The 140,100-nt window shown below is 56.2% G+C and overlaps 2 protein-coding genes and 1 long non-coding RNA gene across 12 annotated transcripts; 1 reads left to right on the top strand and 2 right to left on the bottom strand.

The window, feature by feature from the left end:
* Positions 1–17,422: 17,422 nt before the first annotated feature.
* LOC132229980 (uncharacterized) lies at positions 17,423–22,767 on the bottom strand. Its single transcript, XR_009451775.1, has 3 exons — positions 22,339–22,767; positions 20,384–20,493; positions 17,423–18,918 (listed from the first exon to the last, which is right to left on the bottom strand). It is a non-coding gene; the product is annotated as an uncharacterized LOC132229980 (long non-coding RNA).
* Positions 21,603–38,467, top strand: SLC19A1 (solute carrier family 19 member 1). 9 transcript variants are annotated; one of them, XM_059686697.1, is made up of 7 exons: positions 22,258–22,345; positions 23,435–23,610; positions 28,730–28,991; positions 30,822–31,593; positions 31,667–31,859; positions 34,539–34,680; positions 37,133–38,467. In XM_059686697.1, the coding sequence occupies exons 2-7, from the start codon at positions 23,585–23,587 to the stop codon at positions 37,406–37,408; spliced, it is 1,671 nt and encodes a 556-aa protein (XP_059542680.1). In that variant the 5' UTR covers positions 22,258–22,345; positions 23,435–23,584; the 3' UTR covers positions 37,409–38,467. The 9 variants fall into 9 exon arrangements, with proteins under 9 accessions (XP_059542688.1, XP_059542683.1, XP_059542684.1 ...); XM_059686705.1 differs by lacking the exons at positions 22,258–22,345; positions 23,435–23,610 and adding an exon at positions 21,603–21,674; XM_059686700.1 differs by lacking the exons at positions 22,258–22,345; positions 23,435–23,610 and adding an exon at positions 21,603–21,678.
* A 3,710-nt stretch (positions 38,468–42,177) lies between these two features.
* COL18A1 (collagen type XVIII alpha 1 chain) lies at positions 42,178–126,366 on the bottom strand. 2 transcript variants are annotated; one of them, XM_059686695.1, is made up of 42 exons: positions 126,232–126,366; positions 126,035–126,129; positions 78,988–79,532; positions 73,296–73,382; positions 72,336–72,395; positions 70,164–70,293; positions 65,877–65,938; positions 65,384–65,503; positions 64,984–65,010; positions 63,728–63,790; positions 63,551–63,637; positions 63,100–63,153; positions 62,808–62,966; positions 61,880–61,942; positions 60,871–60,897; positions 59,710–59,841; positions 59,065–59,127; positions 58,050–58,076; positions 57,107–57,142; positions 56,542–56,613; positions 56,157–56,192; positions 55,847–55,939; positions 55,314–55,343; positions 55,204–55,230; positions 54,907–54,969; positions 54,494–54,568; positions 53,462–53,488; positions 53,209–53,262; positions 52,776–52,850; positions 50,447–50,524; positions 49,868–49,910; positions 49,556–49,618; positions 48,377–48,420; positions 48,004–48,126; positions 47,179–47,332; positions 47,023–47,096; positions 46,317–46,445; positions 45,874–45,906; positions 44,400–44,645; positions 43,751–43,948; positions 43,311–43,426; positions 42,178–42,585 (listed from the first exon to the last, which is right to left on the bottom strand). In XM_059686695.1, exons 1-42 carry the CDS (start codon positions 126,240–126,242, stop codon positions 42,375–42,377), a joined length of 3,912 nt encoding a protein of 1,303 aa, XP_059542678.1. In that variant the 5' UTR covers positions 126,243–126,366; the 3' UTR covers positions 42,178–42,374. The 2 variants fall into 2 exon arrangements, with proteins under 2 accessions (XP_059542678.1, XP_059542677.1); XM_059686694.1 differs by lacking the exons at positions 126,035–126,129; positions 126,232–126,366 and adding an exon at positions 88,795–89,490.
* Between the last annotated feature and the right edge of the window lie 13,734 nt (positions 126,367–140,100).

The following is a 140,100-nucleotide window of genomic DNA, read 5'->3' as shown; positions in this document are numbered from 1 at the left end:
GTACTCGCCCAAGTTCCTTCCTTGCCCCTTGCCGCCACCCATCCCCAGGCCACTGCCGACCTGCTCCCCACCACCACTGACTGATCTGCATCTCCCATGATGTCATACAAGTGGAGTCATCAGTGTGTTCACCTGTTAGCTAGGTGTCATACATGACTTGGCATGACCACTCCAACGTCCCCATGATGCTGTGTGGTCAGCAGTTCCTCCCTTCCCCTGCTGCACAGTCTCCCCAGTGCGGATGCACACGCCCACAGTCCCCTAGCGATGGGCACTGTTTGGCACTCATTTCGGGCAAGTACAAATCAAGCTGCTCTGGACGTATGCTTTGTTTCTCTCGGGTAAATGCCAGCAGTCGTATGGCTGGGCCACAGGGAAGGTGTGTCTTTAACTGTTTAAGACAATGTTCGCTTGCTTCCCAACGTGGTCCTGTCCGTTACCTCCCCACGATGGTGGGCGGCAGTGCCAGCCACTCCACCTCCTTGCCAACACCTCAAACGTTACTCTTGACAGTTTTAGCCATCTGTTGGGCCTGTAATGCTATCTCCTTGGGGTGTTAGTTTGCATGTCCATAATGAGTATTGACATCTTTTCATGTGCTTATTTGCCACGGGTAAAATCTTTGCTGTTTATCCCCCCTTAATATAGTTTTTCTTTTTTTAAAAAATAAAGCTTATTTTTATTACAGTCTTATATAGATAAATTGTAAAGATAATCCAAAGATTTTCCACACGCACACTCCCAGTTTCCCCTTATAAACATCTTCCACTAGAATGGTACACTTGTTACAGTTAAGGAACCAAAACTAACTCAATAGAGTCAGTGCTAACTAAAGTCCATGTGTTACTCAGGCATCATTCATTTTTATATTCATCATTGTCCTTTTTCTGTCCAGGATCCCATCCAGGACACCACATGATGTTTGGTCGTCTTGTCCCATTAGATGTTCTGTGACAGTTTCTCAGACTTTCCTTGATGACCTTGACAGTTTTGAGGTGGGCTGGCCAGGCCCTTTGTAGGATGCCCCTCAATCAAGATTACCAAGGTGCCCTAACCGGTTTGGCTCAGTGGATAGAGCGTCGGCCTGCGGACTGAAGGGTCCCAGGTTCGATTTTGGTCAAGGGCATGTACCTTGGTTGTGGGCACATACCCAGTAGGGAGTATGCAGGAGGCAGCTGATCGATGTTTCTCTCTCATCGATGTTTCTAACTCTATCCCTCTCCCTTCCTCTCTGTAAAAAAAATCAATAAAACATATATATTTTAAAAAAGATTAGCATGCTGATTTCTCATAACTGGACTTGGGATACGGAGTGTTAGGAGGGAGACCACAGAGGTGCAGTGCCCTGTTCATCACATCCTTTCTAGGTACCTGCTGTCAACATGACCTGTCACCCGTGGTGTTGACCATGGTCCTCTGGTGGAGTTGTGTCTGTCACGCTTCTCCACTCCACATTACTCTTCCCTCCCACACTGTCCTCTGTTGGGAGTCTGAGTTGTTGGCGCTGGCAGATGGTGCTACACGCTGCTCCTCTCTGTCCTGGGCCACATTTAGTGTCCCCAGGAACCCTGGCGGGCCAGCTTCATGGATGGCCACAGCCTGTCCTCAGGCTCCAGAGTCCCAGCACCCACCCCATAACCTTGGTGGGTCTGGGTGGCCGATGTCACAGCCCTCATCAAGGTGTGGATTTGGAAACCACCCTGATGACAGTGGAATTAACCACTAAGACAAGGCTGGGAGCAAGGGTATGGCAGCTGTTTAAACTATGGAGCCAAGGTTGCCATTATATTGCTTATCAGGGCACATGCCCAGGTTTCAGGCTCCATCCCCAGTGGGGGGCATGCAGGAGGCAGCTGATCAATGCTTCATTCGCATCCATTTTCTTTCTCTCCCTCTCACGTCCTCTCTCCTAAAAAAAAAATCAATAAATTATTTTTAAAGTATATATATCGAGCCAAACCATAATGAGGTATCACCTCACACCGGTTAGAATGGCTATTATAAAAAAGACAAGAGATAACAAGTGCTAGCCAGGGTGTAGAGAAAAGGGAACTTGCGTGCACCATTGGTGAGAATGTGAACTGGTGCAGCCACTATGGGAAGCAGAATGGAGGTTCCTCAAAAGATTAAATAGACCCACCATACGATCCAGCAATTCCATCCCCGTGTCGTTACCTGAAGAAAACAAAAACACTAATTTGAAAAGCTATGTGCACCCCTATGTTCATTGCAGCGTTATTGACAATAGCCACGATATGGAAGCAGCCAAGAGTTCATTGGTAGGCCATTGGATAAAGAAGATGCCATACATATACACAGGGTGGGGCAAAAGTAGGTTTATATTATGGGTATGCAAAATACAGCTTATTCTCATATTATTTTAAAATTACTGTATTATTTTCCATACAAATAACCGTAAACCTACTTTTGTCTGGCTCTGTACAATGGAATATTACTCAGCCATAAAAAGAGTGAAATCTTACCATTTGCAACAACATGGATGGACCTAGAGGGTTTTATGCTAAGGAAAATGAGTCAGAGAACAGCAAATGCTGTGTGACCTCATATGTGAAATCTAAAAGCACAAAACAAAGGAATAAACAATACAAAACAGAAACAGACCCCCAGATACAGAGAACAAGTTGATGGTTGTCAAAGGGGAGAGGATGGGGACGAGAATACATTTTTTAAAAAATTGTGAGGGCTAAAGCGAAGCATGAAATATAAAATGAAAAGAAAAAAATAAAGCTTATAGTAGGAAAATAGTACAAATAACTACATAATTAAAAAATCAAGCCACTTGGCAGCCTTATTTTGGAAACATGACCCTTAAACTATCCTCAATTAGGCGGCCCCGTGGAAACAGTGACCAGCCTCCTCTTCATTAGACACAGGAGACTTCGCCCTAATTCTCCTGCCTGGGACTCAGGGGTCAGGCAGAAGTGGGTGAGGTCACCACACACACTGTTTTCTCGAGGGGGCAGTTTCTGTTGGTGCTGAGAGGGTCTGTGTTGTTAACTGAGCTCCTGTCCTGAGCTGTGATGCACTCTTCCCTCCTGTCACCCTAGAATCATCAAGTTCCCCCAGGAAGGAAGGGGGCAGAGGCCGGTGAGGATGACTGTCACAGGACCCTGACTCCTCTCAGGGAGGGCAGTACCATGCTGTGTCTGGTGGTTCACCCCATGCCAGCTTGTCCCTATCTGTGCCAGGTGAGTCAAGATTTAGTCGCTGGAGGGAAAAGGCACTCTCACAGCTCCATCCCGCAGTCAGCCCGAGGTGCACAGAGGGGCACCAGGTGGGCAGTGGGCCCTGGGCAGCAGCAGTAGACATGGCTGGGCTGAGGGAGGTCACTTGGCATCGGGGCCTTTGTGGGTGGCCTAGCTTAGGAGGATGCTGTCCCAGAGAAGAGAGAACGGTGTGCGCAGGTGGCCTGGGGCAGGGACCACCCATCTGCAGTTCTCCTCATGGTTCCCACTCCATCCCCAGCAACTCCAGAGTGACCTGCTTCTGTCCAAGCATGACTGGTGGTGTCCATTTAAATATGTTGGTGTTGCCAAGAGGCATCAGTAACAGCTGCACGGAGTCCTTTCTTTTCTATCTCACTGTCCTGGGCGCTCAGGCCGGTCCTGGCTCACGCCCTCGGGTCCCCCACACAGGTACCCACCTGCTGCCCATGGCTTGCCAGCTCATGTGGTGTTGGACGGTTTAGTCAGCATGACGTCTTGAAAAGAATTCAATTAGTTTTAATTAGTACAAACTTAGTCAATTTTAATTAGATTTAACTAATTTAAATATTTTTAATTAGTTAAAAATCAGGGCTTTCAAATAAAAGTGTCAGATTTCAGGCTTCCCTGGAGGAGTGAGCAGCACCAACACAAGCCGCTTCCCGGTGGGGGAGGTGGGGTCAGCGGAGCCAGCAGGCAGGGTCATCCAGCAGAGCTGCAGGTGGGGCAGCCCTGGTCCCAGCTCTATCCAGCCTCCAGTCCCTGTCACCCCTGCAGCAGGAGACCTTGCAGTTTTGGGTGGGGCCCAACAGTTCTGTCTGGGCTGAGTCACCACCCCAGACAGAGGGCTGTGATGGATGCCGTACAAGTGACAATTTGTGTGCGGAAGGCACCTCCTCTGGAGACAACTAGCAAACTCTCCCTCTAGTCAGGGGAGCATGGATGTGGCCTGAAGGCACCCTGTAGGTGGGTGCTCAGATCCCCAGGCTCCTCTCTGTGACCCCACCCCAGCTTCTTTGAGGTTTGAAGCTCTGACCTATGACCTGATGCCCTTGGGCACAGGCTCCTGCCCACACAGAGCAGCAATGCCATAGTTCACCAGTTCACTCTGTCTCTCACCTAATCCCCCCCACCCCACCCCCAAAAACAAAACAAAACAAAAAAAACAACAAAACACAACTCAGGGGCAGCCCCGCCTGAGTCTAGACAAGCTGTGAGGTGTTCCCCTTGGGGTCAGGTGGAGCTGGTCCAGCACCTAGAACCGTGCCTCTGTCTGGCTTTCCTCCTCCTCCCTGCCCTGCTCCCCCTTCCTGGACCTGGCCCTGTCAGCTCAGGGGACGCAGTGACCACATAGACTCATCATAAAGAAGAAGTGGAGCCCGGCTGGTATGGCTCAGTGGTTGAGCTTCGACCTATGAACCAGGTGGTCACGATTTGATTCCCAGTCAGGGCACCTGGTAGGTTGCAGTCTTGATCCCCAGTGTGGCAGCTGATCAATGATTCTCTCCCATCATTGGTGTTTCCATATCTATCTCCCTCTCCCTTCCTCTTTGAAATCAATAAAAAATATATTTTTAAAAAAGAGGAGGTGGGACCCACGGCCTCAGGTGGTGGCCACCCTTAGGGCCACAACTGCCTGGCCGGGCTGCTGTCAGCTCTGAGGGCCCCAGGGACCTGGTCATCGAGGGTTCCAGAGCCAGAGGGGAGTGAGGACAGATAAAGGCCCAGTTCTCACCGATATGGGCAGATGAGGGTAGGTGAGAGCAGGTCAGAACAGATATGGGTAGGTGATGGCAGGTGAGGGCTGTGTGGGATTCAGGGCTCCACCAATCCCATGTCCTCCTACAAAACTTGCTTCCACTACTGAAAGATACTGTCTGGTATCTCCTTGCAGACATATTTTTAGACACAGTTGCCAGGCACATCATCTCCACCTCTGAGCACTGTTCTCTGCTGACAGAGGGTGGCCAGTGACCACTACCCCTAGGCTCCAGCCTTAAGCTCTGTGACCCGCCCTCATTTACCTGGACACATGAGGCTTGCCCACAGAGACCTCCACAGTAGCCCTGGGTTCTGGTGCAGCCCAGCATGACAGTGTGGACCCTGTCGACTCTCTCCCCTACACGCGAACCAGACACCTTGCTGGGCCCCTTGGTTCCCGAGGAAATCCCTGTAGGTCACTTTGTGCCACATTCCCTGCCGTTAAGTGGATCCTACTCCGAAATGCAGGTGCATGGTGACGTGCCCCCACACCTGCACCCTGCCTGGCATTGATGGGCGGTCTCCTAACCTGCCGGCCATGGGGCAGGCCTGGGTGCGAACACAGCGCGGGGGGCGGAGGGGGCATGCAGAGCTCATCTGGGTGGCCCGAGGAATAGTGCCCACGGCTCTGGCTCAGACAGGTTCTGCCTCCATCCCCCCGGCTCTGGGCAAGGCACATGCTTCTGTCCTGGGAATGATGGTGATTTGATTGTCCCTCCACCAGGACCCTAAGGAGGCCCTGCACCCTGGGGCCAGGTTTCCCCACGTTTGGGAATCACCCGGCACCGGACTGGGGCCAAATCCAAGTGGGCGGCCTGTCCTCCCCAGCTGCGCTTCTTGGGCAGCTGGGACCAGCCTGGTTCCCAGTGGTCCCCAGAGTCCCCAGGACCGATGGCAGAGTCACACTGCCCCCAAGTGGTGGCCGTTCACCACCCTCAACCTGGGGCTCTTGCCAACATGGGTTCATTCTGGTTCCTGTTACTGAACAGACTAGCAGACCCCTTCGCAAATAGCACAGGAACCAGATGCTCTTGTCCTGAGCAAGGGAGTGTCCCCAAAGAGTCACTCACACACGTGTGTCTTTCCACAATGCCAGGTTGATTAGGGGCGACCTCTCCAACAAGCCAATGGAATCACACGCAGGTTACACAGGGAAAGCGTATGCGATAGAAGGGAGCAGAGATAGCATCCAACACGAAGTCCTAGTCCCTGGCGACACCCGCAAGCAGAGAGGCGGGTCTCAAGACAGGCAGCTGCAGTGGCAGCTCGTGTCCGTGGAGCGGAAGTCGGGCAGAGCTCCACACGTGACCCGTGGCACACCCAAGCTGGAGCATTGGGTGGTCAGAGCTCTGAGTTCTTATAGCCCGCAATGGGTGGAGTCCCATTCCTATCAGTCCTGGTGGAGTACTTACCCAAGTGTCTCCCATTACACCCCATTACCTCAGTCTTGACATAATTGCCGTGGCTGAGAGTGACTCCATATAGGATTGTCAAAGGGGTCCCCAAAGTCTGCCCTCCTCTTGCTCTATACAGCACTCCACCTTAGGGCTTATCCTGGGGGCCAGCACCTGCTCACACATTCTGCATGTGTCCCTTTTCTGGGTCCAGGGCCTGGTGGGGGATAGTCCCTGCCCTGGCGGGGCTGTAAGGGGGCTGGTAGGGGCCAACAGGTGACATGTAGATCCACCAGTGAGAGAACCAGAGTCAGTACCTGGGAGAAGGGAGAGAGGGAGGGAGGGAGGACTACTGCCCTATGAGTCTTCGGGCTAGACCTTGAGCTCTCAAATTCTCATTATATTTTACTCACACTCACACACATACACACACACACACACACACACACACAGGCACCTCACACACACATATGTGCACTGTGGGGTGGAAAAGTTGCCTTCTACCCTTCTAAGTTCTTCCTGCTGGATTAATAATCACATTAACATTACACAGATTAACAGGAAAAAAAATGCCCAAATTTATTGTGTATATACTCAAGGGAGTCCCCAAGAATGTGGGACCTCAGGGCAGTTGAGGCTTTCGTGCCACCTGGAGGGGGGGAGGCAGTTCTCAGGCAGGTGGAAAAGCCAATGTTTGGTAGGTAAATGGTTGCTGGGCCACTTTTGACCATGGAACACAGAAGGGGCTCTGATCAAAGGTGCCTTGCTAGGCTGCTCCCATTCACACTAGTTCATCTGTGATGGTAGCTGCCCATCCTGGGGCAGGCCTTTTACCTAAATCTCTTTAGGCAGAGTTTCTTCCCGAGTCTTTTGTTTCTTAAAAATAATCAGCTTAAAATAATCAATATCCCAAAAGGTATGTGTGGGGTGGCAAGCTCTGGTCCCCTTCAGCACATGCACGTACACACTGAAACACCTCATGGAAGGTGTCCTGCAGTCACACTGTGTAATATTACACACTCGATGTTCCTGCCTCTTCCAGACACAGGCACACTAGTTCCTGCACACGTGTCCTGGACGTGGTTCCACAGTCTCTGGCATTTGGGCACCACCATCCTAGTAGTCGGGCCCCACCTGAGCTACACCTGAGTGGTCACCAACGTTTCCTTTTATTTTTTATTTTTTTATTTTTATTTTTTGTGAGCTGGGGCTGTGTGTGAGCTGGGGGCTGTGTGTGAGCTGGGGGCTGTGTGTGAGCTGGGGGCTGTGTGTGAACTGGGGCAATGTGTGAGCTGGGGGCTGTGTGTGAGCTGGGGGCTGTGTGTGAGCTGGGGCTGTGTGTGAACTGGGGCTGTGTGTGAGCTGGGGGCTGTGTGTGAGCTGGGGCTGTGTGTGAGCTGGGGGCTGTGTGTGAGCTGGGGCTGTGTGTGAGCTGGGGGCTGTGTGTGAGCTGGGGCTGTGTGTGAACTGGGGCTGTGTGTGAGCTGGGGGCTGTGTGTGAGCTGGGGGCTGTGTGTGAGCTGGGGCTGTGTGTGAGCTGGGGGCTGTGTGTGAGCTGGGGGCTGTGTGTGAGCTGGGGGCTGTGTGTGAGCTGGGGCTGTGTGTGAGCTGGGGCTGTGTGTGAGCTCACCAACATTTCCTTTTAAACAGCACCGTGCTACTGTCCCAATGGGAGGTGCCTCTGTTCAACCTTATGGGGTGGTAAAGTTGTAAAGTCTTTAATTTAATTTTTAACACAAGCAGACAATGAGCTTCCTGCTTGTTTGCCTCTCAGCATTGAGAAGTGCCTCTCTTCCTACCCTGTCACCCCACTACCCCAGCTCTGCAGACGTGATGTCTGGGTCTCACGCCCCAAAGTAGCCCTCTCTCTCCTGAGGGTTTGGATGCTTTGAAAATAACAGAGAGAGTTGCCCTGCGCTTGGTCGGTGAGAAGGCCCTGACCCCCAGCTCCTCTGACAGGTTCTGACAGGCGGTGGCAGCAATGAGTCTCAAGGGTCTGGAGGGAGGAGGAGGTTATGTGGATTGTTGAGGGAAGAATGTCCAACCTAAGAAAAAGTCTTTTAAGAGTTTAGTTGAGCTCTGGCTGGATAGCTCAGTTGGTTAGGCATCATCCCCAATATGCCAAGGTTGTGGGTTCAATCTCCAGTTAGGACACATAGAAGAATCAACTAATGAATGCATAAATAAGTGAAACAACAAATCAATGTTTCTCTCTCTCTCTCTAAAATCAACCAATCAATCAATAAAAATTTTTAAAGAGCTCACCTGAGTCCAACTGACACAATTGCTGGGAAGGAAAATCTCAAAGGACTGAAAAAATGCTCCAGGGAATGGCAGTTTTGCAGCTTATTTTATTTTATTTGTAAAGTAATTTTATTGATTTCAGAGAGGAAGGGAAAGATAAAAACATCAATGATGAGAGAACCATTGATTGGCTGCCTCCTGCATGCCCCACAGTGGGGATCAAGCCTGCAACCTGGGCATGTGCCCTGACCGGGAATCAAACCCTGATCTGCTGGTTCATAGCTCAATGCTCAGCCACTGAGCCACACCAGCTGGGCTTTTGCAGCTTATTTTATACACTAGAGGCCCAGTGCATGAATTCGTGCATGGGTGGGGTTCGGCCAACCCATCCCCAATTGGCGGATGGGGGCCAGGTCTGTAGGGAGGAGGAGACAGTGGAAGGTTGGCTGGCTGGCCCACTCTTATCAGGGCCGATTAGGGCCATGCCAGCTGGGGGGAGGAGCTGTGGGTGATTGGCCAGTGGGTTCTGCCCCCAATTGAGGGGGTAATTGGGGGCGGGGCTGGCCATGGAGAGGGGCTGCAGGTGGTTGGCCAGCTGGCCCTGCCCCTGATCAGGGTGGTGGGGGCCCACTGGAGGCAGGGCCAGCTGGGGAGAGGGGCTGCAAAAGGTTGGCCAGCTGGCCCTGCCCCCTATTGGGGTAGGAGGAGGTGACCAGGGGCGGGGCCAGCCTGGGGGAGGGGCTGCAGGCCGATGGGTGGGGAAGGGCCACAGGGGCGTTGGCTGGCCACCCTGCCCTCCAGTGGGGTGGGAGAGCTGATCAGGGGTGGGGCAGTTGCGGGGAGGGGCCACAGAAGGTTGGCCAGCCGGCCCTATCTGCTCCCCCCCCCCCCCCCATGGATCGATGGATCGGGCTGGTTCGCTGATCGAAATGGGTGTCATAGAGGCTGGTCGTTCTGGTCATTCCAGCGTTCTGGTTGCTGGCTTTTTATATCTATAGATTAGACTCAAAGAAGCAAACATAAGGAGTGTTATGTAAAATTTACTGCTGGTAGGTTAGGGATGCAGGAGAAAGCAAAGCAGGGAAATCCCTGGGATTGGATAAAAGTAAAATGAAGACACACATACTTCTCTAACGTTGGTGGATGCAGGATAATTAGTAACTAACATTTACAGCACAGAGAAATGGTAATTGGGGAACCAGGTAACAATGCGAGGTTCTCTGCTTCCTGCTCTGGTGGCAGTGTGCCCTGAAGGGTCTGGAAAAGATGTTTACTCAGACATTCCACAGGTGTGTTATCTTAGGTGCACAAAGATCATAGAGAACTTCAAAGGTGTTCAGGTAAGAAACATCCAAACCCGCCGAAACCGGTTTGGCTCAGTGGATAGACCGTCGGCCTGCGGACTGAAAGGCCCCAGGTTCGATTCCGGTCAAGGGCATGTACCTGGGTTGCGGGCACATCCCCAGTAGGAGATGTGCAGGAGGCAGCTAATCGATGTTTCTCTCTCATCGATGTTTCTAACTCTCTATCTCTCTCCCTTCCTCTCTGTAAAAAATCAATAAAATATATTAAAAAACAAAACAAAAACATCCAAACCTGTAGAGATGTTTTATGAGTTTGTTTGAGCCAAGCTGATGACAATCGCTGGGAAGCAAAAATCTCAGTAGATTGAAAAAATGCTCCCCCCAAATGGCAGTTTTACCACTTATTTTATACATCAGACTCAGAGGAGAAGGCGTAAGGAGGATTGAGTGGAATTGGTGATGGATTAGAGAGGCAGAAGAAAGCAAAGCAGGGAAATGTCTGAGATTGGATAAAAAGTAAAATGATAGACACATAGATTGGTGGGTATAGGATAGTTAATAATTAACATTTACGGCACATGGAGATGGAATGTGGGAGAACAAGATAGCAATGAGGGGTCCTGTGGTTCTGGGGGGAGGCTGTGCCCTCAGGGGTCTGGAAAAAAGGTGATTACCCTGATGTTCCAAAGGTATCATAGATTGGAAAAAAAAGACTATAGACCAGGTTCAGTTAGGTAAGACTGACCTTTGCCAAGGAAGATAGCAGCCTAGGACATGACTACCACCATGAATCACTTTTAGTTATGAAGGTTTTTTTTTGTTTGTTTTAAAAATATTTTTGATTGATTTCAGAGAGGAAAGGAGAGAATAAAAGATAGAAACATCAATGAGAGAGAATCATTGATTGACTGCCTCCTGCACGCCTCCTACTGGGGATTGAGCCCACAACGTGGGCATGTGCTCTGACCGGGAATCAAACCAGTGACCTCCTGGTTCATAGGCCAATGCTCAACCACTGAGCCACACCAGCCAGGCTAGTTAGGAAGGTTTAATTTCAGACCATCTTTTGTGATTACTTCAGGTCTCTGAGTTTGTAAGGCCACCGCGCAGGCCTCTCCAGAACTGTCAGGTTTAGTATGTGATCCCTTTTTTTGCCCACAGGATACCGTGGAGAATTGACCCTCCTGACCCCATGCTCAAGTCACCAGGCCTGGGGGAACCCTCAAGAGAGACCTGGGGGGTACAAGGGAACTTTCAAAAGTTGGGCAAGGGGCCCACCGTCCCTTCCACCCCACTCTGAGACTCCTGAGGCCAGTGGTGGCTGAGTGAGTCACTGATCCCCCAGCGAGCAAGCCCTGAGCTCAGTGTCACCCTCGGCCCTCTTTACCTGGCAGGGGAGCAGGACCTTCAGCACAAAGCCAGTCCTCCCAACTGGCCTGTCCCTTGCCTCCACTCCCTTCCCTGACCCAGAGCAGAGCCTGACTACAGCATCCTCACAGTGTCTGTCCCCTCTCTCCTGGCAAACACCAGCCTCTGTTGACACCCCCCTGGCCCAGCAGCAGCATGGCCCTGGGTGGACCCCTGGACATTTGGACATTTACACTGACTCCTCCCCCAAATCTCCCAACAGTCCACTGTTACAAATCGATGGTTGAATAGCCCATCTAATGAGAGGAAGGGGTCATTTAAACCTCTTGGGAATCACAGTGAAGTTGTTTAAAATGATGATGATGATGATGATGATGATAGCAAAGAACAATAGGAAAGTGCTTGAAAGACATTCAAATAACCAGTGGCAGAAGGACTTCTGCAAGATGGAGTTTGAATTTGGCCATTTCTGAAGCCTGACCTGCCTGGCTTTGATTTCCAGAACAGAGAAATAAGAATCCTCCCGCCCTGCAGAAACGTTGACTTCCTAGTCTTTGCTCCCGTGTGCAGTGACATTCTGGCTACATGAAGCCTCTGGGGGTAGGAAGGGGTTTTCATCCAATCCTCAAGTCATTGGCAGTGGATGCTGGTAGCAAACAAGCTATTTTTCAAAATGTACACATAATGTTATTCTTAGTTGCAAAAGACTATAGAAGCTTTGCCTCTTAGGCTGGGAATAAAGTAAGGATGTTGGCTCTGTGAGAGCCAATGTGATAAGGCAAGAAAAAGAAATAGAAGGCCTAACAATTGAAAAGGAATAGATGAAAGTCTCTACTCACAGATGCCATAATCGTTAGTGCAGGAAATACTAAAAAATCTGTCAAAAAAACAGCTGAATTATTTAGTAAATTTAGCAAGTTTATAGAATACAAAGTTTGTATACAAAAATCAACTGTGTTTTTATAAACAGCAACAAATAATTGGTAAACAAAAAATTTAAAACACCGCCGAAACCGGTTTGGCTCAGTGGATAGAGCATCGGCCTGCGGACTCAGGGGTCCCGGGTTCGATTCCGGTCAAGGGCATGTGCCTGGGTTGCGGGCATATCCCCAGTGGGAGATGTGCGGGAGGCAGCTGATCGATGTTTCTCTCTCATCGATATTTCTGACTCTCTATCTCTCTCCCTTCCTCTCTGTAAAAAATCAATAAAATATATTTAAAAAAAATTTAAAACACCATTTACAGTAACATTAAAAGCATAAAATATCGCCCTAGCTGGTTTGGCTCAGTGGATAGACTAGAGCATCGGCCTGTGGACTGAAGGGTCCTGGGTTCAATTCTGGTCAAGGGCACATGGCCAGGTTGCGGACTTTATCCCCAGTAGGAGGCGATGAGGAGGCAGCCAATCAATGATTCTCATGATTGATATTTCTCTCTCTTCCTCTCCCTTCCTCTCTGAAATCAATAAAAACATACTTTTAAAAAATCATAAAATATCTAAGAATTCATTTAATGAAAGATGTGGATGTTCTTACACTGAAAACCATAAAACATTGGTGAGAGAAATTAAAGAGGAGCTAAAGAAACAGGGAGATATGCCGTGTTCCTGAATCTATAGGCTCATTATTAAGGTGAAAATTCTCCCCAAATTGACCTAAAGATTCAATGCAATCCAATCAAAATCTCAACAGGCTTTTTATTTTGTAGAAACTGAGAATCTGGTTCAAAATGTGTATGGAAATGTAAGGGTCATTCAGTAGTCAAAACAATTTTGAGAAAGGAGTAGAGTGTGAAGGCTCATATACAGACAATCAAAGGGCAAGAACAGAGTCTAAGCGTAGACTCACATGTACATGGACAATAGATTTCAAAGGAGGTGTGGACGTGATTCAGTTGGGGAAGTCTTTAGATCATATAGTGCAGGAACAACTGGGAATGCACAGGTCACTCACAAACACTATTCTGAAATGGGTGATGGACCTAAATTTAAAAATGAAATCTATAAACTGTCTAGACCTGTGTTGCCCATTGCGGTAGCCATTTACCACACATGGTATTTACATTGAAATGAAGTTAAAAATTCAATTTCTAGCTCACATGTGGCTAGAGGCCACCAGGTTGGACAGCACAGGTATGGAGCATTCCCACCATTGCAGAAGAGTCTATTGGATAGTGCTGTTATGGATGAAAACATAGGAGAAAATTCCCCCAACCTTACAGCGGGCAAATGTTAATCGGGATACAGGCTGCAATGAAAGGAAAAATGGATAGACTGCACTTCATCAAATTTAAATCCTTCAGCTCTTCAAAGGATACCATGAAGAAAACAATAAGATAAGCCACACCTAGGAAAAAATATTCATATTCTAAGCCTCTGATACAGGACTTGCATCCAATATACATAAATAACCTTTAAAACTCAGTACCCAATATTTATGCTATGCAAAAGTTTTGAATAGACTCAGGACAAAGATACACAAATGACTAATAAGCACATGAAAATAGGTTCAGTATGACGATCATTTGTCATCAAAGAAGGAGGGAGCACATCACTCCCACTAGAAAAGGCTAACACTCAAAAAGCTGACAATGTTGATTGTTGACCAGGATGTGGAATGTGCAATGGAGCAACCACCTTGGAAAATATTCGGGCAGCATTTTGCAAAGTGAAACATGCATCTACCCAAGAAGAACTTACACTCACACAAAAACCTGTGCATAGGTGTATGTAGCGTTTTGGTTTTTTTAATTTATAACTAGAGGCCCAGTGCATGAAATTCGTGCACTTGGGGAGTGGGGGGGCGCTCCTCAGCCTGGCCTGTGCCCTCTTGCAGTCTGGGAGCCCTCAGGAGATGTCTGACTGCTGCGGAGGCTGGAGAGGCTCCCGCCACCACCACTGCACTCGCCAGCTGTGAGCCCGGCTTCTGGCTAAGCAGCACTCCCCCTGTAGAAGCGCACTACTAAGGGGTAGCTCTGCATTGAGCATCTGCCCCCTGGTGGTCAGTGTGCATCATAGCGGCCAGTTGTTCCACCATCAGGCCTAAACTGGCTCTCCAACATCCCGCGAGGGGTCCTGCATTGCCAGAGGGCACAGGCCACACCGAGGGACCCCACTGGTGCATGATCGGGGCCAGGGAAGGATGCAGGAGGTTGGCCAGCCAGGGAGGAAACGCGGGAGGGCTCTAGGACATGTGTGGCCCATCTCGCTCAGTCCTGATCGGCTGTTCCCCAACAGCAAGCTAATCTATCAGTTGGAGTGTCTGCCCCCTGGTGGTCAGTGCACATTATAGCGAGCGGTTGAGCGGCCTTATCATATCATTACCATATTATGCTTTGATTGGTTGAATGGCCAACTGGACAACCGGACACTTAGCATATTAGGCTTTTATTATATAGGATTGCTAAGACTGGCAACAGACCAAATGTCCATCAAGGAATGAAGGATAGACCATATCATGGGAGACCTCTCAGAATCATGAGGGAAGGACTGCCTGGTGAGTCCAGGAAGCGCTGCTGAGTCCCCCTGCCTGCAGAACTGTCCCCAGCAAGTAGCTGGGTGCTGGGGTGCAGGTAGCTGGGAAGGACTGAGGTTCGGGGTGGCTGGGGGCTCTGGGAGGACAGAAACTGTCTGTGCCTGGGTACATGTGGAAGTGAAGGGTTGTGAGTTGTAAGAAAGCATTGAACCACATACTCAGAATGGGTGTGATTTATTGCATGTGACTTGCACTTCAATAAATCATGTTTTAGAAGCCTGCACTGCTGTAAGTGGGTGAAAGGCCTGGGACAGGCATAGAGCATGGAGCCCACTCCCCATCTCCCTCCCTCATCTCCTGGGAGTCCAGCCCCAGCTTGTGGAAATGCTTTAGAAGAGAGGAGTGAGCCAGGGGGTTCTGAGAGAGCAAGAGGCTAGGAGCCAGGGAGAGGCCATGGGGTGAGGCTGCTGCCTGGGTCCCCCACAGCCTGGAGAGGGTGAAGTAGCCAGGGCCCAGTCACCTTTGACACAGTGCCCTGGAGCTTTGAGGTGTGTGTGTTAGAGGTGGGGGGGTAGAGTTAGGTGTCCTCTGAGCTGGGGCACCCTGTGGCCACACAGGTCTCCACGTGACCTCTCCCACAGAGTCCCCTCTCTCTGCCCCAGGGAGAGTGACCCCCAGACCAAAGACCCCCTGATCCCTCCTGCACAATGGGGTCTGTCTCTCTCCACCCCCAGGTTGATGCACTCAGATGCTCTAGAAATGGCCACAAGTGGTCAGTGCATAATACAGACCCTCCATCCCTACCTCCCCATCCTCCCAGTTCCCAGCTCCTCCACATCTGTCAGCGTTCTCAGAGTTCATTCTCAGAGATCCCCCCCCCCAGGGCAGTGTCTCCCCTGGTTTGGGACACCCCCTGGGGAAGGGTGCCTCCCACCATCCTGAGACCCTTTGTGCCCCACATGGCCAAGTGAGGCCTGGCTCCCTGGCCTCTCCGAGAGTGACAGCCAGTGGCCCTCGCCCCTTCTCCCCACTAGTGCCTCGAAGAAGTGAGATGTGAAGGGTGGGTTCTTGTTGGAATGTCCTTGCCTATCTATCTTAGTCTGAGAAACGAACTTTGGCTTTTATTTGCCAAATTTCAAAAAACAAAAAGACCCCCCTGAGCTCCGGAGTGGAGCAGCGCTGAGTGAAGAGGCAGAAGGGGCAGCACTGAGCTCTTCGGAGTGAGGGCTGAGTTTTCACAGCCCAGGGATGAGCACAAGGCTCCGGCTCTGAGGGTGACGGGTGCCGTGGGGACGGGAGGTGGGGTGCAGCCTGGACCCCTGGGGCAGCCGCAGGCTTGTCCTCTGCCCCTGTCTTCTGCGCAGGCACGTTAGTACTTACTTGTCTTCCTTTCCACGGGTGGGTGGGCTGTCCTGTCTCCCAGCCCTCACAGCCCCACTCGGTAGGTAGTGCTTTCTGTCCTAACTGTGCCATTCGTTTCATTGTATTTCTTGGTCAAGTTTCCCGGAGTGCTTGCCATACCATAGTTTTTTGTTTTGTTTTGTTTTGTTTTTGAGGAACTGAAACCGGAACTGCCTGCCACCAAAGCCAGACTCGTGAGATAGGTGCTGATGAAAAGGGAAAGAGGTTTATTTAATTCCCAGTCACCTGAGAAGATCTTAAAGCCCATCTTAACATCTCTGGGTAGGCAAAGGGCTTTTCAAGGGGGACCCTGGGGAGAGGGGGACTAAGGAATTCTGGTGATGTGCAGTTTCCATGCTAGCTCTCAGCTGGTTTCCATGTTTTCTTTTGTGTGTGTCAGCACCGGGTGTTTTTTCTCTCTGTGGGCTCTATTGCTGATGTCCAGGGACACGATGTTGCAGGCCTGGCCGGCCCTCGCACCTGCTACACTCCTGTCGGGGAGGCCCCTGGAAGGGGAACTGGGACGGCTGCTGCCCGTCACGTGCTTAAATATAAGACTATTAATATTTTAGACTCTGAGTTTTGTTAGTATATTTTTATTTTTAATCCTTGGTTAGTTAGTTAATTAAATGTGAGGTTTTAAAAAATACCCTATGCCCTGTTACAGAACGATCTTTTGGATTTAAAAAAAAAAATCAAGTTTATTTGCTTTCCAATTAGAGGAATTCATTTCTGCTTTTCTCATCATTTCATTGGTTTACTTTCTTTTGTGAATTGCTCCTTTTCTGCTCGTTTCAGTTATGTTTCTTTAATTTCAAATAATAAAACTAAGAAATAATACAAAAATCATTGCACAGTGAATTCTCCTCCAAGGCCCTTCGGCCAGGTCCCACAGATGTTTGTGACGTGTGTTTGTCCTGAGTCTGTAAAGAGGAAAATGTCAATTTGGATTTCCTCTTTGACCCAGGGAAAAATAATTGGGAAGAATAATTAACATGTTCAACTAGTTAGGCTGTCTTACATATTTTTGTTTCATTAATATTTTGTTTTATATAGAGTTAAATTCAGAGAATGTGGCATAAGCGATTTTTCATTTTTTCAAATTGTTTTGAGCTTTGACTTGCAGCTGGTTTGGAGTCCTTTAAACCTTTTCATGGGATTTTGGAAAAAAATGTGTACACAGTGCATTTTACTTAAAAATTCAAGTCAAATCATCAACAGTAGGATTTGTCTTTTTTTTAATTTTTTTTTATTGCTTAAAATATTACAAAGAGTAGTACATTTGTCTCCTTTTTTTCCCCCCTTGACCTTCCCCCAGCCTCCCTTACCCCCCAGTGTCTTGTGTCCATTGGTTATGCTTATATGCATGCATACAAGTACTTTGGTTGATCTCTTACCCTCCCCCCACCCTCCCCAGCCTTCCTGCTATAGTTTGACAGTCTGTTTAATGCTGCTCTGCCTCTGTATCTATTTTTGTGATTTGTCTTTTCCACCCTCATTTTGCATTTTCTCTGCAATCTATGGCATTTGCCCAGAGTCCAGGTGCCCTGTGGCTGTGTGGCCGTGCCCTCCTCTCATCCCACAGACTTAATTCTCACATCCCCAGGCATATGCACGTTTCACCCACATAAGGTGCATCCCCTTATCACTCTTCGCCTCAAATTCTGCTTTCTGTGGTATGAGCACCGTGTTGTGCACGTTCCTGGGCTGCGCTTTTCAGCCCCTCACCCGCACACTTCCTTCTCATGTTGTTGCTGGTATGTCCCTCACCGGTTCTGCTTTTCTGCACAAAAGCAGCCCACTCTGAGCTCCTGACCTTGGTTCCAGCTAGCACCTGCCCAGGTCACTCCATGAGGCAGGCTGTGCAGGGCACCTGTGGCTTTGGCAAGAGGAGCCTTGATGACCCTGGGGGGTAGGGGCATGATGGGTCAGAGGAGCCAGGCCCACGATGACAGGTCTGACTGCTGTGCCAGCCCCACACAGTACCATTGGCTAGAACCAGTGCCTGGCCTATGGCTGCCAGCCAAGGCCCACCTTGGGAAGGCTGGTCCAGCGCTGGGGAGACCCAAGGGCCCTCCTGGGGGAAGGCTACCCACTCGGCTGACCTGCTGTAGGCAGGAGCAGGCCGCCAGAAGCCTGGTGGGCTGCACTGAATGGGTGGGCTGACCCACACCTTTTCTTCAAGTCCAGAGAGGACATCTGCAGGTGCGTTTTCTCCTTAGAAGGGGTTCCTTTTCCCCTGTAAAGTCAAGGCTGGAATTCCTGGCTATGATTTTGCTGTGTAACTTTGCAAGATGCCACCTTTTGGGAAAACAGGGGAAAGGGGACATAGGCTCTCTGTTATTTTTTACAACTCCGTATGGATCTATAATTATTTCAAAATAAAGGCGAATAAGCCTGGTACATTATGTAATTAAAGAAATAGCTGCCCAGATGTGAAAAAGTCGAACTCTGCAGTGGAGAGTAGTTTATTCTGCTTTATTGCCTTATCCAGGTAAACTGTTTATAAGCAATCATTTGAATTCTCAAACCTTTTATTGACTGGTTGGTCTCGACTGCTTCCCCACATCACAGCCAGCTGTTGTCTCTACAATGCTGTTCATAGACAGTCCAAACTCAGTAGCTGTCAGGAGAAAGCATTCTTTCCCACCCACAGAGCCGTGGGTGGCCCAGGGGTTGGCCTGTCCAGGTGGGCTCTGAGCGCAGGGGCTCTTACTCCTCACTGGAGGCGCTGGTCCTCCTTGGTCACCTTTAGAATGAGAAGCCCCAACTGGAGGGTTGGCCCCTCACAATACCCATCCCAGGAAGGTTGTCCAGGAAGGAATGGGTACTGGAGGCATGGGGGGTACTCCGGAAGGGGTGCCAGGAGGTGGTGAGTTGGGGGCACCTCTTTAGGGTAGGGGGAAGCAGGGCTGAAGGGGGCAGTGGGGGGCTGAGTGCTGCTGCACACAGTCCAACAGCAGAGCCTCTCTCTGCTCCTTCGAGAGGGGACAGGGTCTGCGTGGCCCTGCACACAGACCCTGAGCACCCTGTGAGCAGGTGTGACTGGAGCCCATGGGTGGGGACGCTGGGGGTCAGCACTGCTGGGCCATCCCTCCATACCATGGGTCCACCCAGGGACCAGGTCTTGCTCCCTCCGTGACCCTTGCAGCAGCTACCCCCACCTTCACATGTCTGCAGAATACATTATTAAGCATAAAGAAACACTTAAAGCTACAGTGACTAAAACACAGGATCCATTCCCCAAAGCGACGCTCACCCCTAAACATCGGTTTCTGTAAGTCTCTGGGTTTGGCGATTATACCATCAGCAGCACCTGGAGCCTCCTGAAGCCAACACCCTGGCTCCTTTGGCTGCTCCAGACAGCAGGGCCACCCACTCTTCCCTTGGAGAGCTGCCTCCAGGTTACAGGGCCCGTGAGGCGCTGTCACCCAGCCTTGCCACGCCCTGTAGCCCTGGCTGGCTCTTCTGGGAGCAGTGGTGATCGGGGCCCCTCCACCTTCAGCACCCAGGCACACAGCTCCGGTAGGAACCCTGGGCCTTGAATGGCCAGGAAACTTCTAGAAGCCTTGCCTGGCATGGTAGCCTCAGTCAGCCAGGGGGTTGGAGAAAGGCGTGGTCCAACCAGAATTTTATCTGACTCCACACATGCCAGAGAGAAGCCACCAGGGGAGGGACGGGAGGGAGGAAGCCATGGGTCCTCAGGTCCTCATTGCAGGGGCAGGAGGCCATGGAAAGACTGCTCGCTGGGCACTGTGCACGCCTGTGCTTGTGGGCACGACCCGTCCTGTTCCAAGGCCAGATTGTCCAGCCCATCACCCTGCTCCTGTGGGCAGGGTCCTTCTCACAGCCCTCATGAGGATCAGTGACCTCCCTGCTCAGGACCCTTGTGCCAGTCATCTTGCTTTCCCCTCCCCTTTCTCATAGCAGCCCCCTGTTGCTCCCCTAGGGGCTGCACTGCTGGTCTGGCCCATCCCCCAGTTGGTCCCCAAGCCCAGGGGCCAGATCCCTCAGGTGGGACCTATCCACAGGCAAGGAGAGGGAAAGGCAGATAGAGGCCCTTTGCTTTGTCCCTTCAGTTTGCTGAGCAGGGCCCGCGGGGTTGGGCTCCCACACACCTGTGGAGACCTGTGGGGAGGAGCCAGCACAGATTGAGGGGAGCATGAGGGGAGTGCTCCAGCCAGGGGATGTGCTCTCTCTTCAGGTCTCCTTACCTTCAAAGAGCCACTCCAGGCCCCACTTAGAAGCCCTTTTAAAGGCCTGGAGACAGTCCAAGGCTGGAGCAGCAGGTGGCCACTCATGCACAGGGTCCATGGCTGGGTTCCTGGGGGGAGGGGGAGGGGGGAGTGAGGGCTTGGACAGGCACCCACACACTAGGAGGCCCAGTAGTCCTCACACAGCCCTGGTGGGTCTGCTGAGCACTCACTAGTCTCTGGACAGAAGACAACCCAGGCCCCAATGCTCCTCATGTGTTACGGGCCTCATGCACCATGGGCACGCCCAGTCCAGAGGGGTGAGCTGGCTGTGGGGGGTAGGGAGGAGCACTGGCACAGAAACTGTGGGTGTCATCACGTGGGACCTGCTGTTCACTTCTGGGGAAATTCAACAGGGCAGCCACCTGGGTTGCAAAGACACACCCCACCCCCCATCTGTCTTCGTCCCTCCAGATATGAGGTCTGGGTCCTGTGCACATTGGCCAGACTAAAATGACCTCCTCCTGCGTGCTGCGCATTGCATTAGAGTTCTGGCCTTCAGGCCTGTAGATTAGCTGGCGCCAGCGGCCCCTCCCTTCTCCCGCTGTCCTCCTCCCTGCATGCTTCCCACAGCTGCCAGCTACCTGCTGAGTAGTGCAGCCCAGGACCTGCAAGGGCTTCTCTCCCTAATGAACTTTCCTTGCTGAGAGGTGGGGAGGGGTGTGAATCACCCTGGTCACATCTAAACACCACACCCTCCCTCCTGCCCCTCCAGTCCCTCAGCTTCCTGCTGCCTGTATGGAGGCTGACTGGTTCATGCTAAGTCCTGAGGGGGCAGCGAGGGAATACCGGGGAGCACCCGTGGAGCTGGGTGGGGGGCTTGCTGTTTGTGACCCCAAGAGCAGGTGTCTGTGCCTGGCTGAGGTCCTGAGGCAGCCACCAGACCAAATGTGGGTCAGGCTGTGCTTGTGACCCGCACTGACTGCCGCTGCTGTGTAGGGGGAGGGAGAACTCGGCAAACCCAACAGTCCTGTCCTGCCCGGCACAATGACCAGTGTCTCTGGCTTGAGTTTGGGGGTTAGCCAGGAATGGAACGTTTTAAAATGAGTCTAAAAGAAAAGAGAACACGGACTTGCTTAGGATGGCAGGCGGGCAGGCTCACGGCAGGGGTCACGGGGCCGGCGCTCATCCAAGGGGCGGGGGTTGGGAGGGCCTCCTCCAGGTGGGTAGGAGGCGGCTACAGGAGCGGGCCTAGGGGAGCGGGGCCACAGGATCTGGACGGGACGTCTTCCAGTTGTGACCAAGGTGCTGGGTGGGTAGGCGCGGGGGGCTCGGGAGGGGACGCCGGGAGGGGTGGTCCAGTAAGGGCTGCAGCTACAGGGGGTGGGCGAGGTGGGGGTGGTGCAGTGGAGGCTGCAGCCCGGGGCGGGAGGGATAAGGGGTGGGGTGGTCCTGGAGGAACTCTTAAGGGGCTGTAGCAGGGACTGTCCAGCGGGGGCTGCATCCCGGGGTGGGGTGGGGGGTAGAGGACTGTCCAGATCCAGCGGGGACTGCAGCCGGGGGGGGGGGGCAGTGCTGGGGGTGACCCAGCAGACTCCGGGAGGGGTCAGGGAGGGATAGTCCAGCGGGGAGGGGGCTCCGGGAGGTTAGTCTAGTGGGGGCTGCAGCCGGGGACCGAAGGACGCACAGGGGTGAGCCCGTGCTCCCATTCGGCGCCCAGACCTGCTCCACCAGGGAAATGTGTGCACTGAGGAGGTGACGGGGGCGGCCGGGTGGGAACTGAGACCCGAGACGAACCACACGCGCGTGTTCAGCTCCGGGAGCGCGAAAGGGGTGGAACCCTGGGTTCCGGGGCGCGGCCGTAAATCGCGCGCTTCTTTTACCGGAAGTCCTGCAGCTGCGCGGGTAATTTTTGGCGCTGTCGGACCGGCACCGCCTGTCATGGCTTGGAGGTAGTTCCCGGCGCTACTGCCTACCTCTCAGGTAATCGACCTGCAGGGCCGGGGATGTACGAACGCGGCCGGAGACTGGCCGGGGCGCGGGTTCCCGTCTCAAGGGGGCAGGCAGGGGGCGCGAGTTCTGCGTCTTAGGGATGAATGCAGAGGGCTGCGCGGGCCTGGGGCGCAGGGTGAAAGCCGGTAGCACAGGCTCCGGTTCTCAGGGGTGAATGCACAGGAGTGCTGGCCGGGACGAGGGGATCCTGGTGAGGCGCGGTCCGGGCTGCGGGGTGACTGGCGGGCCTTGAAGTGAATGCGGCGGGAGGCGCGAGCCGGGGTCTCAGAGGGGAATGCAGGGGTGCAGGCCGGGACCTGCAAGCAGGGAGCCGGGCGAACAGTGACACAGGCCGGTTCCCGCCAGCTGTGACTGTGGGCTCCACGCGCAGCACCCATCCCTGCCACTGTCCACGTGTTAGCCTCCCCCCCCCCCCGCACCCACCCCCTCGCCCCCCACTGCCACCGCAGCGTTTTTGCCCTGTGGTCCCGGCGGGCACGCTCTGAACCTTTGAGATGCGGCAGGCTTACCTCTGATCAGCTACCCCCTAGCCAGCTTGCTGGTGCTGTGAGCGCCGCCCTGATCTTCCCCGCGGACTCAGGGTGCCTCCCTGGCGCTAGCAGAGAATCACGTGGACATGGCGCGCGCTGGAGCTCGTCCCAGAACCTGCACAGTGTGCCCGCAGCCCGTTCCTGAGTGGGTCCTTCCAACCCTTGAACTAGAGAACTATTCCCAAGGGTCCTGGCTACTTCCCCTGGGGAATCCAGCGAAGTGGCCCAGGTACACACTGCGGTCATATAGCAGGATGCCCAAGTTTAATAAGACTTAAGGCAGGTGAGCCCCACTCAGGGTACAGGTGAGACTGAGTCAGCTCAGAAACCTAGAAGGCATAGACAAAGCTATTTTCCAGGCTGCCCAAAGTGCAGGAGGAATAAAGTTCATACAGCTGAGATCTGAGCACCCTGCCAAGAGGTGACCAGGTGCCCCTTGCCCCTAAAGGAGACGGAGGGCCCCCTTCAGCCCAGACTGAATCTGCAGAGACAGGAACCTTTGGCCTAGCAGAATTGCCTTCCTCTGTAGGTCTGGGAACCCTTGACCCGTCGCCAGCGTTCCCAGCTGCTGTGTCACCCAGCTCTGTTGGACTGCATCCCGCTGCCAGTTGTCCTCTTGGCTTGGCACTGCTAAACTGCTCTCTTTCAGAGGGTGCCTTGGTGGATTGAATAACTCCAAATGTTAGTTACCTGTGCTGGGCAAAGGTGAGCAACACCTCCAGGGTGTTTTAAACTTGTGAGTTGGGTGTCAGTGGGTTTAATTTTACTCGTTGGGACACAGAACTCTGTCATGTAACCTGGGAGGGTGCAAAGATATTTTTTTTTTCCTTTTTTACCAGCAGGTGTTTTTAAAATGTAAGAAACTTCCCTGGGTAACCTGGGAGAGTAGTAGCTGGTTTAATTTTTTTTAAATTGATTCTTTTTAGAGAGGGAGGAAGTGGGGAGGAGAGATTGAGACATTAATTGGTTGCCTCTGGTACATGCCCCAACTTGGCATCAAACCTGTGACCTTCTGTTGCAGGGCATGACACTCCAACCAACTCAGCCATACTGGCCAGCGAGTAGTAGCTGGTTCAAAACACAAAATGAGAGAGGTGGTGTTTGCTTTTGTTTTGCTTTTGGGTCTCCAACCTTCCTAGGTGCTGGGAGGACAAAGCCAGGGGGAGCCACTGGTGCTCCACACTCCCCCCAGGGAAGGTGCAGAAAGAGTCCAAAGGGGGAACTGAAAGAGCCTTCTGAAGTCAGACGTACAGGTCCTTGGGGAGGCTGCCCGCCCCATGATCCTCTGGCTGCTCCTGAAGTTGCAATGGGCTGGGCTGGGGTCAGGACACGTGGGGTCCAGGCCTGGTTTGCTGCTCACTGGCCCTGAGCTTGGGCACCTCACTTGCCTTCTGTGCTGTGTCCCTTCCCCTCATCTTCCTGGAGCCCAAGGTTGGGCTGGGCCTGTGTGGAGTAGAGCAGTCTGGGCTTTTCAGGCCGAGGACTTGGAGTTTTATCCGGGGACGCTGACTCCCTGCCAGTGGGTGATTACACTCACGTGAGCTGAGTAAACTGACAGAATAAGACTGAAGGCAGGTGAGCCCCACTCTGGGCAGCAGGGCCCAGCCTTGGTGACTCCGGGCCTGGCTTCTGAGTCTGCTCTTAAAAAAAAAAAAAAGTTTATTGATTTCAGAGATGGAGAGAGAGATAGAAACATCAATGAGGAGAGAGAATCATTGATCAGCTGCTTCCTGCTGGCCCCCCACTGGGGATTGAGCTTGCAACCTGGGCATGTGCCCTGACCGGGAATCAAACCATGACCTCTTGGTTCATAGGTTGATGCTCAACCGCTGAGCCACAGCAGCGGGGCCTGCTCTTTCCTTTGAACATCAGTCCCCACACAGGTGGCCTCTTGGAGATGCCAAGTAACGGCTAAGCCGCCCACTGTGTCCGGGACCTGAAATCTGCTCTGTAAGCATGCTTTGGCCCTGTGGTGCTCCACATTTTTTCCATAGTTAAAAATGGACTTCAAATAAGACCCTGGATTTTTGGCCACCGCTCCTGGGATGAGGCCAAGCTCCTCCGCATGACCCTGTTCTGCCCGAGCTCACTTTGCAGTTACCCGGCCATCCAGTCGTCACCTTTCCCACAAAGCTTTGCAAGTGTGTGTACAACAGTGTGGACACAGTGTGGGGAATGCATAGGAGAGAGGCACATTCCATAGGGCAGTGGTCGGCAAACCGCGGCTCTTGAGCCACATGCGGCTCTTTGGCCCCATGAGTGTGGCTCTTCCACAAAATACCACGTGCGGGCGCGCACGTACAGTGCGATTGAGACTTCGTGGCCCATGCACAGAAGTCAGTTTTTGGCCTGGGCAAATCTATTTTAAAGAAGTGAGAGTCGGAAGTGGGGTGTCGGTGGGTCAGGCAACGGGAGACGCGGTGCAGGTGGGCTGCGGGATATGCAGCGCGGGGAAGGTGCGCACAATTCATGCATGAGTTGAGTGAGCCAGTCAGTCAGCAGTCTCATTGTGCAGTGGTTAGTGCTAGTCGCGTCCGCAAATCGCGCGCGGGTGACAAAAGTACCTTCTCGAAGCATAAAGTTACCTGTATTTTCCCAACCAGCTGCAAATCCTACAGGTATTTTTGTCATCAATTTAAGAATTGTAATTATTTTGTGTTGGTGGCTTTATTACTATAAAATGAAACTTATCTGCTTAGAGGGGTTAAAATGCCTAACTTTGCTATCTTCTCTCGCTTACTGTTTATTTCCTTCCTTAGCACTCATGACAACTGCAGTTATTTGATTTGACTATTTATTTATTTAAAGTTGATCTTCCTCACTAGAATGTAAGTTCCAGAAGGATGTCATGTTACCTCCAGCTTTAGACACATAATCGGCATTCCATAAATATATTAGTGTATTGAACTCATGTTGTTAATACTAAGTACTCAATCCAAAATTATTAATTAAGTTAATAACAATGTACCTACCTATATAGTTTAAGTTTAAAAAATTTGGCTCTCAAAAGAAATTTCAATCGATGTACTGTTGGTATTTGGCTCAGTTGACTAATGAGTTTGCCGACCACTGCCCTAGGGGATATAAACTTAGTCACAGGCTCTCCTTTAGTTCAAAGACATGCAATCACGAACTGCCCCAGGGAGTCCCCAGGGTGAACTTTTAGTTGTTCTTGCCTGGCCTGCTGTGCTGGCTCCTGTTATGTAACTCAGCAGGAACGTGGGGGCTGTGGTAATTATGTGACCCAGCAGGTTGAGCCCTGCACTGGGCAGTGTCCCCAGACTGCAGAGGTGAAGCTGGAGGGCTGCCTGTGAGGTCAGGTGCTTGATGGGTCAGCCCTGAGGGTGGGGTGAGAGGGAAGGGGCAGAGTTTGTAGGACTCTGAGGAGGCAGTTTGGGTTGCTACTCAACAGGCCGTTGTGAACCCTGTCCATCCGGCCCTAGACCTGGGTGTCTGGAGACACCCTCCTCACTCTGAGGTCCACCCGTATTGAGGGCTCCCTGGCCATCACCTGGGGTGGCTCCTTGCATGTCCATCCTTCTGGGAAGTGGGGCTGGTTCACCTGTGTTGTGACCCTGGAGCCTGGGTACTGGCTGTCCAGGGGGTGTTCTTGTCCGTACCAGCCAGGAGGTCTGAAGCAGTGTCTCTTGGGCTTGCTCACTTGGTCACCCACGGGCATGCCTGTGAGGCATGTTAAGGTGCACAGTCCTGGCCAGCCCAGACCTTCAGGTGGCCACGTGGGATGGGGCTCAGAGCTCATCTCTGACAGGCACTTCCTGTAGCTTAAGAAGCACTGCCTGTGGTTTCGGAAGCTGTAGAAATGAAACCAAGTGTGTTGGTTCTGGTACCTGAGACCTGTGCCATTGCCCCAGGATTTGGGGACATCAGGTAAGGGAAGTTCCCATCGCTTCTGGAGATGACAGAAGGGCCAAGTACAGGGCTCCTGGGGACCCTGGGCTTAAATTCTTGGCTGTTTGCCCATGCCTGCTGCTCAGGTGGGTGAGTGTATGGTTGCTCTGGTATCCAGGGAGCAGTGCACTAAGGGTGGGAAAGTGAACTGAGGGGTGTCCTGGAGCTGGAATGGGGTCCCCAGTGGTATGTGTACCCTGAGGTGGGCCGCTCTGCCTGTAGTACACCCTGTGGCCTGGGGCGGCCCCCTCCCAGCTGTGTGTGCAAGCTCCAGGGGGATTGGAAAAGCAGGCGGGCCTGTGTGGCCTGTGTGCTCTTTCCTCGGTGCTGGGGGAGGGGACCAAGTTTGCCCTCCCCTGCCTGGCTGCTTGTTTCGTTTGGACCCTTGAAATGGTGGGTGCTATCCCAGGATCCTGTAACTCCCAGGCCACTGTTGCCCCCACCGCCCCCTCCCTTTGAAGTTCTCTAATTCCGGAAGCTGCCCCCTGCCCATGCCCTGCCCTTCCTATTGGCCCCACAAACCCACCAAGCCCAGCTTGAGGGGTTTCACTGCCCTCCCTGCACCTCATTTTCCCTGAGTTACAGAAATAAGCTCTGGGGTTTAGAAGGCAAAGGACTCTCACTCATCAGACCACGGTTCCCTTTGCTGAAGCTCTCATCCTGCCCGGAGTAAGCAGAGGTCTGGTGAGCGGTCTCTTTCTGCCCTCGGTGGCCCCTGGGGGTCTCTGCTGTCCCCTGGTTTTCCTGGGCCTCATCGAGGGAGGAATGTAGGAACAATTCTTGCTTGGATGGTCTCTGAGCAGCATGCTGGCCAAGCGCACAGGGCATAAGTGCCCAGAATCTGGTGGCTTTTCCAGAGCACCGGGTCCTATATCTTGGGAACCTTTTGCTTCTACTGCTTGGGGATTAGAGGAGATTTCTCCCCAAATGCAGACCTTCTGCAGTCACCCTCCCAGAGCAGGTTGTGTAGTAAGGGGCAGAGAGCTGTCCCAACATCTCTCAGCCTCCCTCCCCCCCCCCCCCCCCCCCCCGCCCCACACACACACCCAGGGTGTCCCCGCCCCTCCTGAGCCATGGAACTGGTGCGCCCTTCCTCATTCCTATCGTGTCAGCTTGGCATGGACACCCTTTGTCACCTGACACAGTTTTCATGGCAGCTCCCTTTTTGACTCTCACTGAAAAGCGAAGTTGGTATCAGTGCCTTAATGGAAAACGAATAGCATGTAACATATAGCAAAGGAGTCATAAAAATAGCAAAACAGCAGATAACTTTGTATTCAGATAACTAGACATGAGCATGTGTCTGTGCTATAAAGGGAGAGTGGTGGGCATCGGAACAGTGCCCTCACCCTTGCACCAAACGGAGGCACCACCAAAGCGCCCCTGGGCCAGGCCACCCTCCCTCAGCTCATGGTCGTCTGGAGCTCCTTCTGTCTGTCCCCTGTGGCCCCTTCCCTTCTGGTACACTCCTCGCTGGCCCCTGCTTCTCCCTGTGCCTCCCCACCTGCTCTGGGCTCTTCCTCCAAACCCCATCTGCCCAGTCTTGTGCATGGAGTCCCCCAGAGGTCAGCGGGACTGTGAGAGGAGGCTGTCCTAGACACCCCTCTTGGGGAGGGACGTGTGCCCTCAGAGGTCTCCACAGGCTGGTGGTTACCACATGGGGCCAGGAAGCCCTGGAGACTCCCTGGAGGTGGTGATAGGCTGGTCTGGGTGGATGTGGCATCTGGATTGTGGAGAGCCCCATCCAGGTTGAGAGCATGGGGCTGGGGCCTGTGGGCGCCTCTCTCCAACTCCGTGTGAATGTGGGATCCTGACTGAGTGGGAGAGGGAAGACGGCCCTTCAGCCAAGTTCTGGGGAGGAGGGGAGGTGTCTGCGGGCTGCTGAGTTGCCCTGACTCTCTGCTCTTCCCTCCAGGGGCAGCATCACCTTCAATCCCTCCAGGACCGTGTGGAGCCTGGACAGCATGGCATCCTCCAGCCAGAGGGTGGAGAAGCCAGTGTTCCCAGAACCCCAGGCGGAGCCCGGGCCGGAGCCTGGGCCGGGCCGCGAGCTTCAGTCCTGGCAGTGGCTGGTATTCTATCTCTGCTTCTACGGCTTCATGTCCCAGATGCGGCCCGGGGAGAGCTTCATCACCCCCTACCTCTTGGGCCCTGCTAAGAACTTCACGAGGAAGCAGGTATGTGGACATGGGGATAGTGGGCAGGGGTGCCCCCTGGATGGGGAAGCAGCTGGGGCTGTTGAGGTTAGGCAGCCATGTGGTGTCCTGGGTCCTGTCCCCAGTCTCACTTATTAACCAGTCCAGTTAAAGAGTGACAGTGACCGCAGAGGGGTCCCAGGCTGCCATGGGTCTCTGAGGGAGGAGTGCAAGGCGGGGAGAGGGAGCCCACCTGCTTGGCACCTGCTTCCAGCAGGGACTCAGCAGCTATTTGCCTAAGGAGATTACTGAAGGAATTTCCTTCACTCGCAAGGAGGACAAAGGGTCTTGTTGAAAGCTGACTAAGTAAGCTTACCCCAGAGGTGAGTGGTGGGGCAGGAGGAGGAGGCAGGACAGGCTCTAGCCCTAGTGATTTCCTTCTCCAGCTTTTGCTATTTCCTTCTCCATAAAAGAAAACCAAGAAACTCAGAGGCTGTTGGTTGATGAGGCGCACACTCAGGATGCGCATTCGAGCTCTGGTCACCACCCTGCTCTCCACCTGAGGACCCCGGCACTGCCCCAGAGCTGGTCTCGGTCAGAGCTGGTCCTGATCAGAACTGGTTCCAGGCTGCTACCTCCATTCCCCCAGCCTCCTCTGCCTTTCCCATGAGGCCATCAGCCTCCCCACCCCTGTCACCACAGCTGGATCTCCCTGGGTCCCACTGTGCCCTTGATTTCTTCAGGGAGCCCCTGCCTTTCCCTGGCGTGGAGCTTGGCCCCCACCCCTTGCATACCCTCAAGTTGTTTAAGTCCAATGTAGTGTCGGTGCGAATGCAGCCTGTCCCCTCCAAGTCGCCATCTTGGAGGTAAGGAAATGGCCACGTACTGGCCCACATGAACTCAGAGTCTGCCACTGCGTCTGATCCCATGGCCGGTGCTGACTGCTGGAGCTGGTCACTTCCAAGGTGAGGCTGGGTAGGGGGCTGGGGCCTCTGGGGTTGTCTCCTGTGCCCCCCAGACCCTCCTGGACTCCCGAGTAACCATCCCTCACTCACTGGGCAGCCGAGGGTTCTCCTTCCTTAGAACACTGATCAGATCTTAAAGAGGGGCCATCGTCTGCTGTGATTACAGGAATCATCATGTATACGAAGCTCTAGTAAGATAACAGGAAAAGTGTCTATAGCAAAAAATGTATAAGTCCCATTCGCCTGCCCTTTCTGGTTGCACATTAACTGATTATAGAGCAGGTTCCAGAAGTGAAACCATTCCCCCAAGCTTGGGTGTCATCAGAGAGACGCCAGGCTTGTGTCTAGGAAGTGCACATGAGCCTGCCTGCCGGGCCTGGCTGGGGAGAGTTACCCACGTGGGTCAGAGACTGTCTTACAAAGGGCACACCCAAGGGGATTAAACCCGGTGTGTCTGCTCTCAGTGTGTCACCCTGAGGGAGGATGCTGCCGTATCCTGGACACCGACACTTGCTCCCTCTGCCCGAGGCCACAGCTTCCAGTTTCTCTCTTGCCCCTGTTGACCTTCTGCCCATCTGATAGCCACCGGATTTGTGTTTCCTCGATTTCTGCCTTGGCGTGTTTCCTGGCTGTTCCCATGCCAGGGCTGTGAGTAAACCAGTGGAGCGAGAGGGTCCAACCCGCCGCGCCGTGGGCCCCGCAGGCTGACCGGGGCTCTACTCTGGCCCTTGGTTTCCCTCTGTCAAGTGAGGCCTTGGAGCCTGCTGGCCTCTCGGGGCTGAGGGCCGCCTGTGCTGGTCTTAGCAGACAGTCATGCTCATGGTGTGGTTCTGGTGAGGGGGCTACCAAAGGGCATTGGTGGCTACGGTAATGAGCTGCATGGGGTCACGAGCCTGCTGTCCCACAGGTCACCAATGAGATCACGCCGGTGCTGTCCTACTCCTACCTGGCCGTGCTGGTGCCCATGTTCCTGCTGACGGACTACCTGCGCTATAAGCCGGTGCTGCTTCTGCAGGGCCTGAGCTATATCGCTGTGTGGCTGCTGCTGCTGTTTGGCGACTCTGTGCTGCACATGCAGTTCATGGAGTTCTTCTACAGCCTCACCATGGCCGCCCGCATAGCCTACTCCTCCTACATCTTCTCACTCGTGCGCCCCGCCCAGTATCAGCGCATGGCGGGCTACTCCAGGTCCGCAGTGCTCCTGGGCGTCTTCACCAGCTCTGTGCTGGGCCAGCTGCTCGTCACTGTGGGCAAGTTCTCCTTCACCATGCTCAACTACATCTCGCTGGGCTTCCTCACCTTCAGCCTGATCCTCGCCATGTTCCTGAAGCGCCCCAAGCGCAGCCTCTTTTTCAACCGCAGTGAGCCTGCCCATGGCGAGGCCTCGCCCTCGGAGCTGGACAAGATGCACCCTGGCCCTGGCCAGCCCGCGGGCAGGAAGCTCTGCGGGACTCCGCTGGCGGGCTGGAGGGACTGGATCCTCGTGCGCATGCTCCGGGAGTTAGGAGCCAGCCTGCGGCTGCCACAGCTGCACCTCTGGTCCCTCTGGTGGGTCTTTAACTCGGCCGGCTACTACCTGATCGTCTTCTACGTGCACATCCTGTGGAACGACATCGACCCCACCAAAGACACCACCAAGGTCTACAACGGTGGCGTGGATGCCGCCTCCACTCTGCTCGGTACGCCCAGCCAGCCCCGCCCGCCCTGCCCGCCCTAGGAGGATGGCAGACGGTGACTGTCCTGTCTCCCCAGGCGCCATCACCGCCTTAGCCGCGGGCTTTGTCAAGATCCAGTGGGCCCTGTGGGCGAAACTGATCATCGGAGCCGTGACAGCCGTGCAGGCCGGGCTGATCTTCCTCATGCACAGCACGGGCAGCATCTGGCTGTGCTACATGGCCTTCGTGCTCTTCCGTGGCTTGTACCAGTTCCTGGTGCCCATCGCCATGTGAGTTGGGCTGTGTGGTGGACGAGAGGCCGAGCAGCGTGAAGCAAATTCGGTGGTGGGAGGAGCGGTGACCCCTGGACGCCTTTAGGCAGGGGCGCAATGTCCCCTTGTCCATAGCACGCACGTCCCAGCTGCCTGCCATGGCCCTGAGACTTAGCCAGGAGCCCTCCCATGCAGCACATTCTCTGCTCCTCCCATCAAGGCCACTTGGTGTCCACAGGGACTGGTCCTCGTGAAGTTTTTCCTCCCAGCCTCCCTGCCCCGTTCCCCAGGCCCCAGGAGCTGCTGTGGTCCCATCTTGGGTAGCCCCATGGCCTTCCCCGCCCTCTCTGTTCCCACTATGGGGAACAGCAGCTCCTGGCCAAGGAGTGACCAGATGTCCCAGCTTATCTTCGGTCCAGGACTCTCCTGGTGCCCTCATGTTCCTCACACCCCTGGGGACCCTCCTGCATCTGCCCAGGGACATCCTGAGACCTGCCCACCAGCTCCCCTGTACTTCCAGAACCTTCCCCTGCTCATGTTTTGCTTGCTCCTATAACCCTCTGTGTTCCTGTGAACTGACCTTTCACAAAGCCACTTATTCACACCACAGTGCTCATACCACACAGGCACACACAACATGTGCTCACACCACATGTGCTCACACCACATAGGTACACAGAAGCCTGCCTCCCTGCGCCTCCTGCACCTGGTGGGTGTGTCTGTCACCATAGTCCCCCCCCACCCCCCACAGTGGGGCACCTTCTATCCTCCTCCTACTCACACCCATGTTAGAAGATCTTTCCCACCTCGTCTTGAGCTCAGACAGTATCCTCAGTCTCCTGACCCACTGCAGTTTCCACCTCCATGGAGTGGTGGCCTGACTCCCCTGTGCCGTCTCACAGAAGCGCCCGGCACACACTGCCCTGTCCACTTCCGGCCTGCACCTGCCCTGGGCCCAGAGCCTGGGCCAAACCTAGTGACCTTCCTGTCCTCCTGAGGGCCAAGTTGCCAGGCACCCTGACGACACTCCTGGCAGAAGACACCTTTCCATTTAGCTGGCCGAAATGCAGGTGGCAAGTGGCATGCCACATAGCTAACCCCCAACTGGTGGGGATGCCGCCTTCAGTATTTTGCTATGACAGGCAACAGTGAGATCACTATCCTCTCAACCTGCATTTTCCTTTCCAAATTCTGATGATGGTCTCAGGTGTTCCTAGAAAGGAACCGGCTGGGTCAAAGGGCATGAGCTTTGGGGGATAGGGGGTGTCGGTAGATACGGCAGATGCCTGCTGGCCAAGTGAGCTACCCTGTGGCCTGAGGGCCAGCTTGCCTTTTCTTAGTGCAGCAGGGCTGGCTCCTGCCTGGTGTTAGTGGACGCTTCACATTGGTGGGCTCTCTTCCTGCTGCGATTTCCTGTTTTCCCCCTTTATCTGTAGCACACTCACATCTACCGTATGTGGTGGGTGTGTTATGCTTTGCCTCTCATCTACTTACCGAGTAGGTGTGCCATGGGAAACACTCCTGCAGAGGGTGTGGCGTGTGGGTGGCATGGCATTCACGGTGCTGGCCGGACCTGACCCAGCTCCGGTGTCCTAGGAGTTAATCTGTCCTCTCAGACCTTTGATTGACAAGGCCTTTTCTCAGTTTGTGTGCAGTCTTTGTCATGTGATTGCTCATTCTTCAAAATATATTTTATTGATTTTTTTACAGAGTGGAAGGGAGAGGGATAGAGTTAGAAACATCGATGAGAGAGAAACATTGACCAGCTGCCTCCTGCACACCTCCTACTGGGGATGAGCCTGCAACCAAGGTACATGCCCCTGACCGGAATCGAACCTGGGACCCTTCAGTCCGCAGGCCGACGCTCCATCCAATGAGCCAAACCGGTCAGGGCCATTCTTCAGAACTTTAGACTATTTCTTTCTTTTTTTAAAATTGACTTTAGAGAGTAAGGGAAAGGGAGAGAGAGAGAGAAACATCAGTGATGATAGAGAATCATTGATTAGCTGCCTCTTGCAAACCCCCCACTAGCAATTAAGCCCACAACCTGGGTATGTGCCCTTGACTGGAATCAAATCATGACCTCCTGGTTATAGCTGGACACTCAACCACTGAGCCATGCCGGCTGGGTGAGAACTTTAGACTATTTCTTGTTTAGTCATTATTTTTAAAGGCACTTTGGGAATTTTAATTGGAAGTACGTTCAAATGTTAATTTCTTTGCAGAGGATTGGGAGCTCTGAGAATATTAATTCCTTCTTCTCTCCTATTCGTTTAACTGTTCTTTCTCTAACTTATTGAATCATTGAATGACTTTAAAATCATTAAAGACTCTACAATCATTAAGGACTTTAATTCTAGAACTTTTCTCATGATGCTCTGCCCGTTCTCCTGAGGATCATTTTCTGAGAATGCTGCAAGGAATGAGTGACTCCATGCCAGGGTTACTGGGAGACTTTTTAAATGTCTTCCCCGAGTTGGCATTTGGCACTATTTTGCATTCACTTTATGAGTCATTGAGGGAGGATGAAGTGGGTGGGCTGGGCTTGCTGGTCCAGTGGCCTCAGCAGGCATGGCCAGTCATCAGACCCCATAGCTGTTTCTGGCATCCAGTGGCAGCCTAGACGTCACCTTTGTATTTGTGGGCACTTCTTGGGCCTCCCGGCCGAGGCTGATCTTGGCCTGCTTCCCCTTTAAGTTTTCAGATCGCGTCTTCTCTTTCTAAGGAGCTCTGTGCCCTGGTCTTCGGAATCAACACGTTCCTTGCCATTGTTCTCAAGACCATCATCACCCTCATCGTTTCCGACAAGCGGGGCCTGGGCCTCCACGTCCGATCCCAGGTCAGCCCCTGCGTTGGGTTTGCTACCTTGGGGAGAGAGGACTCGGGGTGGGGGGGTGGCGGGGGGTGGGTATCTGGGCCAGGGTCTCCTGGTGTTCACCCAAGCAGCAGCAGTGTCCCCTCCCTGGGCCCCAGACCACAGATCTACTGAGGGCAGGGGGCAGGCACAGGGCAGGCCGGGGTCTCCAGCTGGACACACTGGACTTACTGAGTCAGAGCAGGAGTGTGAAGTGAGAGGCCCCCAGCAAGGAGGGAAGGAGGATCAGAGGACTGGCAACCGCTGTGCCGGCCTGTCCTGCCGCCTCGGGCCCAGGGTGGAGCTGAAACGCCGCTGACTCCACTTGGCACATGAGGCCTCTTAGTTGAGTCTGGATGCAGGTCATTTCTGGAGGTCTTCCTGGCCCTGGGCATCCCCCATGATGGCTGAGGGGCTCCTCACGGGAAGGGCGGAGGTGTGCCAGGAGTGAGTGGTGGGAGGGGCTGTCTGGAGGGCGTGAGCCCTGTGCCCAGGGATAGGTGGGTTGAGGTCTCTGGTGCAACATCACTACCAGATTATTGACCTCTTAGGGTCAAGAAACAGAAGCTCCCCTCCCCTCGGGTCCCTCAGGCTGCTCTTCCATGTCCACACCACCTGACTCCCACCTGACTCCTCCCTCTTCCCCAACCGTGAGACCACATCTGTACCCAGGGTTCTGCTCATCGCGTTCTTTTCCTTCCTGTTGTGTCAAGTTCTGTCTCGATCGTCCCCTTCCAGTCCAGAGAACCTTCTTTAGCCATTATTTTTACTCCTGAAGGCTTCGGGGCTGACAGTTTTTTCCAGCAGGTGAAAGCTCTGCCACTTCCTTGTGACATTCGTAGTTTATGATGAAAAATTCTGCCATTCTAATTCTTCTTCCCCTAAGGTGTCATTTTTTTAAGTGGCTGCATTCAAGATTCTTTTCTTTGTCTTTCACTTTCAGAAGGTTGAACATGGGGTGGGGTGTTGTTGCCACCATGGACGGGTAGGGTGTCCTTGGCACTGTGGACGGGTGGGGGTGAAAGTCCTGAGTCCGCAGGGGTGGAGTTGGGCGTTGGCACCCCCGGTGGGTGGGAGTGAAAGTCCAGACTTTCCATGTGAGCTCTGTGGGGTGAACATTGCAACACCCACGGGGACTTGAGCAACACTCCCCCATGGGCAGGGGCCTCCTGACAGCCTGGGTGACGAGGGTGGTTCTAGCCGGAGCAGGGCTGTTCTTCGTCTGTCACCTCCTGTCCTGCTGGGTGTCCTTCTCCTCGTCCTCTGGTAGAGAGAGCAGCTTTGTTGGGGCTTTTTTTTCTACACATGTTGCCATTTCTGGGCTGCTGGCCTCTTTAGTTTCAAAGTACCTGCAGCAAAAAAGGAAATAAAGCCCGAGACCCATCACACGTCACCATGTTGTGCCTCGGACTCTGGGGTCCCAGCTGGGCTGCCCCCCACCCTCCCGCCTGCAGTCACTCTCTGATGCCTCGGACTCTGGGGTCCCAGCTGGGCTGCCCCCCACCCTCCCGCCTGCAGTCACTCTCTGATGCCTCGGGCTCTGGGGTCCCAGCTGGGCTGCCGCCCACCTTCAGTCACTTTCTGATGCCTCGGGCTCTGGGGTCCCAGCTAGGCTGCCCCCCACCCTCCCGCCTGCAGTCACTCTGATGTGTGCTCTGTGTGGCTCCCAGGGCTTCAGCCATACTGGGGAAGATTACGGGAACCATGTGACTCCATCTTCCTGGGAGCAAAGTCCTTCCTGCTTTACTTTCCTAGAAGGGATGAGGGTGCCTGTGTCATGAGGGGCTCAGGGAGGGACTTGAGCCTGGCCCGGCCCACAGTCGCCTCGAGACCATCCGGACCTCCAGTCCCCCGGGTGCGCATGAGCATCAGGAGGGACATTTTTGTGGGCTGGGTGTGCATCTCTTGGTGTCACTACTGGTCAGTTTTGCCCATCACCAGGGCGGCCACTGGCTCACTGTGTGGGGCTGTCCATCCTTGACCGGCTTTACCACACGCACGGATGTCCGCGAGCCCTCAGCAGAGTGGGAACTCTGCCCATGGAGCCAAGTGCGCACGTGTGGTCACACAAAATAAGCAAAGCACTGGGGGTAGCTCACAGAGGCCACACGGAGACAGCAAAGGTGCCGGGGTTCTGAGAGTAAGTGGTGGGAGCTCCCCCAGGGCTGTGCCGTGTGGCAGCAGGAGCGTGGAAGGCAGGCCTTGTGCACTGTGGGGCCTGCTCCTGGGCTGGCCTCTCACCCCTAGTGCCCGCCCCACCCCTGCAGTGTTCCCTTGGCCTCTGAGCAGGAGGGAAAGAGAGGGAGGAATACACATCCATGTGGGCTGCCTCCCGACTGTCCCTCCCTTGTCCCCCTCCCCTCCCCTCTCCAAAGCCCCCTCATCTCCCAGGCCGCCCCTTATTCCCCACCCACACTTGCACCTTTCTCTGTTCCAGTTCCTCGTCTACTTTGGGTACTTCGTGCTGCTGTCCATTACCTACTTCTTGGGAGCTGTGCTGGGGACCCTGTGGCACTTCCCGAGGAGCCACCACCAGCCCCTGCCCCTGGCCCAGGAGCTAAGGAGCCCCTCGGAAGAGAAAGCTGCTCAGGTGCTGAGCCTGCAGGATGGGGTCCTCAGCAACTTGCAGCCCGAAGCCACAACCCTGGCCCCGGAGGACGGAGCATGGACCACAGGACCAGTCCTGAGGGACCAGTGCGAAGCCAAGGCCTGACCTGCTCTCTCTGCCCAGCTCAGTGAGTGGCCAGATTCTGACACCAGAGGCAATCTGCTCTGCATCCTCCAACATCCTCACTGAGCCTGGCACCCTGGCATCTCAGAACGGTCCCAACCCTGACAGGGTGCCAGTCCCTGTGAGCCTGGCGCCCTGGCATCTCAGAACTGTCCCAACCCTGACAGGATGCCGGTCCCTGTGAGCCTGGTGCCCTGGCATCTCAGAACGGTCCACCCCTGGCTGGGTGCCGATCCTCAGAATCAGGAAGCTGGGTTTTTGGCAATGTTTGAATTCTACTGTTCACATTATGGTACCAATGACCAATGGGGCCCCTATGACACACACCTCAAGGGCCACCTGCCTTGGCCAGTGGTGCCTTGGCTTGTCCTGCGGTGTCCCCAAGCCCTGCACCTCTCAGGCCCTACATCCTGACTACGCTCTGTAGCCTGCTGGGGACACTGGCAGCTGCCGGGCACTGGGTTGGGTTGTGTCCCCTGCCTACACATGGCCAGTGGTGGGGTTCCACATGCCCACCAGGCCTCCGCCTTCACTCCCCTTGGGAGGCAGATCCCATTGGTCCCTGGGGACTGGGGAGATGGCCCCATGTGCTAGCCCGAGTGACACCAGCCCTGCAGGCTGTCGTGGGCCCTGTAGGGTGGTGGTGGGGGCCTGGGTTCCCAGGGCTCGTGGCTAAACTGACATTTCTAGTTGCCCTGGTACTCACGTTTTAACAATGCTGTACTTTTTTTTTTTAACTGTCATGAATGTGAACCCTATTGGTCCTCTGTTTCTGCGGGAGAAGCTGGTATTGGGGCAGGCGGGCGTTTCCCCACGGGATGAAATGGGGGTGCTGCAGTCTTTGGGAGCTGGCTCCTTCTGGGCCCTGGGCCCTGTCGTCCTTCCCCTTCCTGATATGGGTTAACACTGGCCCACCTCACTGGTGGTGGAGGCCACCTGGGCTGCTCACACACCTGCCCGAAGGACATGCCTCCAGGGGCTCCAGGAACCAGTCATGTGAAAATGTAAGACTTGAAACATTAAATAAACCACATGACCTGACTGTGAGGGGCTCCTGATTCCAAACTGGTGGTGTGTGTATGTGTGTGTTGGGGAGGGGGGGTGCTGGGGTCTAGTGGGAGGCCAAGAAGGGGGACCAGCAAAGGAAGGGACCCAACCTGGGCCCACCATGTCCTTGATGCTGCTGCTCCTCCCATCACCCTCTGTCCTCATGCCAAGTGGGGCAGCTGAGCAGCAGCCCAACAGGTGGGGTCCGGTGGAAAGGCCGCAGCTTGGAGCCAGCTTGGCAAGGAGGGTCAGAAACACTCCTGGCCTAGGAGGGGCTGCTGGAGCTGGCTGAATGGGGCATCTCGGGGCACCATGAGCGTCGTGGAGAGTGTACACAGGGGTTGGCCCAAGTCATGGCTGATGGTGTGGGTCAGACTGATGGATTGGTTGGTCCCTGGGCGTGTCCACAGAGGCCACTGCTGCCCCTCTGACCCCGCTGGGAAGGGGCAGCACTGAGCCCATGGCCCAGCACCATTTCCCATTTGTGCTTAGAGATCAAGCAAGACTTCATGGATTGGTTGGGGGGTTGGGGGGATCTCTTCTGGTCACTGACCCCACAATCAGGGCTCTGTGCCTTTGCACTGGGATACCCCCCCCCCCCGCCCCGCAAGAACACCATCAGCAGCTGGCTCAGCTGCTCCCTCTGAGCCCCTCCATGTGCATTGTGCTGCTCAAACCCAGAACCACCTCCAGGCTCCCAGAACCACCTTTTTCTGCTGCTCCCAAGCACCTTGGCCATCAGGGCAGGGATGACATCTGTTCCCAGGGCACAGTGAGGCCTTCTCTGTGTAGTGTGCAAAGCCCCTTGGGGTCAGACACCTCCCAGAGCCTGGCCAGCTGCAGCACCTGTGGGGAGAGCATGGTGGTACTGGGTGTGAGCTCAGGGCAGGCCACCTGCATGGGCCTGGGAAGCCTGCTGCCCCAGGGAGACCTGAGAAAGGTCATCCACATACACCTGATACATCGGTGTACACCTGGGGATGTCCATGCATACCCATGTACAGCCGTGTGCATCTGCATATTGCACACCTGGGCTCCCACTTGGGGGTGTGGGGATTTAGGCCCCAGAGAACTGGTCTCAGGACAGTGCCGGCCACATGCAAACCAGTGTCCATGTACCTCACAGTCACCAGGACCAGCTCCTCTGGTTTATGGCTGCAGTGCATGGACAGCAGACCTCGAGGGGTTGGGCTCTGGCCTGCCATCCCTCCCAGCATGGCCACCAATGGGGACACCTACCAGCTATCCCAGAGGCACACATGCACCTCAGAATGTCTCCCGAAGTTCTCCAACAAGGACAATGATGTGGGTTTTGAGATGCACTGTTGTGGATGGTGGCGAACAGGGCAAAACATATGGCCTCCTTCACTCATGCACATGGAGCTAGTTTGTGCACATGGTCCAGTCCTGTCCTGCCCCTGCTGCAGCCCCTCCATGCGGCCTCCATCCAGTGCTCAGAGGAGGCAGTCTGGCCAGGGACTCGAGGAGTCCTAGCTAGTGCTCCCAGGCAGAGCTGGCCTGCATGGGTGTTGGGAACTCTGAGCCTGGAAAATGGGGACTGGGCCCGGCCAGTGTGGCTCAGCTGTTGAGCATTGACCTATGAACCGGGAGGTCATGTTTTGAGTCCCAGTCAGGGCACATGTTCAGTTTGTGGGCTTGATGCCCAGTGTGGGCTGTGCAGGAGGCAGCTAATCAGTGATTCTCATCATTAATGTTTCTATCACTCTCTCCCTCTCCCTTCCACTCTGAAATCAATTAAAGTACACACACACACACACACACACACACACACACACACACACACACACACACTAGAGGCCCAGTGCACACATTTGTACAGTGGGGTCCCACAGCCTGGCCTGCACCCTCTCGCAATCTGGGACCCCTCAGGGGATGTTGGACTGAGGTTTTGGCCTGGTCCCCACAGGCCAGGCCGAGGGACCCCATTGGTGCACGAATTCGTGCACTGGGCCTCTAGTACGCATATAAGATCTTTGGTTAATCTCTTCCCACTCTCCCCCCTCCCCTAAGATTCATCAGTGTGTTCCATGTCTGTGCAATGAGCGTCTGCCCCCTGGTAGTCAGTGCGCATCATAGCTACTGGTCGAATGGTCAGCCGGTTGCTTAGGCTTTTATATAGATACTAGAGGCCCATGCACTGGTGGGGGGATGTGGCCTGCGGGGATCAGCCTGCTGTGGGAGCGCTGCTCATCCTGGTCAACGAGCGGCACCTCCACTGTGGGAGTGCACTGACCACCAGGGGGCAGCTCCTGTGTTGAGCATCTGCCCCCTGATGGTCAGTGCACATCATAGTGACTGGTCGACCGGTAGTTCTGCCATTCGGTCACTGGGCTTTTATTATTTATGAGGCTATATATGTATTTTATTTTATTATTTTTAAAAATATATATTTTATTGATTTTTTACAGAGAGGAAGGGAGAGGGATAGAGTTAGAAACATCGATGAGAGAGAAACATCGATCAGCTGCCTCCTGCACATCCCCTACTGGGGATGTGCCTGCAACCAAGGTACATCCCCTTGACTGGAATCGAACCTGGGACCCTTCAGTCCGCAGGCCGACGCTCTATCTACTGAGCCAAACCAGTTAGGGCAGATATATATGTATTTTAAAGGGTTACTGGATGTGGGGTTGGGGCCAGGTAAAGGATGCTACCATGTCTGGGGCTAGCTCTGCACTGTTTTCGACCTCACAGGTCAACTGGGAAGCCAGTATGGGACAGAGACCCCACGGGACAGGGCTGACTCCAGGGGGAAGGGGATGCAGAGGCCACTAGCACATACAGCATGGGGGGAGGAGGTAATGCTACCCCCCGCCCCCCCGTCTGGAGCCAGGGTCAGCAGTGGGGCGCTGAGCTGGGCTCTGAGCTTGGAAACTGCCCCAGTGGAAGGGGGTATTGCTGCAAGAGGCCGAGGAGAGGCGGTCCCCCTTAGACCCAAGGCCGAGTCGTCTGGACTGCTGACCACCTGGGGAGGGAGGCCCTCTTTACTGCTGGCACAGCCCTGGGCCAGATAGAGAAGGGAAGAGGGAGGCTGTGGCTGATCGGCAAGTGGGTCTGAGTTTTGTACAGAGAAGGGCTTCCAGGCAGAAAACCGCGTCAGCCTCTGCCTGGGAAAACTGAAGAAGCCTCTGGGGGCTTGGGGTGCACATACCGCCCCAGGGGAGTGCGTGCTGGAGGCCACAAGAGAACACAGCCCGGGCGGAGCATTATCCCAACACGCTGAGATCCTGCTTCCTGGCAATTGTAGACAAGCGCAAAAAAAGTCACAAAAAGAGAGAGAGAGAGAGAGAGAGAGAGAGAGAGAGAGAGAGAGAGAGAGAGAAGAAGAAGAAGAAGAAGAAGAAGAGGAGGAGGAGGAGGAGGAGGAGGAGGAGGAGGAGGAGGAGGAGGAGGAGGAGGAGGAGGAGGAGGAGGAGGAGGAGGAGGAGGAGGAGGAGGAGGAGGAGGAGGAGGAGGAGGAGGAGGAGGAGGAGGAGGAGGAGGAGGAGGAGGAGGAGAAGGGAGGGGAGGGGAGGGTGAGGAGGAGGAGGGGGAGGAGAGAGAGAAAACAGGGCTAGGTGCGCCCTCTGGTGTCTAATCTGAGGACAGCGCCCTGCATGACCAGGCCAGCCGGGGCTTGGAAGCGGGCAGGGCAGGAGAAAGAGTTGGCACCAAGCTTTCTGTTTTAAACTTTTTAAAAAATACACTCTTTGGCTTTCTTTTATTTCTGGAGGATTACATGAAATGTGAGCCACACAGGCAAGTGTCCCAGCCAGGTCCCCTGTCTGGAGGGCTGGCTGCCGCTCCCGGCCCGGCACTGGGGGTCTCTCCGCTCGCCCTGCCGCCTGGCCTCCTCTCTGGCCGTCCGTCGGTCCATACACCACGTGAGTTGGCAGAAGCCCTACTTGGAGGAGGTCATGAAGCTGTTCTCAATGCAGAGGACGATGAAGGCGTTGTGGCAGCTCGCGGCTTTCTGTCCCAACAGCCTGCCCGTCAGCATGGAGGAGGCCTGGCCCGTGGCTGTTGTGGCCTCAGTCCGCCACGTCTCACAGTAGCTCTCGGTCAGCCGGCGCCCGCTGGGGTCTGAGCCGTGCCACACACTCTTCTGTGGCCTGCAGGACACAGGGGCTGTCAGTCTCCCCTGGGCCCTGCTCCTCCTGGGACAGAGGCCACCCTCAGGCAGAAAAGGGCGGAGGCTGCAGGTGGAGGTGGTAGCAGGGACTGGGGCCACCGCTAGCCACCGGGGATGGTGCACCCCGTGCTGCCACTGCTTTTGGGGGCACAGCACGGGGAGCAGGCTCTGTGACCCTGATGACTGGTCCCTAGGGGCTGGGTGCTCCTCCGTGAGGGCGGGGCACAGACTTGTCTGACACACGAGCCACCTGGGAAGAGCATGCCCGGGGGAAACAGGCGCCCTCACGCCATGAGGGACGAGGGGTGTGAGGGCAATCTGACAGCTTCCACCAGTGTTTGAAGTACACACATCCTCCAACTGGGAAACTCCATTTGGGGGGGTTTACAGGAGAAATCACACTCTGTAATGCCTGCGTGGCAGACCGTGAGAGCTGGGTGATCCTGGCAGGCCCCTGGGGCACCCACCATTGGCCAGTCTCCCGACAGCAATGGAGCAGGCTGGCGAGGGTGTTCGTACAACACACGAAGAATGCTTGTATCATTCATGCTCTTCTGGATCGTGTGCGTTTTAAACAGTGAGCATGTGTTAGGTAGAGGGTCAGGCAAGACAGGGAGGTGCAGCGTCAGGGGCCTGCACTAGGGCCGGTAAGATCCAGAGCTCCTCCCCACCCTCCAGCTACTGCACTCACGCGGGGGCACCTACCAGGCGGGGTGCTGCAGCACGTCTCTGCCGTCGAAGGAGAAGATGCGGGCCCCCGGCTTCAGCTGGCCCTGGGAGCCCGAGAACAAGGCCTCCCAGTTGGGAAACAGCTCCTCGTCCTGCGGAGGGAAGTGGGCGGTTTACCCATCTCTGGCCGCCCCCCGACAGAGGACCATTGGCTGGGCACCTCAGCAGACCAGGCACCTCCCCCAGCCTGGACCCCGGGTCTGGGACGAGTCCACCGCCCCTGGTCCTCACACATTAGGAGCATCCGGCAAGCACAGTGGTGGTGAAGAGCCATGAAATAAAGCCATGGGAAGCGCACTGTGGTGCAGGGGCCTTGCTGGGTTCTCAGGGGTGTGACCAGCCCAGTGCCCTGCCCCCTGACTCCCAGGTCCCTCACCCCAGCTCTAGGAGCCCCACACTCAGGGCAGTGCACCCACCCTGAGGTTGACGATGGGCACGGTCGCACGGTCGGCACGACGCACAATGCTGTAGAGGTCCTGTAGGCGCGATGACAGGAAGGCACGGAAGGTGCCTGCCAGCCCTGCCGCACGCGCCTGCTGAAAGCACTGGAGGTCGGCGCCACGGATGCCACGCAGGCCGCCAGGCTGTGGCCCGTTGAGTGCGACCAGGTGCAACTGCAGAAGAGTGGCAGTCAGCTGCACTCAGCCGCCGGTGACATCAGGCACAGTTCTGGGCACCCCCTCCCCGCCTGCCCTCCCTTTGCCCCGGCCCTGCAGTAGGGTTGAGTCTCAGCACAGATAGGGCTTGGGAGAGCTGAGTGCACCCGCTGGGGCCCTGGAGAACCAGCCTGGGGCCCTTCAGCCCAGGGCAGCAGAGGTGTGGGCGCCCAGAAAGCAACGCCCAGCCTGGGAGTGGGCGGTGGTCAGCTTGAAGCGGCCACCTCCTCCATCTACCTCCTAAGGAAGTCCCCGATCTCAGGCCTCACCAGCCACCTCTGTGAAAAAGGATCTGCGGGGCCCCTGTCCCCAGTGCCGTCATAGGCACCAGCCCAGCCTCTCTGGGACCTAAGCAGAGACTGGCCTCGGAGGCAGGTGTCAGAGGGCATGTGCCCCCAGGGTCACTCACCACCGGTTGGAAGTCATGGTGGGTGTGGGCGGGAGCACCCGTGGGGTGGGCTGGCCGGGAGTGCACGTAGGAGCCGTGATGTGGGACTCCAGGGTAGGGCTGGGGGTCCAGCAGGCGTGGGGGCCTGACCAGGATGTCATCTGCCCGCCAGGGTCGTGAGGTGGAGGGGGGCAGTTCCCACCGGGGGTGCGGGTTTCCCTCGTGCAGCTGCACCAGCGGGGGCTGCAAGGCGGCCACTTCGTTGTCCTGCAGATTGAGGAATGGGCAGTATGTGGGACAGGGGCTCCAACACCTGTCAGCACCACAGGGAGGCCCCCTGGTGCCCTTCAGGCTCTGCTCTCCTGCCTGGGCCTAAGTTCCTGGCTACCCGTCCCAGAGCACCCCTGTTCCTCTTCACCCCAGCTTGTGCTCTTGGTGGGGGAGCCTGGCCATCTTGTTTATGCCTAAATCAAGTGGATGTCCTCTGCTCACACATCCCTGGCTCCTGAGCACCCCAGCCACCTCCTTGCTGTGGCCTGGGGGCCCTCAGGCGACCACGTCCCCTGACCTCGAGGCCGCCTCGTCGCTGTAGCTCAGATGCCCCGTTATGACACGGCGGGCCCCTGGTCTCAGTTCCTCAAGCCTGTGCTCCATTCCCACCACAGAGACAAGGTGACCTCCACCCTCAAATCCCAACTCCTGTGCCCTCACCCACTTCCCCATTATTTATTCCCACAGCCCCGAAAGCCTTAGGACACACCCTGTAATTTATTACTGTTACCTATATGCCTATTAGGTACTTAGTACCTGTGGATAATTTCTATTTATAGTTCATACAATTAACATATATTTACATAAAAGATTTGTATTTGTATAACTATGCTTCATATCATGCTTCACATGTTGACAAACCTATTCTCTTTACTGCCTGTCCCCCCCATATAATGTCAGCTGCAGGGGGCAGTGGCGTTGCCCGTTTCCTGCCCAGCTGTACCTCATGCCTAGAACAGTGCCCATCATATGGGAGGGGCCCAGGACTATGTGCTGAATGAATGAATGAATGAGAGAATGGACTTGCAGGTCCTCGGGCTGGCCACATGAGAAGTCATGCTTTTTCAAAGGAGCCTACAGCTGTGAGATGTAAACGCAAGTACTCACTTCAGCCCATTCATCCCCCATCTCCATCTCCTTTGTTCCCCCTCCTTCCACCCTCTATCCACCCTAGAAGGGTCTGTCCCTGTGCTCTGCACTCTGGATGGACGGCAAAGACTCAAAGGAGCAGTGGATTCTGGCCCCAGGAGCTTGGGGAAGACGATGGCCCCCCCCCCATCTCCTCAGTTGGGGAGGCCCCAGGATGCTAAAGCACTAAGTGTTGTTCCAGAAATGGGAGGCAGGGTGCAGACCACCACTGCATGCCCCACACGCCCTGTCCATCCACCAGGCTCAAAGATTTGCACCCCAAAACTGACAGCTGGGAAAGAACAGGGCTCCTTACCGTCCCACGCGGGAGTGGCGTCCGGGCCTCCAGCTGGAAGAAAACACGGGGGTTACTTCAATGACCTGATTCACCAGCACCCACAGTGGGCAACCCTCCTGAATCCACGTGCCCAGCCCGGGCCTCCCTGGTGCCGGGCAGACCACACATTTTCAAAAGGATGAGGGCTACCTCTCTGTACGCCTGTAACTCCTCAAGAAATTCTACTAATTAAAAAAAAGGAGCATGAGGAGCGCTGGCTGTCACTTGTCCCTGCGGGGGAGCTGAGGGTCCTGACCGTGGCGGAGGGGGCTTGCTGTGGGCGCGGGCAGTGGCCTGGATCCCTGTGCCCCTTCCCATAGGCCTGGGCCTTCCTCCCCCATGCAGCGCACCCCACCTTCTCCCATGTCCGACCCCCACGAGTGAGGACAGGAGGTGCAGGAAAGGCCATCCAGAGAACTCACCAGGACCTTCCGGATACCATTTCGGACGCGGACATACAGCTCCTCCCTGTCAGCCACGAAGATGAGCCAGCCCTCGGGCACCTCGGGCACCTTGTCCAGCATGGTCTGGTACGTGGGCCAGATCCTCACCTGCTGGAGGCCGGACCCAATAGGGCCCCACTGTGCTCAGAGGCGGCACTGGGCTCACCGGGCGGGGGGTGGGGCCAGGGACACAGGTGGTCCCGACAGGTGAGGAGTTCAGGGGACTGCATTTGGACATTTCCAGGTGACAGGGTGGGGACATGGACACCCTGGACAGAGGACAATCCTTAAGACTTAACTGAGCACCTTCTCGTCAGGCTGGCCCCAGAGACACCCCGTGAAGGCGGGGTGGGTGAGGCTGCCCTCGGGAAGGGGGAGAGGGCACTTCGCATGGTCTCTTGGGTGCCCACGAGTCCATGAGTCCCCAGGCCTCTGCGCGTGGTCCTGCCCACTAGGACCTCCGCCATGGCTGTCCCCTTCCCCCTGCCCATCTCAGTCACGGCTCCCAGGCACCCCACCTCTGCTTCAGAAAGCACATTTCAGGGTTCAGTCTCTGTTCCAGAGCAAAGCAGGGTCCCTGTGGGGTCTACCCAGGACTCATCAAGAGCCCCACCACAGGCCTCCAAAGGGAAGGGTGGTTGGGCAGGCAACCAGGCAGTGAGCAGCGGCAGGTAAGAATGCTTACCCCTGAGGAGGTGCCCAGGGTTCCAGGGGGTCCTGGGGGCCCAGGTGGGCCTGGGGGGCCAGGAACACTGATAGCTACAAGAGAGAAGCCAGAGTGAGAACACACCAGCCCCAGCGGTACGAGGCTGGAGCCCAAACCATTCCCCGCCCAACTTACTCTGCCTGTAGGGGCCAGGAAAGGACGGGGGCCCTGGGGGCCCTGGAGGGCCAGGTGGTCCGGGAGGCCCCTGGCGCCCTTCATAGCCAATGCCAGGGGGTCCCTGAGGTCCAGGTGGGCCGGGCTGGCCCCTGATGCTCTCTCCTTTAGGACCCTAGGACGGACAACAAGACAAGTGCTGATGTCAGCTAGGGCCCTAGGCCAAGGGCACTGAAGTCTGAGGGGCCGGGAGGCATCTGCCAAGAACCTCTGCGGGAAGCACAGCCTCTGAGCCATGTCACCTCCCTCCCCATGCCCCAAGGCCCGGGAGGACACCCCACCCCTTCCCCGCGTCCCTCAATGAGACACGTGCACCAGAGCAGCCTCTGAACACAGGCGTGGCCCCCAAGGGCCCCTAATCTCCCTCCACCCCCGAGGCAGAAGCTGGGCCCACTGTTCCCTGGAATCTTTCAGGCCCGGGGTCTCCCTGAGGGGACTTGGTGGGGTCCCCATCAGGAGGAACAGCACCAGCAGAAGATCAGGCAGGAGAGCTGGGTGGGGGCTCCACCCTGTCCCCACTCCCTGCTGGAGACACTCCCAGTCGGTGTGCCCACCCTGGTGGGGGCCAGTGACTATGCACCCACTGGGCCTGCCAATGCCCCCCCAGGGCAGAACCAGGATGAAAGTGTTCGGGGCCATTTGTAGGGCACAGCCTGTGGGCCTCATCGGGTGTTCAGAGCCAGACTAGCCCTGTGCTCGGCTCCTGGCCCCAGGGGCCTCTGGGAACACGCACAGGCCTGGGTCTGTGTGTGGGCACCTACAGGGTGGCCTGAAGCCCAGACTTACCGGAATCCCGGGGTAGCCTGGTGGGCCGGGGGGTCCAGGCACACCAGAGCCGAAGAATCCGCCTCCCCCAGGCTCACCCCTTTCTCCTTTCTGCCCGGTGTCCCCTCGGTCACCCTTGTCCCCCTGTGGACAGAAATGCTTGTTTCAGACAGGCCAGCTCTGGTTGCTGGTGTGGGGAGGGGTGGGTGCTGACCCCCGCCAGCCTGGAGGTGACAGGGTGAGACAGCAGGGAGCGTCCGGAGCCCAGGCCTGGCAGGCCTTTCGTTGCACCCTGGGGAGTCCCCACAAAACCACGCCAGGAATGGCCAGTGCCCCATGTGGGGTGGGCCAGTGGAGTGAGGAGGGCTCAGCGCAGGGGTCAGGGGTCACCCACCTTCAGTTCAGCTTCTAGCTGGAGGAAGTCGAACGGGAACTGGCCTACAGGAGGTGTCGGATGGGGCCTCAATGAGACACTGTACAGCCTCTTTCATTTATACTCCGCCCGCAACCCCGCCCAGACACATCCATCTGCATCTTCTTTCATCTCTCTCCATAAACGTTTTGTATTTCTGTAGAGATTCTTTGCCTATTTTCTCACACCTATTGCCAGTAATTTTTTTTTTTTGGGGGGGGGATGTGTTTATTAATGGTGCCTTTTTATCCAGTCCAGTTTTATTGCTGTAACTGACACACAGCACTGTTGGAGTGCAAGGCGTACAGCAGGATGACTTGACTTACATATACTGGGACATGATGAGTAAGTTTACTTAACAGCCATCATCTCATATGGGTACAAAAAGGAAAAAGTTGGGAAGTTTGTACCTTTTGACCCTCTTCGTCCAATTTTCCCTCCCCCCCCCACCCCCGAACCCTGACAGTGACCAATCTGATATCTTTCTAAATGGTAACTTTTTAAAATTTCCATGTTGTTTATTTATGACTGGTCATGGATTTTGTAAATTGCCCTGGTGACCTTGATTAACTTAGTTATTAATTCTAACAGGAATCTGCGATTCCTTTTGGGTTGTTGGTCAAAAACGTGTTGTCTATGAAAATGGCAGGTTTATTTCTTCCTTTCCGAAAATGTACACCATGCATTCCCTCCCTGCCTCTCCCCTGGCCAGGCCCTGCACCCGCAGCAAGGCCCACAGACATTCCACCTGGGCCCGACCCCGGAGCCTCACAACCCCACTGAGGAAGGGGGGTCCGTTCCCATGGACACTCCGCCAGCTGCAGGGGAGCCCCTTTCCCAGCACGATGCTGCACCTCTCTCCTCCTCCCACAAGGCCCCTCAGCATCCCCACTGGAGGGCTAGGTCTTCTCTGGGAGACACACACTGGGGCCCAGCCCTGCTTCTCAGCAGGTGGGGTGACAGGACATGCTGCCGGGCCACCGTCTGCCGCCCTGGGCCCTGTGGTGGTGATGGGGCCAACCAGGTGTCCGTGAGTCCAGCCCATGCCCTACAGGTCCTGTGAGGGCCCCCCGAGCCCAGAAGGGGTTTCCTTCCTCCTGGAGAGCAGGGCAAGCAACCCCCAGCGCAGCCCCTCAGCCCAGGTCCGCCCAGCACTCTCACCTGGTGGCCCAGGCAGGCCCACTTCTCCTTTGTCCCCCTTTGGTCCAGAAGGCCCCTGGTGCCCTGGAGGGACGGAGACCCCAGTGCCCATTACTGAATGTGTGAGAGGAGCATGCCCCCTCTGGAGCCCGACCTAAACTGTGGGCAGCAAGTGGGTGGTCCCTGTGTCCACTGCCACCCAAGGTTAGGTCCCCAGGGAATTCATGTGGCCTCAGAGCTGGGTGAGCAGGGGGTGCCAAGTCCTGGAGCATCCAGCACCCCAGGAAGGGGCCGCCCACCCCCAGCTCTTCCAGGGCCGCCAGGAGCCCTCACCTGGCAAACCAGGAGGTCCCACAGGGCCAGACTCCACAAATGCCTGCAAAGAGTGGGCCAAAGATAGCTGTTGAGGGAGACACTGGGAACTGAGGTCACCACCCACCCAGGGGTCTCTGAGCCCAGAAGCCTCAGCACCCTCTTCGAGGGCACAGAGGCACCCTCCACCCCGACCCGGAGACAGGGGGGCAGGGAGGGGGAGGAGAGGACATGGGGTTTGGAATCAGGAGACCTGGTCACGACAGGAGGAGCCCCTCATGAGTGCACTTCACGTCTTTGAGCCTCGTGAAACGGCATGTCCACCCTCTCAGGGACAATGGGTCTTGGGGCTCAGGTACCCAGATCCAGAGAGCTCTCCCTGCACCCCGCCCTGCCTGTACTTTCCTGGGGGCTGATCTTCTAATTGACTGTGGCCCCCGAGGCAGGACCCCATCTCTCCTACTCAGAGGGAGGAAGCCTCCAGGGGCTTGGGCCACCCCTCCCTGGGGTCCATGGGGATTGGTGGTCGGAAGGTGGCAGCAACCGAGGACTCTGTCTAAGGACTGGGGAGGGGTGAGCGAGTGGTGCCAGGCGACTTACGTTGCTGTCGTAGACAGGGTTCCCGGGAAGGCCTGGAGGCCCTGGTGGCCCTGGAGGCCCTGGGAGGCCAGGTGGACCCTGTGAGGGAACAGAAAGCTCTGGTCAGTCACATCCACAGCCAGGCCATCGACACTGGCCGGGGCGGGAGATGTAGGCAGCAGCATTTCTTGAAGTCACAGGGGTCCTCCCTTAGCCACTGTCCAAGTGTGGCCGAGGAGGGAGAGACAGAAGCAGAACCAGAGGTGGGACGCACCTGACCAGGGGCACATGCGCAGCCATTTCACAGCCGCCTTTAAAACTCAACAGCCCCCTGGCCAGCGTGGCTCAGTGGTTGAGCATCGACCTATGAACCAGGAGGTCATGGCTCGATTCCAGGTCAGGGCACATGTCAGGGTTAAGGGCTCGATCCCCAGTGTGGGATGTGCAGGAGGCAGCTGATCAGTGATTCTCTCCCATCATTGATGTTTCTATCTCTCTCCCTTTCCCTTCCTCTCTCTGAAATCAATGATAATATCCTATCTAATAAAAGAGAAAAATGGTAATTGGCGTACGACGATACCCTTTTCATTGGCTAATCAGGGCTATATGCAAATTAACTGCCAACTATGATTGGCAGTTAACTGCCAACTAAGATTGGCAGTTAACTGCCAACAAGATGGCGGTTAATTTGCATATGTAGGCACAATGCAGGGAGGCAAAAGGGAAAGCAGGAAGAAGCCACCTGCCACTGACAGTGATCGGAAACTCAGGGGGAAGCTAAGAGCTGGGGGGCAGGGCAAAGACGGCCCTGGGGCCGCCTTTGCCCTGCCCCCCAGCCATGATCGGAGAATCAGGCGCCTTTGCCTCCCTGGCCAGTGATAGCAGGAAGTAGGGGTGGAGCCAGCGATGGGATCTGGGCACGGTCGAAGCTGGCAGTTCCGGGAGCTAGGGGTCCCTTGCCTGGGCCTAAAGCGGAGCCCACGATCGCGGGGCCGCTGCAGCTGCGGGTCCCCGCTGCCCGGGCCGGACACCTAGGCCAGAGGCGTTAGGCCTGAGCAGGGGCGGAGCCTGCAACCGCGGGGAGCTGGGGGTCCCCTGCCCAGGCCTGACACCTCTGCCGGAGGCCTCAGGCCTGGTCAAGGGGCTGATTGGTGATTGGTGATCAGAGGGTGATGAGGGTCAACTCCTCTGGCCGAGGCATCAGGCCTGGGTGGGGGGCGGAGCCGGGGATTGGGGGGATATGATGGTCCCCTTGCCCAGGCCTGAAGCCTGGGTCAGAGGCGTCAGGCTTGGGCGGGGGGTGGAGCAAGCGATCAGAGGGAGATGGGGGTCCCCTGCCCAGGCATGATTCCTGGGCCAGAGGCCTCAGGCCTGGGCGGGGGCCAGAGCCAGTGATCAGGGGGAGATGGGGGTCCCCTGTCCAAGCCTGACACCTCTGGCGGAGGCATCAGGCCTGGGCAAGGGGCCGATCCTGCGATTGGAGGGTGATGGGGGTCAACGCTTGAGGGCTCCCAGTATGTGAGAGGGGGCAGGCTGGGCTGAGGGACACTCCCCCCCCCCCCACCCAGTGCACGAATTTCGTGCACCGGGCCCCTAGTATATATATAAAATAAAATAAAACTCAACAGCGTAAAAAGAATTCAAGAGCCTCTCTTCCTTATTCACAAATGTGACCACTCGTTCCATCACTGCGTCAGGAGCCTGAAAAGTGCTGACTTCTAGTCTTAGTTTTTCACAATGGCCCAGTCTCAGTCAACAAGAGGGAAGGAAGCTCCCAGGAAGAACCAGCACAAACAAAAAACTGGAAGAGCGACTGCCTGGAAGACGGCTCAGGACCACCGTCCCATCCGGCTGAGCTGTGGGAGCTCAGGACAGGGACCAGGGAGGGGCGGGAGGGGCCCCAGGCTGAGATTTGGGGTGGGGCTGGGCTTCCCGGAGAGAATGCACGAGTGAGGCAGGAGGGGCACTGGGTGCCCGGTGTGTCAGAAGCAAGCCCCAACTCTCAGAACGAAATGGCTACATGCCCTACCCTGCTAACATTGCTAAAATAAAACCCTTGGCTCAAAAGATGGCAGAGTTACTGCAAGTAACAACGTGGTGTTGCGTGAAGACAGCCCTGGAGGTCAGACCCCACGCTGACCTGGATGACCTTCCGAGAGGTAGCTAGAGCTGGGCGTGTGCGTGCACGTATGCACATGCGAGTCAGAGGACAAGCACAGCCCGGTCACACCAAGGGCCCCTTAGAAACAGCCTCCTGAAGATGAGCCTGGGACCCGAGGCTGTTCCCCTCAGGCCATTCTGGGTGCTGGGGGCCCCGGTCGTGCCCTGTCTGCCCTTGCAGGACACTCACCCGTGCACCAAATCCAACACTGGCGTCTCCTGGCTCCCCTTTCTCTCCTTTGAATCCATTCATCCCAGGACGGCCCTGGGGAGAGAGTAGGGGGGACCTGCTGGGTGCTGGCCAAGACCTCAGCCTCAGCTACCATCTCAGTCCCCACCAGGACCCAGCCCACTCCAGCCTCACACCACCCGAGCCCTCAGGCCCCAGGGGGCTGGGCCCAGACACTCCTGTCCCCACCCCTGCCTCCCGGGTCTGAGCTGTCCCTGAGCAGGGCCTCCTCACCCATGTCCCAAAGAGAGCCATCTTCAGGCAGGGGCCACCTTAGGTGGAAGGCAGTGGGAAGGATGGCAACCCACTCCCCTCAGAGCCCACTGCCCCCCGTGGCTGGGCCACACTCCACCTGTTCCCCCACCACCTACACAGCAAGATCCTCGACCCTTACCGGTCGCCCGGGGAAGCCAATCTCTCCTTTGTGCCCAGGCCGTCCGTATGGACCCTGCAGAGAGGAGGAGCCACGTTTCAGGCGAGCAGAGGTAGACCCCGCTGTGGTCTCCCCCCAACCCCTGTCCTGAGCTTTGACCGTGAAGCTGGGATGTCAGCTCTGGTCACTCATGCTTTCCAGTAGCCAGGCGGGACAGGTGCTTTTCAGAGCACAGCACACGCATGTGCATGGCGGGGAAGTAGGGCCTACTCACCGGAGGTCCTCGGAAGCCGGGCTCCCCCTGAACAGAAACCAGAAGCACTGTTAGGTGACTGCACAGGTCATCCCCCGGGCAACCCTGTGGGGTCCCTGTGCCCATCTGGATGCCCCTTAGGCAGCCCCGTGGGGTCCCTGTGCCCATCTGGATGCCCTCCGGGCAGTACTGAAGCACTGATCACCGAGGAGGGAAGGAAACAACAGCAGAGAGAAGGTGCTGGAGTGGTGTCCTGTCCCAGGGGCATGAATGGGACCAGCTGGTCCCCGAGAGGCCTGCAGCTTGGGAGGCTGCCCTGCAGTGTCCTGGTTAGAGTCACCCTGGTCCTAATCTCAGGTACAGTGCCCGGTGGGGCTGGCAGTATTCTCTGGGCCTGGGACCCCAGGTCCCGCAGCCATCCCCAACAATTCTGAGGGCTCCCAGGCCCCTGCAGGCCTGCACCTACAGCCACCCGATCAGGTCCAGTTACTCCCAGGACCCACCCAAGGGCCCGTCTGGAGGGTCAACTGCTGGGGCAGGGGACACAGGGCACAGGCCCCTCAAGGAGCCCATGCCTGACCCCAGCCAGGTCCTGCTCCCTCCTGAGGAAGGAGGGCCAGGACCCCAGCAGCAGTCCTGAGGCTGAGAGGCAGTAGACACAGCAGGATGGGCAGCTCCCACTGGGCAACGCTGGGGGCTCCATCCCCTGCAGGTGAGGCGGGGCCAGGGCGTGAGCCCAGAGCCGTGGCCGGGAGCGCCCCCAGACCCCATGCAGGGCTGGCTCAGCCAACGGAGGCAGGATGTGACCAAGGGCCAGCTGGGCTGCAGTGCATCTGAGCTTGCAGAACCCTCCCAATGTGGTTGTGCAAGAGGAACAGACAGAGAAGGGCAAGGGGGCCCAGGCTGTGGAAGGTTCCAGAACCTGTGCATGGCCAGGAGTTGGCCCCTCTCAGGAAGCCACCTCCGCCCCCCCGCCCATGCTGGCTCCCTGGTCCCTGGAAATCCTGCTCCCCAGCTGGTACAAGGAGAGAAAAGCAAGGCCCGGTGGCTCACCTTGGCTCCTTTCTGGGCAGGGGGCAGCACTCTGCCGTCGGGACTGAAGACCATGCCGGGCTCACCCTTCTCACCCTAGAACCCGAGCAGCACAGTCAGGGAGGTCAGCTCCAGGGAGAGGGCCCTCCAACTACCGCAGCAGAGCCCCAACTCCAGGATCCACACGAACACCCCAGAACGGGTGCATGTAAGCAGGCCTGCGCGCTGGGGCTCTGTGGTTGGGAGTCTTGGTGGGTCCCCCATGGGTCACACTGAAGTGACTAAGAGGAGAATGTGTCCCAGATTTCAGGTAGTCCGTGGGAGCGCCCAGGTCCCCCGCCTTCCCAGGGAGTGGTCATCTGGGTGGACCAGGACTGCCCCTCAGGGTTCACAGAGGGGGCCGACCCCTGAGCAGATGACATCCAACTCCTCACCTTGGGTCCCGGGGGGCCTGGCTGGCCACTGACGCCCGTGTCTCCCTTCGGCCCAGCTGGTCCCTGCAGGGAGACAGGCAGGAATGAAAGGCGGCTCAAGCAACCAGTCCTCATGATGGCCACTCACGCTACTTCCCCGCTCATCTCCCAGGATGCACCTGCTTCGTGGTCCTGACCAGTTACAGGCCCGAGACCCCATGCTAGACCCGGGGGGCTCTTGCTAAGGGGTCAAAAGATTCCTCTTTACATGGAAACTTTGCTCCCTGCCAGGGCGGGGGTGGGGCTGAGGCTACTTACGGGGAGGCCTGCGTACCCTGGCTGGCCCTGTGGGAGAGAGCAAGAGTGTTACGGGGGACGCCGACCGGCGCCGAGCAGCCAGACCGCATTCCAGGCAGGGCGGCACGTACCTTGACGCCATGGGTTACGGACACCGCTCTCTGTCACCAAGCCGGCAGAAACACGAAATCATGAAAAGAAAACCACGTATACTATTAAAATTCTACTCTCACCGCTGTCACAAGACAAACAGGGCAACTCCAGAAATCAAACATGGGGCAGAGTTTTGCTTTCAACCCTCCTGGCTTGTGCCTCTAGGTCCCTCAGAGGAGAAGTGAAGCCACTTCTGGGAGCCGCCTCCTGGACTGGAGAACCGCCCAGCACCCTGGGACCAGGGCCCGTGCCCCGCCTCCCTGCGGTACAATGGGGGCCGGAGGGGGCAACTCAGCCACACGGGATGCGGGAAGGCCTGGCTTCGATGAGGAGCCCCGCAGAACCAAGGCTGGACACCCTGATGTCCTTGGGGGTCAACCTACGGGGGGGAGGGCTGGCGGCTCTGACCACCGTCCTCCTAGCCCATCAGAGCGTGGCCCTTGGCAGTTGGGGGTCAACCCTGCACTGGGGGTCCAGGCAGAGCATGTGCCCACCCATGCAGTGTCCTTACGTCCTGCTCCTCCGACACGTAGACGATGGGCCCCGGGAGTCCGGGGGGCCCGGGGGGCCCTGGCTGCCCCACTCCGTCCTTCCCTGGGTCACCCTGGAAGAAGAAGCCGGTGTCCAGTGCTTGGGTTGCTTGTAGGGGTAGAATTGTTACAGGGGCTCTGGGCTGGGACCTCAGAGCTGACAGGGTGTGAGGAGAGCCCTCAGATTTGAGGGTCTTCACCCCAAGTCTCTAAGAACAGGTGGGACAGAGGGCAGCCTCCCACATGCACCCACTACTCCACCTGTGCACCCAACCCTCCCCCCTGACTCACTTTCTCTCCCTGGGTCCCTTTTTCTCCTTTTGGTCCCTGCAGAGACAGGAAGGAAACATTTCATCATAAACAGAGCACGAGCCACCCTCCCCCACCCCAGGACACCCCGGACGGCTGGGACCCGCTTTGAATGAAGTATGGAGAGTTCTTTCACTGACCGGTGGGGGAGGGGGGGTATGGGCGGGTGGGAGCAGGGTGGTAGATGAGCCAGGCAACCACAGGAAACTCCCCCAGGCAGCCTGGACTCCCGACTCATCCAGAGAGTGGAGTCTCCAGGCCCCTTGGCATACAAGAACTAAGTTGGGGGGCCGCCTGAGAGACACACTGAGTACCAGCTCTCACTTTCGGGGTACCACCCCCCTGCCAGCCCTGGGTGGTCACCTACCTGGGCTCCAGCTACGCCCTCTTTGCCGGGAAGGCCAGGAAACCCGGGGGGTCCGTCTGCACCGACTTCTCCCTGCAAAGGGCACGAGGAGCGGACCATGCGTCAGACACGGCCCAGTGAGCCGGTGCGGGGGAGGTGACAGGCCAGGGCTCAGCCTCCTAGAAACACTTAGGGGTCGAGCAGGGCAGGCGGGGGCCGGGGGCCAGGGGTTGGAGGAGGGTCAGAGGACACGTGTGGTTCCCATGATTTCTGCTGCAGAGCCAGTAAGCAACAGGCAAGTCTAGGGGAAAGGGGGTGAGGTGGAGGTGAGCGCCTTTAAGACAAGTAGTTCTTAAATTCTGAGGAGTGAAGTCAGGACCGAGACGGCACGGGATGAACCAGGGGAGAGTGGGAGAATGATATGATGCTGGGCCGGGCCTGGAGGGGAGCCTCTTACTGAGGCTGCAAAGGGACTGGGCCGATGAGACCACAGGAGCCAACGGGCGCAGGCCAAGGACCCCTTCCTGCCCCCAGACCAGGGCTAATGAAGACTGCCGATTTCCAGGACCCGAGGGAAGGTCCTTACCTTGGTCCCTGGTGGGCCAGCTATTCCAGGATCCCCCTGAAGAGGATGAAGGGGTCTGTGAGTGCAGTGTTGGGCAGGCCCAACCCCACGGCGACATCCACCCGCCCCCAGAGAAAGGTAAGAAAGGGTTAGTTATTCAGGTAGCTTCTCACACTGTCCCCTCGCCCAGCTCAGAGCTGAGTGTCCAGGGGACACTGAGCACCGTGTGCAGGGACTTTGCGGCTGGCACGGCTGAGGGCTGGCCACATGCTAAAGGCACACGGCTGGAGGCTGTTCTGGAGGCCAGGCCATCATGTCGTTCTATGAGATGGCTTCATTTTTTACAACTTAATCTAATAGGTACATACTTCTAAAAACTCAACTTTTGAAATGTCCCAAAGTTTTGCAAATCAGAGCAAAACATTCTGGAAGTAAGAGGTGGAATAGCAGAGGCTGACCCCACAGTGGGTGTGCGGGCCTTAGAGGCCTTCAGGCAGTGAGCAGGAGCACAGAGCACCCCAAGGGACAACCCTTTCTGAGGCTCCTCTAGCCCTCATCACCCATGGGGAGGGGGGCAACCGCCTCAGAGGGGCAGCTGTCCTTCAGGGATAGGTTGGAGAGCAGAGAGGAAGCAGGAGACAAGATGAGGTGGGGTGAAGGCCAAGAGAAGCCCCCAGGGTCTCTGGGCACCATCTGTTGTCCTGGAGGCTGTAGGAGTTCCCCCCGAAGGCCCTTTTTCTCCCCAAGTCAGCACACACTTCAGATGTGTGAGGCCAGATCTCAGGTCACACGGCTTTAGAAAGATGGACCAGACCCCCCACCACACCCCAACATGCAGGCTCTGGGTTGGAGTGAGTGACTATTGTCCGCACATTTCCCACGATGACCTGGGGGCGAGAAGTAGTAAGTAACTCCTGGCTGGGCGGAGTGTGGCGGGAGCATCGCTGGCTAATCTCGTGCTTACCTTGACCCCAGGCTTGCCGGGTGGTCCCTGTGGGGGCAAGAGAGGGAAGAGGCCCTCAGAGCCTGGCTCTCCTGAGAGCTTCTCCCTCCCACAAGGAAACAAGCCCTTCCCAGAGCTGCCTGGTCCCAACAAAACAGAAAAAAAAAATCAAGTTTGTCAAGAGGAGCCAGTGCCCTACCCTTAAAATTCCACCAAGAGGGTGGTTTGTCCTCGACACCATCTAGGGCCCCACAGACATGACACCAGCTAGTTGCAGTGGGCGTGCCAGGACCCATGCCAGCCCCCCAAGGAATATCAGCTCAGACGGCCCCAACATTAATAAATTTGCATTTTATTTAACTAAGAATAAGTGCATGTGACTTAAAAATAAGCACTGTGACCACTGAGGGTCTCCACCATCACCTCACCTCGGAGGCCTGAAACAGTGCCACAGACCCCGCTAGAGGTCAAGGGGCCTTGGAGCTGTGTGCTTGGGCCTGGAACCCTCAGAGGGGGGACCTATGCCCCCCGACCTCGCTGCCTCTGCCCACGGGATCCTTCCTACCTCTGTGTCACAGCAACGATTCTCACCTCCTGGCTCACACCTCACGTGAGCCAGGGCAGCGAACTGCTACTGACAAGAACTGAGATGTTCTAATACATAGAAGGCAAAGCGCTGAGCGGATGGTACAGCCGTCCTAGCTGACTATGGACGTAGTGTCTGTCCGGCTGCTCCCTCTAGCTGAGACGGCCGAGGCGCCAAGCCAGAGAACTCAGTGACTGAGATTTCGCAGGAAGGAGCATCTTTCAGGGCTCATTCCACCCCATATTCATTCATCTCGACCACCAGGGCATGCTCCCACGTGGGAGAACCTCCAGGGGGGACGAACCTCCAGGTGGACGGTGCCCCAGACTCAGTTGGTCTCACTGGCTCTGCAGTGCTACTCTTGGTCCCCACTCAGGCCTGTCCCAGGGACATCCCTGCCCCAGGTGCCCCTGCACCCCAGAGCCGACCAAACCTGTTCACAGGCAGTACCTGCAGCCCATCAGTGCCTCGGGCTGTCAACCAGAAGGGTCCCCCGGAGCCTTCCATGTCATCCTGGAAAACACAGTGACTCGGGTCTGTGTCTCTTCTTAAAGAAAGAGACCCTTTCTGAGGCCGGCCACTGGCCCGAGGCAGAGATCGGCCCTGGCTGAGCGGGCGAACACCAAGGACCCGGTCGCCTGGCAGCAGCCATCCTTGTCCTCGAGTAAGAAGGGTCTGGCTGGGGGCAGGGACCGGCTGGATGGGGGCCCGTTCACAGAGCCTCGTAAGTTTAGGTCACTCATTCTTGCTCCACATGTGTGCCAGGGACCTGGCTGAGTGATGGCGCTGTTTCTGCTTTTGTCTCCTTGGAGCAGCCCTTCAGCATCACTCGTGGGACATGGTCCCCGAGCAGAGACCATTTGAGCCTGTTCCCTCCCGGTGGCCATGGCTCCACCATGAGGCACTGTCCAGGCAGTGGTGGACTCAGGAGACACACTCACACTCACTGTGCCAGCCAGCCCATTCTGCTGAGCCCGCCCAGCCGCTCGCAGCTCACATGTGGGGATTCCACAATGGGCAGTCGGTGTGGGATGCTGGGAGGAGCCGTGGGGCACAGACCGAGGCTTTCTGGGGCCAGGAGCAGCTGGTACTCACAAACCCCGCGGGAAGTCCTGGTCCTGGAGGCCCGGGGGGCCCGGGGGGGCCTGGCGGTCCTGCTGGTCCGGGGGCTCCTGCCAAGCCGTTCTCTCCAGGAGCACCCATGGGGCCGGGGTCTCCCTTGTTTCCCTGCACAGGTGGGGAGAGAATGTCATCACTCTGGACCATCAGGGTGGGTGTCAGCTGAACCCTGAGGCAGTCACTATGTCCCCAACACACCTACGTTTCCTTACAAAGCTTTTTACAAATCTGCAAAGCCACAGAGATAATGTTCCATGAAGCAAGCAAACCCTATTGCACCTCTCCTCTGAATTTACGAGAGGATTTCATCCACTTAAAAATGAAATAACTGAGAAGTTCATTCCAGGGGAGCGAGACGCGAGTCGCTCATGGTTTGGGGTGCACCATGCAGAGAGCATGCTGCACAGCTGGGGCTGGTGGGGATGGAGATGGAGAGTCAGGGGGTGCTGTGGCAGGTGAGGGGGAAGGGTGCTGCTGGAAGGAGCCTGGGGAGGAGACAGGGGGGCTTGGAGTGAGTCTGGAAGGCCTGGAACCCCATTACCACTGCAGAAGTTGGTGTGTGTGTGGGGTGAGGGTGGGTGAGATGGGACATGAGGCACAGCCTAAGGGAGGAGCAAGAGTCAGGACGCAGGTACAATGTGGGGTTCCAGTCTCAGACACAGACCTACTGCTCAGAGCTGGAGGATCCCAAGGTCAGGCAGGAGCCCAGTGCAAGAGAGAAGGACACTGGGACCCAAGACAGGGAGGCCCTCGTGCTGAGTCCAAAGCTGGACCAGTGCCGCCCCCTTGTGGCCACCTGACCCCTGAGCTCAGTTCCCTCATCTGTAAATGGAGATGACCAGATTTGGGAAGGGCTGTGAAGGACACTCCAAGCCCACTGATACACAACAAGGGCACACATATGACCACTGCCCTATGCTGGCAGCATGCCCTGCCGAATGGCAGGAGGGCACCTTTCTCTGGCCCAGGCAGTCGGGACCACAGCAGGATGGACAGAGCCCATGATCAGCACCAAGGACAGCTCCCTGGCTCCTGAGCTGTCTGCCCACTCCTGTGCCCTCCTGGGGGGGGGGGGGGGGGGAGGGGCGGGGCCTACGTTCACCCAGCGGCCACTCCCGACCTGGAAGTCTATCTTACCTTAGGTCCTGGGGTGCCCACTTTGCCCTGCAGGAAAGAGAATAATTACTATACAAACAGGCCAGTGAGCAGCCAGCAAGAGGAAAGAAAGCACGCAGGGTCTCATTCCTTTATCCCGGCCCACAGGCCACCATGTTCCCATTCCTGTGGACTTACTCCTCTGTGATTTCCCTCTCTTCTGGACCTGGGAGCTGGGATGCCTCGCTGCTGCTCCCACAAGACGTGCATCTAACACTCCAAGTGCCCCTCTTGGCCTGGTGCACCTCTCGGGCTGTTCCCACCACTGCCTGTTCCAGGCGGGGACAGAGGCCCCAGGGGAGGCTCGGCCGTGGGGGCCAGTACTGAACCGCTGCCGAGAGCCCGTCCCACAACTGTGTGCCAAGTAGCGAATGCCCAGGAGAGCCCTTCTAGCTCAGGTGGCCAGAGCGAGGAGCTCTGAGCAGAGGGGTTCTCTTAAAATTCAACCCCTCAGCTGAGCCCTAAGCAGCCATGTGCTCACAGATGGTGCCACACGGAAGCGTCTTCCAATGGCTGCGGGTTGGCACACCCCCAGCCCTGCCCTCATTCGCAGAAAACCAGAAGGAAACCACAACCCCAATTAGAGGTTTGTGCAGCCTTGAAAATTTCTCCTTTACTGATGCAACCACAATTGAAACTTGAAATAAAACGTCCAAATCAAATGAAGTGTTAACATTCTTCAAAAAACATCAGTCCAATTGTCAGAGAAACAGTGGTAACGAGGCCCTGAATTTTCACACGAGCCCCAGCCAGCCGCGGCTCTGAACAAACTCGGGGAGCCCGAGGCCCCTGCTGTCGCACCGTGACGACGGTGGTGATGGTGGCTGCCTGTTAGTAAAGCCACCCACAACCTTGGGTGTTGCCGCCCTGATGGCATTTCTCCTCATGAAGTCACCAGGGCCAAACCCCACATGCAGGGTTTGGTCACCCTCTGGCCACACGATGTGGCTGCAGGACACATCCACCCTGGACACCTGGAGGAGTGACTTACAAGGCTGCCTTTCTGGCCGGCCTCTCCTGGCCGCCCGTCTTTTCCTGGGGTTCCTGGAGGTCCCTGAAGGAGAGAAAGCAGAGTGTGGGGCCGGAGGGAATTCAGCAGCTGAGAAAGGTGGGTCAGCAGATGATCTGGGTGTCCACAGATTTCCTGAGAATCAAGGACACACGCAAACCCCGTAGCTCGCGGTAACCCCACAGTAACACAGGTCAGGAAGCTCATGCTTCTCTGCCCAGATTTTAAATTTCTTTCCTTTTTTTGCGGGGGGGGGGGGGGGCGTTGAATTTCTGGTCAAATTGAGGGGCCTCTGGACCCCTGGTGAGGGGGCTGCCTCATCCACGATGTTGGGGCGGACTCTCACTGAAGTGGGAGGGCATGCTGTCAATAAGATGGCTCCACACCTGGCGAATTACGCATCCAGAGCACGCTATCAAGTGAAAACCAGGCTCCCCGCACCTGGTTTCTGTGACCTGATTGCAATAGTGACATCTGTGGCCATCGCCAGCCCCTGTGTTTGTTCCCAGTGCCAGGAGCAGGGGAGTAGCCGGGCTCTGAGACCCCTGTGAATGGTGCGTTGGCCAACGTGGGCCCCTCACAGCGCCCGGTCCTCAGGCAGTGGACCCACCCTGATCCCATGAGAATCACCCCTGGAGACGACCTCTGTGAGGTCGGCTGCCCACTGAGGGACAGAGAGGTGACTGGCATTGCATGCGGTCACCCGGCGGGTCAGGGCCCGAACCACAGGTTCCTCCCCACTGAGAGTGGGGAGCCCTCCCTCCTGAGGACTCAGTGGTGAGGACAGAGGAGTAGAGGCGGTGAGGGGAGCTTCTGCCCAGACAGGAAGAGGCCCCTACACTTAGTGTTCCCCCACATTCCCAGCCGACCCTGATGGGGACAAGGGCAGCTGCGGGGAGGCAGGTCTTACTGGGGGGCCGGGGATCCCAGGGTGTCCATCCCGCCCAGGCACACCGGGAAGGCCTGCGGGTCCTGGGATGACGGAGCTGTTCACCCCGAATCGGCCTGGCTCTCCGGGAAGGCCTGGGACGCCGGGGGGGCCGGGGGGGCCAGGGAAACCTCTCGGGCCCTGGACACAGAAAAACAGAACAGTCATGCACACAGCATCCGCCAAGGACAGCCCCCCCGCCCATCGCCCCACCCTGACCCCCCACCCCTCCGGTCCCCTTGTCATGGAGACACTCCGGCCAAGGGACACTCACCCGAAGGCTCTCCGGGTCACCGCTGAACCCGGACCCCTCCATGTCGATGAAGGTCTGAGGGAAAGCACAGACGCCGTCACCCAGGGCCCTGACCTGTGCCCTGGCCAGCCCTGTCTGCATTCGGGGGAGCCCATCCCCCACCCCCCTGCACTATGCTGTCCCCTAGGCACTTCCCATCTCACCACCAGGGAAAGACGGAAGCAGAGAGAGTGAACACCCCGCCCGCTCCACTGAGTGAAAGAAGCGTAAAGGAGGTCCCTCTGAGGCCCGGACCCAACCGGAGGGCCCCTGCCCGACTCCCTGGGCACCACAGGCCCAGACGCCTGACTCCCCTGTGCCCAGACACCCCAGGAAGGCGGCTCCAGGTCTGAGGCCACGGAGGGGATGAGAGGGTCCCTCCTCTGGGACAGTGGGCGGGCCCCGTGGTGGAAGAGGCCCGTGCAGGACTCACCAGCTTGTCGTGTCGGAAGGAGGGTCCTGGTGGCCCCGGCGGCCCTTGGGGTCCTGGGGGTCCTCTTGGCCCAACCCCAGGATCCCCCTGGGAAGAGAAGATGCCCGGTCACACCAGGGAGCACAGCCCGGCTATGGATCAGGGGTCCACCCACAGCCCCGGCCAGGCTGGACTCACCTTCTCACCCTTGGGGCCCACGTCTCCTGGGGTTCCCGGGAAGCCCTGCGGGCCTATGTCGCCCTGGAAGACAGGCAGGCAGCTCAGGCAGGGAGAGGGCCTCTCTGCCCCATCACGTCTGAGCCACAGACGTGCAGCTTGTGGCTGTGAGCCCTGGATGTCTGCTCCCGCTCAGAGCACCCAGCACCCAGCACCGAGGAGGAGCAGAGCTGAGCCTGAGCTGGGACCTCAGGTGGGCACTCCTGACCCTGGGGATTCCCGAGGCTCAGCACGTGACCCCACCTTACAGACAGCGCCTGGGAGAACCTGCCAGGGCTGCCTGCAGCATCCTGGCCATCCTAACCGGAGCGCGGGCGCTCTGCCCCTTGTGCGGGTTCGTGCCATGCGTGTATTACCTTTCCTGTTGGGGCTGGTCATGTGCCACTCCCTCCTGCCTGCTGCCCTTTGCCGGTCTGTTGCTTCCCAAATCTTTATTTGTGACTCTTGTGCCATTTCATTGTGTTTCTTGGGACGAGTATTTGTTGATTTTTAAAAATCCAAACGAAGAATTTTAAGATAAAAACTCTACATGGATTGAGATGGCAACTAATGAATCTGTAACTAACACCTGCAAATAACCATCTCCTGCTCCGTGTGTGCTGCCTCCGACCGCGGGCAGCCTTTCATTTCTGTTACGCACTTTTCCCCTCTAAGGATTTGGAAGCTATACCTCCCCCCCCCCCTTTTTTATCCCTGGTAATCAGCCTAAACATTTCAATACATACATATAACTTTATTATTTTTTTAATCCTCACCGGAGACTATCTCTCCATTGATTTTTAGAGAGAGTGGGAGGAAGGAGGAGAGACAGAGAGAGAAACATTAATGTGAAAGAGACACATTGATTGGTTGTCTTCTGCACATGCCCCAACCAGGGCCAGGGATCGAGCCTGCAACCAAGGTATGTGCCCTTGAGCAGAATCGAAACCTGGACCTTTCAGTCTGGGGGCTGATGCTCTATCCACTGAGCCAAACCAGCCAGGGCATCTATACTAATAAAAGTGTAATATGCTAATTAGACCAGGCGTCCTTCCCGACGACCTTCAGAACTTTTTAACTTGTATTTTCTTAGCGGAATTAGGTTGCATTTTCTAAATGGCTTCATTTTGAAACCTCTTCACTGTGTTGAGCCTGAGGAGTGTCACAGGGTAAAAAGAGCTGAGGGCCTTACACAAATGTCAGATTAAAGGCAGCTCAGAGAGAAAAAGCACACTTACAGGTCTTCCGTCTTCCCCAGGGTCGCCCTGGAACATGCGAGAGAAGTAGTTAGTGATGGACTCACGGCTCGGGCCCCACCCCATCCGGCGTGGACTCGGACCCGGGCTGCACGCCTCCACAGACCTGACTCCCGTGGGAGAGCGGTCTGTGTGGGAGGGAAGCACCCTCCACCAGCGTCTGACCACCTTCCTCCACGGTGGGCTGGCCTCAGCTGGCTCTGCCCGCAGCCTCCCCGACACCCTCCCGCTCTCCCGCAGGGAGGGGAGCGGCCCACACACTGCCTACCATCCTGGGGTCTCCAGGGTCCCCAGGGCCCACTGCTCTGCCCGATCAGCCGCACCCTCTCCCCTTCCCGCCTGAACCCCACCCCAGCGGGACCGAGGAGAAATGTGTACTCACTGGCTCACCGTCCCTTCCAGGGGCGCCATCCTTCCCTGGTGGCCCCGCGGGTCCAGGGGGCCCCTGAGGCCCAGGGACAGCCCGTGCATGGGGGCTCTGCACCACGGGGCCAGCGAGACCCTGGGAGGAGGCGAGGGCAAGGCTGGAGGGCCACACACACGCTGACCTGCCCGCCCCACCACTCCTGTGTCCTGGGCTGGGTCAGTACCACACAGGGACACAGGGTGGACACACACAGGGGACACAAACAAGAGTCGACATGCACAGGGTTCGGGCTGGTGGCACCACAGGGGCCTGCCCAGTTGTCCCCTCTCCCTGCCCACATGCTCCTCATGGTCTGGCCAGAGCCTCCCAGCCGTGCCCACCTGGTGCCAGGCGTAGGGACAAAGAGGAAGGGTATGGGTTCAGAACTCCGTCGGGTCACCAGTGAGGGGAGCAGAGGGACCCACTACTCTGGGGCCCCCAAGGGTCTGGGCCAGGGCTGCGGCCTCACCTCTTCCAGGACGTGGCTGCTGTCCCAGGTGATGACTGTACTTGAGCCAGGAAGGGTCTGAGCTGGGGTGGGGGACAGAGGTCAGGCCCTGAACATGGCCCAGCCTCTGCCCTCAGCTCACGCCCCCTCCAGGGCAGCACACACTCCAGTTCTCTCTCATACTCAGTACTGACACACACACTCCACTTCTCTCACACTCACTGTTCTCTCTCTCTCTCTCTCTCTCTCACACACACACACACACACACACACACACTCCACTTCTCTCTCACTCACTGTCACACACACACACTCCAGTTCTCTCTCATACTCAGTACTCACACACACACTCCACTTCTCTCACACTCACTGTTCTCTCTCTCTCTCTCTCTCTCTCTCTCTCTCTCTCTCTCTCTCTCACACACACACACACATCCAGTTCTCTCTCATACTCAGTACTCACACACACTTCACTTCTCTCACACTCACTGTTATCTCTCTCTCACACACACACACACACACACTCCACTCTCTCACTCACTGTTATCTCTCTCTCTCTCTCTCTCTCTCTCACACACACACACACACACACACACACACACACACACTCCACTTCTCTCACACTCACTGTTCTCTCTCTCTCTCTCTCTCTCTCTCTCTCTCTCTCTCTCTCACACACACACACACACACAAACTCCACTTCTCTCTCACTCACTGTCACACACACACACTCCACTTGTCTCCCACTCACTGTTCTCTCTCTCTCTCTCTCTCTCTCTCTCTCTCTCTCTCTCACACACACACACACTCTACTTCTCTCACACTCACTGTTCTCTCTCTCTCTCTCTCTCTCTCTCTCTCTCTCTCTCTCTCTCTCTCTCTCTCTCACACACACACACACACACACACACACACACACACACTCCTCTCGCCGAGCCCCTAGAATCCCCTGCACGATCACGACCCTCCCCCTGAATGCCACGTCTCCCAAGAACGAGCACGTTCTCGAACAGCCTGATGGTCTCACTTGGGAACAGCACTGTCACACACAGTGACCTAACGCCGCCGGCTTCAGGCTTCCCCACAGCCCAGCGGTGTCCTGTGTGACTTCTTTAGGGGAAATGGTGACAGTGGGGAAACCAGGCCCCACCAAGGATCCTGCCCAGAGGCCAGCTCTGGCGCAATCAGCCCGGCCTGAGCGGCGCATGTCTCAGAGCTGTGCACGCACCACCCCAAATTGAGGCGGCCCAGGCCAGCGCCGTGCGAGTGCATGTGGGAGTGTGCGTGTGTGTCCGTTCCCCATCGCCCCTGCTCCTTGCTTCTCCCATTTGTCAATTTCCTCACTAGCTGCAGGGTGGGCGCCTTACCCTCTGTGTTGGACACATAATTTGTGGGTGAATTTTGAGAATGTTCCCCAAAACCTTTCACCCGATCATTCCAGCATCACAGAGTCCATTAGCAAACACAGGGCTCGTGCTGGGTTGAAATGTCCCGGGCACTTAGCGACCTGCAGAGGCCCCGTCTTCAGAGGGAAGTTCAGAGGAGTGTCTGACCCTCCTGGGGTTTGACCGGCTCCGGGACAGCCCAGCAGCAGAGCTGGGGGACCGGATGGATTTGAGGCCCTTCATCCCACTTGGACCTGACGACTCCCGAGGGAGCTCTCACTGCCAGGGCTGCACAGCATCACCCGCGTGCAGAGCTCTGGGCGACTCCTGTCCTGTTTCCAGCAGAAACCGAAGCTGCATCCATGTGTGGGCATCTCCCACCACCCCACCCTCTGCTCTGCTCAGAGCCCTGCCTCCTGGCCCAGGTGGATGCTGCCCAAGCAGCCCTGACGCCCCTTCCCCTGGACCCACTGAGTCACACGTCAGCCTCAGAAGGGCAGCCCAGCCCCTTCCCCCAATGGCGTGGGGTGGGAACCTCCCAGGATGCATTCCAGGAATCAGTGTGATTTAAGGCATATTTAAAAGCCCTGCCTATCGAACATTTGAAATTGAAACAGCATCACTAAGAGAAGAGGAAAGGGACCTCCGTTCAGGGAGAGGGACTGTGTTTCTGGGTCAGGAGGCTCCGTGTTCTTTCTTTAGACTCAGTATTCGTGAGCTGTCCCAGCCCCTCCCCCAATACTGACTTAGGGACTCAACGGCATTCCAACCCAAACCCCAGCCTGTTCTTAAAAACACACACCGACAAACCGATTCTAAAGTTCGTAAGAAAGGGCACAGGACAGAGAACAGCAGAGCAGTTGTGTCAAGGACGGGCGGGTCTGGGAAACGATAAACAATCAGGACCTGATCCCGGGCCTCCGCACAAGGCCGCATCCACACTGGCAGTGCGTCCCATCGTCGGACACACAGGCAGACCCGCGGACACAGGGGAGTCCAGAGACAGGCCCACACAGACGGCAGCTGGCGCTCAGCAAAGGCCCCAACGCAGCTCGGGGCGGGGGAGGAGGACACGCTTTTTGATAAACATAGCTAGAAAAACTGAACATTATAAGCAAAAAATAAAAGAACCGAGATCCATACTTTATGCCCAGACGGCCCCTGACACACAGGACAGTGAGGCGGGGCGGGGTGGGGCTGCCCCGTGGCCCAGGGGGCGTGCGCCCCTCACTCAGAACTCTTGGGGGGCCAGGCGTTCCGCCCACCTTGCCATCCTGCCTGCGCCTTGGGCAGCACGTCCCCGACAGATGCCCCAGGCAGCACGTCCTCAGCCTCGGAGGGACGATCCTGGGGGACCGCTCGACGGTTCTCACTCATGCTTTTTCTTTTCTGTTTCTAATCTGGCTGCACTGACCATGTATTATTTTATTAACTTAAAACGCAATCAATGCTTTTATTCTAAATGAAAAAGGTCTATATAAGCCTCTAAAACAGCGGTTCTCAACCTGTGGGTCGCGACCCCCTTGGGGGTCGAACGACCCTCTCACAAGGGTTGCCTAAGACCATTGGAAAACACATATATAATTACATATTGTTTTTGTGATTAATCACTATGCTTTAATTATGTTCAATTTGTAACAATACAATTGGGGGTCACCACAACATGAGGAACTGTATTAAAGGGTCGCGGCATGAGGAAGGTTGAGAACCACTGCTCTAAAACCTCGACATGAATGTGCAGACAGAACTGCACAGATGTCCCCTTGAGATTCCCGTTCCCTGGTTATTCAGCCTGACGCGCATCTAGGCACCGCCGTGAAGATGTGATTGGCAGGTGACTAATGAGCGGACCTGAGCACAGGGAGTTTATTCTGGAAATTTGGGGTATGACCCAATCACTACCCAAGGTCCCAACACAGGAGAGGCAGGCAGGAGAGGTGAGGCGGACGGGGTCCCGAGGAGGCGCTGAGGCATGTGGGTGACCCCTGGACCCCGAGAATGGTCCCTGGCTGAGAGCAGCAAAGCACCTGGACTCTCCATCCCACCACCCAGCGAGCCGACCTCCCCGGGCCTCCTGCAGGGAGCAGCCTGCCCACCCGCTCTCGGCCCCGGGCTCCGCGCAGGACTCCCACCTGCAGAGCCGTGAGGCCAGACGGCGCGGCTGGATCTGCGGCAGTTTGCTGTGATGCCGCAATGAACTCTGACACACTCCGTTCCCCATGCATTCCGGGCACGCTGCCCCGCTCCACAGGCCTGGGCTTGTGCCCTCCCTCGGCCAGCGCACCTCCCAGGCCGCCAGGGGACGTCCCCGACCCCCGTGCGGATCCCAGGGTGGACCCATCTCACAGAGGCTCTCATGTCCCCTAGCGACCCCCTGGGCCCCGGGCTGAGCAGTGGCGTGGCACTCCAGTAGCACAGTCCAGACAGTCCCACAAATACCCCAGAAACAGACACGAGACACACACCCTGGGCAAGAGAAGGACGTGTCCCAGCAGCCGCTCTGCCCCGTTTCTCCTGGGGCAGCTTATTCCCACAGGGGACCCCGCATGTGCCAAGGTGAGGGGGCAGGGCCGGTGCTGACCACTCCCCAGGCTGGGGCTTCTGTCTGCGCTGGACGGGAGAGCCTCACCCGCCACACACACGTGCACACAGCACTAACACGCACATATACCACAAACATGCACAGCACTAACACGCACAGCACTAACACACACACCACGAACACACACACCACAAACATGCACAGCACTAACACGCACACCACGAACATGCACAGCACGAACACGCACAGCACTAACACACACACACCACGAACACACACACCACGAACATGCACAGCACTAACACGCACAGCCCTAACATGCACACATACCACTAACACGCTCATATACCAGTAACACGCACACACCCACAAGAGCTTTACCTCCCAATATAGACACAGTGGTTTGTTCCTCGATTTCTTCTGTTCTGGAATCTTCTGAGTGGCTGCCTTCAGCCAAGGGAGGAGAAGTGACCGGGGGAGCCTCAGGAGGGCTGGGCTTTAGGGGTGCTCCCTGGCAAGGTGAGAGAGGGAAGACGGCTCCGTTAGTCAGCAAACTTGGACGTCCTGTGAATGTGTGTGCTGGCACATGTCAGGTTTAGGTTTATGCTGCTGACCTCCTCAGGCCCACCAACTTCCCCATGCGAGGGAGGGGCCAGCGCCCACTCCCCGGGCTCCGGGCGGCAACTCGGGGACAGTCCAGAGCCCAGCTCCTTCCCGTGGGCCCCACAGAGAAGGGCCGTGGTCAGCACTGTCACCGATGCCCTCGGTGGTTCACGGCACACGCTGGCGTGGCTGTGGCGTGTCCTTGGCGAGGGCCCCACCTGGCACTCCATGGCTGGGTGACTGCCACCCACCCCGCCCGGAGGGCATAAGGCACTCTGCTCTGAAAACCGGTCTTCCCTGTTCCCAGAGGCACCATGGAGTCGAGGACGTGGGTGCAAGTGGATGTTCAAACACGCAGGCAAGACACTTCCTGCAGCCGGCCACCCCCATTTGGCATGAACTCCCTGGGGACGCTGTGTGTGGGTAATGGTCACCCTGGGACTCTTGTCTGAGGGCTCCCCTCCCCACCCCCCATCAGGCAGGCAAGCAGCAGCCAGGGCCGGGACACCAGGCCTTCCCTGTGGCTGGGACCTCCACCTGGACCAAGCCCGCCCACGCCATAGAGGCTTCTGCCCAGTCCCTCCGATGGTCAGCAGCCTCGCTCATCAGTGGCCTGCTAGTGGGCATAGCCAGGGACAGGCTGCAGGCTCAGGATCAACCTGTCTAAATAGGGACCCCATTTTTGGTCTTTGACCCTCCAGGCCAACGGTCACCAACAGGTGGTCCACAGATCACTGGTGGTCCGTGAGGTCTGAAAGGTTGGTGACCGCTGTTCCAGGCTATTAAGTGGACAGATCACAAGAATTCTCACTTCATATTACAGTGTTTTACAATGTATGATACTTTAAAAAAAGATATCAGCTTGTAAGAACATGTAATAAATAACTTCAAAATGCAGTGGGTATTTAATTTTAAAGCATGCCTTTAATATTTATGTAAACGTTTTTTGTACTTGTTCAATAGAAACTGATCTGGCCACTGGGTAAAGCTAGCAATAACACTACTGGTCCGCAATGTGTGAAGAGAGGCCACCAAGCTGTGGCATTTCACGCTGTGGTCCCAGCACAGCTCACACACCATGGTTTTGTGGGGTCACTGCATCCCCAGTGGCTGGTGTGTGGCCCAGGCACCCAGGTGGAGATAGGAGCCTGGCGGGCAAAAGTGCACGATCTCAAATCCAGCCGTGTCTGTGAGGCTTAGCGGTGGAGGTACACCCAGGCAGCCTGGCCTTGGGGGGCTGTTTTGGGCCACTACGCACTGACCCGTGTCCAGGAGCCCACCATGCAGGTGGGCGAGCCACCTGCCCCACCTCCACCCTGGCAAGCCCAGGGGTCCCAAGCCCTGCCTGGGGGGCAGGGGGGTGCTGACCGTCCATCCCAGGGCATCTCAGCACGCCTCCTGTTATGCCTGGGATGCCCAAGCCCTGGCGCAGACAGCGTGCCACAGATGATGGGAGCGGAGGGCCCAGCCCCTTTCATGTCCCTGAGACACACTCCCTCCTGCGTCGTATCAGCAGCGTGAGCTGAGAAACTCACTGAGCTGGCCTCGTGCTGCCCTGCATGGCTTCCCCTTCTCTGACTTACTCGCTAGACCCTTGGGGCCCTACCAGCCAATGGGAGGCACAGTCAGGATGTCAGGGTCACCTGAGGGACTCAAGGAGCGTGTAGAATTAGAAAAACTGATTTTCTAATGAGCGGGAGCATGGCGCCCTGGCCGGTTTGGCTCAGTGGATAGAGCCTCGGCCTGCAGACCGGGGGGTCCCAGGTTCGATTCCGGTAAAAGGGCACATGCCTGGATTGCGGGCTCGGTCCAACGTGCAGGAGGCAGCCAATCAATGATTCCCTCTCATCACTGATGTTTCTCTCTCTCTCTTCCTCTTTAAAGTCAATAAATATATATTTTTTTTTTAAAAAGAGGGAGCACGGCCCAGGCTGGAATGGGGGCACTTACCTCTTCCTTCTTGAGAAGCTCCGGGTTCTCCGCCAGCCCACTTCCGAAGTCCCCTGACGCCTGAGGGTTCACAGAAAGGAAGAAGCTGGTGACTAAAGCTCCGGCCCAGCAGGGCCCGGAGAGCAAACCAGGCAGGTCCCGCCTGTCCCAGACCCATCCCAGGCCCTGGCGGGAGGGAGAGGGGAGACAGGGGTGGGACGGAGAGGGAAGATGGGGAGGGGGGTGGGAGGGGTGGTTTTTTGGTCACCAGGAGGGAGCTGGCCCTCCGAGGTGTCAGCCGGCCATCAGTGAGGCATGCCTGGTCAGACCCATTAGAACGGCCCACTGGAAATCAATGTGGCTCCGGGCCAGACACACAGAGAACCATAAAGAAGCATGCTCCTCTCTTCCCACGTGTCATCCTGTCCCGGGTCACCGTCCTGGGAAACGGCCCAGAGGCTTATCAGCGCACAGGGCACACAGTGGGCACGGAGCAGAACAGAAGGCAGCTGAGGGGACAGGACCGGACGACCTCACTCTCTTCACAGCTGTGTCCACAGGGGCAGGTCTGTGGCCTGGAGCCTCCCCCAGGACACGGCTTTCCTCCTATCTGTCCACACCTGAGAACAGGTGGACGTGCCTCCTCAGGTCCCACCTGACTGTGTGCACGCACACGCACACGCACACGCACACACTGACACACGTTTGCGGTGCTGACTATCAACTATCACCTCCGGGCTGTCCTGGGCCCAGTGTCCACCAGCATTCACTTTGCGTGTGTTTTGAGTGGAGAGTCCAGGGAAGGCGGCGCTATAGGGCAACTGAAAACGTACCAGGATCCTGGTACCTGAAACGGCATCTTTCAGAGACCTTTCTCGTCCCATCACTTTGGGGTTCCTGGGGCGAAGGTCAGCCCCTGTTGGCTGGGGCTCTCCTCCCACCAGGTGAGGGTGAGGGTGGGGGCGGAGGAGGGAGACTCACCCCATCATCATCGTCGTCATCATCCTCCAGGCAGTGCATGGGGCTCACCTGGGGGTCACTGCGTACCCTCAGCTCCGCAATCATCCCCTACATGCAGAGGGAGAGAGAGGTCATGGGCGGTCCTGGGGCGGGCGGGCGGGAGGGGCACAGAGAGACCCTGACTCACCGAGCCTGGCATCATGAGGTCAAAATTTCAGGGGACATAAACCAGCATGAGAGGGGCCGTGCCCTGGGTCAGCCCAGTGCTGCTTCTGGGCAAACCTCAGGCGCAGCAGGAAACAGAGTTGGATTAACTGGTCGGAATCCAGGTCTTAACTCTCTTTGCAACGTCACCTTTTCATAAAATAAGTGAGAAGCAGAGGACAAAACAGCCCATAGCGACTGGAGTGAGCTCTGGGTTCTCTGTGCACATGGGCCCCTCAGCCGGGTCAATTTCACCCGTTCGCTCACTCATTCATTCACTCACTCACCCTCTCCATCCCTCCTTCCCACACAGGCTCCCTCACATGCTCTCAGCCCTGCACCGGGCACCGGGACACGGCGGAGAACAGGGCCCTGCCACCTTAAGGCTGAGTGTGGATCTTAGAGGCGATCGTGCCCAGGTAAGAAAAAGATGAGGTGTGTCACTGAAAGTGGCACTGAGGGAGAGGAGGCAGATGGCACTGGGTGGGGGGAGCTGGGAGGGCAGCAGACACAGGTGGGGCAATGTCCTGAACTGTGAGTACAGAGGGTCCACCCTGTGGAGAGGACATGGGGCACCTACTCAAAAGGGGGCCCTACGCATGAGGCAGGATGCCAGTTGGGGACAGCAGAGATGATGAGGACTCAACCCTGGCTGCACTGGGGTCCTCTCTGATCTCCAAAGGGTAGAGGAGCAAAGGGTGGCACCAAGTGCAGTGTCTGGATCTCAGCTGACTCTCGGAGCCAAGTAGGTGAAGCTGGGGCCCAGGGGCCTCCCAGCGCCCCCGGGGCTCCTGCGAACCCAGGCGGATCCTGGGCCTGTGCCATGCGATGTCCCTGGGACACAGCACAAGCAGGCTGCTGTGCACTGCGAGTTCTGTCTTCGATGCCACTTCCTAAAAGGCTTCCCACCTGGAAACTGGGAGTGCTCTCAGTGCTTTCTCTAGCATTTTGTGTTTTACTTAACATCTTGATCCACTGGGACTGACTTCCCTGCAACTGTTCCTAAATAGAGACCATAAAGCAGCATCTTCCTTGCTTTCCACGTGTCCTCCTGTTCCCGGGTCCCTGTCCTGGGAAACCGCCCAGAGGCTTATCAGCACACGGGCCACGCGGCGGGCACGGAGCAGAACAGAAGGCAGCTGCTCAGTTCTAAGAAGCACATTTTAACCACCCTTCACAGAAAGTCTATGTCAGAGGTCAGCGGACATTCTCTGGAAAGGGCCAGTTGGTCAGTATGTCCAGGCCTTTGTCACAAGGACTGTGTTGTACCAGGAAATCGACCAGGACAGTCTGTAAAAGACGGGGCGTGACTGTCCAACCAAACTGTAGGGACACCAACCGTTTTACTTCATAAAATTCGCACGTGTCACAAAATGTTCTTTTTTTCCTAACCATTTAAGCACGGGAAGGTTGGCTAGCCTACAGGCTGTATGAAAACGGGTGGCGGGATGGACCTGTCTGAGGGCCATGTGCAGACTCCGGCTTCTGTCATTCTGTTTATTCCTCCAAATGCCCTTCGGACTCCCTTTATCAGCTGACCCTTGAGCTCATGACCTTCCTATTCTGCACCCACAAGGGACATGTGACCACCAACCACCAAACACCCAGCTGAGCCCGCACCTGGAGCTCCACTCATCTTTCGAGGCTCCGCTCAGGCTGCCTCCTCCAGGAAGTACCCCTGGAGTCCCTCCCCAGGCCAGTTAGACTCTCTGGGGGCCAGTTCTGCTTGACTCCATGTTCCCCCACCCACCTCCACTACTGACGATGAGGCCTGTGGGACAGTGTACCTGTGTGTGTGTGTGTGTGTGTGTGTGTATGTTACAGGCATGTGTGTTATGTGGATATGTGCATGGTCTTATGAGTGTGCATGTGCACGCATATGGGCACGGGTGTGGGGGAGGTATGCGCCCCAGTGTCCACCACCACCCCAGCTCTAAGGGTGCCATCACCCAAAGGAAGTGTAGGCCAGTCTGGACTAAAATTGCAAGGGTCAGCCTCTGGGGTCAGCAGCAGCATCACATCTGAGATACAAACTGTTGGCCCACGAGCCCCGTTGAGGGAGGGGCAGGAGAACCCCAGGTGACAGTCACCCGGGTTGAGAGCTCAAAGAGACGGCCAGAGGGCCAGAGGTTAAAATCCTGGAATGCCCCTTGGTGGCACTTTTTGTGTGAGGTTGGGCAGGGGCGCTTCTGGCAGGTAGGGGGTCAGGGTGCTGTATGTCCCCCATGACCAGCCACTCACTGACACTGCCTGCGAGGCTCGGAGCCTCCGAGACCAGGCCCACAAAGGCCTGAATGACGAGGGCAGGAGAGCTCAGATCCCAGCCGCTGCTGGGGCTGGCAACTTCCCGAGGACGGAGTTAGCTGGGGAAGACATCACTGGTGCAAAAGCCACAAGACCCTCTGCAAATATTGGACAGACTTAGAGCCACGTCAGGAAATCCAGAGATTTCGTTAGTAAAGACCATTTAAACTATGTCCTGCCACTGCTACACCACGGGCTACATGTCTTAAAGATGCGTGTGATGATCAAAACCCTACTTCCCATGAGTGACAGGGTTCCAAGCGTTTGGTCAGCATGACCTGGGGGGCCCCAGGACCCCCTCGGTCAGGAGTGTGGCCATGGTGGGGGGAGGCCTATGGGGGTTGGAGACGCTCACACTCTCCCTGTTGCTCCCCGCCATTCTCGGTGTCGAGCCTGCCCCGGTGGCCCAAGCCCAGGTGGCCGGTGGGCAAGCTCTTGGCTTCCGTGGGCGAAGCGCTGGTGTATGTAATCCAGCCAACAAAGCTGCAGGTGAGCAACGGTGACGATGCCCGCACTTCTCACTGAACACGCGGACTGACGCGGATGTGCCAGGAACAGGTCAGGCCCGGCCCCGCCTGCCTGGAGGCTGCGGACAAGGGTCCAAGGGATTCGAGGGCAGTTCGTCTGACAACAGACCCTGAGGCTGAGACAGAACCATAAAGGAAACCCCCGACGAAGAGGAAGGTGGCTTCACAAAGAAGCAAACAGGGAAAGGACCGTAAAAGATATATGGAACAATGGCATCTGAACGGGTAAAAAGGGGGGAGGTAGATACATAGACACTGAACAAGAGTTGGACGTAGCATGTTAACAAGCAAAACACTGTAATGACTGCGTGGAACAAACCGCTTCCAAGGGATGTTTATAACCAAACCTGGCAAGAATAAACCTGAAAGACCAATGGGGTTCCAGAATTTTCTGATAGGAGAAAAGAATAAAGGTTCTGTAAGGAGCCACAGGGCCCGTCGGGAGGACACCCCTGAGCTTTCGTTTCTGCCAAAGGAGATCAATCACTCGACTTGAGTGATTCTTTCCTAAGAATCTCAAGGCAAACGCCTGAAACACCTTGTACTGATCAGTCTCGTCAGACAACAGGCTGCTCCCCTCACCTAGCTGGAATCGGGCCAGAAACCCACACAGAACACTCCTCGAACTTCTCGTCTGCGCAGACACAGGAGTCAGACCTCGCCCGCACTGAATGTGACACAGTGGACAGGAATCAGGGCCACAGCCCAGAGACAAACATCAGCCTTAAACTCCCCGTTTCTGTCTTTCTAACCCCAAAGACCTGGCTAGGATACAATGTCTTAGGAGTCTTCCCTGGCCCAGATTAAACCACATAAACACTTTAAATATCCCAATAATGTTTAAAAAGCGCAAGGTAAAAAGGCAAGTGACAGCCCTGGCCGGTTTTGCTCAGTGGATAGAGCAAGGGTCCTCAAACTTTTTAAACAGGGGGCCAGTTCGCTGTCCCTCAGACCGTTGGAGGGCCGGACTATAGTTTAAAAAAAAAACAAAACTATGAACAAATTCCTATGCACACTGCACATATCTTATTTTGAAGTAAAAAAAACAAAACGGGAACAAATACAATATTTGTATTTGCGTGTGGCCCGCGGGCCGTAGTTTGAGGACCCCTGGGATAGAGCGTTGGCCTGTGGACTGAAGGGTCCCAGGTTTGATTCCCGTCAAGAGCACATGCCCATCAATGATTCTCTCTCACCATTGATGTTTCTAACTCTCTCTCTGCCACTCCCTTCCTCTCTGAAACCAATAAAAAATATATATATATTTTTTAAAAAGGCAAAAGACAAACTGGGAAGTAATATCGGCAGCACACAAAACAAAGGGTAGGTTTCTTTCATATGTAAAGAGTTTGTAAAAACCAACAGGAAATGGCGTGAACCATCAAAACAGAAATGCAAAGAACATAAGCAGGTCCCTCACAAAAGAAGAAATACAAATAGCCAATAAACACATGAAAAAAAAATCAAAGTCTGTCTTCACTCACAGCAAGAAACGCCAACTAAAACCCCCAGATGCAGCTTGCTGATGCATCCAACTGGCAGTCATGTTTTTGCACAAATGACGTGTGGCCCTGGCCAGGCCTGGGGGGAAGCCTGCGGTCTCCTCCCTGCAGGAGGAGCGTGGCCGCCCTGAGCCCCCTGAGCCCTGGGCAGCCCCATGGTCAGTTTTCTGTTAAACCCGCAAAGACGTATGGAACAATGGCATACTTTCCCGTCTGGAAATGCCCGGGCGGTCACACAGCAAACTGCCAGCGAACACGGCCCCTCCCTGGATGAGACGTCTCTCTGTGACGCCTTCCAGTTAATCATGTTTGAGGATCAAAATGAAAACACAAAGAGGCCCAGTTTGGTATCAAAGTCCTGCTGGCCCCCAGACCCCACGGGTGAAAGTTTCTGCCAAAGGGGAAAGGCCAGCTTTCAGAAGCCGAATCACCAGGACTTAGAACAACTTCCATCAAGCAGCTTTTGTCTGGGTAATAATTAACTTTCTGTCCCCTGAGGCACGTCGCCCATCAGCCTACACAGGGACCCCTGTGTGGGGCGGGCCAGCTGCAGACCGGCTGTAATGTTAGAATTGAGTCAGCTCGAACCGAGGGTGCCCACGCCGTGTTTCCAGGAGGCCGGGGTCCAGCTAAAGGTTCCACGTGTAGGGGCCGAGGGCCCAGGACAAAAACCCACCCAAGTTCTGGGATTGGCCTCCCCCCAGATGAAGGCCAGGGTCCGGCCCAGGGAGTGGGGACCTCCTGGGGACAGAGTAGAGACAGCACTGCTGGGAAAGTCCTGCCCACACCGCTCTGATTGGCCGCTGAGCAATTTGGTAAAATAATAACAACAGCACAATTGACGCTGGCACCGGGCATGGAGCCCTGGCCCGCCCCAGCGGGTGTGCAATATTCATGGGGTACAGTTTATCCCCAGAAGGGCCCGGCCTGCTTCTACCCTCTGCTGTTGCCATCTTAAAATTCTTAATTATGGAACACGGGGCCCTTCGCTTGCCTCGTGCAGATGGTGGCAGTTAGAAAGATGGTTCCAAGGGGGCCGCAGACAGACCCCAAGGGGCCAGAGCACCAGGGAATAAGACACATTGGGGCAGGCAGACCCTGGGGCCTGAAGTCAGGTAGGGACTGATGGCCCCTCCCCCAGGGCTGGTCCAGTCCTCAAGCAGCAGCCACAGTTACCTGGAACTTGTCGGGGTCCGCTTCCCCAGCCTGAGCCACAAAGAAGCCGGAGCCGGGTTCCAGCTCCAGGGCGCGTGGGGACCGCGCCAAGGACACCCCCTGGATCTTCTCGCAGTCCACAAAGAGCGTCACGGTGTCATCGTCCACACTGAGGGCAAAGCGCGTCCACTGGCCGGTGAAGGCGGGCAGGGCAAAGCTGGCCGCCGTGCGTGTCCGGGCCGCGCCCGGCTCGGTGTACAGGAGCTGGATGTGCTGTTGGCCGTCACTCACGCCCGACAGCTTCACGCCCACGGAGACCACTGCCTGGGCTGCATCCGTGATGGCGAACAGCACCCCCGCGGCCTCGGTGGCCGGCTGCACGTGGAAGAACAGCGAGAAGTCACGGAAGAACGGGCTGGGGAAGTGGTACCGGGCCACCTGGCCGCTGTTGGCATCTGGACCAAAGACGTAGGCTGGTCCCACGTCGGGGTCATCAATCTGGGTGACCTGCTGGGGCAGGGGCTCCCCGAGCAGCTGGAGGAGCCCCACCTCTGTGACCACTCCCTCTGTGAAGAGGAAAAAGACACCTTGTGAGGCTGTGTGCAGAGCACAAAGGGGAAACCGAGTCATGCCTCTGGCACCTGCTCTGCTCCTCTGGGCTCTGCTGGCCGGGGAGGTGAAAGGATACCCCATCTTATCCAGACACACGTTGGGCCAGAACCTGTTGGCCATAAACCACTAAACCATCCCCTCGACAAGCTTGCAGGCCGTGGAGTGGGGGGAGGGCGGGCAGGATGCAGCAGAGACTATCCCAAACCAGCATGGCAGGAGGAGGGGCAAGGAGCCTGCTGTGAAGGGGCCGGGGGTTCTGAGCCCACCTGCAACCTTGCCCTGCACCCCGTCCTCATCCCACGCTTAGAACATGTCCTCACCCCATCACTCATCTTCCCCACGCTCGGACCCCCGCGGGGATCCACAGGAGCAGGGCACGGGCAATAGGGAAAAGACAGTTGTGCACCGGGCTGTCCCCTGCAGCGTCACCCTCATCAGAACCAGCCCGGAAACAGAAGAGCAGAACGTGAGAGGGGCTGTGCCTCCTGGAGGACTTGGCTTAGCCGGGTCAGTCCTGTGGTTTCTACGTCTGCGCTGACACTCAGTACAGCAACTCACACCCAGTCCCCCAGGTTGGCTGGGGCTTGGATGTGACAGCTCGGCTGAGGCTGTTGCATGGGGCTCCTGGGAACCAAGTCAGCACGGACCAAGGGTGGACGCAGTGTTTCCAGGAGGCGGGGGTTCCAGCTTAAGGTTCCAAGTGCAGGGGCTCCCCCACTCCTGGTGTGTCCACACTGGGGTGACCTGGAGAGCAGCCTCGTGAGGGGGGACCACTGGCGGGAGGTCTGCTTTCTCAACCCACAGATGCTCAAGCTAGCGTGGTCCCACCGGCCCCACCTGCCTTCTAAACACCTGGAGGCTCATGCGTCCCTTACATTCACGCCCCTCAGGAGCCCACGGTCAGAACCGCTCGTGTGTCCTCCTCCTGGGCCATTGGTGTCACAGAGCACGAGTTCTGACTGACATCCCCCAGCACTTGGCGGCCCCTCGGTGGCAGGAGCCCAGGTGGGGACACAGCCAGGGTGCTGGGTTCTCTCCCCTCATTTCTGTCCAGCAGGAGGGACCAGAGGCCCTGCTGTCCATGATGCTGACCTGGGGCCGGAGCAGGGCCTGACCTGACCGTGTGCCTGGACCTGCCCAAGCCCTCGCATGCCATACGGAGCATGTGGGGGCCACTAGTCTCAGGCTCCCATGCCCTAGGAGCCAGGAATGCTGAGCGTTGGGGCAGAGGGCCAGGCTACGTCCCCACGCAGCGTGTGGTCACTGCCGGACACAGGAGGGCAGGCACCAGCTCAAGGAGAGGCCGGTGCATGCATGACTTCCCCGCACATCCACTTTGCCTGGCGGAGCCTGACTCTGCGGCCAAAGTTGGCCAAGAGCCCTGACCCAAGGCCTTTCCTCTCAAGACCCCCACCTACAGTCTGGGTGGGGTCCTCCTCCAGAGTGTGAGTCACACAGGAGAGAGATGCTTCTGGGAGGCAGCAGTGATGTGTGGGGGTCCCAAGGAAGGCTGCGTGGAGCCAGCAGGCGTGAGTGTGACAGTGAGTGCAAGTGTGAGTGTGTGAGTGCGTGTGTGCGTGCATCTATGTGACTGCTGTGTGTGATGGGCACCTGGGTCTGGCCCACCAGCAGGGCCAGGCTGACCTGGGACTTTCTGGGGCAGGCACAGGGGAGAAATGCTCACCCCAACTTCTAAGGCAAGTTGTCTTATAAGAGTCCCTGAGGAAAAAAATAAATAAAAACAGGAGAAAGGGCCACCGCAGGGGGACATGCACTGTGGGTACCTGCCAGGGTTGGCCCCCAGGGTCAGCGGTGTGGCTCTGCATGGCCCTGGCTGCCCGCCATGTGGCAGCGCTGCCAGCCAGCCAGGGCTCCCACTGATCTCAGCCTCCCTGAGGGTAAGACCCTCATGCAGACGGGAAGTGGGGCAGGCACAGGGAAGCACAATTTCCTCCACCTGATAAAAGAATATCTACAAAAAACCTACAGCTAACATCATACTTAACGGTGAGAAACTTGAACCTCTCCCACTAGGATCAGGTACAAAGCAGGAATGTCCCCTCCCTCTCTGCTTCTTTTCAACATCATACTGGCAGTCCTAACTAATGAAATAAGAAAAGGAAATAAAATACACAAGTTAGAAAGAAAGAAATAATACTGTCTTGTTTGCAGATGATATAATCATCTATGTAGAAAATTCAAAAGAATTAACAAACAACCCGCCCCCCCCCCCCCCAACACACACCTCCTGAGGCTAATACGGTAAGTGATCATAGCAAGGTTGTGGGATACAGGATTAATATACAAAAGTCAATCTGTTTTCTACATACCAGCAAAGAACAAGTGGAATTTGAAATTAAAAACAGAATACTACTTACAGAATACCAAAGTTAAATACTTAGATATCAATCAAACAAAATATGTACAAGATCTACCTGAGGAAAACTACAAAACTCTGAAGAAAGAAATCACAGAACTAAAGAAATGTAGATATATTCCATGCTCATAGATTAAAAAGACTCAATATTGTCAAGATGTCAGTTCTTCCCAACTTAATCTATAGATTCAAAGAAATCTCAATCAAAATCCCAGATAGTTATTTTGTGAATATCGACAAACAGATTCTAAAGTATATGGAGAGACAAAGACCCAGAATAGCCAATGCAATTCTGAAGGAGAAGAACACAGTTTTTCTAAACCTACAGTGATCAAGACTCTGTGGTATTCTTGAAACGACAAAGTGATCAATGGAATAGAATAGAGAACTCAGGAAGAGAGCCACATAAATACACTCAACTGGTCTTTGACAAAAGAGCAAAGGCAATAGAATGGAGTAAAGATGGTATTTTCAACAAATGGTGCTGGAAAGGCTGAACACCAATGTGCAAAAAATTACATCTAGACACGGGCCTCATACCTCTCACAGAAATTAACTCACCGTAGATCACAGACCTAAATGTAATGTGCAAAACTATAAAACTGCTAGAAGATAACAGGGAAAACTCTGATGACCTTGGATATGGCAATGACTTTTTAGATATAACACCAAAGGCACAATCCATGAAAAAACATCATTGATAAGCTAAACTTCATTTAATTTCTTTAAGATTAGAAACTTCTGTTATGCAAAAGGCACATTAAGACAGTAAGAAGACACACCACAGACTGGAGGGAATATTTTCAAAACATGTACCTGATCAAAGGAGGTACATCTAAAATACACAAGAACACTCACAACTCAACAATAAGAAAACAAACAACCCGACTGAAAAGTGGGCCAAAGATCTTAACAGGCACCTCACCAAAGAAGAGGCAAATATGGCAAATAAACATAAACACATCACGTGCACCAGGGGGGTGCAAATTAAAACAACCACGAGACACGACTTCACACCTATTAGAAGGGCCACAATCAGGAACACTTGACAACCAAGTGCTGGCCAGGGTGTGGAGCAACCGGAACTCACAGTCACTGCTGGTGGGAATACAACCCGGTGCACCCACTGTGGGAGACAGCTGGGTGGCTTATTAGAAAACTAAACATACTCTTACCCTATAATCTAGCGATCACACTCTTTGGTATTTACCCAAAGGACTTGAAAACTTATTTCCACACAAAAACCTGCACACAGATGTGTACAGAAGCTTTATTCATAACTAGAGGCCTGGTGCACGAAATTTGTGCACTTGGTGGGGGGTCCTTCAGCCCCATCTGCGCCTTCTTGAAGTCCAGGAGCCCTCGGGGGATGCCTGACTGATGACTTAGCACTGCTGCGGAGGCAGGAGAGGCTCCCGCCACCCCCACTGCACTCACCAGCCATAAGCCCGGCTTCTGGCTGAGTGCGCTCCCCCTGTGGGAGCACACTGACCACCAGGGGGCAGCTCCTGTGTTGAGTGTTTGCCCCCTGGTGGTCAGTGAGCGTCATAGTGACTATTCGTTCTGCCGTTCGGTTGATTTGCATATTAGCCTTTTATTATATAGGCTTGCCCAAACTTGGAAGCAACCAATATGTCTTTCAGCAGGTGAATGAGTAAATAAACTGTGGAACATTTAAACAATGGAATATTATTAAGTGACTAGAGGCCTGATGCACAAAATTCGTACAAGGGGCTCAGCCCTTGCAGCCCCGGCTTCGTCCTGAAGGTCTTCCAGAAGGTCGTCCGGACGGTTGTTCTGCTGTTCGGTATAATTAGCATATTAGCTCTTTATTATATAGGATAAAGAGAAATGAACTACAAAGCCATAAATGACATGGAGGAAACATTAATGCATACTCAGTAAAAAAAGCCAGTCTTTCAAAACGCTACATCATATATATTATTCCAACTCTATGACATTCTAGAAAAGGCAAAACTGTGGAGACAGTAAAACGTTCAGTGGTTGCCAGGGATGGGGTGAGGGCCGATGAACAGGTGGAGAAGAGAGGATTTGTTTAGGGCGGGGAAACCACTCTATATAATACTATAATGATGAACACATGCCATTACACTTTTGCCCAAATCTTCGGAACATTCAATATAAAATGGAGGAGGCTGAGTGTGTTGGGGGGTGGGGGGAATGGGGGCATATGGGAAATCTCTGTACCTTCCCCTCAATTTTGCTATGAACCTGAAACTGCTCTTAAAAAAAAGTCTTTTTAAAAAAACCCAAAACAGGCAAAGGGCAGGAGAAAGTAAGCAAACATTGCAACATGACTCTCAGATAAAACAGAAGTCAAGTTGAAGCCATGAAGTGGGACAAGGGGGTGATACGTTTAGTGCACCGACACGTAATGGGCCCGGTACCACCCACACGCACCCGATCCCCCAATACACACGGCACACGGCGAGGCGGGTGGGAAGCTCTCTCTCAGGATCCGGCCAGAGGCACCTGCCTGCCCCACCCTCCCGTTAGATGGAGCACAACCACCCCCTTGACACACTCGGAGAGACTCCCCAAACCTGTCGCTTCATTACCTGCAGCAGCAATTGCACAGGCAAGCGTCTGGGGCGGGTGAAGAACCTCATCTCAGTATCAAAGAGAACACACATCCCAGGGCCACCTGCTGCTCAACCCCCGACTGAAAGACTAATAAGCATGATGGGCAACTGGAGCACCCATGTCACTGGGTGGAGGCACCACGGACACGTGACACGATTCTCATGTCCAAATCTGACTTCACATCAATGCCACCCACAAAGGCCTCCGTGAAAGATTTCTGATGATCTAGAATCAGCAGTTCCAACCTGTGGGTCACGACCCCTTTGGGGGTCGAACGACCCTTTCACAGGGGTCGCCTAAGACCATCGGAAAACACATATATAATTACATATTGTTTTTGTGATTAATCACTATGCTTTAATTGTGTTCAATTTGTAACAATGAAATTGGGGGTCACCACAACGTGAGGAACTGTGTTAAAGGGTCACGGCATTAGGAAGGTTGAGAACCACTGATCTAGATGAAGGCCCCAAGAACACCCTCATCTGGAGCCTGTGATGATGACTCCACGGGGCCAACACAGCTTTGCAACGTGATTGCGGTGACGGCCCTTAAGATGGGGAGGTTGTCCCTTTCTAACCGCATGCACCCTTAAAAGAGAGAGCCTCTCCCAATGGGGCAGAGAAGGTTGTGATGAGAGAAGAGACCATGAGATGGGCCTGGCTGACCTTGCTGGCTTTGAAAATGGACAAGGGGCCACGGGCCACTGGCCACAGGCCACAAATGTGGGCAAGGGCGGGAACAGAATCTCCCTGCAGCCCGAGGAGGAACTGGCCCCGACACCCTCATTCGAGCCCAGGGGGAGGACCTCTGATGTCCGACCCCAGGAGTTAAGGTAACACAACTGCGTGGTTGTAAGCCACTAAGTGTGTGGTCATGTGTCACAGCAGCCCCAGGACACTCCTGCACACGCATCTATACCAACACACTGCGGGGACGGAGGACGCCCCATCCCTGAGGGGCTTGGGCTGTGTTCCGCCCTCTCTTATGTAGCTTGGATCCTGATGACAGTGTGTCCGCAGCCAGTTGTGGGATAAAAACCTGGCACAGGAGAGAAGCAGAGAGGGCAAGACGTGGGGAGAGTGGTCCGGGGGTGAGGGCAGAGGAGGAAGGCAGTCCCCCCATGATGCAGGTCTGCAGAACCTGCCCCTTCCAGGAGGGGCTGCCTACAGACACCTGCCCCTCTCGCCCCAGACCCTGTCCCTCTGACCTGAGCTCCCTCCTTGCTAAGGGGCAATCCCCTACTGGCCCTCCCAGTGTGGACACAGTGAGGACCTGGGACCTGCGCCTGCCCTCCCCAGGGTGGGGCCTCACCCACTTTTCTCTGTGGCCTGAGGGACACGTTCACAGATGGCAAAACCCTGCACTGAGTGCTTAACAGTGAGCTGACCGACCACCAGCTCCAGCTCCAGCTCCAGCACAGGGCTCCCACGGAGGCCTTCTCCCTCCTGAACACCTCCCCACGCCCAGCCACTGGCTGGACTGCCCCAGCTCCTCCCCCACCCCGCTCTCTTAGGAGGGCAGAGAGGAGCAGGTACAGGGGAGGCCCTTCCGGGGGGTGGACAGAGCTGGGCCTCAGGCTGGTGTGCTGGGACCAGCTCTGCCAGGGCCTGCAGCCACCCTGCAGGGCACCCTCAGGAGGAAGGATGGGAAAGGTGGTGGGCAGCCGGGACCCTATGGGCAGTGCTGGACAGGTCCGGGGAAGGAAGCAGCACCCAGGCTCAGGTCTGCCCCTCCCCCACAGAGATGCCCCCCCCCCCACACTCACTCACAGCCCAAGGACCTCACGAAGCCAATGATGGTTGTTGCATCCCAGCACCCCACTCACCAGCCCCCGCCCTCCACGGGGTGGGGAGGGGACATTCACCAATACAGGAGAGGGGCTGGGCCTTCCTGGTCCCGCCGCTCCCCACCTGGCCTTCCTCCTCCGCCTGCCCCCAGCATGCAGGGGTGGGAAGGCCAGGTGGTGGGTGGTCCTCACTAAGATGCCAGAGGAGGGGGAAACGCCTGGGGACCCTCCCCAGCCAGGCCACACAGGAGGGTCCCTGGTGAGATGAGCCGAAGCCCACCGCCAGCCCGAGGGGGCGGGAGGAGCAGTGAGCGCTGCCGGCAGATTCCCCCAGGACCTGCGGGGAACACGGCCTCCCTCACACGCGGGGATCCTGCCAATGGTGCAGATGTCCAGTGAGGAGTCCTCTTTAGGCCACTCGCTGACCAGGCCAGCTGCGGTCAGAGAGATTCCCCGCCCTCCCTCCCACCCCCCCACACACACCCACAGGAGACCCGGGCCTGTCCGAGGCCCAGCAGGTCTGGTGCATTCAGGCCCTGCCCCAGCTTCGTGGCGGAGGAGGAAGAGGTGGAGTGGGGAGCGGCCAGGCTCCTCTACATGGAACCAGGGGCCCCGGGCAAGCCACTCCCTGTGGGGCGGCCCCTGCCACACACACTCGGAGGGGACAAGGTGAGGAGAAGGCCCCGGCCAGCCCAATATTCAGGTGTTCCAGGCACCACATATGAATGGGGCGCGGGAACGTGCACCTCACTGTGGCCCCCAACCCTGCTCGTACCAGGCCTCCCAGCGCAGGCCTGATGGGCCGGCGTTCCTCTGCCGGCCACACCCCAGCCACTCCTGCTGGAGAGCAGGCCCAGCCCCCGTCGCTGCCGTCCTCCCTCCCGTCCAGCCTCTGGGGTGCCCCTTCCTTGGGGCTGGGCACCACCCGTCATTGGCACTTGCTCCTGCCCTGGCTTCCCCACTTCACTTCACCCCAGGCCTGGCACAGGGTGCCAAGGAGCCACCCACACAACCCTCAGGGGCCCAGTAGGGGGACACCCCCTTGAGATCCAGTGCAGACACCCCACCCCCATTGCCCAGCTCCAAAGCCCAGTGCCTGCAGGGACGGATGAGTGGGCAAGGCTGCTCCCCACAGAGAGGAAGAGGGAGGGGACACGCAGAGCCCACACAGATGGGGCCTCTAAGAGCAACCAGGGAGCAGGCTCTGCTCGGGGGCCGGGCCCCACCGTGGAGCTGGGGGCTGGGAGGGCTGCGGCTGCCCTCCCTCTCCCCACCAGAGGAGCAGAGATGTGCTCTGGAGCGCATGGCCCCAGGCTGGGGTGGCCTCACATGAGTGCCACAGCCTCACCACCTGCTGGCACGGCTTGCCTCTCTTTGTGGCACCCACTCCCAGCCCCCTCCCCCCAATCAGACTGGAGCAGCAGCCAGAAGCAGGAGGGAACCCGGCTCCCTCGCCACATCATGTGCGTGCCCTCAGCCTCCCTTCCATGACGGGTGTCTCAGAGCACTCGTGAATGAAAATGCTTGGGCAGGGGCTGCTCCCCACGCACTGCAGTTTCACGCATAGAACCAGACCCAGCCTCCCCCCAGCCAAGGAGGTGTGGCACTCCTGCCTCCTGAGGGCCCACAAAGGCCAGCACCGGGGGCAAAGGGGCCTGTGCCAGGTTCACCCCAGCCCTGGCCGGGCTGCCACGAAAGAGCAACATGGAAAGGATGGGGCGGGCGGGCCAGGCGTTACCTGCGGCCGGCCCAATGAACACACAGTGCCCGTCCTCCCTGGCCGGCAGCGAGGCGCAGACGACTGGCAGCCTGCCCCCGTCCAAGTGGCTCCAGCACGCGTCCTCCAGGGCCTCGCAGAACTGGCGGCAGGGTGGCGGGGAAGGCGAGGGGCCAGTGCCACAGGGTGGGGCCAGCAGCAGGCAGAAGAACCAGGCGAGGAAGCGATGGCAGTGCGTCCGGAGGAGGCCGCCCCAGGCCCGGGCAGCCGCCAGCACCTCCTCCCCACTGGAGTGGTGGAGGTGGTTGGGCAGCCAGGCGCGCCCGATGCCCAGGCTGCCGCAGACCGGCAGGGAGGGCGGCAGGGGCAGGCAGCGGCCGGCGAGGTGGCGGGCAGGCTGCACTGTGGGGGTCGGCCGGGGGGACCTGAGCAGTGCAAAGTAATTAGCAAGACCAGGCCCCACAGAATTAGCCCCGCGAGGAACCCAAGCACCACGGTCCCCAGTCGAAGCTGAGCGTGAGATTGGAGACCGATTGGCGGGGGCGTCAGAGGAGACAGCCGAGGGGGCAGCGTGCGCGCCCAGGGAACCCATCACCAGGGGAAGCAGAAGTGGCGTGCGCTCGAGGATGCCGGGCAAGAGTCCTTTGCCATCCAGATCCGGGGGCCAAGCTGGGGACTGCTGGCTTCCCCAGGGAAGGGCCCCGCCCCACATGGAGGAGAGAGCTCTACCTGGGGACTTCGGTGGCACCGAGGGCTCCCCGAGTAGTGTCCGGGGCCTGTCCGGGGAGGGTAGTGGCTGGGTGGGCACTGGCAGGCTGCCGGCCTCAGTCCTCTTGGTGTCCGGAGAGCTCAGGGTCCCACTGGTCAGCCAGGGAGTGGTCCCGTTCTCCTGGGGGGCGCTGGAGGGCACTGGGAAGGTGAGGGGGCCTGTGGGGGTCGCAAGTGTTGGCATCTCCATTCCGGTAGCGTTCTCGGCGGGGGTGCTATTACCCCAGAGCTGGACAAAGTTCCGGATACCCATAGCCACGTTCAGGATCATGGCTCCGACGCCAGCAAGATTCTCCTCCTTCGTGTCCGGGCTCGCCGGGGAGGCAGGACGGGCAGTGGAGGCCTCGCCCTGGCCAGCCTCCAGACTCTCCAGGGGCAGCTCGGGGCTGGTAGGCGCTGTCCCCTGCTCAGTGGGGCCATCCTGAGGGGCTACCTGTGTGGTGGTATCCTCTGTGGGCTGCACAGGTGGGCTGCTTGTGGCCACGGGGACGGGGGAGGTGGTGGGCCGATCCGTATTCGTGGACCACAGCCAGTCCAGCAGATCCGCCCGGGTGGCAGCGAGGCAGCAGGTGAGCAGCAGCAGCAGCGGCAGCGGCAGGCCCAGGCGGCCGCTGGGGTCGGGAGCCATCGGGCTGTGTGCACCACGGAGGAGGGCGGGCAGGCGTCTGCCCTGGGGAGGTGGGGCCAGCCAGCTCCCGCCCGGCCCACCCTCCCCGCCCACGGTCAGCAACCCCATTCATGTTCCCGGCGGCTCTTTCTTTTCACTCTCGTGGAAGAAAAAAGACAGAAACTTCTCTATCACAGTGACACTGAGGAGGTCTCACACCTCCTTAAAACAGCCAGAGACTCCGAGAGGCCCAGGGGACATTCAAGCACGTTCCCTGGAATTCCGAACTCACTGAGCTGTGAGCTGCAGGCCTCGCTGCTCCTCGCCAGACTACGGCCGATCCCTGTGCTGCTGTGTGTGCAAATGGGGTCTCCAGGCCAGCACCCTGACCCCAGGGCAGCTTCTAGAAGGAATCTCTTGCTGGCCCTATAGCCTGAGCACCCTCCACAGAGCCCAGCTCCAAGAGAAGGTGCCTGGCACAGCCCCCTCGGGGTGGCCGCTCGGGACAGGGCTGGGGCCATAGGACACCAGGGGGCAGCCCCCAGCCCTGCGCTCAGAGCCGCTGCAACTGAAGACCAGGGGGGTCCCAGCCCTGGGCAGCATGGGGCTGCACGCCCTGCATTACAACTGAAACTTGGTGTAAGTCCAACTCCTCGGTTGGAATTGTTGCTTCTGAGAAATTCAACATCCAAGGAGGAGCCGGAAGGGACCTGGGCTCCCACCTGCTTCGAGGTGCAGCTCCTCAGCCTGCCCCCCGTCCCCACCCCCGGTCCCCATTCCAGCCCCTCTCACAGACGCTGACCTGTCCTCGCCCCATCTCACCAGAGACCACGATCTGGGCTGGAACACTGGTGACTTGTGGCCTTTTGTAACCGCTGACCCCTTTCTCACTGATCAGAAAGGCTCTCTCGGGCTGACCCTGCTCGTGACACTTTCATCACACTTCTCAGTCCTGCGGGGGTTTCCGGTTAAGCCCTGAGAACGACTTGAAAGGGACAGGACGCAGCCGCAGGGGTGTGACACGGAGGGAAAGGAGGGTCATGGTACATACGGAGACTGCCGCTGCCGCTGCCAGCAGGTCCCACAGGGACAGGCGTCCTCTTCCGCCACCACCACCCCAGATCTCAGTCTGTGTGTGGAGAGCGGGGACTGCCAGGTCACCCCAAGGCCATGAGATGGGGCTGGGGAGGGAGTCCTGCCCACAGCCTGGGTGCCAGCCCTGCATGGGGCCCCACCCTGCCTCCTCTCAGCTCTGTCTTCACCGGGCACCTCTTCCGGGCTGTGTCTCAGGAAAGGACGGGATCTGGGCACTGCCACTGTTCGGAGGGCATGAGCCAGGCAGCCTGCAACTGGACATTCCCATTATGCCCCCACTCCTTCCCTGTAACAGCCTCAGCCAACACTTCCTTTGTCCAGGACACGAGAAGGATGCTGCCGTGTGGCCGTAAGCTCTGCCCGTGTGCCGGCTTTGGGGCTGCTCGCGTTTGCCACGAGTGCTGGTGTCTGCTTTGATTATGGCTGCCACCCTCCCTCTGCAGCCAGGCAGACCCCACTGCCCAGGACCCACCCTCTGTGCTGCCCACCAGAGTGGGGGTCCCAGCCCTGGGCAGCAGCAGGAGGAGTGCAGGTGTGGGATGTACCCATCCACACAAGGACCCCTGGTTGGACAGAAACCGCTCCGAACTCTGTCCCATCTGTCACCTCCCAACAGGGCTGCCGGCAACACAGAGATGCCCAGCTGACCAGGCACGGTGCCAAGTGCCCGCCTTCATTCTGTGAGCCTGTGCCCATCAGCCAGCCTGCGAATAAAGAAACTGAGGCATGGAGACCAGAGGGCTGGCTCTAGATGATAGAGCCCAAAGGAGGAGAAGCCAGAATGGCACTGCACACCCACATCACATGCTCACATAACCACATGCACATCCACGCTCAACACTGCTTTAACGGCCACACGCCACACTAGATCCCGCGTGTGCTCTGCACACCAGCTGTCCATCCCTTTGCCTGAATCCCCTCGTCACCTGCCTTCTCCAGGCTGTGCTGGGGGTTTCAGCCCACCTTCCCCTCGGCTGCATTCAGCAGCGAGAGCAGCTCTGTTCAATAGCCCTGAAGTCAAGTCCACGCTCCTCCCCCCCACCCCTGCCCCGGCCCCTAGGTCCCCAGCTGGGAACCTCTGAAGGGCAGGGCTCGGCTGTGCGGAATCAGCACTCATCACGCTTTAGGACAGCTGAGCACTGAGTCCCCTCTCGAAAGGTGAGGCATCCATATGCAAACATCTGTGTCTCAGGGAGGCCCTGTTACCAACATGATCCCCTCTATGCTCAGGATTCTTAGAAATGCTCAGACCATAGTCTCGAAAAGTCACTGCCACTAATGTGATTTTATGCCTAAAGTGTCCCTGGAAAATCTCAGCACAGAAATTCCAAAGGATGGGAGAGGGAATTGGGCTCATGTGTGGCAGAGACTGACGCCCTGTTGGGTGGCTGCCCCCTTGTCAGTCCAATGCCCTGGGCACTCAGTTACTCCCTGAGCCACTTGCTCAACTCACTGTTTCCAGGCAGAGCCAGGAGCGAGGAACCAAGGAGCCGTGGCTGCAGAGCGAGATGGCAGCTGCTGCCCGGGTGAGGGGCAGGCTCTACAGGAGGGCAGCAGCGGCCCCACCAGGCTGAGCCAACCCTGCGACACAGCAGGGCACCCCTCCGTCCTAATCCTCCAGACCTCGCCCCCCCTGCCCACCGCGGGGCCTGCGCCAGCTCCGAACCCTTGCTGAGCATCACATGCCTGCAGAGCGCCTGGTGACTGTCACATGCAGCTGGAGGAACGCGGCATCGGCCCGCAGGCCCTGGGATGTCACCAAACAGTGAGGGGAGTCCTGGGCCTGCGTGGAGACAGGTGAACGGCACTGAGTCACGGGGTGGCTGCCGCTTTCACGGGGTTCTCAGGACATCCTGGGGACAAACCAATCAAACACTGGCTGTGTCTAGTGGGGGCCGCTGACTCCCAGCAAAGCACCTTTCTGTGCCTTCACTTCCCCTCCTGTCCTGCCTGAAACGCCCTCTTCTCCTCTGTCCATGACACACAGCTCATGGCCTCAGTCTGTCGACACCTCCACACATTAATCCACCCCCAGGACTCTCCAGGGGTGTGTGTGTGTGTGTGATGTGTTTGTCTCTGTGCACATGTATGCATGTGTGTTTGTGTCTATGTATGTTTGTCACTATGTTCGTGTGCACATGCAAGATGTGTTTGTGTGTGCACATACATGTGTGCTGTCTGCTCCTGCACATTTCCACTCACTCCCATGCAGAGAGTTTTCTTGGGATTCCCAGATGCCTGGGAGGCTCCAGGTGCAGCTTGGGAAGTTCTGCCAAGCCGGGCTTGATGGTCATCCTGGCCCTCACAGCTGCACAGCACATGCCCTGGGGAGGGGCATTAGCACTGCACGTGGAAGGTGAGCACACACCTCCGTCCGCACGGCTCTCACTCTGAATGATCCCAAATCCACAACCTTCAAGTGCCGCCAAGCCTCTCGGCTCCCTCTGGCCGGGTGTGCTGACCTGGTCTTCCACATGCCTGTCTCGTCCTGTGTCTGGAGCGCAAGGGCACCACTTCAGAAGCAACACCAGGATGTTCCCCTCCAGCACCGTGGGGCGAGGGGACAGCCATCCCTTCCTTAATCTCAAATCCTACAACTATACTGAACTTATTAATTAGTTTTAAGGTTTTTTAGTGGATTCCTTATATATATATACACTAGAGGCCTGGTGCACAAAATTTGTGCACTTGGGGGGGGGGGTGTCCCTGAGCCCAGCCTGTGTGTTCTTGAAGTCCAGGAGCCCTCAGGCAATGTCCGACTGAAGGCTTAGGCCTGGCAGTCAGACATCCTTAGTGCTGTGGTAGAGGCAGGAGAGGGTCCCGCCACCGACGCTGCACTCACCAGCCATGAGCCTGGCTTCTGGCTGAGTGGCACTCCCCCTGTGGGAGCACATTGACCACCAGGGGGCAGCTCCTGTGTTGAGCGTCTGCCCCCTGGTGGTCAGTGCACGTAATAGTGACCGGTCGTTCTGCTATTTGGTTGATTTGTATATTAGGCTTTTATTATATAGGATATCCTATGTAATAAAAGCATAGTATGCAAATTGTCCCCTCAAACAGGAGGTCATCCAGGAATTCAACCAGGGAGTAGGGCTGGCCAGGGAAAGGGAGGGAGTACTGGCCAGCAGCCAGCAGCCGCTAGGGACCCTATCAGTGCCCTAATCTAGTGCACTGGGCCTCTAATATTATATATGCTAATAAAAGGATAATATGCTAATTAGACTGAATAGACCGAACGTCTTCCAGACAAAGCTGCAGCGGCTGCGAGGGCCAAGGAGGGCCGGCAGCCACAGCGGCCAGAGGTGGCGGCAGCAGCAGGACATCCCCTAAGGCAGCGGTTCTCAACCTGTGGGTCACGACCCCTTTGGCGGTTGAACAACCCTTTCACAGGGGACGCCTAAGACCATCCTGCATATCAGATATTTACATTACAATTCATAACAGTAGCAACATTACAGTTATGAAGTAGGAACGAAAATAATTTTATGGTTGGGTCACAACATGAGGAACTGTATTTAAAGGGCCAGAAGGTTGAGAACCACTGCCCTAAGGGCTCCCAGACTGTGAGAGGGGGCAGGCTGGGCTGAGGGACACCCCCCGCCCCCGCACCCCAGTGTACAAATTTTCGTGCACCAGGCCTCTAATATATATATGACATGTCATCTGTGAACAGAGCACAGTGCTTATTAACAGATGGTGAGAGTGGACATCCTTGTCTGGCTGCCTGATTTGGGGGAAGCACCAGCCTTTCACCAGGAAGCCTGATGTTAGGTGTGACCTTTTAGCAGGTTGAGAAAGCTCCCTTCTATTCCTGTTTTGCTGGGGGGTTTTTAATCATGAAAGGATGTTGACTTTTGTCAATTGCCTATTCTGTGCCTGAGATGTTCATGTGATTTTTATTTTGTATTCTACTGATATGATGTGTTACATCAATTTTTGGATGTTAACCAGCCTTGCATTCCTGGGATAAAGCCCATTTGCTCGTAACGTGTAACTGTTCTACGTTGTTGGATTTGTTTGCTAGTATTTAAGGACTTGTGTGTCCACATTTACAAGAGATACTGGTCTGTAGTTTTTCTTTTAGTGTGTGATGTCTTTGTCTGGCTTTTGTATCCAGGTTATACTACTGGCCTCATAAAATGAGTTGAGAAGTGTACTGCCCTTTTATTTTCTTGAAAGTTTGTTAAGAACTGGTTTTAATCCTTCTTTACTGGTAAATGTTTGGTAGAATTCGTCCGTGAAGCTGAGCTTTTCTTCACGGTTAGTTTTTTGGATTGTTAAGTAAATTTCTTCACTTAAGATCTATTCAAGTTATCTATTGCTTAGTGAGTTTCAGTAGCATATATCTATTTTTTTCTTTTTCTTTTTCAAAAATATTTTGTTGTTGTTGATTTCAGAGAGGAAGAGAGGGGGGAAAGAGATAGAAACATCAATGATGAAAGAGAATCATGGATTGGCTGCCTCCTACATGCCCTCTACTGGGGACCAAGCCTGCAATCTGGGCATGTGCCCTGACCAGGAATCCAACCACGACCTCCTGGTTCATAGGTTGACATCAACCACTGAGCCACACCAGTGGGGCAGTAGTTTATATCTTTGTAGTAATTTGCCAATTCCTACAAAGTTATCTAATTTGTTGACATACAGTTCATAGTACTACGTTAGAACACTTTTTGGGGTTAGAACAAAACTGAAGGACTCACAATCTAAGCAGCCACAACAGTTGGTACTGGCACAAGGGTAGACACACAGAGCAGTGGAATAGAGCTGAGACTTCTGAAATAATCTCATACAGTGGGGCCTTGACTTACGAGTTTAATTCGTTCCATGACGGAGCTCGTCACTCTAATTACTCATATGTCAAATCAGTTTTCGCCAAGTGAGACACGTGATGCTGGGCTGATGTTGTGGCGTTTACTGTGATGTTTGCTGCGCCAACTAGCGGTGGGGTATCTGAAGCTGGCTCGTAACCCAAATTTTAGCTCGCAACTCAAAGCAAGAAATCAGCCGAGAGACGGCTCATATCTTGAAAAACTCGTGAGTCGGGACACTCGTAAGTCAAGGCCGCACTGTACATCTATGGTCAACCAATTTTTGACGAGTGCCCAAACCATTTAGTGGAGAGAGAATAGTATTTCGACATGGGTGCTGGGAAAATAGGATTGCCACAGGCAAAATAATGAAGTTAAGACTTATCTCACACCACACATAAATGTTAAATTAAAATGGACCAAGGTCCTAATGTAAGAGCTAAAACTACAAAACCCTTATAAGAAAACAGGAATAAACCTTCATGACGTTGGGTTTGGCAAAGGGTTCTTACATTTGACAGCAAATGCCTAAGCAACAAAAGAAAAAAATAGATAAATTGGACTTCATCAAAATGTTAAGTTTTGTGCCTCGAAGGACAATATCAACAAAGTGAAAAGACAACCCACAGTTGGGAGACGATATTTGCAAATCATATACCTCATAAAGGATTTGTATCTATACAATCAATACACCAATAAAAAGAAACACAATGTAATTAAAAAGCAGGCAAAGAATCTGAATAGACATTTCTCCAAGGAAGACATCCCAATGGCCAACCAGCCCATGAAAAGATGCTCAACATCACTAGTCATTAAGGAAACGCAAAAGAAAACCACAATGAGACACATCTCACATCACGAGTATGGGCTGGAATCAAAAAGCCAGATAATGACAAGTGTTGGTGAGGCTGTGGAGAAGTCAGAACCCTCACACCCTGCTGGTGAGAAGGTAAAACAGGCGGCCACCTAAGAAAATAGTCTGGCCATTCCTCAAACTGTTAAACATAGAGTTATCCTATGTCTCAGAAATTCCACCCTCGGGAAGGCACCAAGAGTGTGATGAGAGAAACCAAGATGGCGGCGTAGGTTAACGCCGGAGATTGCTGCCTCGAACAACCACTTCAGAGATATAACTAAAGGACAGAACAGACATCATCCAGAACCACAGGAAGGCTGGCTGAGTGGAAATTCTACAACCAGGAGGAAAGAGAATATCATACCCAGACTCAGAGGAGGCGCAGTGCTGAAGTGAAATACTCAGGTGTGGAGTGCGCGCGCGGAGCGGGCTGGCGGCCGAGGGCGAGGTTGTTGTTTTCAATCGGGAGGGAGTTTCAGACTCTGAGCTCCAGATCCGGGCGAGTCTCTAGGGACCCAGATTCAAACGGGAGAAGCGGGACTGTCTGGCTTCGGTCGGAACTCGAAGGCAGCTTTCTCTCCGAGGTTTGCAGCAGTTGCTGGGACTCTGAGAGGCAGAGCCCCTAGGGACGGAACTGAGAGCAGCCATAACTGCTCGCTCCGCCCGCCCTGTAGATCCCCTGGGACCCGCCCCGCCCAAGCCCTGCGCAGAGCCATTTGCCGGATAGCCTCAGGCAAAGGCTAGGTTAGCACCGCCCTAGAGATCCAGCACAGAAGCTCTCCCACTGCAGACGCAGCTGACTCTCATAGCCAGTTAGCCTGTAGGTCAAATCACCCCTGGTATTGCCGACAATCAAGGCTTAACTACAAGACTGCGCACAAAGACCACTAGGGGGTGCACCAAGAAAAGATAAAAAAATGCGGAGACAAAGAAACAGGACGCAAATGTCAGAAATGGAAGATATAGAGCTCAAAACCACACTTTTAAGGTCTCTCAAGAACTGTCTAGAAGCTGCCGATAAACTTAGTAAGGCCCTCGAAAAGACTGGTGAGACTGCCGATAAATGTAGTGAGATCCTCAAGAAATCTAGTGAGACCCTCGATGTTGTGATAAAGAACCAACTAGAAATTAAGCATACACTGACTGAAATAAAGAATATTATACAGACACCCAACAGCAGACCAGAGGAGCACAAGAATCAAGTCAAAGATTCAAAACACGAAGAAGCAAAAAACACCCAACTGGAAAAGCAAAATGAAAAAAGAATCCTAAAATACGAAGATAGTGTAAGGAGCCTCTGGGACAGCTTCAAGCGTACCAACATCAGAATTATAGGGGTGCCAGAAGATGAGAGAAAGCAAGATATTGAAAACCTATTTGAAGAAATAATGACAGAAAACTTCCCCTACCTGCTGAAAGAAATAGACTTACAAGTCCAGGAAGCGCAGAGAACCCCAAACAAAAGGAATCCAAAGAGGACCACACCAAGACACACCATAATTAAAATGCCAAGAGCAAAAGACAAAGAGAGAATCTTAAAAGCAGCAAGAGAAAGAAACCCAGTTACCTACAAGGGAATACCCATACGACTGTCAGCTGATTTCTCAACAGAAACTTTGCAGGCCAGAAGGGAGTGGCAAGAAATATTCAAAGTGATGAATACCAAGAACCTACAACCAAGATTACTTTATCCAGCAAAGCTATCATTCAGAATTGAAGGTCAGATAAAGAGCTTCACAGATAAGGAAAAGCTAAAGGAGTTCATCACCACCAAACCAGTATTATATGAAATGCTGAAAGGTATCCTTTAAGAACAGGAAGAAGAAGAAAAAGGTAAAGATACAAATTATGAACAACAAATATGCATCTATCAACAAGTGAATCTAAGAATCAAGTGAATAAATAATCTGGTGATCATAATAGAATCAGGGACATAGAAAGGGAATGGACTATTCTTGGGGGGGAAAGGGGTGTGGGAGATGCGGGAAGAGACTGGACAAAAATCGTGCACCTATGGAAGAGGACAGTGGGTGGGGAGTGAGGGCGGAGGGTGGGGCGGGAACTGGGAGGAGGGGAGTTATGGGGGGAAAAAAGAGGAACAAATGTAATAATCTGAACAATAAAGATTTAATTAAAAAAAAAAAAGAAATTCCACCCTTGGTATATATACCTAAGAGAAATGAAAACATGCACACACACATACACACACATAAATTATACACAAAGGTTCATGGCAGTGTTATTCACATGAGCCAGAAGGTGGAAACAATGCAAGTGTCCACCAACTGCTGAATGGATAGAATGTGGCCCACCCACGCGATGGAGTATTACTCAACCATGAAAAGGAGTGACACACGGCAACGTGGACGGACCTCGAAAATGCTATGCTCAGTGTAAGAAGCCAGACACAAAAGGCCGCATTCTGTATGGCTCCATCTACGTGAAATGTGTAGAGAAACCCATGGAAAGCAGGCGAGCGGCTGTTCCCGGCTGGGGGACACCTAAAGGTTTCTTTCTGAAGTGAGGAGGACGTCCTAAAATGGTCTGTGATGATGGCTGCATGTATCTTTGAAAACACAAAACCACTCAACCATAGGCTGTGAGTTAGTGCATGGCATGGCATGTGGATTGTATCTCAAGGGAGACCATGTCAGATTTCAACTACACAATCCTAAATGCTTGCATTTATTTGATTGCTGGCATGATTGATCTTTTAAATATACTTGATGCGAGCATTTCTGTCCTTTTTAAATTCCTGTTCACCTTTATTCACTTTCTTGCCGTTTTTTTTAAAAGAATAGGGATTTGGACCTTGGTCACCTTTGCTGCTAATGGAGTTTTTCAAGCTCATCACTGGCCTCATTTTGGAAACACAGGGCCTCCTTCCCGCTCACAGTCTGCACACCAGAACTGCTGCGGTTGCTGCTGTGCACACGAGGCTGACATTAACTGGGCGCTTCCTGTGAACAAGGCACGTGGTGGGAACCACACTCCTCAGCCTGGAGAACACAAACCTCACACCCTGCCATCGTCAGTCAGGAGGGCGGAGTTCCAGGCAGGAGGTAGCTGGCCCTGCAGCGGGAATGGGGCAGCGAGGGGTCCCTGGCTCAGACCCCACACTAAACCCTGCCCTGTGCGTTAATTCTTCACCTTTCAGGGACATTCTTTCCTTCCTTTATTCAACAAATACGATTGAGCTCCTACTGTGTGCCAGCCCTACTCTGGGCACTGAACTGCATCAGCTACAAAGCAGGAAAGGCCTCCACAAAGTGGGATGAAGGAGATAAAGCAGGGGGCGAGAGCAGAGGACACAGGGGATGACACCCCAGACAGGATGTGGGACCAGGGCCTGAGCCTCTCAGGATGGACAGTAGCCGCAATGTGTCCTCCCATCCCCCCAGGAGGCCGGTTCCCCACCCAGGGACACTACATTCCCGTGTGGTGACGTGGCCTTTCCCTCGGAAGGGCCAGCGGGAGGGGGACAGAGAGCTCTGCAGGCCACAGAAAAGACGGCCCCCTTCCTAGGACCAGTGTCATCCCAGTGTCCCCATGAGACCTGCTCAGCAGGTTCCTGACCAGGTGCAGAGTCCAGGTGTCCTGCCCGAGAACAAGGCCACCCAACAGGGCACACAGGGGACGGCGTTTCTTTCAAATAAAGGTCCTTGACCCGGGAAGTTAATATTTGACCAGTGTTTTCACCAGAGCCTCCCGGACACCAGGCACCACAGAGCATCCTCCAGAGAAAAAGTGAGCCTGAATGTGGCCTCGTCCCCACGCCCTCCACATACGGGCACAGCCTGCCCCCGTGACCTTCTAGAACTCACGAGAGCATGTGGGGAGGACGGCAGGCTTTGGCCAGGGGGCCCCAGCCCCACACAGGGACACCACCACCCCCCAAAACTCAGCTGCACTGCTGAGCTGGGCCTCTGAGGGCGGGGGCTACGGAACCACAAGCGGAGACGGGGACTGGCCAGGACATTAGCAAGTGGACGGTTCAGTTAGGCTTTAGGAGCTTGGCGGGTTGCTCATTAACTGGATTTCACTGGAGGCGAGAGGGCCAGCTCACGCGCCAGGTTCCCACGGGGCGGGGGTGGGGAGCAGCCGACCTGCTCAGCCCCCACCCGGATAACTGTGCTCCGGTCTGGTTGGGGTCACGGGTCAGGCACCTCCCATGTGCCAACACCCCAAGGATCCGCACATGCATGTCCACGTCATGCCACTGGGGTCTGGGGGGCTCAGAAAGCGTTGCAGCAGGTGCATCCTGAGGGGCCCTGAATCCTATGGCAAGTGTCCTTACAAGACAGAAAGACTCGCAAAGGAGAAGTCACATGTGACGGAGGCAAAGCCTGGACTGACGGGGCCAAAAGACAGGGGTGCCTGGGGCCACAGAAGCTGCAAGAGGCAGGAAGGACCCTCCCCAGAGACCCTGGAGGGAGCCTGGCACCTCGACACCGGGACCTCAGACGTCTGGCCTCCAGAACGAGAATCAATTCCCGGTTTCAGGCCCGCCCCCCGACCCCGTGTGATCATTGTGACGCAGCCGGGGAACGTGCGGGGTGCTCAGGACAGGTGGGAGCAGGTCAGGGGCCGAGTTGGGAGGGCAGGAGGAGAGAGCAGCAGAACGCAGGGCTTTCCTGAACAGATGGGGTGCGGACCCTGAGCCCAAGCCCTGGCAGTGCTGGGTCCTCATCTGCAGTGGGAAGAGCCCTCTCCCGGGCCCAGGCGTGCTGGGGACATGAGCGTCTGCACGAGGTGAGGCAGCATGGAGCGGGGAAAGGCCCTCGGAGGAGGACCCGTGGGGCAGCACTGGGACGCCACCTGTGCAACGCGGGGCGGGAGACTCGGAATCGGTCTGGTCACAGCCGCCCCCTAGAGGCGACCCAGGCCCCTGGACGGAGTCCCAGTGTCCAGTGGCCTCCCATCGCTGCCGACCCGCCTCATAAGGTGACCTCACATACATGGTCCGTGCAATGGGGTCCGTGCAACGCGCCCTTCACCTTTCTCTGGCCTCAGTCCCCTGGCCCGGCCCTGCTCTGGGCGCAGGAAGCGGAGGGAAGCGTGTGCCCTGACCCCCTGGGACGCCAGGGCCTCGACGGCTACAGACAAGGCTGTGATGAGTTCCATTTTCTCTCCCCTGCGAACACTTCCCAGCAAGGAAACGGGCAGATACCAGGGAGAAACAGATGGGAAGCACCTGGGCCCTGACAGTGGCCTCGCCAGGTCATGGCTTGTCCGAGTCACAGTTTAGATTTTATGCAGAGGAGCAAGGAGCAGAGGGGTGTGGCTTGTCCAGGAGGGTGTGGGAACGTGCAGACACCTGGGCGCAGTGTTTTTGTTTTAAAGCATCCAAATGCCCGAATGCCCGTTCCTTCCCTCCACACCCACACCGGTCTCGGGGCGGCCCCACCCCGGCTCCCGCTGGAGGGGCTGCTCCAGCCCCCACCTCACGCCTCTCCTCCTCACCTGCCCTCACCGTGCAGCTCACGTCTGCCCAGGGGCCTTTCCTTGCTCTTAGCCCCTTCTCTCTGCTTATTTGCCGTCTGTACTCAGAGGAGCTGATGTGTATTACACTGGGGGCAAGAGGAACCAGCAGAATCCCACACAGCTCACAGGGAGGACCCGTCTGCAGCTGGCATTTTAATAGCAGGTGACAGCAGGTCTCCTCGTTCTAACCCCTCGCTCTTCACCGCCAGCAGGCTTCTCTCTAAGCTGAGCTCGAGGCATGTGGCCTGGGTCCCAGCACGGAGCCCAGCTTCGCACCTGCCTCCCCTCACATGCCCGATACTGGGACACGGTTTCTGGGAGAAATTGTCCTGTTCCCTTAAATTAAAAGTATGGAGCAAACTGCAGGAGATGTGGCTCTCTCCCTAAGGGAAGACCAGCCCCCTCCAGAGAAAGGACTCGTGTGTCTCACACACTGTGATGGGGGAGGGGAGGGCCTCGGCCAAATCCACTCACCACACCGGGCAGCTCTGCCAGGACCTGTGGGAATGGGGAGGGGGCACACTGTCTTCTGCTCATATCACCCCCAACCCGAGAAAAATAAAACTGTATTCGTTCCGTGGAATAAACCAGGGGGGTGATAAGGAGGAAAATGTGCCCAAGAGATACGGGGGTGGGGGGCATCCGATGGTCCCCCAACCCCCAGAAAATGACAAAGCTCGATTCTGACAAAGATGGGGGTGAGAGTCCTGGGGGTCTGGGCAGATTCTGCAAGAGGTGGGCTCCCTCGAGGACGGTCTGTGTAGCCCCCAGGGCGGGGCCCGCAGGGGGATGGCAGGAGGTGCCAGTGTCCATCCTGGGGACACCATGAGGCCGCCCACTGCAGTACAGGAGAACAGCCACAGCGCATCCAAACGCACGCATCCTCGTTTGACCCACACACATTCATTCAGAAGAAGCTGTGTGCTCACCCGGCTCCAGCCCTGCTCCCCTCTTCCAGTTACCTGGGGGCTTAGAAGGCACTCAGCCCGGGCCTGGCCAGGGGTCCCCGTGTGCTGGGCATGCCCACACCAGGGGTGCGTGGGGGCCTTGGCTATTTGAAAAGCTCCCGGGTAATTCCTTAGGGCAGATGAGTGTGAAATAAATTAGGCAGACCCAGGCTGCTTCCGGGGACCTGGGACAGACACCCAGGAAGTCAGCCCTGATCCGACTTTTGGAGTCACCGCCTCAGCACGAACCCCACACAGAGCCAGGGGCCTGACCAAGGCTACCCACTTATGAGCCAAAAAGTCAGGGCACCTCAGAGGCCAGACCTCCCCCACCCCAAGGAAGGGCACAATCAACTCCTCCCAGAGTCCAGGGAACATGGTCAGAACGGTAAGCTGGTGCCAGAGCAGCCATGGGACAGACAGCGTGTCTGAGCCCTGCTTCTCCTCCCAGACACTGAAGACCTGAGCGGCCGCCCACCAGCATGCCCACGCTCCCTGTCCAAGGCAACATGGGAGGGGCGGAAGGAACAGGGAAGCGAGCGACCAGCTGGCCCCGGGTTCTCCGTTTGTTTTCGCAGGAAGTCACCCAGACCCACTTTAATCCAATTTTCACTTCTGGCTGAACACACGACTGGAGGCCGTGACTCACTTCACAGGCTCGTTCGTACCCAGCGTCTGGGGTGTTCATGCAGGGAGGGTCCTTCCAAGGCCAGGCTCAGTGCTGTCCCTTCACATCCCAAACCACATCCGCTTCACGCGTCCCTAAGTGCCCGAAGTGCCAGTAACCGGAGGAAGACCATGCTGAGTGTGACCAGGTTTGCGAATGCTGAGGCTATCCATCTACATTCTACACTGTGGGTGGAAGTCACATCACCCTGGGTCCCGCCTGCGACAGGCTGTCGTGTTGGCAAATGACCACCAGGGGGAGCCACACACCCGGGGTTTCTAACCGAGGCTCTGTGTTCTGGTAGAAGAAATGAACCCGAAGTTCACATTTGTTCTTCACTCAAGATTTTTAAAATATTAAATCAATGTACATGTTGCAATACACAAAAACCTAGTAAGTAAGGTTAATAACTCCCCCGGCCCAGTAACCGCTGCATACTCTGAGCCTCGGTCACTCAGGACTCCCCAGGCCAGGGCGGGCTACGCCATGGGGGGTAAGCAGGACCCAGCTCCGCCCTGTGCCAGCAGCAGGACCCAGCCCTGCCCCTGTGCCAGTGGTCCTGGCAGAGCAGGTGCGTTTCAAGGGGATGAAATCCCAGAATGTAAGTGACAGAGGGCCTAGTCCCCTCCCATGAGGATGCCTGATCGTGGGTCCCAGTGCACAAAAGCGGCCGTCCCTCCGCACTGCCCACGGTGGTAGGAAGTGGTGTTCTGGGGTTTTCATTCCCTCTGTGTGGGTGCTGGCATGGGATGGATGTGTTGCACGTGGAAGGGACATGAATCTTCGGGGCCAGAGGTCAGAACACTGTCCCCTGCACACACACACACCCCGGCCCCCCACATCCTACTCCCTGGGGCTGTGAGTAGGTATGTTTCCTGGCAAAGGGGGATGAAGGTTGCAGGTGGATGCTGCCGCTGCTAACCAGCTGACCAACATGACAAAATAGATTGTTCTGGATCATCCGGATGGGCCCACTATCCTCACAAGGGTCCCAGAAAGGGGAAGGTGAGGGCAGAAGAACCAGAACTAAGGCTGAACTGGTCACTGCTGACTGTGAAGATGGAGGAGGGGCCACAAGCCAAAGACAGGGGCCCCTCCAGAAGCAGGAACAGGCCAGAAAACACGCTCGCTCCCCCGGAGCCTCCAGGGGACCCAGCCCTGCTGACACCCAGACTCCAGCCCAAGGAGCCCTCAGTCTTCTGACTGACCTCCACTCTTAGGGATAAATCTGTGCTGTTCTAAGTCCCTAACGTCGTGGTCATTTGTTACAGCGGCCCCGGGACACGCGTCCACCCTGCACTTGCTGCCTCTTCTCAGTGGACCTTCACCTCTGTCTGCAGGCACTCATTCAAGGGGCCCCTTCTCCGCCGTCGCCCCAATACTCCAGGGGCTCCTCTGGCAGCTCCGTCAAGGTGCCCTGCTTTCAGAGCACACGCTTCCTTCTGGTCTGCCCTCGTTTTCCCGCCACACGTACATTTTCAATCCCTCGGTCCCGCACCATGCGCTGGGGGTCCTGCCCTGTCCCCTCAAAGCCACTGGATAATTCCTACACAGCAGCCTAATGTGTTCCATTTCCTTCGAGCATCTGGTCCTGCAGGCCGTTGCCTCTCAAACTGTGGGCAAGGACCAGCCCCCTCCCCCAAACCCGTGGTGGCAAGCACTTTTGTAAAACACGATAAAAATGTCACGGCGATGCTGAATGGCTATGAACATCTCTAAACAGGTGCTGCCACTCTGTGCCCACCTCAGCACAGACGGGACCACCGCTGAGTGCACACGGGCCCCAACCGCTCTCAGAGCACTGGTCAGCGGCTGGAATTCACTTCACTCCCGTCGCAGCGGGTGTCTCGTCGTGTCTTCCAGCTGCGCGGACAGGACAGCCCTGTGCGTGCCGGTGAACAAGGAGGCTGCTTTCCACGAGAATGCACACTCCCGGCAGCTGGGTGGCCAGGCGCCTGCCGCCCTCACTGGCCAGTCACCGAGCGGCCATCGGAGGGCCCAGCGCAAAGGCCTCGGGCAGGCTTGAACCCTGAGGGCCCCGCCTTTCCCTGGGGAGAAGCTGCCCCGCAAACCGGCCCCACCAGCCCCACAGACGGGCCCCAGCCCTGGACCAGGCAGAGGCTGCCTGGCGAGGCGGGCAGAGAGGAAGGAGAGGTTGGCAAGAGAGCTTGGGAAGGAGCAGGTAGGGAAAGGTGCGCCCATCCCTGCTCACCAGTCAGCGACAGCTCGGGGAGCCCACCTGGGGACGGGAGTGTGTTATACCTGATTGTGTGAGACTGAAGGTGAGTGTGTGACGTATGAGTGTGAAAGGCAGTGAGTGTGAGAGTGGGTGACAGACCCACCTCTAGAACTCGGGCACTTGAGCCTGCAAACACCTCAGAGGGGACAGTGAGACGTGCTGACAGGAGCCAGGGGGGCTGGACACTCGGGGGACAGTCCATGGGTCCTCGCAGCCCCTTCCTGTCTGCAGCCTGCCTGCACAGCTCCGTCCTCGGCCTCAGCCCAGCCAGCGTCCAACAGTCAACCTTTTCACCTAATTAAAAACCCATCTTGTTCCAGATACAAGCTGGAAATGGGTATTCCATGAAGCTTTTAAATCACAAGAAATGTGGTCCGCAGGAAGTTATCAGAATGAGCATTGGTCCATCTGCAGACAGGCTGGTTCTACGGGGCCCCAGGCACAGCCCCTCTTATGCCCACCCAGCGCACGGGGCCGTTTCCCCTCAACACGGCTGGACGGGTTCCCAACCGAGGCGGCTACTTCCCAGCCACATCCCAGAGGAGGCGGGAGGTGCAGTGTGCACGCTCCCCGTCTCCCAGGCGGCCGGGGTCACTTCTAAATGAGGTCCCCCTCAGGGAGGACAGAAATGACTGTTAAAATCCGTGTCACCCAGGGGGCATTTCACTGAAGAGAGAGGGAGTGAGAGGACACCGAAGGCAGGATTTTTTAAAGAAATAATTTGTATTAATTTCGGAGAGGAAGGGGGACAGAGAAATAGAAACATCAATGACAAGAGAGAATCACTGATCAGCTGCCTCCTGCACCCCCCGCACTGGGGATGAGCCTGCAACCCGGGCAGATGTCCTGACCAGGAATCGAACCGTTGAACCGTGACTTCTTGGTTCATAGGTCAATGCTCAACCACTGAGACACCCGGCGGGGCAAGGCAGGGTTTTAGATGGAACTCCAGTTCTTTCTCAGAGAGGTCACTGTCTACAAGGCCCCAAATGACCCCAGCCCAGGCCAGACCTGACCCCCACACCCCGGAGGAACCTCCTCAGGGCCTCAGCCCCTCTCCAAGGGCTCCGGTGTGCAAGCTCACCCCCGCCAGGACCCTGGCCAGGATGAGGCGGCGCCCCACCTCTCTCCCCCACAGCTGCCAGCCTGCGCCCTCACACTCACTCAAAACCACCGGCTAACAGTCACGTGGTAACAAGGAGGTGCTGGCAGAAGGCCCGAGCTGCAAATCCAGTCTCTCCCTCCCTCTGGGTTTCTTCTCCACGTTGATGATAAATGTAGTTGGAACCGCCCCGAGTACAGATGCCCCAGAGTCCAGAACTGCTGGGTCACCAGCACGTCCCCTGTCTGCAGGGCTGGCCGAACAGAAGGACCAAACTCTCGACTGGGCCCCGTCCATGCACCATGGCCAGGCTTCTGAGTGGAGAGCAGAGGTTTCAGGCCCTCACAGGTGTCCCCGCAGAAGTCACCCTGATGCCCTGCTCCTGGGCTGGTGTCGAAGAGCAGAGATGCCGCTGCACCCCCCAGTCCTCCTGCAAGATCACCAGTCACCCCCACCTGCCCCGTAAAGCCATTCCCTCCAGGTTTCCAGAGAGCTGGCTCGTGGGCCTGGGGTCCCTGAGAGGCTGGCCAACATCACCTGGGGCCTGTCCGCAGCCTAACGTTTCTCAGCACCTTTCCGGCATCCTCACAGTGCCCCCTCAGCCAAGCTCTGTGAGCCCATTTGCAAGAGAGAAAAACTGAGGTGCAGAGAAGACACGGGACCCACTGGAATGACACAGCTGGCCAGAGGCCTAAAGGAAGCAGACATTGAGGCGCACGGGGAGCCAGGACTCAGGAATGCATCTTGTTGGGGCTCCCCACCGGGTCCCCAGCCTGTTCTTGCAGGTGGCACTTTGGTAAGTTCAAGCCTGACGAAGGCCAGCCGGGTTCGGTGAAGGGCCTGCTGGGGACCCGCCTGCACAGCCCACAGACCTTCTCAGCCCCCAGCCCCTCCCAGGCCATCGCCCAGCCCAGCTCAACACCTTCATCCCCCAACGGGACCAGGGTGGTCCCATCCACACGTGCGGCCGGTAGCGAGGACCTAGTCTTTGGAAGTTTTGTGAGGTTGTACCTATAAAAATAAAGACGTTTTCTTTACTTTTAAGATTGAACGAAATGTTCCATCCCATCGTCCAAACTTCCTCCCGCCATCTGAGCAGACGACGGCTTCTTCCTCCTCCTTCTCCTGTGATACTTATGGGTCAAAAGAAATTAAACATTAAAGAGAGTCCGTGACCCTTTCAAAGTGAAACCGGTGTATTTTCTTTGGCTAAATGATCATGTCGTCTCAAATAGGATTAACATCTGTGCAATCGCCGCTTTTCTCTGGAACCTGTTTGGAGTCTTCTCCGACCTCACAGGGAAAGGGGACGACGAGAGTGCTCTGGAGGGGACGTTTCTCGAGGCCAAAGTCTGGTGGGCGGACAATGGGGTCCTTCTGACAAGTGAAGCAGGCAGGGAGCTCTGGCGGGAGGGGACTGGGCTGCCCCTTCCCAGCAGGCGCCTGGAGCAGGTCCCAATCACAGGTCCTATGTTAGCCCATCCTCTGGGCTGACCCTCCGCCAATCTCGGAAGAGGCCTGTGGGGTGCTCCTCCCCAGGGACCCAGCCTGAGGTTCCCAGATGCCCTCCCAGTTCGGGGCTACGGCCCTCAGCGCAGGGAAGTCTTTGCACGATTCACCCCTGACCCCAACTTGACTGGACCAAGTCAGCAGGGTCCCTGAGGCCGTCTGTGCAAGCCTCCTGCCCGCCATGGATGCAGAGCCAGCCGGGCATGGCTCAGGATGGCCTCACATCTCCCCTTCCCCCACGGCCCACGTCTGCCCCAGCCGGCCCCGGCCTTGCCGCCCCTGCACTAGTCCTGGGTCCGTGTCTGAAACTGCCTCAAGTGCCAAAATGGAAAGGCACAGAGAGAAGCGGGGGTCCTCCTGGGGCCTTGGGGAGGATTCTATGGGGTCTGGACACGTACCCAGCACAACGACTGGGGCCCTGCAAATGTCACCCTCTTCTGGGGCACCGAGAGCCTCCACTGGGATAAGTCCTCCTCCCCCATGCCATCAGGTTGCCTCCCTGCACCCTATGGCTGTGGGGTGGGTCCTGCCCACCTAACCCTCCCTCCCCCGCTGTGAGCAATGGGAGGTGGGGGGACCCAGGGCCCAGCACTGTCCCTGCACATAGTAGGTGCTTCAGGGAGGTCTCTGCAAACAACTCCCTGCTCCCCCTAGACCCCACGGGAGGGAATGGAGCGGGGAGAGACCAGCGGAGCTCTGTTCTGTCTCAGACCCCCTCCCGGGCCAGCCTGACAGCCCAGATAAGCTGTTATGATTGGAATGTGACCTCCGGGGATGTCAGCCCCCAGCCCTGCAAATAAATCACCTGCTAGACAAATGCCCAGGCGCCTGCTGGACAGCAGACTGCGGGCGGCCCGTTCCCCCCAGTTCCTGTTGGTGCATCCTGATCCCCCGCCTCGGGCCTGCGCCACCCGCAGACCTGCTATGTGTGTGAGGTGACCGTGGAGTGACCGTCCTGGTGGGGCCTCGTGACCCCCGCTTCCTGGGCTGGCCTGTCCCTGCTAAGGGCCTGCTGATGAAAGGCTGGGGCCGGGGGCTCCTGCCAGGAACCTGCCCAGCCACAGGCCTTGGGGGGGGGGGTGGCTCCTGCCAGAAACCTGCCCAGCCACAGAAAGCCTCCCGGGGGGCTCCTGCCTAGAAATGAAAGCAATCTCACCGAGGACCACGAGACCTGAGGCCAGGACCAGCCCTCTCCACATTCTTGGGTTTTCATCGGCTTAGGCTTAGGCAGCCACCCACGTTCTCTACCCGCCTTTGTAACTGGACCCAGGGTCACCAAGAGTGACCCCGAGCCTGCCCTGGGTGGGCCCGGCCCAGCCCCCCTCTGGGGAGAGGCTGAGGCGCCCCACCTGGAACCCCCTCCCCGGCAACCAGGCAGGTGGCTGAGGGCCTCGGGGTGTCGGGGCCCCCCTTCCTGCCATGTTAATCCTTCCAAGCAGCCTGCCCTGCGGGAGGGCAAAGGAACCCACCACAGAGTTGCAGCACAAACAGGGACGCCACCAAGACCCCCAGGGCCCAACCCCCACGCCTTGGACACACATTCCGGCCCCCCGCACCGGCGGAGGAGGAGGAGGAGGAGGAGGAGGAGGAGCGAGGCAGCCAGGAGCGGACCGCGGGGGACCCGCAGCTGAGGGTCACATGGCAGCCGTGACCAACTCACAAAGGATGCTGAAGCAACAGCAGAGACGGGTAAACGGACACAGCAGGACTGTGTCTGCACAGAACCCCAATTAGGCAGCCACTGACGTAACCACACAGAATGGCCTGCAGCCCAGGGAGCACCTGCTTCCCCGCCGCCTGCTCGGGGTCCTGCCTGGGTCACCTGCTCAAAAACCACAGCCCCATCTAGAGATGCTTCCTTTACGTGAAAATTGTTTCAGCCCAGCCGGCGTAGCTCAGCGGCTGAGCATCAACCCAGGAACCAAGAGGTTCAATTCCCAGTCAGGGCACATGACCAGGTTGCCAGCTTGCCATATGGGGGGGCCGTGCAAAATGTTTCTCTCTCATTGATGTCTCTCTCTCTCTCTCTCTTTCTTCCTCTCTCTAAAAAAAATCAATTGAAAAAACATATTTTTAAAAAGTTATTTTAAACGTTAAAGAATGTATTTTATTATTATTTTTTAATCCTCACTTGAAGATATTTTTCCATTGATTTCTAGAGAGAGTGGAAGAGAGAGGGAAAGACAGAGAGAAACACATCAATTGGTTGCCTTCTACAGGTGCCCTGACCAGGGCCTGGGCTGGGGAGAAGCCTGCAACCGAAGGATGTGCCCTTGACCAGAATCGAACCCAGGCCCCTTTGACCTGCAGGCCTACGCTCTACCCACTGAGCCAAACCAGCTAGGGCAAAAGTTAAAGCATTTACAGTGGAGTATTACTCAGCCAGGAAAAAGGGTGAAGCATTGACAGGCTATAGTATGGATGGACACGTGATGCCCAGTGACAGAAGCCAGACCCGGAAGGACACACAGTGTAGGATCCCATGTGGGCAAATCCACAGGCAGAAGCAGGTTAGTGGCTGCCAGGCGCTGGGGGAGGGCAGGGAGGGGCTGGCTGATAACAGGCAGTGTTTCGGAGCTGAGAGAGTTCTGCAACTAGAGATGGGGATGGTTGGATAACGTTGTGAATGTCCTAAAGGTCACTGAATGGTTCACTTTAAGATGGCTAATGTTTTGCTGTGTGAATTTTACTCCAATGAAAAGGAACCCGATTGTTCCCCACCCAAGGAGAGGGAGCACTGTATGCACATGAAAACCGCCCCCTCATATCCTGGGGTCTCCTGACCTCCAGTCCCCAGCCCTGGCCACACCCAACCGGTCACCACCCGCACCCAGTGGGCTGAGGGTGGTCGCCCCCCGATGCAGCACATTGGAGGTGAACAGCCTCGCTCACCCAGTCACTGCTCAAGCCCCGAGGGCACTGGGCCCCGATCCCATGCAGCACGACAAGGGGTGCTCACAGAGAGACAGGAAGGGCAGCAGGAGGGCCGCACAGGGGAGGGGACATGAGCACAGCCACCCTGCAGGCTTTGGAGAAGCTGCCGGGAAGCAGCCTTCGCTGTGGAGGAGCTGGAGCCATTGGAGCCCCAGGGCTGTGAGTCACAGCTGCTGGGCTCCTCCTTAGTCAGAGCTGTTAGTCAGACCTGAGCTCATGGCCCAGGTGCCAGTCCAAATTCCTGAGCCCAATCCCGAGGCCTCACCTTGCTCCGTCAGCCCCAAAGCAGCAGCAGCAGGCCCAGCGCTCCCCGAGCTGACTGCCAAGAAGTCAGAGCCAACCGTCTACTGAGCACAGAAATCAGAACCCAGAGCTGGTAGGACTCAGGGCGGCTGACCGCGCTGGCTACTCAGGGCCCGTGGGACCCCCCTGCCCAGCACAGGAGCTGAGGCACCAAACCACAGGTCCAGCGGACCAGAGCCAATTTCGTCCACACGTCCACAGCGGAGCCCAACCTCAGCGCAGAGGCCCCGCAGCCCTGGCGGCTGCCCAGAGCCTCCCACCGGGGAGGACGGCGGTGCCCTGACACGCAGGCAGTGAGGTCAGGCTGATGGGCCAGGGGCAGGAGGGGGCCTGCCCAGGAGGAGGCGGCGTCCGACCCACACCCTCACCAAGCAGCATCCCAGCCAGCGCCTGCGGGTGGGAGGAGGGGGTGGGACGCCTCTTGGGGCTGCCAGTGAGTGGAGGGAGGCCCTGCCACGGAAGCTCCTTCCTCCACCAGGACCCTGAGTCTCAGCAACTCCTGAGGCCTGGGGTCTTCCCACGGCCCCAGCAGCCCTGGGCCCCCTAACGCTGCAGGAGGGCAGACACAGGCGGCTGTTGACAATCATTGAGGTGAAAACGAAGTCATTCTTCCGAAACCCTGGGGCAGGGGTGTGTGTGTGTGTGTGTGTGTGTGTGTGTGTGTGTGAGTGAGTGTGAGATCTGGCCACTTACTGTTTGGTCAAGTCTGAGCGAACTACCTCAGCATCAACCTGGTGACTCACGGCCAGGGCCCCGCAGCAGGAACAGGGAGAAAGTGCTGCCCTGGGCTGACCCTGCAGAGACAAGGACTCCGAGAATGAGGCTGACCCACTGTCCTGAATGAAGTCAAGTGACCCCACGCACCCTGGTCACCCAGGCTGGTCTGTGCACTTGGACTTGACCTCCTGCGGTCCTGTACCCACCTGGGAAACTCCCAGAGGGCGGCAGCTCCCATAACTGTCTCTTCAAGTCACCTGACCACATTCTGGGAGGAAAAGGGGAGGTGACAAGCTCTCCAAGGTGCCCACACTAGGAGGCGTGACTAATCAAGTTTCCAGGACCTGGGTGACATCATTCTCAATCCCGAGCTTAGTGTCGGGGTTTCCCAACTCGAGCTCCTACAGAGAAGCGAAGGCCGCAATGACAGCCGGTCTTCAAGCAAGGACACCTACAGCCTTTGGGCCTTCTAGGAACTGCCCGCAGGGTGGAGGAGCTCCCCCACAGGACAGCCGCCTCCCAGGAAGGACAACGCTGGCTCTCGCTTGGCCCGTGAGCATTCACTGCGCCCTGAGAAGTGTGTCAGCCCTTCCTGCCCCCACCTGGCCTCCAGCCTCATGACCATCACAACCAGCTGGTGACCAGTGTCCACCGGGCAGCTGTCGAGAGGGGCCAGGCCAAATGGTGAAGGAGGTCTCTCTGCCCGGCTTCCCACACCCCCTTGGTATTCCTGCAGCTCCATAGCAACCACTTTCAGGACCCACCCGGGACCCTCATGACCAGGAGGTGCAGGAACGCCTCTGTATCCCGCCTACCTGCCACTGACGCCGTGGACTGTGCCCCTCAGACACTCAGAGCACAGAACTGAGGACACCTCTGGCCTAATTCGTGAGCTTTTCATAAAACCCTCACTCAAAAGTCCCCCCATCCATCCATTGGGAAGCATTTATTGAGCCCCTGCTATGTGCCTGGCACACCAGGTACCAGGAGGCTACAGGCCCTGCCTGGGAAGGCGGCCCCATCCTGGTGTGAGGACTCAGCCAGGGCACTGACGCCCAGGGCACCAGGCAGTCAGGGTAAAAGCCAGCAGCACCTGGAGCAGGGGGTGCAGGTGCCAGGTCCAGGGGGAAGGATTTGCCAGACAGGATAACGGTTCAGAAAGCCAGTGCAATCTCAAATCAGAGTTTCAAAAAGTAGGGGGGTCCCATAGGGATAGGCCCCCCAGTGCCCCTTGGACCACCACCCACAGTATCTTTCCTAGGTGGCAGAGAGGCAGAAGGGGAGGTCGGGGAGGGGGCCTGGCGGGGTCTGCAGCCTCTTCCCTATAGGTGGGACCAGTGACCAGCGAAGGAACCCCTGCCTGGGCTCCCAACTACAACAGCACCTCCAAGCACAGGCAGGTGAGGTCAAGAGCTGGGGTGGGGGGTGTCGTCTGGGATGAGGGGGTGATGAGGGGCTGAAGAGCATGGGAGGAAGCTGAGTTCAGGAGGGAGGGGAGCGTGCAGGGGGATAGAGGGGATGCACAGTGTGGCCTCCGAGCCAATTCCTGGGGTGCAGGTTCCACTCCAGTTAAGCCTCAAGGTTGGCTTGTGTTAACTGTGTGTCTGTGTGTGAGGGCATGTGTATGTCAGCGTGTGTGAGCATGGCTGTGTCTGTGAGTGTGTGTGAGCATGCTGGAATGGGGGGGGGGGCCCACCACCCAACTGCGGGAACAAAGAGAGCAGTGGCCCCAAGCTAAAGGTCGGGGGCTCCTGCACATGTAGTCGGTGCAAGTGCTTGGAGATCCCAAAGGTACAGCCATCCCAAGAGGACCCCGTGGCAAACACTTACTCATGCGGTATACTTGGTCTCCCCTAAAGCTGGTCCCTGGCCTTGGCGTCAAGATCTAAAGGCCGCCCTCCCCCCAGCTCCCCCAACGCCCCCAATTCCTGGGAGCGTGCAGGATGCGGGTCTCCCTGTAAGGATGGCACCACGAGTGCATGGCCAACCTTGAAATAACCTAAGTTCGTGTACCTGCTGGCCCCCAGGGCTCATGCAGGCGGGAGGCAGAGAAGGGCCTGTGAAAGGAAGAAGTTTCCCCATCAGATGAAGAGCAGGACAAGCAAGGAGAGAGGACCCCACCTTCTTGTTCGCTAACTACCCATGATTCCATCTCTAAGGGCAGAGGGGTGTGTCTGACAGGCAGGCAGAGCTGTAGCCCAAACCCCACAGGGTGGAGGGGCACCACCCCCTTACTTTCAGGAGGAAGGGGAGGCCATGTGCTCAGCCGCATTCTGCACCCCCAACCTCAGGCCTCCCCCGGGGCTGTATGGGGGCACGTGACAGAGCCAGGACACAAGGGAGTATAAGGGCGACCTGACTAATGTCTCCCTAAAACAGTCCTGACAGAGGAGGCCCTGCAGACCCCCTGGAGCTGTCTGCCAGGCTAGAGAGAAATGGGGAGCCTTGTTACTAATGGACCCCCAGCTTCCACTCCCTGGAGCCTCCTTTCCTCCTCCCCCCGCTTCCAATTGCTACAACCCCTGTGACCATCACTCCTACTGCTCCTCCCAGGTCCCTCTGCAGGGAACCGTAAGTGCTCTGCACGGGGTTAAATTTCTGGCAAAAGCTGCAAATGCTTCTGGGACACTGTCTGTCCAGCGGGAGCCCAGAGGGCGCTAAGCAGGGTACCCCAGGCAGCAACTAACCTAACACAGTAGGAACCAGTGTAGATGCCACTGGGGACCCTGTGGGAGCCCGTCTGGAGCAGCAAGGGCTGGCGTCTTCCACCTGGGGGGAGGGGGGGCACTGCTAACTTGGGGGGCGGGGGGTCAGGAGCTCAGATGGGCATTAGCCAAGTTCCCTTCCTGCCCTTCCCGGCAGAAGGCAGGCATGTGTGGCAGGGCTGATGGAACTGGGCCGGAGAGCAGGGCACTCAGCACACACAGCTTCCAGCAAACTCCAGGGCTCCCCTCACTGCAAGGCCTCCCCAACCCCAGGCCGGCCCAGGGTCCCTTGGTGACCAGCCTGAGGAGCAGTAGGCCTTCTCCATGCAGCCTTCCCTGCCCACACCCCACTGCTGGCCCCAGAAGGTTCCGGAGAGCAGGAGTGGGGCCCCCACTCTCACAGGGCCTGGGGAATGCCAGCCCCCCGCCAGCCATAATCCTGTTGCCAGGAGACAGGCCCAGGAAGAAACGGAATCGCGCTGGGTTAGTGTCTAGACAGTGCGACCTTTCCCCTCCTTCTCTAGATATAATTGGGACCCAAATCGTCAGGCATCGTGAGCTGATAGCACGAATAAAGGAGGAGGTTGTTTGCGGTGCCTCATGGGGACATTCCTGCAGCGAGAGGGCCGTCCACTACCTGCTCTGGGGGTGCGTGAGAGCCAGCCCAGGCCGGGCACAAAGGGGCTTTCATCCCAGGGGACGACCGTCTTCAATTGGCGATTGGCGATGAAAGAGCTCCCAGATCCTGGCTTCCCAGTGCCCCTCACACCCGCGGGGAGGCGCCCATTAACTCTGTGCTGCCCACGCTCCCTGCAGGCTGGGGGGCCGGGGCACATCAGCCAGGAGAGGGGCCTGCCAGGTGCTCCGGGTCCACCAGTGGCTCCCTCCATCACCTCCTCTGCCCAGGGGCCCTTGTGGGACTCTAGCGGACCCCGGGGGTCCTGTCCCCACATGTGGCCTAGCCCAGGACTGTGCTATTTGTGTCCAATTTCATTTTTCTCCAGAAGCTGATCTTTCATTTTTCTTTCCACCCATCAAAGCATCTGAACAACTTCTCAGAACCCCCTGGGCCCAGCTCCCCAGCGGAGTATCTGAAATCTGGAGTTGTGAGCTGGGTTTGCGGGGTGACCTTCGGGGAGGCAGAGGGGCCATGCGTCCTGTATTGTTTGTGGTTCGAATACTGTGTGCTTTCCTGTTTAACAAGCATCATTTCACAAAATAAAATTAAAAATCACAAAAATTGCACAACAGAACCTGGGGGACCAGCCCCCTTCCCTCAGCACGGGGTTCAGCAAAGGCTCTGAGGGGTCGGCCCCCCTGTCCTGGGGACCAGCCTCCCCCACCTCCCCTGTGCAGTCTCTCCCGCATGCTACGGGCCAGCACGGTGATGGGGTTGTGAGGTGTCCTCCACCCAGAGCCACCTTCTCTCTGGTTCCAGTTCTGGTGACGATGGTGCCGGTGGCACAGGGTGCGACTGTCCTTAGAGGGCGGGGTGGGCTACAGCCCCGCCGACCAGCTCCTCTGCTCACTAGTGAGATTTACTGGTAACAGCCCAAGTCATCAGTACTTAAACCTGCTGGCTGGGCCCTTCGGCAGCCAGGGTGACAGACTACAAAGGAGGGGGTCGGGGGATGCAGGAGGGGGTCACGTGGCCCAGAATCACCAGGCCTGTCCTCCACTGCACAGCCCTGGATTTCCGATTCCAAGCAGAGAAATGCCACCCTGTGCCTCCCCCACCCCAGGACCCTGAGGCGGAGCTTCACACCTGCCCTCCCCAATCCCCTCAGGCCCAGAAGGCCTATTTCACAAAGGACCCCCAGTTCCCCATGGCCCCAGTCCTCTGGCCAGGAAGTCCCTGTCCTACTGGGCCAGCCCTGGTGCTGCTGACCCAAGACGGGCCCAGGAAGTGGGTAGAATGACGGCTACCTGTACCCAGAAAGCCCCTGGGCAGCTGCCAGCTGCCAGCTCCCAAGCCCCCCTACCCCCTACCCCTCCGCTGCCGCAGCCCCTGCACTGGGCTGCCCTCCTGGCCCACAGACCACGCTGCGCTCTTGCCCCCTCGCTGGGATGTCCCTGCTTCTGCTAAACGCATGAGCTCAGAAAAGGTCCCCGCACCAAAAACAGGTTAAAAATGTCCACTCCATGGAGGCAAGGTCTCGGGAGCACAGCCTCCTGCATGTGGCCAGCTCGGCCATTTTCCTGAGGAAGCCGGCCTGGCACCCCATTGCCACGCACCATCCAGACAACAGCAGGCCGTCGCAGCATCCGATGCCGAGGGCTCACTGCACCCTCCCCTCGTGCCCCGCACGCATGCCCGGTCAGCTTTGCTTCATAAACTCTTTCTGGGGCCTTGGCCATTTGGTACTTTCTGGGAACCTGCTTTTGTAGCATTTGTCTAATGCTCCAAAAATGGAAGGGCGGGTCACTGTCTGACCGTGTGGAGGGTAACACTCCAGGCCGCCCTGCGAAGGCCCGCAGGCCCCGAGTCCCAGGACAGCGCCCCCACCAGGGGCCTCATTAACAGTCAGCACTGCACCCGGCAGGGCCCCCTCCAGCCATTCTCCCACGTGCCAGTGCCATCTCCACTGACTGGGCCCCACTCTCGCCACCTCCCTCCCTGGCCCAAGCCTCCCACCCCTCCAAGCTCACTGTGGCCCCAGGCTTGGGGTGACAGAAAGCTGTTTAGCTGAAATTGTTATTATTTTAGAAGAAGCCTCTCCCAGCTCCACTGATGGGCTGGCTCCACTGGACACCTGCCTGCCGGGAACCAGAGCCCCTTCAACCCTATCCTAGGAGAGTTCCGGGGGAACCTGTCTTTTTTGTGTTTGTTGTTGTTGTTGTTAATCCTCACCTGAGGACATTTTTTTCCAAAGCTTTTCAGAGAGAATGAAAGGGAGGGGGTGGCGGGGAGAGGGAGAGAGGGAGAGAGGGAGGGAGAGAGGGAGAGAGAGAGAGAGAGAGAGAGAGAGAGAGAGAGAGAGAGAGAGAGAGAGAAGGGAACATCGATGTGAGTGAGACACATAGATTGGTTGTCTTCACACACACCCTGATCAGGGGTCGGGTGGTGAACCTGCAACCCTTGACCAGGGATCAAACCCTCATGCCTTCAGTGCACAATCTGGTGCTCTAACCACTGAGAAGCACCAGCCAGGGCAAACCTGCCCTTTTAAAACCCTGAGAATGCACTTGAGGGGAGAAAGGTGTCTGAGCCAGGGGCCCCTGGGGATGGAGCCTGGGGGCCGTGGAGTAGAGGCAGCAGTTTGGGCACCCAGGGATAGGTGGAGAGGCCCCCACAGGTAGGGATTAATGACACCTTTCCTTCTTTCTGGTTGTCCATGGGGCAGGTGACAGGAAGCTGCAGGCTGTCCTCTGAGCTGTCCCTGACACCACATCAGGCTCCGTCCAGATCCACAAACCGCAGACCAGGGCCAAGCCTGTTGGCCGGGCGGCTCCCCACCCAACCGGAGAGAACAAGAGGCCTGCCCTCTCAGGTGTCTCCTGACAGCCTCGTGGAATCTCAACGGGAGATTTTATTTTTAAAAACACAGCAGCCCAGTAACCAGACCCAACAAGCAGAGGCAGGAGTGTGCTCCCCGGATCCCCGCAGTGTGTGGGACGGGCGTGGCCACGCGCCGGCGTGGCCCAGGACACCTGGAGGACTCGGTGATGGGAGCTAGCGGGCTCCGTCCAATACACGGTGGTCCCAGCGGGCACAGCCCACAGCCACGCGCCGGCCACGTGAACCCCTTTCCAGCTCACAGTGCACACAGGCCCCGCCCTGATGGCTGGGTGAGAGCCTGCCCCATTGTGTGTCCTCAGAGCCCAGTGAGGGGTGGTCAGGATGCACCCCAGAAAGCCAACGTGCGGTGTGCGCTCCCCGCTGTTAAGCCTGGGAGGAACCCCCATCCTGTCCTCCCCATTCACAGAGCAGAGACAGGGTTTCGGGCTCAGTCCCCAGGAGGGGGTGTGCAGCAGGCAGCCAACTGATGTTCCTCTCTCATCAACGTTTCTCTCTCTCCCTCTCCCTTCCTCTCTCTTTAAAATCAATAAAAACACATTAAAAAAATAAAAAGGTCACAGCTGACATGTCGTGTGTGCCCCCGCCCCTCCCCGCCCACATGCACTGCTCACCAGCCTTGCACACCTTCGCTCACGGAATCCTCACCACCCCTCATCATCCCTGCAATGCAAGGCACCCACCGTGGTCCCTGAGCCGTGCTCATCACCTGGGTGCCCCCTCCAAAGAGACAGGCCATAAAAATTAAAGAGAAATAAAGAAAACAAAAACACTCCATGCTTTAGGAAGTACCGCATCCCCTGTGGAAGGCTGCTCACAAACTCGAAAAATCTGCCAAATCTACCACCGCAGAGATGACACCATGAGCCGACGGAAATCCTCGAGGAAAGACCCAGAGCGTACGTTGGGGCCAGGGAGAACCTCCATGACCAGTGGACACATTAGAGCAGTGACGGCGAACCTTTTGAGCTCAGCGTGTCAGCATTTTGAAAAACCCTAACTTAACTCTGGTGCCGTGTCACAGATAGAAATTTTTTGATATTTGCAACCATAGTAAAACAAGGACTTCTATTTTTGATATTTATTTTATATATTTAAATGCCATTTAACAAAGAAAAATCAACCAAAAAATTGAGTTCGCGTGTCACCTCTGACACGCGTGTCATAGGTTCACCATCACTGCATTAGAACATCACCCTCACTAATGGGTGAAAACACAGAATAAAACACTTTAAATCGTGTTTTTCACCTGTCAAATCAGCAAGATGCTCAGTGATAGTGCCCAGATCAGGGAAAGCCAGTGTGAATTAACATGCCCAGTTGGAGGGGTGTCCCCTGAGGTCCCTGTCCACAGCCCGCCACGCTCAGCCCCAACGCTGGCCGCGGGGGCTCCCGGGGATAGGAGCGTGAGGACTCAGAGCACTCAGGGAAACCCAGACCCCACCGTGGACGCCCTTTGCCCATCTGCACCGCCTTCCTCATCCTTCGCTCATCACAGGGCCCCCACGGGGAAACTCTGTGGTCTCCTTCCTGTTCTTTGGGGCGGGCAGGGCACCTCGCAATCATGCACACAGGCAACAGGTCAATGGCCAGAGAGACAAAGAGGTTACATGACTGGACTCACCCTGTGGGAGCCAACAGGGAAACCAGCCAGGCCTCACCCTCATGTCCCAGCCCTGGACCAGCCAGGAAACAATGGTAAGGCCTTCCAGGAATGCTGGCCCGACACCTGCCCGCTTCAGCCCTAGCTTGGAAGAGGTCACAGGCATTGCCTCCATGGGGTCAACAGGACAAAGGGACCTCAGAGAAGATAGTCTCAGATGGTCTCCCTCCTCTGCCAAGCCCACCTGCACCAGGCCCACTGGGGGGCTGGGTGTCTGCTGGCCGGCCGGCCTGTCGAGGGTCCTGGGGTGTCACGTCCTATCTTCTCATTACCCGCCTCCCCTCCCAGCCCAGGGCGGGGCCACTCTTGCCCTCACAGGGTCAAAGCAGCAGCATCCACATGAAACACCTGATTTCTCCCAACGTGCAGTCAGTCCCCTGGTGTCTAAATGTTCACGTGGAGAAAGCTCTCCCTTCACCCGCGGCCGAGAGGCGTAGGGATTCGGGGCCTGGCAGAGGCCACCCAGTCTCCAGCCCCTGAGCCGCTGAACCAGCTGCACTTCTCCCGCTGCATGCTCCCAGGAGCTCACTTTTTAAAAAATATATATTTTTATTGATTTCAGAAAGGAAGGGAGAAGGAGGGACAGGGAGAGATATAAACATCAATGATGAGAGAAAATCATTGATTGGCTGCCTCCTGCACGCCCCCTCCTGGGAATCGAGCCCACAACCGTTGGCGGGAATCGAACCCGGGACCCTGGAGTCTGCAGGTCGACACTCTAGCGGCTAGCCTAGCCACTCAGCCAAACTGGCAAGGGCGCTCATTTCAGATGGCGGGCACCGTGATACGGTTAACGGATACTGAGATGCGCCCTCCCAGCACTGCTCTCACACCAGCTCCCGTCACTGCAAAATAGAGGGGCGCCTCTCGCAGTCATAGAGAACAGCCAAGCTAGCAGGTCCTCTGCAGACAGGAGACTCGGCTGCCCATGCCTGGCACAGTCTCAAAGGTTCCTGAATCTACTCAAAGAAACAGTGCTAAATGTAAAAGTGAGTGCTTCACACCAAAAGAAATGAAACCCTGAAAGAATAAACATTTAAATAAATCGCAGACGTTCAGTCCAGGCTCTACCAAAAGCAGTCAATCAACCCATCAATAGCACAGGTGTCTGCAGCTCAGACCCCGGCCCTGCCCCTGCAACCCATCACTGAGCGTGTTCATCACACAGGCCCAGCCACTACCTCCAGCCCGGGCCCCAGCCTTTGGCTCTGGTCTGGTGTCCCTTCCCAGGAAACACCCTATAAAGGTCAACCCTGACCCACAGCCAGCGTCTGGGCCCCCTGGACCCAACACTGGCTCATGCCCCCCCAAGCCTCCTGGTCTTCCCAACACCAGGAGTGGCCAGAGCCCCACCAGTCACTCCAGCCCAGGCCTGGGGGCCCCTGCCCTATCCAGCCTCATCCCAGAGCAGCCCAGGAGTGACCCCGCCGGCCAGCGTGGAATTCCAGAAAGATGAGCGGGCCTGCACACAGTCTCTCCTTTCTGGGCTCTCGCTGAGGCCAGCCAGGAAGGCCATGCTCGGGCCTGCCTGTGCCGGGGGAGCCGGAGGCAGGACACGCTCCTGCAGGCGCGGCGGGTGGGGCAGACATGCTGCCCTGCAGCCTCCAAACTGAATCTGACTCAGCGCATCCATGATCAAAAGCTCCTTCTGACAGCCGTTCTGCAGCGGCCCGGGCCGCCGATCTAAAGTATTAGGGACGCCACCGGCCGGCCAGCATCCCTCTTCCACCCTCGCCAGCACTGGGCAGCGCTGGGGAGGACAGAAAAGCACCCTCCACTGAGGGCTTCCCGTCGCTTTGAGACACACCACATGGTGTAGGGAGACACAACGTGTGGTATAAAATACAATGCACATTTATTATTCACGCTGTGTGGCTTTACAAAGTGACGACCTGCTACTCACGGGGGCGGGGGGCAGGCGGGGCGGGGGGTGTAGCCCCAGATAGCCCTGGAGCAGGGTCAGGCACAGGGTGCCCCCGGCTGCCTCAGGAGGATCCAGACCTGCACTGAAATGCTGGCTCCTTCCTGAACTGAAGGAGGGCAGGAAGGGGCCCGGGCCCTGTGGTATCTGGCAGAGGGCTGGTCCCAGACCTAAACCATCAGCGATGACAGGCCTAGGGTCCAGAGAACCATGTGACCTGGCCAGCAGCTTCTGAGGCGAGAGCATGGGTATCGCTCCCATCTGTTCTCATTGTCCTTCTGGGCCACTGTCGTCAAATGTATAAAAATTAATAACGTTATAAGCACGCCAAACATGTATTCTAGTTTTTTCAGTATTTTATCCCCCCCCCCCTCCCCACAAACTGCATCAAATTTCAAGGAGTTTCACGTGTCAGGTCCTGTGATGCCCACTTTCAACCAGGAAGGTGCCTGAAGCATTGAACAGCTGCTGCTTAGCCAGCCGTGTTCTAGTGGGAGGGGCTGCGCCTGGGCAGCATCTGGTTCCCCCAGCGAACAGCTAACCCGGAGCCTCCGCAGAGAGGAGCGGGTCACGTCTGCAGGTGGGCCCTGCGGGAGGGGTCACTGCAGGCAGGCCTGGCCTGGGCGCTGCTCATCGGTCAGGGCTGCCACGGGGCCAGCGTGCTCCGGCCACACTCTCATCTGACCCCTGAGCTGCCATCCTGGATGCCACCCTTCAGCTGACTGCCCCTTCCTATTAGCCCTGGTGCCACGAGGGTGAGGAGGCTCGCTGCACCCTGAATCAGAAGACTGCGCTTTGCCCTATCTCCTTCACTGCCTCATGGAAAAGGTATCAGGGTGGACGAGGGTCTCTGCCCCACGCTCCAATGCCAAGACTTGCTCAGTGTCCTGACCTCAGCAGCATGGAGAGCCTGACAGAGCGCCCTTTGGAGCTGGGTGGGTAGCGCCATCTTGAGAAGCAGCTGGGCCACCCAAGTCTGGACGGACAGCTGAGTCGTGGGCATCACAGGGACTCCATGGCTGCAGCCGGGAGCTGTTCTGGGGCAGTGCCACTGCCCACACAGGGCCCCTCCACCTCTCCCAGGGGCCCAGAGAACCAAGCCTTTCAACGGTCTGGATGAAGAGCGAACCAGGCACTTTGGTGGAGAGAAATCAAGTATATATGTGTGCATGTGTGCATCTACCCTTGTGTGTGTGCACAGGTGTGTGTGCGTGCACGTCTATGTACACGTGTGCACATGTGTGCATGCACATTCGTGTGTGTGCACATGTGTATGTTTTAAGGGGAAGCGAAGGCGGGTGGGGCAGGGCTCTCCCAGAGTCCCACGTGCACTCTGTTTGGGGTCCGTTTCTAGATGGAGTCGGCTTTGCTCCTTCTAGGTTTCCTTGCTCAGGACTTCCCTCCCTCTCCTTCTTTTAAAGGAAAACAGGAGAACCTTGAAAAACAAGTTTTGCTGAAATTCAAAACTGTCTTAGCGGTCCCACACCTGAACCCTGAAGACTCCCCAGCGGGTGAGCTCTGGTGACAGCGCTACCTAGAAACACGCCAGCCTGGGACTAAGCCTCTTTCCCATCAGCCCCGGTGACGATGACAGACGCCGCCACCACCGGCCATAGGATCTTGGCTCTGTCTTACAAGCCCAATCCGGCAGCTCCCCCAAGTAATGGGGGGTGGGGGAGCTGGCAGAGCCTGATGCTGAGGTCACATGTGGGAGAGACCAGGCTGGATGCTGTCCTCTGCCTCAGCCTTGACTCTGACTGACTCACAAACACCTCCTGGGGGCCAAGGCCATTTTAGTACCGGTGAGTCCACACACTTCCACCTGCAAGGGGGGGGGGGGGCGGGGGGGCAACACTGAACCTCCAGAGTCATCAACATGCTCAGCCCCTGCTTCTGCCAGGCTTCCGGTCGTGGGGGAAATGCACAAAATGCCACTCCAGAGCACCAGAATCACGGGAACCAATCCCTGCACAGCAAGACTTTTTTTTTTTTTTTTTTGTCATGTGCAAGACAGAGACAGGGATAAGTGCATCATTTTTGGTCAGAAAAAAAATGTGCAAAACTGAAAACTGGGCCTAGAATGATTTTTAAGGGCTTCTAGAACAAATGGAGCCCCTGCTAGGTCAGGATTTCATACATTAGTTCTTTGGTAACACCTGCAGGGGGCAATTATCATGCCAATTCCCGGGGACGCAGTCCCAGCTGGGTATGGATCCCGTGTCCTCCCTGACAGGAGGGGCGGGCGGGGTGGGGGCGGGGGTGGGGGGGATGGGCAGCCCCCAGCCCCCTGCTGAGCCTGCTTCCTGCTTTAACCTCCAGGTTCAGAAAGAGCCACATCCCATCAGCCTTCCTTCCTCCCTTCTGCAATAAATCCCACTGCAGCCCTGGCGGTGGGACAGGAGGTAAAACACACCATTTTTGAACCTCCAGTGTCTTTACTTTTCTCCCTGTTACCTGATTATAAATGAGGGTTTAGGCTTGCAAATTCCTGCTCCAGCAGCAGGAGTCTGGGCCCGGGGCTGTCCTTGTCCTTGGGAAGCTGACCGGGAGGCCCCTGAAGCCATGACTATCACCCCCCAAGTGCCCTGAGGGTCAGGAGGAACTCAATCATGAAAGGTCAAACGTCCCCCAATTCCCTCCTGGAGTGAATAAGAAATCATCTGCTACCCACGAGCAGGTGCTTTTGGAAGATGTTTACAACCTACTGTTAGGAAAGGTCTGCCCGGCTATTTACCCTAAACCGGTTGGAAACAATTGAACAAATTACATTGTTTTTCTCTCCCCAGAACGACTTCCCTCCAGTCAGGTCCCTCCTCCCGCAGAAGCTGTGGCAAGCAGGTGTGTGGCTTCGGCGGTGACCAGTTACGCGGTTCTCAACCTGTGGGTCGCGACGACCCTTTCACAGGGATCGCCTAAGGCCATCCTGCATATCAGATATTTACATGACGATTCATAACAGTAGCAACATCACAATTATGAAGTAGCAACGAGAATAATTTTATGGTTGGGTCACAACATGAGGAACGGTATTTAAAGGGCCAGAAGGTTGAGAACCACTGAGTTACAGTCTCCTGTTTTCAATGGAGCCAGGAGGAGAGGGCTGACGAACGTCTGCGCACAGCATCCTAGTCGACCCGCGGCAAAACCCGGGTCCCTGGGGCTGGGGCTGCCCCGCGGTCGGGCATCCCTCCACTCCCGCAACACCGCCTCCTCCCCGGCCACTGTTGGGCGTGTCAGGAAGAGGGCCTGGCAGCCGCGTGGTCAGGAACCGGGTCCCCGAAGCCAGTGGCAGAGGGAGCTCAGCGCGCCTGGAACGGCGCCCTCGGCACGGTTTGCGGCGCACGCGGGAAAGGCGGCGAGCGCAGCCGAACAACGGACTTCAGCGCATTGTTCCCGGAGGCTCAGAGGCATCAAAGGGGACCGCTCGCAACCCGACACCGCGGCAACCGCGGGACCCAAGCCTGCGGCCCCTGCGACGCACAAAGGCTGGCCCTGGGGAACCCGAGCAGTTTTTGCTTCAACAGGTTGGAAACCAAGTGGTTTCACTCCAAACCGCACTGTCTTCCCCGGAGACCTGCCAGCCCCCGGCGCGGTCACCCCCGGAGCCCAGAGGCGCAACCCACTGAGGCCGCTCTGGAGCTGGGAGGGACGAGGCCAGTGACCTGGGCGGTGGATGCGCGGGCGCCTCCAGAGCCCCCGCGAGTGTAACCGCTGCCCCCGCGACCACAGCCCCGGCCCCTCGGTGGCCCTCGGCCGGCAGAACCGCCCGCCGAGTGCACCAACTTCCCCGCGGAGTGGCCGAAGTTTGGTCACCAAGTTTGCTTCCAAAGGACTCGCGGCGTGGAGGGCCCGCGCCACCCCAGCCGGCTCCCTGGGTCCTGCGGTGGCGGGGGCAGCGCGAACCCCTGCAGCCAAAGAATGAATGGCCAGCGCGGGACAAGCGGAACACAGAGCCGCGGCCCCACCCCGCTCCGCCGCCCGCGAGCCACCCGTGCGCGTGGGCAGCGCGGGGGCCGCCTCCTGGGGCCAAATCCGGGATGGGCTGGAGGTGAGGCGGCCGGCACCGCCGAAGACCCGCACACAGCGCTGGGGTGCGGGCGGCCTGCAGTCCCCGCACTTCTTACCTGGCTCCGCCGAGGCCGCGCGAACCCGGAGCAGCAGGGCCAGCAGTGGGAGCACGTCCCGGAGGCATCGCCGTAGCGGCCACGGACCGGGCCACCTGCGGGCGACATGCCGCAGGTTAGTTCTCCGCACGCGTCCCCCGCCCGCCCGCCGTGCGACCCCGCTGCCCCCGCCCGCCTCGCGGCCCCGCGCTCCGCACCTCGGCGCCATGCTCTGCGGGCCGGACGGTCTGCTCAGCGGCTCCTGCACCCTCCGCGGCGGTGCGCCCGCTCGGCCCTCACGCTCCGGCCGCCACCGGGACGGGCAGGGGGCGGGGCGGGGCGGGGCGCGAGGCGGGGACGGGCAGGGGGCGGGGCGGGGAGGCCGGGAGGCCGGGCCCCGACTTCGGGCTGAACCAGGAGGTGGGCTGGGTTGCGCTGGGGCTGGGGGACGGTTGGCCAAACCCCTGGCTTCGAGGGGTGACCGGCCACTCCCTCGGGTCCTAGCTCCCCGCGCAGTAGAGCTCTCCGGGGGCTTTCTCCCCACCTCCCAGCCCCAGGGAGCGCGGTCCACCCGCGCCCCCGCCCCCGGAGAGCGCCAGCCCTGCCCCAGCTCGGGGCGCACGTGGGATCCGGGCTCCCAGCCCGGGGCAAGGTCTGGACCGGCGCAGCCAGCCCGGATTTTATTCGGGAAGGTGCCTTTCGCGGCCCCCCAGGGAGTCTTCTCCAGGCCCTGAACCCGGTGGGGCGATTTGAACAAAGGCGTTTGTCGCTGGGGGATAATGGGGGGAGGGGGGAGAAGCAGGGCTCCTGCCCAGCCTCGGGAGCGCATTAGCCGCGAGGTAATGGCTCCAGCCTCCCCCCTCGGCAGGCCCAGGCCCAGAACGGCAGCGCTCCCCACGCTGCGCCCGCCGCCACCTGCTGCGGCCGCCCAGGGTGACCCTGTGCCCCACGACGCTTCAGGTGGTCGTCTCCGTCCCCACAGCGCCGGCCGCCACTCCCGCTGGGTCCTCCCCCACTTTACAAAGAGGGAAGGACTCGGGAGGGTCGCTGAGAAGGCCAGCCCCCCCCCCCCCCACCGTGCGCCCCTGCCCCCAGAGTCTGGGCCCCTCTCCCTCCCGGAGGTCCAGCTGCCCCTCACCAGAGCCTTCCCAGCCTCCCACCCCCAGAGATGTCCACTTGGTTTCCATTGCCTCGGGCTGGTGCCCCTAGCTGCGTCTCAGCTCCTTCCTCGGGCAGCTGTGCATGGAGTCCTGTCCTCATACCCACCCAGCAGGCCTGTCCACAGAGAGCCCCTCATACCGACCTCTTACACTAACTCGCATTGTCCTGGACCTCGCCCCTCACCTCTCAGGACACCAGAGGCCCCAGCGCCATCACCCTTGGCTTCTAACTTTCTGTGAAACCCACGGGATCACTCCCAGAGGCCCGGCTCAGCCCCCACTCCCCTTCTTGGCCCAGTCACCTCCTGCCTGGCCCCCAGCACATCTGCAGCTGGATACCTGCCTCCCCCACCTCACTAAGGCTCTCTGCACCTCTCTGGCACCCCCACCCCCAGCACATCCTGCTGGACAATCCCAGACTTCATTTTTCAGCCAGCCTAGAGACCTTGTCCCTGGCAAGGCCCCAGCTATATGCCCTGGGGAGGCAGCCTTCCCCATGTGCCCGTCCACCACCACCTCCCTGGGCCCACCCACCTGACAGCTGCCCTCAGCACCTCCTCCAGCCCTGCTCTCCACACTGCCACAGAGAGGCCTGCCTGGCTCCCCATGCAGCCCATGGTTCCCCCACCACCACCCAGGCCCTGCCCCCCCACCTGCCCCACACCTCCACCATCCACCTCCACCACCGCCCTGGAACCTGGAGTCTTTCTCTAGGTTGCATGGCAAGGGCACTTGGGGTACAAGGTGGGCAGAGAAATCAACTTAGAGGTTGTCACCTGTGTTTTTTAAAAAAATGAAGAGAATATCATAGAGCTGAGGATTAGCACACTCTTTTGCAAAATGTTTGCTTTTTTGTATGGATGGAGGGGGAGGGTGGGGGCCCCTGTGTGTGGGGGGTGTCTGTTTCTGACGGGATGGGTGAGTCTGTGGGTGCTGTTTGTGCCTGTGTTTGGTGCGTTTCTGTAATGTGCACGTGTGTGGGGTGTGTTCCTGTGTGTGGTTGGCAGGTCCTCAGTCCTAACGGCACTTCTTAGAGTGGTTCCTGACCATCTGCCTGACCCTCAGTCCATCTGTCCATGGCTCAGCCCTGCTCCAGGGAGGAATCTGAAGGGCGGGAGCTCCTTGGTCTCTTCCATCTCACCCGCCCTCAGGCCCATCCTGCTGCCACCCAACCCCACCCATTCCTAAATCTGCAGTCAGAGGACTTGCCTCTGCAGGTGGGACTGGCTGATCTGCAGCTCTGGGCGGGAGCGGCGGGAGGGGGAGGGCAGTGCACACGGGGCCTGGGACTCAGCGAGGTGTCCCTCCTGTCCTCCCTCCACCCCAGAGTCATCACCTCCCTCCTGTTGGCCCCCTTGATCACCACCACTCCAGTCTCTGGGTTGGAGGCCCCTGGGCAGGGTGAGCCCACCTTTAGGGGCTTTGCAGGGAGGGCTAGCTTCAAAGACCCTCGTGTAATGAAAAGTGCCATCAACAACAAAGTACGAAAATAAGGCTTTTTACTGTGAAGCACTCATGAAGACAGTTTATTTAAACAAGACGCTTGACTTGAAGGGAAAACTATCTAGGATTCATTTCTTTTAGAGTAATTTATCTCCTTAAAGGCAGATTTCCCTGCATGTAACAGCTACGTACAAAAAGTTATAAAATTTTTCTTGGTTTTACAATGATAAATGAAAAACATTAAAATTCTCCAAACAAGGTGTGCAAGGATTTTTATGTTGTTCTTCTTTTGTTAAACAGGGAGAGCAAAATAACGCACTGGAATATAAAGATGAGAGCCGAGTGAGTTTCCGCTCAGGGAGAAGGGGGTGGGGGGGTTCCACTGAACCAGTCTTTTCCCCAGCCCCTCTCCGTTTGATGTCGATCAAAACATACCATAGGCCACTTAGTGTTAAAGAAGGCAAATGCTTTGTGCACATCTATCAGTTACTTTATGTCCAAGAAAGGAATGGGAAGGGCAAAACAAAAGAATAGAGAAAACTACGGTAGTAGTCAGATGCGTTGAAACCAAATTGCGGTTTTCTCATTGAGAATGTCTTCTTGGTCTGTAGGAACCGGGTTCTGGAGCGAGGTAGCAGGTTCCCTTGTTAGCTCTGTCTGCTGCTGGCACACATCACGGGCACCTTCATCCTCCACGTCCAACTGTGCAGGGTGTCACTGACTGGCTGCCCGTCAAGTCGGAATCTGATCTGCCTCGTTGACAAACCCTGTGGTTCACAATAGGCCTTCATTAGTTTACTAAAAAGTATGCCTCTTAATTGTTTTTAAAACATACTTTTATTGATTTGTATTGATTTCAGAGAGGGAAAGAGGGAGAGAGATAGAAAGATCAACAATGAGAATTATTGATCGGCTGCCTCCTGCACACCCCTACTGGGGATCGAGCCCGCAACCCAGCATGTGCCCTGACCGGAATCGTAGGCCGACGCTAACCACTGAACACACACAGCCAGGCTGCCTACAGAACCATCCTGCCCGCCACCTTCAAATTAATATGATCGTTGTTCTCAGCCTTGACTCCTTCCTTGGGCTTTTCGTCCGCCACGGTGAGCGCCAGAGTCTCCTCGGCTGCTGCTTCACAAAAGAGACGCGAGGTCCGCACCCACCCAGCAGCCCCAGGAGCGGCAGGAGGAGGCGGCGACGGTGGAGGAGGGGGAGGGTGCGGGCACGTTGTCCCACATCGCGTTCTTATGAGAATTCTGTCTTTCCCTCTATTCACTGTAGGGGTTCAGAACGAGTCCCCCCAAGAAGTGCCTGGGTGGTATGCAGGTTATTATGAGTGAAAGGAACCCAGACCCTTTGGGCTCTAGAGAAACTTCTGCACCCCCACCACCCCCAACTGTCTAGAAGAATTTAAATTAGGGACCTTGCCCATAGTAAGAGTTATCACCAGAAATAACTTTTGGGGGCCTATCTACAGGGGAGGGCCTATCCTATCTATAGGAAGGACTGGATGTCTGATCTTCTTATCATCCTGCAATGGCCCTCCTCCCTCTGAAGCCCCAGGTGCCTTAGCTCAGAATGCCATATGTCCCTCACTTTCCGTCTGTCCCTGAACCTCTCCTGTATGGGGGCCCCCATATGCACATATATGTGCATGAAACTTGGTTGTTTTCTCTCATTTACCTGTCTCATGTTGATTTAATTATTAGAGGGGGGCCTGAAGAACCTGGGATGGGAGAGGACAGTTGCTTCCTCCCCCAGGGTCCACAGGGACATGTGATCACTATAGAAAGTGTAGATGTGCACGTAGAACAAGAAGACCCCAAATCTCCCTCAGCTGACACTGCTGTGTGACCTCCCACCCTCGTCCACAGAGACACTGCCCCCCCCCTTTGCCTTGGGAGGGGTGGACACCGTCAACTCACCCCAAGGACTCAGAAGTCCCAGGGGGGGCCAAGGGACCACAGCAAGTCTGGGCAGCAGGTGGAGATGCCAAGGGTGGGAGGGTCCGGAGCAAAGGCCCCAGCGAGTGGGAGGCTGTCCTGGGGTGGAAGGGCCAGAAACCCGGCTCCAGCCACATTTCTTGTCCGTTCCTTGTGTTGATTCCTGTTTCCTCTGATGCCACGTGTCTCACATGTCCTTACACAGGAGACATGACCGAGTGCTGAGCTTGTCCCCAGGTCGGCCTGTGCAACAGACACAGACCAGCCGTGACCAACGTGTGCTGCCCAAAGGCTTGACTGACGGTGCCCCCGTGGCTGGAAATAGAGGCTCCCGGTCCACTCACCCCCAAAGCTGGGCTTGTTTTTAAATGGCTTTCGTCTTAAATCGGCAGGGTTTTCCAAAACTACAGTGGATTCCCTCAAGTCCTGCTCCAGGGGCAGTGGGTCCTGGGGAAGGGGCTGTGAAGGGAGAGAGGTGGGACAGGCAGGAAGGTGTCTCAGGCCGGCTGGGCATGGGCATGCAAAGGGCAGGACATGCGACCTCTGCCCAGATTGTCCCTTCTCCCTGCAGCGCCAGGGAGCTCGCCATGTGCTACAAAAGTAACTTTTCACCAGGAGAGGAAGAAGCCATGCTGGACAGAGCTGGCTGTGAAAAGCACAGTGTATCCAAAAGTGTATCTGGTTCCACACCAGGCCACACACTTCAGTCCTCAGGCCCGGGTCACATGGTCCACCCCAATCTGGGCAGCTGGGTCGCGTCATGTCCTGGCCACATGGGTGAATGGACAGAGTCCCATCCATGGCCCTACACTCTGGCCTCTGCTGGACTCTGTCAACTCCCCGCCCCCCGCCTGCCCCCCCCCCCCACACACACACACACAGCTCCCACACTCCCGTCACTGACTCCAGTGCCTTGGTTTATTCTTCCCACCGCATTCACCACATGGGAATGACAGTTTGTCCGAACTGGTCTTCATGCCTGCTGCCTGCACCGCTGGTTCCCTCCCCAGTGCTCCAGCACCACTCCAGGTGTGTTGTGCCTTTCCTGCGTTTGCACCTGCAGCCCCTGGGGTGATGCCTGCCTCTGGTAGATGCTCAGTAAATACATCCCGAGTGAAAGACCACATGAGTCCACGGCTCCGACCCTTCCTGCCCAGCCTTGCCCTTGGCTGGTGGCTCAGCTGGATGTCAGCCTCTGAGCAGCAGGGACATGGGCACCGGGCAGGGCGGCCCATGAAACCGATGGATTCGGAAACAGCAAGTGGATGACGAGATGTCCATGAAACGGAATGTCACATCCCCAGGAAGAAATCTAATTAAATAAGGAATATTTGCGAGGGAAAGCTTTGGCCAACAGCACGCACGCGAGGTGGTGGGCGGCAGGGGATGTGCCTGTGAGGAAGGCACGGAGCCCGGCCGGAGAGGTGGTTAGCGCTGAGAGCTGGAATGACAGGTGAGCTCTGGTCTGTTCTCCATGATTTCCCACATTTTCCAAGGTTCATAACAAACATTTGTGCTAATGTCAGAGCCATTTCCTCATTTCACAGCTGCAGGGAAATGCCTGAGCTCACAGTGAGTCAACCGGTGGCAGAGGGGAGGGAGGAAGGGGGTCCCTGAATTCTCCAGGCAGCATCTCATGACCTGGGCCACCCCATTGCTCAGGAAGGCCTCACCCCACAGAGACCACACGGAGCTGCATCAATACCCACGGGAACACGGGGCTTTGTAGCTGCACGTGGGCCGGAGCAAGAAGCCCAGGTGACTCCCTCCTGCCTGCCTGGCAGCTCTCCACACGCAGCACCGCCGGGTCCCTTTCCCTCCTGATCGGGGCCACGCACAGCCTCCCTCGGCTGAGTTCATCGGTGGGCCTCCCTCCACTCCTGCTCACCCATCTATGTGCACCCCAACACCCACTCACACACGCACAGCCTGGCTCTGCTCACACTCGAGATCAGTATTAAACATTCCCAGCCCCACTCAGTTCCGACCCCACTCAACGAGGGGTGTGGGCTTGGGTCTTGGCTCCCCACCCTCACCGTCTGCAGCGCCCTGGTCCTCAGAGCTTGCTCGGACTGCCCAGGCTCACCAGGAGCCGGCGCTTGCTACCACACCAGCTCGTTTACTTTTCTGCAGAGCACTCACCGCTGTTTAATATTCTTGTTCCCTTATTTGTTCATTTGCTCATTTATTTGCTTATGAGCTTCCCACTTCCCTCTCCACACTGCTTCTTTGCTTTGTTCACCAGTGAACAGAAGGAAGGAAGGAAGGAAGGAAGGAAGGAAGGAAGGAAGGAAGGAAGGAAGGAAGGAAGGAAGGAAGGGAGGGAGGAAGGAAGGGAGGAAGGAAGGGAGATAAGCTTACTACAGCTGAGCCAGGCTGTATATCAAAGCGCCCCTTCCCCAGTAGGAACCCTTCAGGGCAGAAGATTTGTAGGTAACAACCTCCAGCCCCTTTGCCTGGCACCTCACATCCCAGCAGTTTGCGCACCCCTCCCCCACTCTTCCTCACCCCCAACAAAGCCTGAGCCATTTAAACATACACAACTGACATGATTACAACTCAGTGTAACAAGTCCAAATGTTAGCAATAAAGCTGAATTCCCCCTGGGCCTGCCCCCGCAGCTCAGTCTCCTGCCAAGCACAGTCCCCGTTATTATCCTTCTGCTGGTTTTTATAAAATGCATTTTATAGGTATTTGTTACTCCAGAAACGTAGAAAGTTGTTTTGTAAAAATTTTAAAAGCATACATGTGTGGACGAAAAGGGGCCACGTGCTAGCCTGACTAGCTCAGGGAAGGCCTGCAGGGCAGCCTTGTGAATTCAGAGACCGAAGCGTAACCACAAAGGATGGTCTGAAAGTAAAACTCTTTTAACTAAAAGCAGTTAGTGGTGGGTAGTCCGGTCCTAGGCCGGTGTCTTCCCTGACAAAGGTCAATCTCTACGTTCACTGGGCCAGTCAATTGGCATTTGCATCTACGATAACGTTCCTTCAAAATGTTAGGGTAACGCCCCCTTTTCCAGACCCCACGGGCACAACCTGTGCAGCAGGGCGGGGACCATAAACCCTCTCATTGTTTGATCATGTTAATTGTTGACTGTTCACTACCTGTTCCCATCTCTGTAAAAGGTGTATGCGTCTATCGTCTTACTTTTCATCTAATCTCAGAGGTTTCCCCACTTTGCTTTCTCCCGCTTCCCTAATTTATCACCAATGGATGTGACGTAACCCACTTGCAAAGCTGCCGTTCTCCAGAGCAAAATCTGGCTTCCCGACAATTGTCGACAGTTTGGCTCAAATAAACACACAAACGTTCTTCACAGGGTTGAATGTTTCTTACATTGACACATGAGATCATGCTCATGGGTCTAAAACTTGCTTTTTTAAAAAATTTATCGTTGAAAGTATTACAGATATGTCCTCAAAACTTGATTTTTTGTTGTTAATCCTCACCCGAGGATATTTTTTCCATTGATTTTTAGAAAGAGTGGAAGGGAGGGGAAGAAACGGAGAGAGAAACATCCATGTGAGAAGCTCTAACCCCTGAACCACACTGACTAGGGCAAGACTTGGGTTGCTTAAAATTTTTTTGCTCAGGACAGTGGTCGGCAAACTGCGGCTCGGCAAACCGCGGCTCACGAGCCACATGTGGCTCTTTGGCCCCTGGAGTGTGGCTCTTCCACAAAATACCGGCTCTTCCACAAAATACTGACTTCTGCGCACGGGCCACAAAGTTTCAATCGCACTGTACGTGCGAGCCCGCGCTAGAGTAATGAACTGTCTTGAAAAGAGATGGATACGGTGAGAGCATACGAAATGGGAGTGCTAAAGAGGAAAAGCCCAGGAAATGGGATAAAGAATGGTACGGGCAGGCTCATTAGCAAACTCAAGGTAGCCAAGGAAAGACTCAGCAAATTTGAAAGCAGTGCTACAGAAATTATCCAAATTGAAACAGAAAGAGGAAAAAGAATGGAAATAAAACAGGGGTGCGCATCCTAGAGCCGCGGGACAGTATCCCACAGCCTAAGGCACATATCCCTGGAATCCCAGAACGAAAAGGAGAGGGGCAGGGGGATAGATTTGAAAAAAGGCTGAAAATTTCCAAGATTAATGACAGACACCCCACTATGGATCAAAGAAGCACAAAGAACACATAGCAAGATGAGTGGCCCCAACAGGTTGTGGACAAAAACGGGGCCACATGACAAAACTGACAAGCTCAGGGGAGGCCTGCGTGGCGGCCTTACAAGTTCAAAGACCTAGAGCAGCGGTTCTCAACCTGGGCGTCGCGACCCCTTTGGGGGTCGAACGACCCTTTCACAGGGGTCGCCTAAGACCATCGGAAAACACATATATAATTACATATTGATTTTGTGATTAATCACTATGCTTTACGTTTAATTTGTAACAATGAAAATACATCCTGCATCAGATATTTACATGACGATTCATAACAGTAGCAAAGTTACAGTTATGAAGTAGCAACGAAAATAATTTTATGGTTGGGGGTCACCACAACATGAGGAACTGTATTAAAGGGTCACGGCATTAGGAAGGTTGAGAACCACTGACCTAGAGTAACCACGTAGGATGCTCTGAAATGAAAACTTTCTAACTAAAACCAGTTCGTGGCGGGTAGTCCTGTCCTAGGGCTGTATTTTTCTCTAGCAAAGGTCAATCTTTGCCTTAACTGAGCCTGCTGTCTTTTTCTTTTCCCCCCCACATCTACGATAACAAAATTGATAACATACCTTTGGAATATCAACATAATTTCCTTCCCCACCCCGCCCCTCCAGGGACAACCACCCACCAGAGCGGAAACCACAAATCCCCTCCTTGTTATTATCAAGTTAATTGTTAACAGTTAAAATCCTTTACCCACCTATGTAAAGGAAGTGTCTATTCCTTTACTTTTATCCAGTCCCAGACATACCCCCACCCCACCCCACTTTGCTTTCTTCTGCCTCCCTAATGTATCACCAATGAATTTCATGTAACCTCCTTAAGTTGCAGCAGAGCCCGAGTATGACAAGCTCTAGGCACCGCCTAGGCCAGGTCCACACCGTAGACTGAGAAGCAAAGAGACTACAACATTTGGTCTGGATGCAAATGGCCAGGTACCAGACTTCCATCTGTATCTCAGGTGCCACGTGGTACTAGGGCAAAAGGGCAGGGAGGAGCCAGATTTAGTAGGGCTCCTGAGCTCCTAACTACATAGGTAGCTAGGCTAAGAGAAGCTCCGTGTGTGTGTGTGTGTGTGTGTGTGTGTGTGTGTGTCGGGGGGGAGGGACGGGGAGGGGGGGTTCTGTAGCTCAGGACCCCACCAATATCTCCTTCCCCTTTGTTCTGAAACATAAAACAAAGTGCAAAACTGCCATTCTCTGGAGCATTCTCAATCCATTGAGATTTTGCTTCCTGGCAATTGTTATCAGTTTGGCTCAAATAAACTCATAAAAAAATTCTCTACAGGGTTGAATGTTTCTTACATTGACAAGGTAAAACAAACAAGCAAACAAAACCAAACAAAAAGCCCATCTGTGTAACACATTTAAACTGAAGGGGGAAAGAGAGAGGGGAAAATCTCTAAATCTCTAAGGCAAGCAGAGCACAAACACAGATACATTCCCTGCAGAGAGACGAAGGGAAGGATCAGAGCAGAATGCCCTTCAGAGGCCATGCGTGCTAGATGACAGCGAAGGGGTGCCTATAGCCATGAAAGAAAGAAAAAGTGTCGATTCAGAATTCTATACCAGCGAAAATGTCTTTTAAAATAATAATAAAAAAAAGACTATCTCGGAGAAACAAGAACTATATTGCTGGCATACCTACTCCTCAAGGAGTGATAAATGACTTCCAGCAATCAGAAACAAAATGAACCGAGGCTGCCAACTGGATCTCCACAAAGAAATGAAGAATCTTAGAAATGGAAGAAATGAAGATAAGATAAAATTCTTTTTCCCGTATTTTTAATTGCTATATATATAGCTTTTTTTCTAAAGGAAAAATAGTAGCATTGTAGTGGGTTGAGAGCACACATAAAAATAAAATGTATGCTAACAGGAAGGATGGGAGATTGGAATGGGGAAGATATCATTGTAAGGTTCTTACACTACATGTGAAGTGGTCTGATACTATCTGAATGTAAATTCTGATTCAGATTTATATTTTAAACCCCAGGGCAACCACTAAAAGTTTTTTTTTAAAGAGGTATAAGTAATAAGTCAAGATAACATACAACAGTAATATAAAAATAGCTCAGTTAAGAGAAAGCAGAAAAGAGTAAAAGAAAAAACAAGAAACAGATGAATCAAATAAAAGACCCAGCAAAATTATCATTTTAATCCAATATTATCAACAATCACATTAAGTGTAAATGGTCTAAATACACCAGTTAAAAGGTAGAGATGGTCAGATTGGATGAAAAACCAAACTAAATGATGTCTACAAGAAATTCATGTTAAATATAAAGACATACATAGATTTAAAGCATAAGGATGACAAAAGATATGCCATTCAATCACTAGCCAAAAGAAAACCAGAGTAGTTATCTTGATATCAGACAGACTTCATAAAAAGGAATATATCACAAATAGTGATGAAGGAGTCAGTTCCCCAAAACATATAAAGCGAAAACTGATTGGACTGGAAGGAGAAATAAACAGATCCCAATTTATAGTTGAAGATGTCAACATTCAGCAATTGCTAGAACAAGTAGGCAAAAAAATCAATAAGAGTATAGAAGACTTGAACAATGCTATCAACTACCTAGATCTCATTGATATTTATAGGATACGCCACCCAAGGATACTTCTTGAGAAGAACATATTCTTCTCAAGTGCACATCGACATTCACTAAGATAGACATACAAAGTACGCTTCTAGAACATAACAGAACAAGAATTAAAAATTAGATATCTTTAAAGTCTCAAACTATTTGGAAATTTTAAACATTTCTAAATAAGCCATAAGTCAGAACGGACTCTCGGAGGAATGAAAAAAAAAATATTTTGAATTAATTGAAAATGAAAATACAACGTAAAATTTGGGGGAAGAAGCTAAAACAGTGCTTAGTGGGAAATTCATGCACTGAATACTCAAATTAGAAAAGAGGGAGATCTCAAAGTGACCTCAGCTTCCATCCTACAAAACTGGAAAATAAGAGCTGATTAAGCACAAAGAAAGTAGAAGAAAGGAAATAATACAAAACCAATGAGATAGAAACTAAACCATAGGGGAAATTATTGAAATCAAAAGCTGTTTTTGTTTTATTTTCTTTTTTTAGAAACTCGAGCTGGACTAATCAAGAAAGAAAGAGTTTGGGCATAAATTACCAATATCAAGAACGGAAGAGCAAACATCACTACAGATCCTACAGTTTTTTAAAAGCTAATACAGGAATCCTATAAACAATTCTATCTTATGCTAATTCATTCTATAGCTGAGGTGAAATACACAAATTCCTTGAGAGACAGATTATCCATACTGATATAAAAGGAACGTTTAAAAAATCCAAATAGCTCTATATCTGTTAAAGAAATTGAGACATAACTAAAAACCTTCTTACAAAGAAAAACCCAGCAAATAGCTTTATGCTGAATACTATAAAATGTTTATTGAAGAAATAATTGCAAACCCATACAGGTTCTTTTAGAAAATAGAAAAGGGAACACTTCCCCCATTTACTTCATGAGGCCTGTATTGCCCTGGTATCCAACAAAGACACTACAAGAAAACTATAAATCAATATTTTCCATGAATATATGTGCAAAAATCCTTAACAAAATTATTAACAAACTAGAGGCCTGATACACGAAATTCATGCAAGAGTAGGCCTTCCTTTCCCCGGCTGCTGGCACTGGCTTCCCTCTGGCACCCAGGACCTGTGCTTCCTCTCCTTTTATATCAGTACTAGGGGCCCGGTGCACGAAATTCGTGCACTGGGTGTGTGTGTGTGTGGGGGGGTGTCCCTCAGCCCAGCCTGCCCCCTCTCACATACTGGGAGCCCTCAGGCATTGACCCCCATCACCCTCCAATCACAGGATCGGCCCCTTGCCCAGGCCTGAGGCCTCTGACAGAGGTGTCAGGCCTGGGCAGGGGACCCCCAGACTCCTCCGATTGCTGGCTCTGCCCCTTGCCCAGGCCTGATGCCTCAGCCAGAGGCGTAGACCCCCATCACCCTCTGATCGCCTGATCGGCCCCTTGCCCAGGCCTGACGCCTCCGCCAGAGGTGTCAGGCTTGGACAGGGGACCCCTATCTCCCCCCGATCACTGGCTCTGGCCCCTGCCCAGGCCTGAGGCCTCTGGCCCAGGAATCATGCCTGGGCAGGGGACCCCCATCTCCCTCTGATCGCTTGCTCCACCCCCCGCCCAAGCCTGACGCCTCTGACCCAGGCTTCAGGCCTGGGCAAGGGGACCATCATATCCCCCCAATCTCCGGCTCAGCCCCCCGCCCAGGCCTGACGCCTCGGCCAGAGGAGTTGACCCTCATCACCCTCCAATCACCAATCACCGGATTGGCCTCTTGACCAGGCCTGAGGCCTCCAGCAGAGGTGTCAGACCTGGATAGGGGACCCTCAGCTCCCCGCGTTGCAGGCTCCGCCCCTGCCCAGGCCTAACGCCTCTGGCTGAGGCGTCCGGCTCGGGCAGCGGGGACCCGCAGCTGCAGCGGCCCCGCGATCATGGGCTCCGCTTTAGGCCCAGGCAAGGGACCCCTAGCTCCTGGGACTGCCAGCTTCGACCGTGCCCAGCTCCCATCGCTGGCTCCACCCCTGCTTCCTGCTATCACTGGCCAGGGCGGCAAAGGCGCCTGATTCTCCGATCATGGCTGGGGGGGCAGGGCAAAGGCGGCCCCAGGGCCGCCTTTGCCCTGCCCCCCAGCTCTTAGCTCCCCCCTGGGTTTCCAATCACTGTCAGTGGCAGGGGGCTTCTTCCTGCTTTTCCTTTCTCCTCCCTGCATTGTGCCTACATATGCAAATTAACCGCCATCTTGTTGGCAGTTAATTTGCATATAGCCCTGATTAGCCAATGAAAAGGGTATCGTCGTACGCCAATTACCATCTTCTCTTTTGTTAGTGTAGATGGATAATCTGTCCCTCAAGGAATTTGTGTATTTTGTACGCAAGGTCGTCTGGAAGGATGTCTGGTCTAATTAGCATATTATGCTTTTATTGTCCTATATAATAAAGAGGTAATATGCAAATTAACCCTCACACCATCATGCCCTCACAAGATGGCTGCACCCACAGCAGAGGCAGGGTTTCTGTAACAAGATGGCTGCACCCACAGCAGAGGTGGGGTTCCCGTAATGAGGCATAATGAGCGATCAGCAGGGACCTGAGGCTGAGTGGTGCTGGGCCAGGGTGGGGGACCTGAGGCTGCATCCCCCACCCAGAAAAACTTGATGGGGGACCTCAGGCCACGCCCCCACCCAGTGGGGCTTGACAGGGGACCTGAGGCTGCACCCATCCCCGTTCAACACCAGGCCAAGTTACCTGAGACTGTGCCCCCTGCCCAGTGGGGCTTGACAGAGGTGGGCCGGCCAG

The sequence above is a fragment of the Myotis daubentonii genome, chromosome 3 (genome assembly GCF_963259705.1).
Source record: "Myotis daubentonii chromosome 3, mMyoDau2.1, whole genome shotgun sequence".
In the NCBI taxonomy this organism is placed as follows: domain Eukaryota; kingdom Metazoa; phylum Chordata; class Mammalia; order Chiroptera; family Vespertilionidae; genus Myotis; species Myotis daubentonii.
The sequence above is the reverse complement of the archived record's forward strand: the minus strand, read 5'-3'. Positions and strand labels throughout refer to the sequence as shown.

What these genes read in the sequence shown, in the direction of transcription:
- SLC19A1 (XM_059686696.1), top strand. Translation starts at nt 26,726, where the DNA reads ATGAAACCAAGTGTGTTGGTTCTGGTACCTGAGACCTGTGCCATTGCC. An exon ending in AGAACTTCACGAGGAAGCAG is followed by an intron (nt 28,992 to 30,821) that starts GTATGTGGACAT and finishes GCTGTCCCACAG; the next exon opens with GTCACCAATGAGATCACGCC. An exon ending in TTCCTGGTGCCCATCGCCAT is followed by an intron (nt 31,860 to 34,538) that starts GTGAGTTGGGCT and finishes TTCCCCTTTAAG; the next exon opens with TTTTCAGATCGCGTCTTCTC.
- COL18A1 (XM_059686694.1), bottom strand. Translation starts at nt 89,461, where the DNA reads ATGGCTCCCGACCCCAGCGGCCGCCTGGGCCTGCCGCTGCCGCTGCTG. An exon ending in TGGGCCCCAAGGGTGAGAAG is followed by an intron (nt 63,638 to 63,727) that starts GTGAGTCCAGCC and finishes TTCTCTTCCCAG; the next exon opens with GGGGATCCTGGGGTTGGGCC. An exon ending in CCTTCCGACACGACAAGCTG is followed by an intron (nt 63,154 to 63,550) that starts GTGAGTCCTGCA and finishes GCTTTCCCTCAG; the next exon opens with ACCTTCATCGACATGGAGGG.